At 47.6% G+C, this 123,137-nt stretch overlaps 6 protein-coding genes across 17 annotated transcripts; 4 read left to right on the forward strand and 2 right to left on the reverse strand.

The window, feature by feature from the left end:
• Positions 1-31,912: 31,912 nt before the first annotated feature.
• Positions 31,913-81,307, forward strand: RANBP3 (RAN binding protein 3). The gene is made up of 18 exons (XM_086477724.1): positions 31,913-31,952; positions 42,169-42,224; positions 51,457-51,660; positions 57,011-57,047; positions 57,135-57,221; positions 59,864-59,935; positions 61,152-61,217; positions 62,729-62,821; positions 63,927-64,030; positions 67,139-67,258; positions 67,926-68,029; positions 70,359-70,437; positions 71,310-71,412; positions 71,797-71,921; positions 73,852-73,972; positions 74,605-74,747; positions 76,637-76,817; positions 77,741-81,307. Exons 1-18 carry the CDS (start codon positions 31,931-31,933, stop codon positions 77,782-77,784), a joined length of 1,761 nt encoding a protein of 586 aa, XP_086333850.1. The 5' UTR covers positions 31,913-31,930; the 3' UTR covers positions 77,785-81,307.
• A 2,943-nt stretch (positions 81,308-84,250) lies between these two features.
• On the forward strand, positions 84,251-87,633 carry NDUFA11 (NADH:ubiquinone oxidoreductase subunit A11). The gene is made up of 4 exons (XM_086477434.1): positions 84,251-84,332; positions 84,447-84,539; positions 86,422-86,544; positions 87,425-87,633. The coding sequence occupies exons 1-4, from the start codon at positions 84,251-84,253 to the stop codon at positions 87,535-87,537; spliced, it is 411 nt and encodes a 136-aa protein (XP_086333560.1). The 3' UTR covers positions 87,538-87,633.
• A 2,489-nt stretch (positions 87,634-90,122) lies between these two features.
• On the forward strand, positions 90,123-93,488 carry KLHL33 (kelch like family member 33). Its single transcript, XM_086477725.1, has 4 exons — positions 90,123-90,645; positions 90,893-91,826; positions 92,207-92,377; positions 92,912-93,488. The coding sequence occupies exons 1-4, from the start codon at positions 90,123-90,125 to the stop codon at positions 93,486-93,488; spliced, it is 2,205 nt and encodes a 734-aa protein (XP_086333851.1).
• Positions 93,489-98,537: 5,049 nt separating this feature from the next.
• GP1BA (glycoprotein Ib platelet subunit alpha) lies at positions 98,538-103,628 on the reverse strand. Of its 6 annotated transcripts, XM_086477622.1 has the most exons (4): positions 103,150-103,628; positions 102,627-102,939; positions 102,155-102,400; positions 98,538-101,063 (listed from the first exon to the last, which is right to left on the reverse strand). In XM_086477622.1, the coding sequence occupies exon 4, from the start codon at positions 101,058-101,060 to the stop codon at positions 98,919-98,921; it is 2,142 nt and encodes a 713-aa protein (XP_086333748.1). In that variant the 5' UTR covers positions 101,061-101,063; positions 102,155-102,400; positions 102,627-102,939; positions 103,150-103,628; the 3' UTR covers positions 98,538-98,918. The 6 variants fall into 6 exon arrangements, with proteins under 6 accessions (XP_086333748.1, XP_086333749.1, XP_086333745.1 ...); XM_086477623.1 differs by having other exon boundaries at positions 102,155-102,385; positions 102,627-103,628; XM_086477619.1 differs by having other exon boundaries at positions 102,627-103,628.
• A 1,813-nt stretch (positions 103,629-105,441) lies between these two features.
• Positions 105,442-114,114, reverse strand: LOC104348343 (butyrophilin subfamily 1 member A1). Of its 6 annotated transcripts, XM_086477626.1 has the most exons (11): positions 113,964-114,114; positions 113,190-113,294; positions 111,806-112,153; positions 110,959-111,240; positions 109,772-109,876; positions 109,144-109,164; positions 108,470-108,490; positions 107,801-107,821; positions 107,299-107,319; positions 106,827-106,859; positions 105,442-106,361 (listed from the first exon to the last, which is right to left on the reverse strand). In XM_086477626.1, exons 2-11 carry the CDS (start codon positions 113,272-113,274, stop codon positions 105,844-105,846), a joined length of 1,455 nt encoding a protein of 484 aa, XP_086333752.1. In that variant the 5' UTR covers positions 113,275-113,294; positions 113,964-114,114; the 3' UTR covers positions 105,442-105,843. The 6 variants fall into 6 exon arrangements, with proteins under 6 accessions (XP_086333752.1, XP_009951910.1, XP_086333754.1 ...); XM_009953608.2 differs by lacking the exon at positions 113,964-114,114 and having other exon boundaries at positions 113,190-113,717; XM_086477628.1 differs by lacking the exons at positions 108,470-108,490; positions 113,964-114,114 and having other exon boundaries at positions 113,190-113,717.
• A 2,348-nt stretch (positions 114,115-116,462) lies between these two features.
• LOC147413758 (E3 ubiquitin-protein ligase TRIM7-like) lies at positions 116,463-121,433 on the forward strand. 2 transcript variants are annotated; one of them, XR_015184018.1, is made up of 4 exons: positions 116,463-116,887; positions 117,000-117,110; positions 117,759-120,678; positions 120,928-121,433. XR_015184018.1 is itself a non-coding variant. In XM_086477378.1 (3 exons), the coding sequence occupies exons 2-3, from the start codon at positions 117,038-117,040 to the stop codon at positions 118,277-118,279; spliced, it is 594 nt and encodes a 197-aa protein (XP_086333504.1). In that variant the 5' UTR covers positions 116,463-116,887; positions 117,000-117,037; the 3' UTR covers positions 118,280-121,433. The 2 variants fall into 2 exon arrangements, 1 of the variants encoding a protein (XP_086333504.1); XM_086477378.1 differs by having other exon boundaries at positions 117,759-121,433.
• The last annotated feature ends 1,704 nt before the right edge of the window (positions 121,434-123,137 follow it).

Raw genomic sequence — 123,137 nt, forward strand, 5'->3', positions numbered from 1 at the left:
TATCCCCTGAAACACCAGGAACCGAGCAGCTCCGAACTCAGAAACTGAGAATAAAATACTGCACACAGCAGAGAAATTTCTTGCAGTATCATCTTGAACGTACTTTGACTACAGACTCTTTAAAGGCATGTAGCCTCCCACATCCTTATCCATGCCCATCTCCCAGACAAAAGGCCAGTTTGTTAAAGTGGAAAACTAGGGATAGCAGTAGCAGTGAAAAGCAATCTTCAGATGCATCTAATTGAAGAAGAAACCACATCAGTAAGGCTATAACCTCAGTGTCAGATCAACTAGATTTTTAAAAAAACTTTCAGCAAGGATCCTGTATGAAAGGTTTTTTAAGCAATAGCTATATCGTGGGATGAAAGGGACGATCCCCTTACGATCACTTGTGATGACAGACAAAACCAAAACAGGTAGAATTTCATGGCTATTTTTGTCAACAGAGAGATTTCAGTCATGAGGTCCAATAAGAAACTGTGCAGAGTGCTGAGCTATTCATCTGCTCACAAGTGACCTGGAAGATGAACTGATCTGTGAATAAGTGAAAAGCAGATAACACAGGAAGAATAACTCATTGTGCACTCTAGTGACTCAAAAAGATATTGGAAGTGTCACATGCTGATGGAAACACACTGAAACGCACAGGCTGACAGAAAAACAGTGCTGGAAATTATTGTGGAAGAAATTAGGGGACAGAAAAAAACCCGATCTTATGATGACCTACAAATCTAGAGCATACTCCATCTCTGAGAGGACAAGTGGCATCCCCTGGCCTGCCCTGCTTGACCTGCTCGGGCACCATGTGGCTACATCATCTCTGACCAGATCCTGCCCTGCCAGTTATCTGCTTGTGCTCGGCTACTGATCTCTTTGGGAGCTACAAGCCCACACTGCTCCCTGACAAGCCTTTCTTGGAGGCTGCATATTTGGATTTGGCACCCAAGGGTGCAGTGTTGACATTTCAGACTTTATCTTGTGATAAAGTGAAAGTGCCCAGGCATGAATTACGCTTGTGGAGAATAATAGTTTTCATGTTGCAACATTAAATGCTCAAAACTGTTTTTTTTTTTTAATACTCAGAAATCCACATGCACATCTTAAATATTGCTATGTCACAAGAACAGAAAAAAATGAAATTGTTGGGGCAAATTTTAAGTTGTTTGCTGAAGGAATGTTGCATTTAACTCGGATTCTAAGAAAGCAGCCATGAAAGCCTTCAATTTCTTCTTACTTTGTTTTTCCCAAAGGCTGAGCTTCAGAAAACAAACAACCAACCTTTGACTTTTATTAAGACGCCATCACTGAAATATCCCTGCACTCAGTTGTACTAACAGTGGCATCAAGAAGCAGGCTGTAAGTGTTTTTTGGGTTTTTTCATGTGGCAAAATATTTCGCACTTCTGTGTTGAGGTAGTTTGCATCCATGGGAGCCCATGAGCAAGTTCCTCCTGAGCAGTGCATGCATCAGACTTCTGTTGGCACGGGTTAAGGGGAGTCTTTCCGCAGGAATGCATGGGTCATGACTCTGGTCTGTGCACTGGACAGGCACGTAGACTCTCTGCCTGTTTCATGGTGTCTGGGGTAGCCCTGCAGAGCCCTATGGGAATGGTGTCTGGAACTACGGAGTGTTTGGTGTGGTGTAGCGCCCAATGCTTTGTGTCCGTAGGGCTCCATCTGGGCACAGGATTTTGGGGTGAGCTGGAGGAGATGGGCTGTATCTGCATATGCAGAGCTACATAGCTAAGAGGGAGCCCAGTTCCACGTGGAAAACAGCTCCCAGGAGGTCAGGGCAGCGGTGCTGGCCAGAGAAGGTCACTTCTGCATAGCCAGTGATGCCTTGAGTTTCTGCCAGGAGAACAGACAGAGTTTGTGCTGCCCACAGAGAACCCAATTGTAACAAACAGTGGAAACTCACTGTCCAAGCAGAGCTTCGCCTGTCTTGGCACTCCTTCACAACAGAACAGAAATGACATTTAAGCCTATGGGAAATAAATCTACTCCATGCCTGCACACAGCTCTGCCCTCGCTCCAGTCACATGCAACAGCCTCTGGGGTCACAGGGCTGCGAGCTTTTTGAGCATAAGGGAAAATTCCAGGTCTTCTTTGGTCTGGTTTTGTCCAGGCAGCAGTCAGGGTGAGGCTCTGCTGGGTGAAGAGGAAATGCGTTTGACTACTTTACATTGACTACTTTACTTTGCAACAGTGCAGCCTTTTCATAGAGCCTCCATCCAGTACATCACCCCTGGGACCCCAGAGCTTTCTGGAGGTCCCAGGTGGGACCAGCACCAGGGTCCAGAAACTCTGCTGTGTTTGTGCCATCAGGTCAAGGGAGCTGATCCTTCCTCTCTGCTCAGCACTAGTGAGGCCATACCTGGAGTGCTGTGTCCAGTTTTGGGCTCCTTAGTACAAGAGAGACATAGACACACTGGAGATAGTCCAAGGAAGGGCCACAAAGGTAATGAAGGGTCTGCAGTATCTCTCATGAGGAAATGCTGAGAGAGCTGGGACTGTTCAGCTTGGAGGAGAGAAGGCTCAGGGGGATGTTATCAATGAACACCTGAAGGGAGCGTGTAAAGAAGACAGAGCCAGACACTTGTCAGTGTTGCCCAGTGACCAGAGAAGAGGTGGTGGACATGAATTGAAGTACCAGGAAATTCTTCTTAAGCATAAGGAAAGGCTTTTTAACTGTAAGCGGACTGAACACTGGAGCAGGTTGCCCAGAGAAGTTGTGGGGCCTTCGTCCTTGGAGATATTCAAAAGCTGACTGGACACAGTCCTGAGCAACCAGCTGTGGTTGACCCTGGTTTTAGCAGGGGGGGTTGGACTAGATGACCTCCAGACGTCCCTGCCAACCTCAGCCATGCTTTGGTCCCTCCACCTTTTGCTGATGTGCTGTGAGACACGGCTTTACAGGACTTTGCAGACAGCACTGACACACACCACCCCTGGCAGTGTCCTGGAGCTGATTTACATATATAATTAGTACAGGGCCATGGTCTCGTTACCCACGCCTCTCTCACTTTCTAATGCCTGCACACCACTCTTGCACCACACTGAAAGATAAACAAGCTAATGCCACTTCATGGAAATGGCCAAGTGCTGTTTGTGGCGATTGAACAGATCATGAGGATGCCAGGGGTGTCTCAGCAGAGGGGGAGCTACTGGTCAAGTTGATCCACTGTGCGATACTGCTGTGGGACGAGGAAGGTCCTGGCCACTGGCAGGATATGGCATTACAGGGCACCCTTGCCATGGTGCGTGGGGTTGGAGACAGTGAATGAAAAATTCAAGTGAAGACACTGTCTGTCTTCTTGCCCTGCACTTTGTTCTCATGAGGCAGAGCATCAGGAGTCGGCCCATGCCCTGCACCCTCTGCCTATGCACAGCGCACTGGCATTGCTTTCTGGTTGTTACATGTCCAATTATCACATAACCAACACCAAGGCAGGTAAAAAACCTGTGTGGCCAACACTACAGAGGAGAGCTCCAGTCTCCAGAGGGTTCAGGCTTTTGTCTGCGACAAACTCAGTTGCCACTACTCAGAACAAATGGATGGGAGACAATGATTGACATGCTGGTGCTTTACATCATTGTCCCACTATTGCTAATGTCTGCATAGTAAAACACACAAGGGGTTAATCTAATTAGTCAGTGTTACTCCTGAGGCTGACAGAAGTCAGCCAAATTAGAAATGCCCACCACAAAGTCTCTCCCAGGTTTACCAGCCTCCAGGGACTGGGGGAAGAGTGGCAATAGAATCCCAAAGCAGCGGTGTTCAGTACAGCATGTACTGTCACAGCATTGCCATGGGCATAGAGTGTGGCACTCGGGCAAGCCTTGCTGCTAAAGGGATGACACTGGAAAAGCATGTCAGAGTTAGGTGTCCCCCCCTCAGCAATAGCTGCCCTAGGCTCCCTCTTCCCTCTGCTAACACAACTCTATCTTTTTTTCCCCCGTTGCTGAAAGCCAGGCAGACATGGTGAAACAACCAGCACTTTGGAGCCGACTGTTTCTCTTGTCTCCAAGGAAACTCTGCTATTATGTTCACCATCAAAACCAGCAGGGTTTTGCAGGAGGGAAGTCTCCACAGGTAACAGCAGGGAAGCACCCTAAGGGGGAGAAGAGGGAGGAATCTCTGCAGGAGGAGAGAGGTTGGGAAGAGCTTTGCACAAGCTAGGCAGATACAGAGGGGTAGGGCAAGGGGTCACTGAGAAAGCTGTACTAGTCTTCCCAAGGTGGACAGCTTCTGCTGCTGGGTCACCTAGTGAGAGGGCAGAGGTTAAACAGCTCATCCTTGCTTGGAGGGAGGGAAGCCTCAGCGCTGAAGCTACAGCTTCTCCACCACCAGCTGAGTAAAATAGGTGCTTTGCAGGGACCAGCTTTGCAAGGATGGCAAAAGAGGACTGGATGTCTCCATTCCTGCCTCCCTTTCCCTCATCAGTAGCTCAGTGCCTGTGGTCAGGAGCATTGAATCCAGCCACCATGCTATGAGCTGTGTTTTTTCAGTCCTGAGGACCAGGATAGAGAGGGCTCACAGAGCTGCTGGCTGGAGGAATCCTCACCTCTCATGCTGTTGGGTCCTTTGCAGCCTGGCCCATTGCTTGCCCTAGGGAAGGGCAGTAAAAGCTGAAAGCAAGATAGCCAACGTGCCTATGCTGAAAATTTCCGTTCACAAGCCCAGCTGGTGTGAACTTAGCCGTCTCTGTGTTGCTATAGCAGCCCTTGGCAGGGCTTTTTGCTCAGTGAAGTGCTAGGGCATCTCCATTTCCCACTCGCTACCTGACAGCCAGCTCCCTCCCAGCCAACTGCCACCACGACAATGGACCCAGGAGGAGGACAGATCTGCCCAGGGTCCAGCCACTGACCCACCTCTGGAAGAGAGTACCAGCTAAGGGGAGAGGAATCTGCAACAGGCAGGAATTTCAGCCCAGCTAAGGTCTACAGTGTCAAAGTGATCCCCAGCTGATCATCTGGTTTGGGGCCTAAGTCCAATACTGGGAGGAGAAGTGCCGCTCTGCCCAGTGCTCCCTGCCCATGCTGAAGTCCTGTGATAAGGTTGTCTCTCTCTAGCTGCCCACCGGGTATTTCACCGCAGCCCAGAACATACAATCCCGCTTTTAAAGCGCTCCCCTCTGGGCAGTCCCCTATCCTGAAGCAGGGTGAGCTCTGTCCCTGCTGCTCTCTCATACATATGCCCAAGAAAGTCACCTGCCATCCTCCTGTCCTGCTTCCAGCCCCTGGACCTGGCACCCTCTTATTCATGCATCCAGATGTGCTGACAAAACCACTCACCTGGAACAAGTGCTGGTCGTCAAGCAGGAAGGGCAGCAGGTCTGTTTTGTCTTGGGGGATTATTCTGGGTTGTTTTGTTCTTTAATTCTGTAAGCTCAAAGGCAGGATGCAGGATTTTCTTCTTAGAAAGGTACAGCGTTAGCAGAGAGCTCTGAGCAGTACCTCCTGACAGAGGAAAGGAAGACTATAATATGCTCAGGATACATGGCAGTAGAGGGTGGGGGAGTGGCATGTAGGAGGAGACTGAAAAAATCTTCGATGATTGCAGGAGACCAGAGGACAGAAAGCACCTGTCACCGTGATATTGCGTATAGCCCATACTGGATTTAACACTGCCAGTGGTTTTGCATTTTCTTCTGCCTCCCAACACAAGATGCAAAGATAGTCATCAGTAACAGAGAGCAGGACAAGCTGTTAAATGAGAACCAGATCTCATCCCTATCCCACTCCTGCCCCTCAGTATCTTCCTTCCATGAGAGCATCTGCGTGCAGAAATCCGTCCAGCAGCAACAGCTGGATAGCCCGAACGGGCAGATCCTTCACCAGGCCAGTCTGTGTAAGCAGGACCTCAGAGGTCCAGACACACCCCTGTGGATTGTCCAGATCAGCCCGAGGGGATGGACAAGCGTCTGTGCCTCAGACAAATCGCTGTGATTTCCCGTTGGTGTATTAGGCAAGACACAAGGAGGAATCAATTACCTGAGTGTACAAAGGCAATATGTTACCAACAGTCTGTCAGGGAGACAGTCTGCTTTCAAGGAAGCAGGGAAAACTTCCACTGCATTTACTCACTGATCTCTTAAATATTGATTCCTGATGCAGTTTCTTTGACAGAAATCCTGCATTTCAAAATTTCTGTTAACGCACTATGCCGAAAACACAAGTCAGGTTGCAGGTGTGAGCACCACGCAGCCCATGCTGGCCTCTGAATGGGGCAGAGTGAAAAAGTATATTCAAAAAGCAAGCCCCAGCACCAAGGTTACACCACCACCTCTGTTTCTATTCCTGCCAGATACATGACTCACAGGGGACGTATCAGTTGTTTCCTGACAGTAGCTTTCTCCTTCATTCCGGTGGCACCAGTGCAGGGGCTTTGCTGCATGCTCTAGCTTCAGCATACCAGCAGCGGTGCATGGTGTCTGCAGCTAGAACTTGCCACAGAGCTTGAACTTAGCCAGCGAGGGGTAGGTCAAAGCCAAAGTGTGACACAGAGTCCTGGAACTGAAATCCCCCTGACCCCTATGTCCCCATCAGCCTGTGGGAAAGGCGAGATAGACCTCTTCAGCCCAGGTGACAGAGAGCAGCTCCCAATACCAACCGGCTTTTTGCAGACATGAATCATAGAATCATTTAGGTTGGAAAAGACCTTTAAGGTGATCGAGTCCAACTGTAAATCAGGACAGTGATTAGATGGGACTTCACTGGACAGACCATTGGATCTCAACAATCTCTGTCATTCTTCCTCCTTTTAACTTGCTCCATCTGCCAAATCAGCATGGACACAGGCCACTGCTGCGTCAGGAAACAAGGACGCGCTGTCTGCACCCAAAAAATTGCTTGGACTCCATATGACTTGGTTGCTCACATGCAGACGGAGGAAATGGCACTAATCTTCCTGTTGAAGGCTGCACAAGTTCAATGAGGTCTCAGGTCGTGCAACTGTCAGCTGAGGACTGGAAACCCAAGCCCTGTACCCTGCACAGTTTTAGTCATCTTTCCAGCAAAACACATACTGGAACGGGCTACATGAGAAGATAATTTTATTTTAAAATGAGTATCTCTGGCTATGGGGAATAGACTCCAGTTCTCTGCCTGTACCAGGCACCCAAACCCCTCCTGCAGAAATGTGTCTGACAGCCAGCCCAGCCACAGAGGGAAAAGGAGGTGGATCGTGGCAATGTAGCCTGGTACATGGCTGATCTCCTTTGCCTCTTCTGCTAGGTCCACAACACCGGCTGCCACTGGGGCAGTCTCAGAGAAAGGACATCTGTTATTCCTTGTGCCCCTGATTCTCTCTGTGGCTTAGCCAGCAGCTTTTCTTACAGAAGGGCCTCTGACTTCGCTGTTAGCTGTCTGCTGGAGGCTCGGGTGACCTGCAGCAGAGTGCTCTTTGCCTGGACAAGTGCATTTCTGACACTACCCAGAGAGGGGCAGAGCTGCCACACAGTTGGCCATCCCGCAACCGCTGCACATTTCTCCCTGAATCTACCTCAGGGAGGAATGGTTGGCTAACAGTGAATAATTGTCCTTTTCCACTTCTTATGCCTGAAGTCCAGCTTGGCTTCTAGAATCTGCACTAATTCCTGCCCAGTTTTTTAATCCCCCAGATAATACCCCCAGGCCTTTTTCAGCCATAAACTCAGAGAGATGAACACCTTAAACCTTCTCCTTCAGCAACTTTTTTCATGTTTCGTTTTGACTTGCACCTGTGGTAATTTCCAGACACCTTTGAGTTATTAAATAGGACACAGAGCAGCAGTCTGAAGGTATTGAGGAGGAGAAGAGCTCTGCTTCTTCGGGATGGAGATGCCTGATGCCCAGGCAGAGTCTTTCCAGGTGGAGCAATCCTTGGGGAGTAAACCCCAGGATGAGCTACCTCCCCAAGTCTCTCCTCTTTCTATGAGTGCCAGGCACACCTGATCATCCACATCACACAGAGGCCATGCGATACTGTCAGTTATCAACAACAGGTGAAAAGGAAACTCACAATGTCACCCTTGTGAGAGGCAATGAGAAATGACATGACAACTGCACCTCGTGTCACTTAGTCACCTTATAAAGGGTCTTCTGATGCCATCCTTGCACAGCCGTTTGAAGATAAAGGAAGGGATTATTGGGAAACAGCCTGGAACAGCTTTCCCAAATCAGCTCCCCTGTGATTTTCTCTACAAAGCACCTTTCAAAATGGTTTATGCTAATCTCACAAGTAGACTGAAAATGTTACATAGGGACAGGGCACTTTGTTTTGCACCCACTCTCTCTTTAAACGTGCCCTCCAACTGTATCTCTGCCCAACTCGGAAAGACCTCAGTCCTAAACAAGTGAAGTTCTGGTCAAAGGACGCTTGAGAGGGATTTTTACAGACGGTTTGTGTGTCTAAAAGAGAGGTTTGCAGGTCCAGTAGAACAACTACTTCTTTATCATCTCTTTGTTTCTTAAGAAAGATACTGGTTATCTATTGGATCTTTAAAAAGCAAAACATCTGAAGATGGGCTAAGTGTTGATTCATAATGTAAAGATAAGGAAAAATCCCACACATGAATCTCTGTTAACATGCAGTTACGGCAAATTCAGTTTGCCATACACAGCCTGGATGAGGCGTTGAGGCTGCGGGGCTGCATCAGAAAAGCCCAGCAGATGGCTGTGCCCGCAGTCCCGTGGTTTCATTGTTTTCCAACGTGCACTTATTGCATTAGCCTTTTGAAAGGGCTCGATTGTCTGAACTGCTAAAAACCATTAAGGACCATGCTGTAATGAATCGCAGGGGTAAGCGTGCACAGCCCTGTCATCTGAACATGCAGGTGACTGGGAGGATGTACCTGAACTGCCCTTACCTAAATGTGTCATAGGAACACGGATGTTTTCTGCTGGAGTGTCGAAAGCCACCGGGAACATCCCAGTTGCTAATTGTCATGGGGAAAGATGTGATTTTCTTGTCTGTTAAGCAATCCTTCAACCCTTCCTTCTCTGGATTTTGAAATTCTGTAGTCTTGTTCTCCTTGTTACAGTAACCTTAATTTTGGGGTTGGGATTAATTTTGTACCCCACACTGCTCACTTGGCCCAGGGAGCAGAGTCCGATTATGCAGCTGTGACCTTCATCCCAAGTTAGCAGAGTTTCTGCAAATGAATCTCCTTCGTATTTCATGGAGCTGCTCAAATAATGGAATTTCCTTCCTATGGGAAATGCCAATATTTCAACATTTATTTTTGCCCTATTTTGGAACAAAAAGTCTAAATTTTGATTCTTGCAACAGACGAAGTTCATGAAAATTCCGAATGTAAAGAAATGTTTTGGTTTGGGTCAGATTGATGTAAATCTGCTCCTACCTGAGCTGTAATATTTCTTCATGTGAGTGCCTCTCATGATAATTTTTTAACCTCATTGGACAGACTGCAACTCACAATACTCTGCAGTGTCCCCCTGCAGCCAAGCTGTTATGGTGCATCAACCTTGATGCAGCCTGGAGTAAGAGCAAAGGCCAAGGAGAAAAGGGCCAGGACAGCTAAAAGAGAGAGAGCAGTGATACAGTTCTCACTGACAGCACCTGCCAGGATACTTTGGTTAGAATTTCTGATGGGACAACGAAACAAAGAAAGTGATAGTTTAAAAATGTTATATCTGATGACAAAAATTATTAATCCGCATTTTTGAGTGGGTAGTTTCAGCTGATCAGGGAGACAAACTTTTGTGAGCTCCTAAAGTTTCTATCATTCAAAAGTGCCCTCATTTTATGTGGCCCCTGTATATCACTATACTGGCCCAGACAGCGTGAACTGCAGATGCCTAGGGTGGTTGCTCTGATGATGCCTGAAGTCTTAGAAACACTATTTTGTCAAACTGTTTAACAAAATTTACTGACACTTCCACTGGAGAATGAATCCCCTGTTCCCTCCCTGAAAGGTTCCCTGCTGGAAACTCACCCGGATTCCCCCAGCACAACAATAGGCACGAGGAGTCATTCAGCGGTTTTTCCCTGCCCTAATACACCTCTGACTCTTCCCTCCAGCCCCATGCTTTTCGACTGGCACTACAAACTGCCTAGCAGTTGTTCTGCCCAGTGTATTTGAAAGAGGCTTGATTTAGGTTTCATGCCAGATCTTTTTTTTTGCTTACCTCTTTGTATTTGTACATTTAACTCTACCCTGTTTTATATTTTATTCATGAATTGGGAATGCAGCTTTCTTCCACGGTTTGTGCAGCACAGATTCAGTTCTAATGCCAATGTGGCACTGTTTTTTCATATCTTTTCTTCCGCGAGCAGACTGCATCTATCCTTCCTTCCCACCACTGCTCTGCCTCCTGCAGTCTGTGCTTTGCTGTGCTTTCTACAGCACAGCTCCCCATTTCTCATGCTCAGGGGTCTTGTGGCTCTCTCCTTGTTCACTGTTGCGGTTTCTGCGTGCAGCGGAGTTTCAACACGGATGCCAACAGCCATCAGCTGCCTGGTTGCATATTAGCACAGTTTGTGTTTTTTGTTAACATGGCCAGAAAATCACTTTCTGCTTCTGCAGAGATCAGTCATGAAAGCAAAGTACCAGAGCTGTCTCTTCTGTGCTCTACTGGCGTTTTAGCTATTAGCCAACTATTTACACATACTATGAGATGCTTCTTTTTGCACCGGGCAGTTCTCCCTCAGTCACTTAGAAGTTTTGACAGCTGAGCTCCAGATGTGCCCAATTGCTCTGGCTGCTCTAGGGACTGTGCACTTCAGCCTCACAGGTAAATTCACAGCAGGTAGAAGCATTTCTCAGAGCCCATCTTCAGACACCGTTTGAAGCACGATGAAACGCATACTGCCAGAATGAGGGATGGCATCACTCCCAGGGATTGCCCTTATAAGATATTATTTCATATTTAAACTCTCACATGCAAATTCATTCAATGAGATTTCCTGCTGCAGAGAAGGCTGGTGTTCAGTGCAGCACAGGATGGATGTGTCTTGTCACAGCTGCCCTGGGAAGAGGGAGAAGCCAGGGTAGATACAATGGCTGGGCCTTTCCCTGTCCCTTTCTCCACACCCTTATTCTGAAAACTGCTCTCTGCCCAGCAAGAGGCAATTTGGACTGGCAGGTTAGCTGAATGCCCATAATAGAGTGAAATGAATGTGGTCTGTTCTTATCCCTTCATCTCCTGCCTTGTATGAACTCTCTCCATTCCTTCCAAATGATGCTTTTCAAATAGTGAGGCTCAAATCTGAGGTGGTTCCTTCCATAGTCCAGGGTCACTTCTCAGGATAGAATAATAGAATCATTTAGGTTGGAGAAGATCTGTAAGATCATCAAGTCAAACCATTAACCTAGCGCTGCCAAGTCCACCGTGTCACCAAGCACCTCATCTACACGTCTTTTAAACACGGCCAGGGATGGTGACTCCATCACTTCCCTGGGCAGCCTGTTCCAATGCTTGACAATCCTTCTGGTGAAGAAATTTTTCCTCATATGAATTTTAAACCTCCCCTGGTGCAACTTCAGGCCATTCCTTCTTGTCCTATTACTTGCTACTTGGGAGAACAGACTGACCCCTACCTCACTACAACCTCCTTTCAGGTGGTTGTAGAAAGCAATAAGGTCTCCCCTCAGTCTCCTCTTCTCCAGACTAACTCCAGTTTTCCAGAATCCCAGTTCCCTCAGATGCTCCTCATAAGAATTGTCCTACAGACCCTTCACCAGCTTCCTTGCCGTTCTCTGGACAGCCTCCAGCACCTCAGTGTCTTTCTTGCAGTGAGGGGCCCAAAACCGCACACAGCATTCGAGGTGTCACCTCACCAGTGCCCAGTACAATCACCTCCCTGCTCTTGCTGGCCACACCATTGCTGACACAGGCCAGGATGCCATTGGCCTTCTTGCCCACCTGGGCACACTGCCGGCTCATGTTCAGCCGGCTGCCGACCAGCACCCCCAGGGCCTTTTCTGCCGGGCAGCTCTCCAGCCACTTCTCCCCAGCCTGTAGTGCTGCATGGGGTTGGTGTGACCCAAGGGCAGGACCTGGCACTTGGGCTTGTTGAACCTCATACAATTGGCCCCAGCCCATCAATCCAGCCTGGCCAGATCCCTCTGCAGAGCTGTCCTGCCCTCCAGCAGATCAACACTCCCGTCCAACTTAGTGTCATTTGCAAGCTCCCTGAGGGAGCACTCGATACCCTCGTCCAGATCATGGATAAAGATACTGAGCAGGACTGGCCCCAGTACTGAGCCCTGGGGGAACTCCACTTGTGACCCGCCACCAACTGGACTGAATTCCATTCACCACCACTCTTTGGGCCTGGTCAGGTTTTTACCCAGTGAAGAGCATGCCCACCCAAGCTGGGAGCAGCCAGTTTCTCCAGGAGATTGCTGTGGAAAATGGTATCAAAGGCTTTACTACAGTCCAGGTAGACAACACTCACAGCCTTTCCCTCATCCACTAAGCGGGTCATCTTGTCATAGAAGGAGATCAGGTTAGTCAAGCAGGACCTGCCTTTCATAAACCCTTGCTGCTCCTGTAAGCACCACGTGATGTCACTCAAGATGATCTGCTCCATAGCCTTCCCCAGCACCGAGGTCTGTAGTTCCCCAGATCCTCCTTCCAGCCCTTCTTGTAGATGGGCACCACATTTGCTAACTTCCAGTAAACTGGGACATCCCCGGTTAGCCAGGACTGCTGGTAAATGATGGAAAATGGCTTGGTGAGCACTTCTGCCAGCTCCCTTGGTACCCTTGGGTGGAGCCCATCCAGCCCCATAGACTTGTGTGTGTCCAAAAGTCGTGCAGCAGGTTACTAACCATTTCCCCCTGGGTTACGGGGGCTTTATTCTGCTCCCTGTCCCTGTCTTCCAGCTCAGGGGGCTGGGTACCCTGAGAACAACTGGTCTTACTCTTACAGACTGAGGCAAAGAAGGCATTAAGTACCTCAGTCTTTTCCTCATCCTTGGTCACTCTGTTTCCCCCTGCATCCAATAAAGGATGAAGATTCTCCTTAGCCCTCTTTGGGTTGCTAATGTATTTATAGAAACCTTTCATATTGCCCTTTACAGCAGTAGCCAGTTTAAGTTCTAGTTGGGCTTTGGCCCTTCTAATTGTCTCCCTCCATTAACTCACGGCATCCTTGTACTCCTCCTGAGTTGCCTGCCCCTTCCTCCAAAGGTCATAAACTCTCCTTTTTTTCTGGAGTTCCAGCCAAAGCTCTCTGTTAAGCCAGGCCGGTCTTCTTCCCTGCTGACTTCGTCTTTCGGCACATGGGGACAGCCTGCTCCTCTGCCTTGAGGATTTCCTTCTTGGAGAATGTCCAGCCTTCCTTCAGGACTGCCTCCCAAGGGACTCTGTCAACCAGGCCCCTCAACAGGCCAAAGTCTACCCTCCGGAAGTCCAAAGGAGAGGTTTTGCAGATCCCCCTTCTTACTTCTATGAGAATCAAAAGCTCTATCATTTTCGGATCACTACGCTCAAGATAGCCTCCAACCACCATGTCACTCACAAGTCCTTCTCTGTTCACAAACAACAGCCCCAGCGGGACGCCTTCTCTGGTTGGCTCAGGAGGGTCTCTTCCACACACTCTAGGAACCTCCTGGACTGTTTCCGCTCTGCTGTGTTGTATTTCCAGCAGACATCTGGGAAATTGAAGTCCCCCACGAGAACAAGGGCCAGTGATTGTGAGCCTTCTCCCAGCTGCTTACAGACCATTTTGTCTGCCTCTTCATTGTGCTTGGGTGGTCTGTAACAGACTCGCCCCATGGTATCTGCCTTGTTGGCTTCCCCCTGATTCTTACCCATGAACACTCAGCCCTATTGTCACCATCATTAAGCTCTAAGCAATCAAAACCTTCCCCTAATAGCGGGCTACGCCACCGCCTCTCCTTCCGTGCCTGTCCCTTCTGATGAGTTTATAGCCATCCCTTGCAGCACTCCAGTTGTGCCACCCATCCTGCCATGTTTCCGTGATGGCGACTATGTCATAATTTTCCTGCTGCACGATGGCCTCCAGCTCCTCCTGTTTGTGGCCCATGACGCATGCGTTGGTGTAGGTGTGCTGCAGTTGGGCTATTGATCCCTCCACCTTCCTGTGGGAAGAAGCTCTAATTCAAATGTGACCATTCCCAGGTGTTTCCATGGTTTCTAACACATCAGTAGTCCTTGCATCTTTGCTGCCACAGGGATCTCCGTCTCCACTGAGACAGCAGACTGAAGGACCTCACTAACACACCATCCACCTCACTAATACACCATCCCTCATGCTGCTGCCAGGCTTGTCTCTAGTGAGGCTGGGATATTCACCTTTGGAGAGTTTTTCTCGCTTTGCTCTGGTCCCTCCCCAGCAGCTCTTTCCTGCCGCTCTTCCCCAGCTCCCCAGCCTCCCTGCTGCCATAGCTGTGTGCTGATGGGGCAAGCAGGAATGGTTGGGAAGAAGGGAATCCCGTCCAACTTCAGAATAAGAGTTGGGGTCTCAGAAAACATAGGTTACTAGGTTGGAAGCAATCACTCTGGAACAGTCTCTGGCTTGAGTGATCTTAGCAGGTCCCTGGGAAGCCATAGAGGGGGAAATATAATCTTCAATGCAGGGTGATTGCATCCCATAACACAGCCATGGTAGCAGTAAGGTCAAAACTGAAAGAGCAACAGTGCTGAAAAGAAGTTGCAGAGCTGCATGTAGCGTATACCATATTGTTTGACTGCAATTTTTATGTAGCCAGGCAATAGAAAAATAGTAAATCATATTTCTTAGCAGCAGCAGCAGTCCTCTAAACACTAATGGAGACAATTATTACTTGTTCTGAGTGTGGTTTGTTTCTGCAGATGAGACACTGCGATACAGCACCTTCATGTACACTCTGCTCCATATTAATAACTTGAAATGTCTGAACTGGCAATTAATTACTTCAGGGGAATGGCTTGCATGGCTTTCCAACAGCAGCACGTGACTTTCTGTTGGCCATCCCATATTAGTGAGTTGTGCAAACTGGGGAAAATCAAAAAGCCTTACTGTTGTTTCAAGCAGCTTGGGTTGATACTACTGTGGGCTAAGTCTGCCTTCTGTGAGCTGGGAAAACAGGATGGAAATGCTTTACTTCTGCTGCTCTGATGATATATTTGTCCAAATTTAACTTGGCCCGTTTTCTTTGGCATTCTCCGCATGGTGTTACCATTGGCACTGTGCTCTCCTCCAACAGCTCCAAACACTGTATGTGCGTATATGTATTACAAGGACAAAAGGGACCAATTGTGATCATCTAGTCTGACCTCCTTTTTCAGGACAGGAATAGCCCTGTGTTAATTAATTTTCTTTTAAGTAGAATATACTATTTAGAAAAATTTCTAAACCTGCATTACTCTCTTCTGGTGGTGATGAATTCACCACTATTCGAGGCAAATTATATAAGCCTGGGTCTACCTGACCCTGGAAATTATGCATGACAATTAGGAAGAAGCAGCCAGCCGCTGCTGTAGAGGAGCTGAACTGAACTTACTAATATTAATGGTAATACTGGCATTGGCACACCAAGAGGCTGTAGTTTAATCAATGTGAATATGCAAACTCATGCATACAGCACCTGCAGACACAGTCTTAGAGGCTAAAATGCAAATGAGATCTGTTGTATGCAAAGCTTAGTCAAGGTGGATGGTCCTGCAGCAGTCACTGGGACAGCAGCACCTCCAAGTTTCTTCTAGATGCCTCCTCAAATCATTGCATCCCTCAGTGTAGATTCATGTGGTTCCTGCTCCTCCTCCCAAGTGAGAGCTTAAACTACAGTGTTGTGTTGCCTTCTGCGGTCTGATTTTGCAATTTGCTTTCCATTGGGAGTCTACCCGGTTATCCAGTGGCTTTCTGGAAGGAGAAGAATTCAAAACTACAGGACTTCAGAGAAAGCAGAGCTCTAGAGGAAATCTACACCCTTGGCTTTCCTTCACTGGATTGCAGAATGCCCTAAAACCAGCTGCTTTCAGCAACTCCTGATGGACTTTTTTCTTTCTTTCTAGGAAAAGCACACTCTACCTCTCTCTTTTGAGAGCCTTTATTTCACTCTTTTTATGACACCCTTCTGTCATGTTTCTTAGGCTCCTAATTTTGACAAAACATCTGGTCGCTTTGCCGTAAGATTCTCAGGTGGAGAACTCAGAGGTTCCCGGACCCAGCAGGAACCTTCTTACCTTCCCCACTGTGGAGCATCTCCTGCAAGCTGTATCAGAAAGATACAGAATCTCCTTTTAAGGATGCAGGTGATACAAAATGCATCTCCTTGCCTATCTGCCTTTGTAGTCAGAGAATGTTATATTATATCGAAGTCGTATTTAGCTATCTGCCTCTCCTTGGATCTTGTCCAGTCAGCAAGATGTCTGCCAGATCACCCTTTTATAGGTGTAAATACATTAATGCAGTCTTAAGTCAGTAAACCAGCTTTCATATTAACAGTTGAATAGGTTGAGTTTCGTAAGCTTTTCCCCTCATGTTACATCTTTGATCACCTTGAGGTACTTCAGGTGAAAGTATGGCCTTCCCCTCAAGCAGTTCTCCAGAGCTGGCATCTCAGGGATAGCTTTTCCCCATTCAGTGCTACAGAAGGGTGTGCTGGGCATCCTTCACACTCTGAGACTGCACGGATTTGGTGTCTGGGTCTCCCTGGCACACGCAGGCAGTGTGCACACACAGGACTGGGCTGTGATTCGGAAGGCCTCTGTACACATTGAGGGTGCTCTAAGCTGGCTGTCCCTTGCCAGCATGCAGCATGACACCGTACAGGACCCCTTCTGCCTCTAAGTCAACATCCTGGCTGAGTTCCCAGACAGGGAGGTTTCTCCCCATCCCCTGTCATGGACCATAAAGCAGACGCACGAAGCAGTGCCCCCACATGCCTGCGGGTGTCAGGTGAGCTCAGGCAGGCACGCAGGGCCCAAGTCCTTGCACTGAGAAGCTTGGAGTTGTGCTGGCTGCATGCTGTCAACAGAGGCAACGCAAACTGTCTCAGCTCATTACAGAAACTGAGTCAAAGGGAAGGCACGTTCCCAGCTTATCAGGCCACCTCCTCTGTGAGCTCTCTGATCTACTTTTCCAGTGATTGCTCCTGACCTAGGAGAAGCCCCTGAGAAATCTCACAGTTCATAGCCTGCAGCTAAACAGGCATCCGCAAGCAGCCACACTGGGGAGCCGGGAGTGTGGCACACACAGTCTAACTAACCAGCTGGAAAATTCCACTCCTCGTCGCAGCAGACCATGCTGAAGCGCTTGGGAAGCAAACCTTGCTAGCAGTGTGTTTTTCTGCTTGATGGGCTGCTGCTCTGCTTTGCTCCTCTGAATTGTGTCACATTTGCCGGGATGCCTACACTATCTGCTCAGCCCTCTTTTAGCACCGCGATAAGAAGTACCTCTGGAACAGAGTCCTGCCTACTTTGCTTTGCTTTATAATTATTTTTTTAGCACAGCTGACAGTCAATACAGAGTGGTAGAAAGGGTGAGGCTTGGGAATGGGGACTGACCCCTCAGCAGAACTGACCCCTCCTCCAGCTCTGGCCAAGCTGGGCACAAGAAACCAATTCCTCTAATGCTTTCACTCCTTGCACCTCTGCGAAGTGATCAGCTCCAGACAAATTCTTCTCACCCTAGATTAACTCAAAACCTGCTAATTTGCATAAAATTGGTCAAAAAACTTACAATGGTCTCTTCTTACTTAAAGACTGTCAAACCAAGCATGATGAAGTAATGCTGATAAAAGCTAGCCTTTCAACACTGAAGGAATCCCGACTGGCTGAGGGTCTGAAAGCTTTCAGGGGCTCCCAGCCCCCATCTCTCCCTCTGCCTTATTTGCATTCATTTTTCCCTCATCTTGGTGCCCACCCACAAACATGCTCTTACCTTCTCAATTTGCAGCTGTGCTCGCTCTGGGTTTGTTTAGTCCCCTGTTAGGAGGTGAGAAAAGCCTGTGAGTGTGCAGAAGGCCTTACGTGACAATGTCACTCAGGTCACCAGTGCGCACCCAGTGCTGACCAATGGGAATAAATCCCATGGGAATTACACAGTTGTAAATCCTGGAAACTATGCTTTGCTCTTTGAATGCACTATTGTTGGTTTCCTTGCAATACTATGCAATGAAATCATGCAGAAATCTTTGTATTTAAGCAGCAAATAAAGAAATAAACATTATTCAGACTTTTCCCCCTACACTCTTAAAGCATGGAGCGTCTCACTTGCTAGTGGCCACAAGGCACCCGCTGCTTCTGGTCATGGGAGGCACATGGAAGCAGCTCCACAATTATACATGTGACCAAACATCTACCTGGCAGCAATAACGTGCTCTTGGTGCTAACAAGAGGAGCGAGGTGTAGATAAGAACTGCTCTCTGAAAGATTTTACTTAGTAACGAGGTTATTAAATAAGGCTTCAATTCCATGATATGCTTCCTCATAGATAGGTTTTTAGATGCACATATAAGTTCCATCCACGTGTTTAAAACACTACCTGAAAGAAGAGTTGATGGGGGAGGTCTGTTAGCACTTTCCAGGTTAGCTAATTTAAAGTACGGTATCAGAAGAGAGCCTGACATTTAAAGAAGTGATACTTGCTCAGTCTAAACAACAATTCCAGGCATCTAGCACAAAAATTAATTCTTGACTTCTGGTTAAAATGTGTATCTTGCATAGCTGTGGTAGAAAATGTAAAAGACTAGACTGAGTGAAGTGACACAGTCAGTATCCCGCCTTTATTTACATGAAGCCCAAAAGCAAAGCCGCTTCTTGAAGGTCAGAAGTGTGTGAGCTTCTGTGCACAAAACCTGGATTTGCATAAACTTTGTAAGAACAAATTATATTGGAGATATCCCATACCCTCATCACCCATTCCTGTGATAACAGGAAATGGCACAAAATCTCTGAAAACCAGAAATAAGAAAGAGTATTTCCTGGTCTTTGCAAGTCCCTTAACACCTTTGATACTTCCCCAGATCAGGAGTCCTGCCCACATTTGGGATGTCCCATACAAATAGCAAAGCATTCATGCAAAACTGAGCAGCAATCTGAGTATTACCTTTACAGGGTTCTCACCATACCTCCACGCTGTAGACCTGAAGTAAAGCCTGTGGAGGGCTCGGGAGGCAGAGGGGAGCTCAGGCTGGCTCAGGTTGAACGACAGCATCTGCAAACTCCCAACTGCAGAGTAAGGCCAGGCACCACGCTTTCAAGGATGGAAAGAAATCCTTTGGAGAGGAGCAGTTAGCCACAAGCATCACATCCACAGCTTGCTCCTTGTTTTCTTCTTGTGCCCGGGACTTCTGCTGGCCCCCGTGTGTGAGGCCCCGCTGCCACCCCTCCAGCGCCCGGCCACTGCCCGAGGCCAGGCTGGGAGCCAGGGCCAGGAGAAGCCGCGGCGGTGCGTGGGTATCTCCCGGCTGAGCACTGTGCGCAGATAGTGGCACGGCCAAAGTGGGCAGCTGGCAGGGCTCAGACCCGTTCCCTCGCTGCTGGGAGGTGCTGGGCGATGCCAGCTGATGGCAGCAGGAGCTGCTGGAGGGGAGAAGCAGAAAGGAGCTCGGAGGCCTGAAGTCAGGTCTTGCAATGCTGAGAGCTGAGGGAGGCAGAGCTTGTCCTGGGGATAAAATGGACCCCAACTGACAACAATGCTGCCTGCTATTAATAACGAACCATTTGCAGTCAAAACGCAGGAGGACCTTCCCAGAGCAATCACGCACTGGGGTCCTTGGGAAGGCGAAACGAGCTCCCTGGCGAGCCCTGAACACCGCAGCTGTGACTTGCCGCATGGAGATGGAGACGATCAGGTTGCTCTTGCATGGTGCTGCACGGTGTCCTGCAGCCACACTGCCTTACTGGGAATGCACTCCAGGACGGCTTAGACGATGCTACATTGTGCGGTGCTTATACATCCCACAGACCCACGTATGAGGATGCTGCTTATTTTTCTTTCAAGAGATTGACCACTTCCCTTAGCTCAGGCTGCCTTAGCACCACAAGGGCCTCACTGAAGGCAACGGTGGGATCCTTCTAGATAGGTCTTGCTGTGCAGCATGTCATCAGTGGGGACAGACAGCACGTCTGGCCTCCAGCCGAGTGTCCTGTACAACAGTGGAAACATGGGCTCTACAGCCAGCAGCCGCAGCACAAACTCCCCTGCACAGTATCACAGGGTGCTGCATGCACAAATGCTTATCAGCAAATGTTCCTTTTCTCCTTGAGGAAGAATAATCATTTCCATACCTACAGTGAATGGTCACCTTAGAAAAATGCAAGATGCCAGCACTCTTTCAATAGAGAAATCACCTTTATTGTAACATGCCTTTGAGAAACAGCTTTATAGGTACATGGTTTTTCTTTTTTTTTTTTTTTTTTCCCTGCCAAAATAATAAATAACTTACTGTTTTGTCCACAGGCAGTTATGAATCTAGCTCTTACAAAGCGGTTTGGAAACGCACACTCGCTCTGCAATGAATGCATTCACAAAGAGCTACAGAAGATCTGGATTCAGGTCCCTGCTCCATCTCAGCAGGATTGAAACCCATGTTTTAGGGGTGTAATCTACCTAACAGGCTATTCCAAGTGGCAAATGCTCCCAAGTTGGGTCCAATCCAGTTTGTGTAGGTAGGACGTGGTAAAGAAGACCCTGAAGAGGAAATTGCCGTAGGGCTGGCAGGACACAGCACCGGTTCAGCCACACCGAACAAGCACAGATGCCGAAATGCAAGCACAGGTTTGTACACTGCGGACTTCCTGCTGTGGAAGCCACTGAGACCATCCCAGTTTGACTGAACAATTGAAAATTCTTCTGTCTTTCCTTATGGGTGATGTTTTTCAGCTCTTGCTTTCTCTTGACTCTCCAGTTGATCCACATCTTTTCTGAAGTCTGTAGTATCCAAACTGGGATGCAGAATGCAAAGAAATCCTCTTAGATGTGGGGATTAGGACTGAAAGTTTGCTTTAGGTTGCTTACTGGCAGCATTTCAGATCTCCTTAGGATACTTTTTTTTGCAGTAATGCCTCTTACAGACCACAGTGATGATCCTGTAATCAACCACCAAGACTCAGGAATGTGCAAATTCTTGAAATTTACTGCAGGGCTCTCAGCAGCACAAGTAAAGAAAGACAGGATTTTTTGGAGTCCTTTATAAAATAACTTGTCTGACTTTTAATATACTTTGTATCGCAGAAGCACCAAGAAAAAGAAGGATGTGAAGGGCAGGTGGAATGAATTTGTTGTAACTCTAGAGAGGCAGTGGGAGATCATCAATCTTAATTGCTTCTCAGCTAATTTGCAGGAACCAGTTTCCACAGACCTGACCTCCACTGGGTGAAAGCTGGTGAGGCAATCTGCTATAGTTACTCTGCACTTTTCATAGCCTGCCTTTGTTACAGCCACATCATTTGCAGCCCTCCTACCTCCATCAGGATCACACTATTATCAAGGAAGGGATGGCTCAGTTACTCAGAAGCTTTGTACTTCTAATTATTTTAGGCCAATGAGGTACAAGGCAGTCAGCAATGCTGCTTTGCAGAGAAGAACAGTAACTGGGCAAGGTCCACCGTTGCCTCGCATCTTACAGATCCGATTTTCCGCTTGAGACGTTTCCTTTCTGGCTCTAGAGTTAAGCAAGTATCAGTAGCATGGACCAGCTCTACATCAGCTTTTATAAACACATTTGATGTGGCTCTGAGCTGCTTGCACCCTGAAGGACCCATTTGTGCCTCACCAGCCTCAGCACCAGAACGGCAACAGTGATCTGAACACCCTTTGTAAAAGGTGCTCACTTCTGCTGGTATAAATCAAGAAAAATTTGACTCCTGGAGACTGATACTGGGTTTGTACAGAGTATTGCCGTGAAACTCAATGTAAGGTTGTTTTGCAAACTGAGGAAGGAGGCTGATAGAACATCTGGGCTGTGTTTACACTAAGTTTTAAAAGTTCTGAAATTTTTGTGTTAAAAAAGATCAGTAAAAATGTGTTCTCTTTGGGTTTGTTTACATCAAAATCCATGTTTTCCTCTTTCAGGAAACTCTTCCTGTTGTACAGAGACACTTGCTTCCTCTGCATAAACCTCGCAATTGAAAACTTGTGTCATCCAGCCTGGCATTTCATCAGTATGGGTCTACATGCTAGCTTAGCTTGGAAAAAGGGGGACTGATCCTCCTTTAATGCAAGATGACTCCCAGCAGACGCGATGCAGAAGAAAACGGACTCAGATAAACAGTGAGATAGTTCATCTCCAGCATGTGAAGTGACCCTCATCTGCATGTGTGGCTTTGGGAGGAAGAAGTGCTGCAGCTATGGGCGCTGATATTTAAAGCGTCTCACTTTAATAGTGTGGGTAACTGTGATATTTACTGGACTGCTGAGATAAGGGCATCTCTGCTCCAGAACCAGTCTCTGTAGTTACTAACACTCTCCTGCCTCTGGGTCCCAGACAGGAGTGCAAAAATCTGTGCTTGCACTCAGGTGCAAGCAGCTGCTGGGCTCTGACCCTGCCATCCTCTAGAGCAGCCTATTCCATCTTCTAAAACCTTTCAGAAAGCTTTGGTAGAGCTGAGTGGCTCTTTGGTGCTCAGGGGTCTCTCTGCGATGACCCCTATGCTTACGGTAGGTTGCAGAGGGTCATGGACCCTGAATGGTGCTGTTTTCTGGCAGAGGTGGGATATCCAGTGTCACTGGTTTCTTAAGTTTCCTCTGCCCAGTCCAGGAGCACAGGGTGTGTTTTGTCCATGAACACTTGCTGATATCCACCCTGGTCAATGCGAGGTGCCTGCATTATCCCAGGTGGTATGTTGCTGCTATGCCCCTGATTGATCCCAGAACAAAGTTTTAGGGGTAGGGTGAGGGTGATAGTCCCAACTTGTCAGTGGAGTAGGAGTTTGTTGCTCATCTTGTGTCGCTGCAGGAATCCACCATTGTTGACCATATCTTTTTCTTGTACAGCTCTGGTACGCTGATGTTTCCCCATAGCTTCTCCATTGTGATGTCTCTTGGGCAGTGCCTCTTATAATCCTCCTGGAGGGAAGATGTACTGGTGCAAGCGGTGGCAGGAGCAGTGTCAAGGGAGACTTTGGACAAGTTTTCCAGCCCCCCTGCACCTGCCCTCTCCTGTGGCCACACAGAACATTGATTTGAGAAATGAGGGCAGGCGTGCTGCCATCCCGGTACCTTGGCATCTTCCCTCACACCCTGACCTCAGCATCTTCAGTGCCCTGACCCTTCACGCTATTTGGTGTGTGAGCACTGCCCAGCTTATCCACTCTGGCTGAGCAGAAAGTTTCTGTGTCTCTGCCTAATGCCTCCCAGGGGCTAAACTGCACTGGGGTGTAACCGGGGAGGAGTGTGTTTGGGTTAATGCTGGGAAGGTAGAAGCACATGAGAAGCCTGTGCTGACTTGCAGCTGCCCAGGACAGGCCCTGAGAGGGGTCAAGGTTGCTGTAGTTGGTGGCTGACAAAGGTATGGTGCCATGCTCAGCATGGCCAGGGGTCCAAATACTTATCCTGACTGAGCTGGAGTCAGAGCTGAACACGCAGGGCCCCTCTGGAGAGGTCCTTATCCAGATGCCTTTGCCTGTGCACCTCATGCTCTGCTTACTTCAGATTTTCCTCTGACAACTCAAGTCTAGGAAGGTGTCATTTAGAATAAAAATTGGAATTCACATAATCAGTGATTTCCCAAGAAAGCATTCTAACTGCCTAATCACAAAATTGCCACGGCAAAAGTCATGGTGGCTGATAACCCCAACTAGTAACAGACACTGATTATGAGACACATCGGCATCACACCCCAAAGCTTTTATTTCCTCCTTAATCTACACTACACTTTTGAATGCCCACAGCCTATATTTCTAATTTTCCCAATTGTTTTTGATGATATTTTTCCAGTGCTAGACTTTGAAGCCAAGACAAGCCTCAACTGCTTTCGTTACAGGCAAAAATGTTCCAGTCTGCTAAAGAATCTTAAAAAACATCATGGAGGTAAAGAAGACAGAAGACCAAGGGTGTTGACTGTTTGCAGGTATATCTGCAAACTTGTCTGCTAAATCATTTGCCTGGAAGAGCCGCCCTCCTGCTATACAGCCTTTGCAGACCTGAACCCATGCACCATACGCCTCCAGATTTATGGCCTGTGGTCTAGTGCAGCACCTCTAAACTTAGACAGAAAGTTTATTTACAGCACCGGGTACTAGAGCAGGTAGCCATTTAGAGATGCTAAACAGAGAAGGAAGAACACAGTGAATTGTATGATTCTGTGAAAGCCAAGGAAGTGAAATTTTTCAGCTAGAAATTGTGAAAAATCAAGTGCTTGCTTCCCCATCTAGTGGTTATGTTCAGGAGGAAGAATGCTCCAGTAAATATCAGCTGCTGGTCTTTGGAGCTTGGGGCTGTGTGCAGGCCCCTTCAGGAGTGAACTCGAGGATCAGACACCACAAATGTGGTCTTACATCTTTTCGCACGTTTGATCCTATTAAGATGAACAGGCAGTTGCAGTTATAACTGTCTGTGTCCTCTTCCCCTTCTACCTGCACAACTCAGTCCAGACAGTCTTTTAAGAATGAAAGAGATCAAATATATCACAGAATCGTAGAAAGGTATAGGTAGGACTGTATTTTGTACTTTAATTTGCTGCTTCAAGCAAGGCTGCCTTCAAAGTTAGATCAGGTTTCTCAGTCAAATTTGAAACTCTCCAAGGATTGACATTTACCACTTCACTGGTCCATATGCCAGTACTGCTCTACCACCTTGGGAAAGCTCTTCAACAAAACAAAGTTCTAGAAAAAAAATGCTCTCCAGTCCTGTCAGAGAATGGGTGTAAAACTCCCTTTTTTGCTTGCACGCTGTGCTGGCAGCAGAGGAAGATGCTGTTTGCACTTCAGCTCAGATTGTGCCGAGCACAGTCTCAAAATGCCAGGGTGTCCCAGCAATGCAGGGAGGTGAGTGAGATTTCCAATCCTTTTAGTTCAGCCCTTGAATAGGCCTAATTACTGAAAGCCTTGCTTAAACTTTCAGGTTCTATCATCATGCAGAACCCAGAGCGATGAAGACCACCAGCAGCATTGACACGAGCCCCGGACCGGTGTGCCTGGAGAGTCAAAGCTCGGGAGCAGTGATCATGTTGCAAGTGGATTAGAGATGTGAACTACAGACAAGGAACCCTCCTATGGCATTTCTTTGTGTTTGTGAAAGGGCTCAGTTGCCCTCGTACTCTGCACTTTGCTGGAAGTGAGCCACAACTTGGAGAAACCCAGCTTGCTTCCTCTGAGAGAAAACATCAGCTTTTCCCAGGAAGGCAGCTTCAGTGATCCCCCGCATGGCATTTTTAGGACTATGCCCCCAGGTCCTGTGTTTTGGCACAACCGTTCAGCCCCTCATGGCAAGAAACACCTGGTCCTTCGCTCTCAGGGCCTAGGAAGCTCCTTCTTGTTATCCTAGACCACCACCTAGTGGGTGCTGCTGATGACACCACAGCCACAGGAGAGGGCTACGCTATGGCCTGTGGAGACCAGGTTGCTCTTCTGAGCTGACCCGTAAGCGATGTCTGGATGAGCAGGGCTGTGTGCCAGCAGGAAATCCTTTAAATTCCTGAGTTTCACTCAGCTGGGCTGTTTGCTACATGCAAAGCAATTACAATAAAAACATTCCCCTTCATGTCAGTGGCGCATCGCCCCATGCTGTTACAGGGTCTGCAGTTGAACTTGTATACAGTTCCTGGAAAGACTGACTGAGCCCCCAATATTCCCTTATTTTTATAAGGCAGGTTCAGTTCTGCACAGGTGCATTAAGCATGTGAGTGGCTTCACTCGTGAATCAACACACTAATAGAACTATGGATCCTCTCACCGCAGCAAGTATTTTACCTTGTAGATTTTCCCTCTGAAATCATTGTGAATACTTGCAGATGAGGATATTAGAAGGAAATTGATTTAATAACAGCCTGATAGCCTTCTGAAACTATGCCAAATGCCACAGTAAGAACAAGGTGTAGGCTGTGTATGTGGTTGGTTCCTCACATGGGCTTCCTCAAAACTGTCAGGAGATGACCTCTTTGTTACAGCTGGAGAAACCCTGATGGCTTTCCTTCCTCGGGGAAAAAACTGTGGCTCAGTCCTCCCTAAGGGGGAAACAAATGTTTCATAAGAAATCACCTGCAGGGTTAGAACCTCTGAGAACATTAACATTGGTGGTAACCAACATCACTGTTACGTTGTTAGAAATCCTCACATCAGCTTATGCACAACTATTAGTTTCCAATGATGAGCTGCTGCCTTCACAGTTGCAAGTGCCTTGAAATCAGGCCAACAGATGTATTTTCTTTATTGCTGTATTTTCCAGCAAGCACATATTTGTAAAGCTGTGGCTTGGCAGCCGTTCAATAATCCAACACCATTAACACAGCAGTTTCTGGCTGAGGGTCACGATAGCACAGGAGGTCTCAGCTGTCACAAGAGGGATCAGGATTCTAACAAAATATTCTGAAGTGGGTCTAGAAGACCCACAGAAATGGTCTGGCAGCTCGGAAAGCCTGCGACACTGGCCAGCTGAGTTTGACATAAACCCATGCTTCTGTTGAAGAAGGAAGCCCTATCCTTCCTAAGGCTGCTTGTCCCTGCCAGTTCTTTCATGCCATAAGGAATGAGCCTTCTGAGAAATAACCCCACCAGTGCAGAGGCAAGTTTAAAAAATAGGTTTTCAACTGGATCAATTCCAGCAGAACCTGACTTACACAGAGTCCTGGATATGCTTCCTAATTAGTAATGGTCACTGTATCACTGAAAATCATGGAGGTGTTGGTAGAAGCAACTTCTGGAGGCCTCTGGTACAACTTTCTGCTTGAGCCAGGTCTACCACCAACAGCAGACAAGGTAGTATATCTACAGACCTACCTGGTGTGAGCATCTAGTGACTACCTTCGTGTTCAGGGCACTGGTAGAGCGATAGAGTTGGAAGTGAGATGACGATTACCTGTGGTGCTGTCTTCACTCTAGAGCCTCTCTTTCTTTCCTTGCTGATGGATGCTTGCAGCTATGGATCAAAATGCCAAGTGATGTTATTATTATCATGCTATGGAACACAACACTGTGTAAATCCTTCAGGGTCTCGGCTCATCCAAATTACAAAGTCTCAGAAGTAGAAAGCCTTCAAGCAGGGTGGGTTGGGTTTTTTTGGTTTTTTTTTTTTTTTTTTTTTGAGAGCTCAGCCATGGAAAAATATTTAATTTGTCAAAGTCACAGTGACTTTTAGGCCATGTCCCTCTAGAAATGCTGACCTAACAATAGTACTAATCAGAAAGTATGGCATTTATAGTATCTTAATGGCATGCACCCAAAATAGATTCTAGTTATATCAGCAAGTTGACAAGCTCACAGGGTACAGATAACTCTTGTAATTAATTTCTAAAAGTCACAGGAACTGTAAAGTTGGTGTGGGTGGAGTTTACTTTTTATTGAAATAATAAAGTGCCAGAGTCACACTTATCCTGGTATTATTATAGACTTACCTGAAGATAAATTAAATCAGAATCTGGCCTCCAAACTCTGTTACGGTAAAACTGTTAATTTTCCTCTCACGTTAATGATGCTGGTGAAGTATGGGCTCTAATTAGAACGTGAGTAGAGAACACACTGTGACCTGCTGGCTCTTAAGGTCTAGTGAGTGTAACTTTCTGAGGTACGTTCTTGCTAAATCACTTCCCTTAACTAGGTCATACCACCACTATGCTAGTACCATGCATTCATTAGAGAAACACAAGTACAGTAATTCCTATAATTAAAGTTGCCCAACATTTCCATGATAAAAGTATGTTCACAGTTTCTTATAGGTTTAACAGGCTTTAATGCTCTGAAGTGAAATTTTACGTAATGGGTATCTGTATCAGAGTAAGAGCTTAAATTAAAAACATAATTATTGGTTTTTAGATACTCAAATAATGGGTAATTACTCTCACACCTTTCCAATATTAGTGGTTGGCTCAGTTTGTAGGACATGCCTGCTTTAGGACAGGAACTTAATTCCATAAAAACTGGAGATAAGTCAGCCACATTGTATATCCCTGAAAATTCTGGTTGCTGTGTGATTAGAGAGATGCTGATGTTTTTGGCTAAATCCTCTGCAAATTGTCTGCATCAAATGTGATCCAGTTCTCCAGGGAAGAGGCACAGACAAGGTCTAGACCCATACCTAGACTCAGGCTGCCCTCTGCACATCACACAGCTGCCAGCACTAGTGCCTAGCCCTGTAAGTTGCCAGTGGACATGCAAGAAATGAAAAAATCTTACAAAGCTGCTCAAAGTCTAAGGCTGTGATCAGAGGAGATGTTAAAATCAGCTTTAAGTCAGCTGGGATCAAATTAAAAAATGCTGCAGCCTAATGACCAGAGTTTCAGTAGTATTGCCTGGGGCTAATCCCGATTCAGCAGCGTTGGTGTTCTCCATCAGCTCACTATGACAACAGGTATTCAAAGACCTGACCAGCTACTTTCTCCTTCCATTCTGCCCTGCCTGCTCTCAGATGCCATGACCTGCACTGTTAGGTAGGTGATCTGAGACCTCAGACCTCCTATTCTCTTAGGTGCTTGCTGGTTATTTTCTCGGCTGTTGTTAGTTGTCAAAAAATTGCACTTAGTCTCTGAAAAGTTGTATTTAGTCTCTGAGTGGAGCTGCAGCTTCACCCATCATGATGACAATCCTGTTTCTGTGTATAAGAGTACTGCTCAAAGTTTTACACAAAGAGGACATTAACGCTGCTCAGCTTTTCACAGCTGCCTTCTGAATAGGGTGTTTGACAGACAGCATCTTCGTCTTCAGGGAGCAGATGCAATGGTGCTCACCGAAGAGTTAACTGCCCAAGCTCCCTTTTTAGCCTCTTTACAGAGATCATGCATCTGGCTTTACCTTCAAATACATTGTATTCGAACTCTGCACTAAACACAGAATAATTAATTAATATTAATTATTATTAATTTCCTTGAATGGTATTCTCTGTCGTGTACCTTTTATTTTAAGTCTTGGATCCTCTCCAGAATTTAGATGCTTAATCCCCATGGAAGTCAATGTGTTCAGCAGCCTTGAAGATCTGGACTTGTTCTAGAAAAACAATAATTTTCCAAATCTCTTTCTCATTCTTAGCTCCGGAAAGGAGAGGTTTGCGCTCAGGCCTAACCCAAAAGTTTCTGAAGCCTTGATATATATCCTCCAGCTGTCTGTGGATACCATGGCCAGAGCCCTGACCTCAGAGACCCTGGGGATGACTTGCTCAGGACCACGTAGCACGTTGAATAGTGGCAAGTTTATTTAAGCCAGGGAAGGATGGCAGAACCCATCTCAGGTGAAAAGCAACACTCTTAACGATATTTTTCTTCTGCCTTGGTAGCCTGCTTACTGAGACGTTAGAGAGGCTTCTGTTGCCTAAAGTGCCCCCTTGAATGTGGATGTGGCCTTCCTTGATCTCCATGACCTTTTAAAGGTGATGGACTGTGTCTGCTCAGTGACATCAGCCAGCTTTCAGGCCCCTCCAACATTGCCCACTGAGTCCCAAGGACTTGTGCAGGCTGAGCGTTCTCAAGATATTCCTGACTTGATCCTGTCTCTGCCTGAACCGTGTCTCCAAGCACAGAGGTCTGGGAGACCTCCTTGGTGGAGAGTGACACAAAGAGGAAGCATTTGATATCCCTTGCCAGTTTCAACTCTGGTTGAGCTTTGGCTTTCCTAACACCATCCCTGCATGCTGAAGAAGTATTTCTATATTCCTCTTCAGTTGTCTGACCTTGCTTCCGTTGCCTGTATACACAATCCTTTGGTCCATTCACAAGTTCTGTTTAGCCAAGTTTGTCTCCCGACACATCTACTGGATGAGGGCGATCTTTTTAGCAGGGCCTGTTACGATAGGACAAGGAGCAATGGTTTTAAACTGAAAGAGGGCAGATTTAGACTAGATATAAGGAAGAAATTTGTTACACTGAGGGTGGTGAAACACTGATACAGGCTGCGCAGAGAGGTGGTTGATGCCCCATCCCTGGGAACATTCAAGGTCAGGTTGGACGGGGCTCTGAGCAACCTGATCCAGCTGAAGAGGTCCCTGCTCGCTGCAGGGGAGTTGGGCTAGGTGGGCTTTAACGGTCCCTTCCAACCCAAACTGTTCTATGATTCTACTTATTTCCTTGATTGCTGGGGCAGACTGTTCTTGTGCTTGGAAGAAGAGGTCGTTAACAAGCTGCCAGCTCTCTTGAGCTCCTTTGTCTTTCAGAGCTGCCTCCCACAGAACCTCACCTCACCTTTTCCTGAATAACCCAAAGTCAATTCCCTGGAAGGGTCTGCAGCCTGCCGTTTGCCTTTCTCACTCCCTTCAGGATCTCAAATGCCACAATTTCACGGTTGCTACAGCCAATACTGCCATTGATTATCACATCCTCAAACAGCCCTTCCTTGGTTGTCAGTACCAGACCCAGGAGGGTGTCGAGCTGAACTAGATGACTCATCCAGCAAGTGTGGTAAGAATTTGTCCCCAATAACCTTTAGAAACCACCTGGGTTTCTTGTGCCCACTGTGTTTCTCATTCAACAAATAATGCAGCTCACACTAGTAATCACACAACTCCAAGCAGTGTTGTTTGATCTACAGGAAAGTTCCACCAAATGCTGACAATGCACATTGTTTTAAAGACAGGTATCCTGTATTTTTTCTAAATCAGTGCCATTCATTTATTCTTACTAACTTGTGCCTGTCCTGCTGTTGTATTCCTGATTCTCCTAGCAGCTAAACCAGACGGTTTAGATGGACGGTACTTGCAGAAGTGATCACAAGCCTGGCCCTCAGATTCTGTTCCACACTAGTGTGATAGCTTGTGAGAGATGTATTCAAATGGTCAAGTGCAATGCACGCTGTTCTACACTGTGCTGCCACCTTGAAGCAATCGTTAGGGTGAGACTAAAGTCGTCTATCTCTCTGTGTGCACCTCTGAGCTTGCTGCTCTTGACTCCCTTACTGAGACCTAGTCAGTGCAGTCAGGGGAGTTTAGGCGCACTGACCAAACAAGCCAACAAAATGTGGGCCCCCATCAAGAGAGCAATGAGAGCAGTGCACAGTCTCTGTGCTGTGTGCGCTATACAGTATAACTTTGTGGCCATAGAAAGCCTTGGTGCACCTACATTTTGAGCAGCGTGCGCAGTTCTGGAGATGGTGGAGCTGGAAGTCACAGAAAATGGCAAATATTGACCTTTGGCATGGAGCAGCAGCCTTCCAGTTTGAGTTACTCTGCCTGGAGAAAAGGCTGCGAAAGCTCTGGTTGAGGCTTATGCAGTCACAGAGCAGTTACCTGAATGGAGAATTGCTGTCCAGTAAAACCCGCAGGACGGTAACTGGGAGGCTCTAATAAAAGCAGTAAATGGGGATCCAGGATTTGTTTAACTCGTGAACTTATGGGTCCTGCAGCCATACGAGGCTACAGCGGCAGACCAGACAGCAGGGCTAAGCAGGGAACCGAAAGATCCGTGGGCAGCCGGTGTCAAAGGCCCCAGTCGGACGACGGCAGGAGCACGGGGAGGGATCGGGCTCGTGGCGGTCCCCACAACCACGGGGGCACCGCAGCCAGGCTCGAGCCCGAGCCCGAGCCCGGCCTCGCCGACATATGGGGCTCGGCCGGGCCGCCCCGCCAGGCCGCAGGCGGCACTGCAGGGACGCCCGAGCCGCCTCCCGCCTCCCGCCTCCCGCCCCGCCGCAGCCCGGCGCGCGACCGACCGCGGACACGGCACACCCCGCACCCCGCTCCCCGCGCATGCGCAGCGCAGCGCCGCGCTCCGCCCGGCACCGCCCGCCCCAGGGCAGCCGAACGCGCCCCGCCCGCTGCCCAAGCGAGCCAGCCGCGCATGAGCGATTCCGCCACGGAGCGGCAGTAGATCCGCGCATGCGCTGCCCCGTGGGGCCCGCTGAAAGTGGAAGCCGTCCGGCTGCGCGATGCATTGTGGGCGCGATTGAGGAAGTAAAATGGCGGACCTAGCGAACGAAGGTAGGCGGGCGCTGGTGGTGCGCAGCGGTGCCGGCCGCGGGCCCTGCGCTGTCGCTCGCCCGCCCGAGCCTGGCCCCGCGATCCGCTCTCGGAGGCGCGCCCGGGCGCGGGCCCGCCCTCGGAGGCGCTGCCGCCCCGCGGTCTCTCCGTGTCCCGGCCCCTCTGGGGCGAGCGGCCGGACAAAGGGAGCGCCCGGCCGGGCCGCCGCTTTCCCCGCCGCCTTGGCTCTGCCCTGTGGGGCCAGCTGTGGGCGGGCGTCCGCGCTGCCGCGGGGGTCGGGAGCGGCGCGGGGCGGCGGGCTGGGGCTGCGCTGGCAGGTGCCTCCGCGCGGGGCGGCGGGCGGTGGCACCGGGCTCGCGGCGCGACGGCGGCGGCCGGCGGGTGCTTGCGGCCGCGCTCGCTGCGTGCGGGAAGCGTGCCCTGGCGGCCCGTGCAGCGGGGAGTGAGCCCCGCCGCTGCCGGAGTGAGGCGGTGAGCGCTGCACTTCTCTCCCGGGGGCGTTCCGAGCCGCTTTGTGTCCCTCCTTGTCCGGCTGCTTTTTGGGGTCATTGCCCACAACTTTAGGGCTGTTGTAAATCTTTCCTGAACTTCCACTCGTGTTAATCCTTCCTGTAGCTAAGGGAATGATAGAGACGATCATGTAAAGCTATAGGTGAGTTATAACGATATATATATTATTTTGAAGCTGGAAACCTCTGAAGTAAAGAAGTAGTGGTTTTACTTTTTTTTTTCTGAAGAGATGTTAGGAAAACATGGGCTGCACCTACTGTAGGATTTGGATATTCTACTCCAAGGTGTGTTAGATTGTTGTTTAAGTGACAGTGGGCTTCAACAGTTTGCCTTTGAGAATGACTGACTTCCCTCAAAGTCTCTGCAGAATGAAGTTTGCCCTGGCTGTCTCTGCTGTTTCTCATCATCTCATCATTCTTCTCAGCTAATGAAAGAGGGGGGGAACCGCCCTGAAGGAGGTGAATGAAAGTGCGTGAGGCCCCTTTTTTCAAGATTGTTTCTTATAATTGGGCTCTCTGCTAGTGGCAATTGCGGTTCTGATATTAATGTTAAACAAGAAGCAAATGTCAGTTGTAGGTGTAGCTTTTGAAGATGAAGGCTACAAGCAGCTAGCCACATAACTACACTTAGTTATTTGACAAATCCTGTGGTGCAGCACATCTTGGGCTGTTGGCTCCCAAACTCGAGATGAGCTGTCAGTGTCCAGAGAGGCATGGTGAGTGGTCTTGAGAATGGTAGTAGATAGTCAAATATGTAATGACTATTTGTCGGAAACTTAATGACAGTATTTGCATACTGTCATTATGATCTTATAATAAATTTTGATGGTGTATTGTGTTCTTTTAGAACCAGAAGTTTGGGAGTGGCTATCTTAAGTTGTGCAAGCCTCTCGCTTTCCCTCCCCTTTGTAGTGGGAAACAGTAAGCTCAACAGCGAATGAAAGTCACCAACATTTATTACACCCTTTGGTGCTGACTTGCCACCTGTTTCTGCCCCTGCCTCTGTATTTTTGCAGAATCATGTAGACTGTCTAGGGGCAGGGAGGGTGGAAGTGTGGTGCTACCCTTGCTTTTGCTTTTTCAGGTGATCTTCCTTTTTCTCTTCTTTTTTTTTTTTTTTTTTTTTCCTCTTAGGATCCTTTCCTGACTCCAGTGACTCCCCTCACCTGCTAATGTCTTTAGTTTGTACTCGCATCTCCTTCCAGAGTTGTCATCTTCATCCTTTGCTGTTCTGTTTCTCCTTTCAATAAGGATGTGGTATAATCTTTCATAAGATTAAGCAAGGTCAGCTTTCTGCTCGTTCTGATACAATTGGCTTCGTTGTCCGGTGTTAGTTTTCTTCCTCCTGTTCTGTTTTTGAAGTGTCTGTTCTTGGTATACCAGTGCAAATACATGTACTTTCTGGAATTGGCATCCTTCTGCTGAAGGTTGGTGGATTCCATAGTCTTTCTCCTTGCCTTGTTTGCTGTCTCTTGACGTGGCGATGGTGGTCTCAGGTGACTTTGGTACATTTAAGAACGAGGAGAAAACAACCTGTCTTATTTTTCCTGTACTGTAAGTGAACGTTTTAGTTCCTTGTGCCCAGGTATTTTCATTCAAATATATGAAGTGACTGTTTTGGTACCGATAATTTTTTTGATCTTTTGCTTCATATCAATCTTCTCTTGTTTGAAGTATTTGATAGCTAAATGTTCATGTTCACAAACCGAGCGTGGTTAAAACAAATCTCTTAATATTCATTAATCTTGATTGATCTGTACAACAGTGCTGTCTCCATCACACTTCATGGTGAGGTGTGAAGTGAATTACTCTTTGACACATAGTAGACACAAGAACCTAGATGGAGGGTTCAGTCATTCTTGCAGGTTGTTTTTGCTTGGCGTGTTTGAACAACAGCTTTTCTGGTCTGTTCGTGCATGTGAAACTTGCTCAGACTCTTACCCCTTTGATTACCGCAACAAACCTTCTGGCCTTGAAAAGTGCTGTTTTGTTCTCCCTGTGTCCTTTCACCTTACTAAGGCAAAGCTCTTTTAACCTGTCCCTTTTACCACAGCACCCCTTTGTTTCAATTCATTCATTGTTTTTCCCTCTCCCAACAGTATATCAGTTATCTTTAGCTTCTAGATTCTGGTGTCTCTCAAGTCTATTGTCAGTCTTAAATCACCACTGAGATGTCATTGCTACCTCCAGGTAACCATTCTGCCAACATCCTCTAAGCCTTCAAACTATTTTAATGGATGATCTTTGCGATGTGTTTTTTCAAAGCTACAAGTATTCCCTCTAATAGTCTTGTAACAACTTTATTTTCTTTATGTAATTGTTCCTTGAATTTTTTCCATTCACTTGTCTTTCCTTTTTCTCTAGTGAGTTGGTGAAACTGTACACTTACCTCTTCGTAGTGGTTCGATGGCAAGCTGTATCTCGGCAGAAGGTTGTTGGATTAGGGGGGTCCCCTACTGCAAAGGGGGCTGGAGGATGAGGTGGTGCAAGTGCCACTTCCCAAAGAAGTTTGTACTGTGAAGTTTCCTAGGAACAGGTCATGGTCTTGACGTTGCCCCTCATTGTGAGAGGAGATGAGCTGGTAAGCGTGGAGCTAATGACGAGGGGGAGAGAGTAACTTCGCCTGTGTGAAGTTTGACCGCCTTTGTCACAAAGAGTTAGTGACATTGAGATAAAGGTTTTGGGGACTGGCATTGTGAGAAATTTGATTATTGAAAACCAGGATTTTGGGATGGTAGGCACAATTGTTGCTGTTACTATTGTGTAAAGTAGTTACTGAATGGTATTAGAAACTTTCTCTGAAGTCTTTGGTATGGTGTTCTTTGATACTCTGGTTGGATCCTGCCTTAAAGCTGACCCTTCACACATGTAGCAGTGAAGTATTGTGGAGAACCAGACACCTTCCCATCAGGCATATATTCATGTAAACTTGAATGTTTTTCTCATTAACTTGCTGTTAATACACAACTAGTAATTTGTTTGTATGTAACTTGCTGCTGAAGTGCTCTCTAGATGATAGGATCTCCTTGTGCTGAGGGTGGATTGCTTTACCACCTCTCAGTCACTGAAAAGCTACATGTTTTTCTCAGATCTAAAACTTGATGGCTTTCTTCGCATTTCCTTTCCAGGAGGTGCCTTCACCACCGGTGTTGGCAAACTCTCTCTTTAGACCCCAAACAGAATGTATTTTGCTTTGTGAAATTGCTAAGTGTGTGGTTCATGACGGTAATGAGTTTTTTGTGTGTAACTGCCTTAAACATACAGAAGGTGAGAGTATTGAAGCAGTTCCTTTCAGAGTAAAAGTATTGTCTCTTTCCTGGGCTTTTGGATGCTGACACTGATTCTCTGCTGTTCCTGTTTGGGTTTTTTTGCCCTGTCTGTAATTCTGCTTGCCTTACGGTAGCTTTTGGAGAGGGGAAGGTCTGTTGTTACTTTGAGGGGAAAAGCTGGCATGTGCCACTGTCCCTGACGTTTATAGACAAGATCTTTTTTCCCATTGTGATTAACTTCAGATAAACTAGTGGACGCAAAGTTAGCCTGAGTGATTTGTGGGGTGTTGTTTTTTCTGAGATTTCCTAATAATTCACACCCAAATGCCATAAAGTACTGTTTCATTTACAAGTTAGAACTGTCTAAATACTACAATAATTGTTAACACTTTTTGGAGTTCTTCATAAATATTTTATCTACATTGCAAAATAGCTGGGCTGCCTCATGATTCTCTTCCTGTCATGTGAAAATAAGCGAACTTTTTCTGTTTCTGACTTACGTTTGCTTTGAGAAGTACCTGAGCTGAAATAGTAAAATTACCTAATGCAGAGGGCGCCTTGTTTCTATTAATGCCACAAGGGCTAGGGAAGCGAAAAAACACATGCTCTGCAAACACGAAAAGTTTGTGCTTAAATACGGTGTGGGAATTTTTATTTAAATATGTAAAAGGCATTCTGGCTTTCCATGCCAGCTATAGAAGTACTGTCTGGAAGTAGCCTGCTTCCTCGTCTCATACAGGGTTTGAAGGTGAACGAGAACATCAGATATTTTACTTCATAAAAAGCAACTTACTAGAGTTTTGAAAGTGAGGCAGAAGTGTCTTTTTTTTCTGGTGTCAGTTATAGTCACTGTGACATCACTTGTGAAGTCTGGCTATAAGTGATCCAATAGTGTTTCTCCTGTTTTCTGACATGAGGCATGATTGCACTTTGCTTGTGGGGTCTTTTCCATATCTCTTAATAGTTTTTTTAACATGATTATTCTGCCCCTTATAACTTAAATAGTATTAAGATGAAAAAAAAACACTTTTGCAGCCTGAGCTGTTCAAATAAGCATAATTAAACTTAACTTAGAACTTAAATTTTTCTTGACCCTCAGATAAGCCTTTCACAGGCAGTGGATTACCACTCTGCTTATTTTTGGTGACTTAACAACCTAATTGCTGTTCTCCTTTTTAATGCTCTTTCATTGTTCCCAGGTATGATCTACTTTTTCTCTCAGGTGATGTATTATGATGAGTTAAAGTCAGAGCAGTTGTTCTCAACTTGTACGCTTTTAGTGTTGAAGATTGCTTCTTCAGATCCCAGCTAGGATTTGCTTGCCTGGAAGCTTCTCAGTGGGTTTTTTTTTTTCCTGCCTCTCACTTAGGTTTCCATATAGTCAGGCACTGTTACACTTTTAAATGTAATTTGGAGTGAATTTAAAAAGAAGGTGTTTGAAACAGTGTAGTTCTTAGCTTTAAAAATAAATTCACCATGTCTTAACCTGGCTACAGCAGGTCCGGTAAGGGCTTGAGAGGTGTTTTCATGACATGGGGCCTGGGTTCCTTCTAAAATCTAGAGACTAGTTTGAGTCACCAAGATGGCTGATCTAGGTCGCATGACCTATGAGGAGAGGCTGAAGGAACTGGGCTTGTTCAGCCTAGAGAAGAGGAGGCTTCAGAGAGGCACATTTGGAGCTTTCCAGAGTCTGAGGAGGTTGTTAAACAGGCAGAGCCGGGCTCATCGCGATGCTGTCTGTTGGAAGGGCAAAAGATGAGAGGTGGAACGAGTTGTCCAGCCTGCATACAAGGAAAGGGCTGGGGGCTTTTTTTTTTTTTTTTTTCACCATAAGGACAGTCAGGCAGTAGAAGAGGTTACCCTGTGAGGCCGCTCAGCCTCCATCCTTGGGAGTTAGGACCAGACTGGATAACCTGATTAACCTGGTCTGACTTCATAGCTGACTTAATTGGAGCAGGAGGTTGGACTAGAGGCCTCCTGTTGTCCCTTCCAATCTGAATTATCCTGTACCCTTATGGTAGAGACACAAAGGCCTTGGTGGTGAAGGAGAAGAGTGCTTTCTTGGCCTTTGTCACTCCTTTGCCATAGGATTTGCTCTGTGAGCCAAGTAACTATACAGAGGAGCTCACCTCTGCCCTATACCAGTTTTTTTTTCCCCATTTTGTGCAGGTTTACCTTGTATTTTCTTTTCACTTATGGGGCCTTCAAATGTGGGTTCAAAAGGGACATGGTTTTTGCATCTATACACTCAAAATACCCGTTGGATTTTTCAGTAATGGGTCATTTTGTGGTGCAGTGAAGGTTTAAAACTTTGTACTGTGAAAATAACTGTTGTGGCCACTAGAGGTGCCACCAACTGCTGTGGCTGCATTGGTGTGAACAGGTGGAGAGGTAAAACAAGGCCACGTTTCGTCTGGTTGCAGGAAACATGGTTGACACAGCGCAGTTTGGTACAGCTACAAATGGTCCTGTATTGGAGTCAAAAATCTCACATTAAATAGTGTGTATGACTTGAAGATGATACCTCTGCCTGAGCCATTGAGATTGGCTTTTCTGGTTTTGTGTTTTTGTTTCCAAGGCTTGCGAAGCAAGCTGAGTAGGTTTAATAGTGCATACATTTGTCTGGCAGCATATAGGGCATGTATGGATGGCTAATGACTCAACAGTGAAATATGTTAGAGGAATTTAGCCTGTGAAAGCCAGCTCTTGAGGTTTTTGTAATTATTTGTGCAGGTTGAAGTGTCTGGAACTTATGAATAAACTGCGGGAAGGTGTTCTGTGGATTCAGTCATTTTTCAGACTGATTTGGCAGCCTACCACCATTCAGAAGAAACTAAGTGGTTTGTACGAGTTCCAGATCTTCAGATTGGGGACTTGTTGTCTCTATGACAGTAATTAGTGAAGGTCTGCTTTCCTTCTTACGTGCTTGGGCTTTCTCAGAACCTTTACTGAGATGGATTTGGTTAGAAAGTTGACATAGTTTCTGCATCTCCAGCTCCTTGTTTTGCCTTGTTTGTCTGCTCATCTAGAGAAAAACCAAGTCTGTTCCATGATTTTTAACAACCGTGTGCTCTGTCTGTTCATCCCTTAGGTTAAGGAGAAGATCTCAGGTCCTTTTATATGTATTGTACCCGAAGGTTGAAGGTTGGGTTTTTTTTTTTTCCTTCCTTTATCCTGCTTTATTTTCCCTTTAACTTAATGACAGTTCTGTGGACCCGGCAGACCCATCTTACTGTAGGTCATCCTTCAGACACCTTGCTGGAAGGGAAGTGTGCTCGCTGAGTGAGAAGATGACTGTCCACCTCTGATGCTGGCTAGTACAAACAGCAGTGTAATTCTCACTTGGAGTATCACTTAATAAGCTGCCATGTTCACCATGTGGGGAAAAAACCCGACAACTACTAATATGTGCATTTCTGTTCTACAAAAATAAAAACTGTTGTGGTGGCTCTTCACTTTATAGGAAAACATGGTTTGTGTGCTTTCATAGCAAAATATTAAATACTAGAGAGCTCTTTAGTACATAAATGCATTCAAAAACATAACTATGAGTCGGAACTGAAAGTCAAAGCCAGACATTTGAATGGGAAATTTGGCACTGGAGTCTTTTACCAAGTGGGGTAATGGATGATCAAGGGCAATAATACTTTACTTTTAATGTTTTCAGTAATTGATGCCTTTGATGAAAATGTTTCCCCAAAAACCTAAGGCTCAGAAAAATATGGGTGGTCAAATTAGACAATCTAGTGATCCCTTCTTGCCTTGGGCTGGAATTGGGGAAACATTTCCAGCATTGTGGTCTTGTTGCAGACTTCAGAAAGGACATGGTGAACAAGTGCTCCCCTGTAAAGAACGTGCCTGACTAAGCATGGGTATAGTTGGTAGCCGTGAGTGACTGCTGTCTCCTCCTCGTTCCTGCTGGATGCCATCATGTCAGTTGGTTTTGCAGCCAACAAGAGTAACAGTGAGATTCTTGGATCCTGAGTACTGGAGGACTGTGTTCCTTCAGTAGATAGAAGTTCTACGTTGCACAAGTGTTACCTTTTTCACCTTCATAGTTTGTTTTACTAGCTGCTTTTCCCAGTCTCATTTGCTGTAGCTGGACACTTTCTTGAATACTTGATTTTTTATTTTTTTTTCCCACTCCATTTTCTTCTCTGGTTCTTCCATCCAATATATTTTTTTTTTTCTGTGAGCTTTCTGCTGTTCCTGGTATCCCTGTTCCTTTTTTCTAAGTACTCAGTCTTCCATCACCGGACTCAATCTGCTATTTTGTTCTGTTCCTTTGCATCAACTTCTTTGGCTCCCCATTCTAGTCTTTTGCCAGCCAGCCTGTGTTTTCTCTGCACTTGGTATTGTTGTTGGATCTGCTTTTTGTTATTGTTTGCTTTCACCTCTCAGTACTTCAGTCCTTTACTGAGTGCTATATATACAAGTAGTTCTCTTCTATTTGGTCCTCTTTGGTGACTGTGGAATTTGGTACAGGAATCTCTTGTATGTTGTGCATTACACAATCAAGTCCCGCTTTCAGGCAGATCCCCAGAAGGGAAGAACACCAATACAGCATTTTATTGACTGGTTTGGCAGTCTCGGATAAAAGTAGCTTGGTAGAACACATGTTACTTGTTGCTGTAATTATAGCATTAATGAATACTGAAGTGTACCGAACATGGTATAAAGTGAGCATCCATTTGAAGTAAAGGGTTTAAAAGCTTGGCCCTTACACAAGTGGAGCCTCCCACAGGCAGGTTATACTGAGGCCAGGGGAATCTAAAGGGATCCCTGTCTTGTTTCAAGAAACTCTGGTTTTTGGGACCGGTACAGCAGTTAAGTCTTTGTTGATGACCTTTGTTAATTAGATTATTTTTCATTTTTGAAATAGATTGTCTGCATTGCTTTCGTAAGCATTTTTAAGATTCAGCAGTATTTGACACATAGAAGAACACCGAAAATAAAGGAAAAAAAAGACCAGGCAACATGCTATAGTAAGGAGCTTTATTTCACAATTAATTTTACCTTTGTAGAACAAGTTATGCCAGTCTTGCAAAATCAGTCTTGCAGTGTTTGTGCTGGGTTATCCCACTGAGTTAGGCTGACAGAAGAAGGGAAAGAGGCTTTTCTACCCTCACAAATAAGTGCACAGAACTCTTGGAATAATTTGCCTGACAAACACATAAGAGTTATGAAAAGTTTCACTTTTGCAGCTAAACTGATCTAATAGCTACAGTGGACAATCTCATCCCCTTTTCCTTATTTGCTGACTGAAGTGCTTTACTCATGCTGCAACTGATTTATGGAGGATTTTGTGATATCATCTTTGTGTTTTTTAGGTACAATGTAATTCTTCTTGATGGCTTTATATTTCTCTTTTGTAGCCTTTCAAGTTTTTGAAAGCTTAAAAAATTTAATTTTTCTTAAATATTTGGTGTTGTTTGTAAGATTGAGTGATTGCGAAGGTGGAACTTTTGCAAAGAAATTAGCCAAAATACAGTTCTTCTGAATCCCATTGTTTCACAGTGGCCTTGCTCGGATGACAGACTTAAATGTTGTGCTCGTCTTTAGCCCTACAAACATATAGGAGGTTTGCTGACTGCATAGTGTACATGCAGTTTCTCTTCAAATATCTCTTCCACAAGGTGTGTAAGTCTGTTAAGCTCCCAGGAAAGCTCACTTCTGCTTTATCTCCCTGCTCTCTCCCTTTTTTTTTTTTTGTCGTTAAGGACATTGAGGTAGTTTTGAGGTCATTAAAGTAAATGGAAAGCATACACTCATCCTAGGAATTCGTTCTGTTCTTGAAGACTAAATGTTGAGGTGCGTATTTAGAAAACAGCATCCTTCTAATATTTGAATTGGAACTTCAAGCAGAAAGCAGGTGGGCTTTTCAATTTCAAAGAAAAGACTAATAATATGGATGGAATGTTTGGTTTAAACAGTAGACCTGCAAATGTTGAATATTTAGGACCTTTCTAAAGGTTTCAGTGATAATGAAATACAAGTATAATCAAGGGTCAGACTTAGGTGACCTTTGAGAAAGGAGGGGGTGTGCGGGTGTGTACAGCAAAACTTCCTTTGCTTTAATGCATTATTATGGGCAAATTTGCCTGCAAAACTTGTGTTCAAAAAGTAAACTGCTGCAGCAAAGGGCCTTTTCCTCCTGATGTACCCAAGTATGATAAAAGTACTGGTTTGAAATAGATCTGGTGGGAAAAGACAAATAGCTTGCAGCTATCAGTTGTATCGTTGTTCTTAAAACACTCCTTTTACCTTTTGAAGAAGGAGGTCCTTGTATGTGACCAGGAACGGGTGGAAGCAATTTGTGTAACTGAGATTCAACTGGTTTAGGGATTCGTTGTTGGTAAAAGCATCATAGAACGTAACATTTTCATATTAGTCAATGAATGTGGCTGGAAAAAAACCCTATGATTTCTCTTTTTACAGAAAAACCTGCCATTGCTCCACCTGTCTTTGTATTTCAGAAGGATAAAGCACAGAAGGTAAGGAGATGTTGATATGGTTTTCATTTGTTTCGTTCTGTAGCCCTGCCTCATTCCATGGTGAGCAGCCCTTTGTCTATATTGTTTTGAAGCTGAAGGTGGATGATAGAGCATTAGCATTATTCATGGGCATAGAAGGTAAAGTGCTGAAGGGGTACTGGAGGGCTAAAAGTGGGAAGATGTATGATGGTGGCATGAAATGGGTAGCTCTTCAGACAGAAGATAGACAAAATCTGGGAGAAAAGGTATCTTCAAAGCTGTGTCTTGAAAGCAGCAGGTGGCAAAGGAGTACTGAAAGTTGCAGTTGCATGAGAAAACTTTAACATTTCTTTTTCTGTTAGTAGAGTTAAGACAAAGCAAAGGAAACCATAGTCTAGATTATTGCTTTTCACTTCAGTGTAGTTAAATGTGTCTTGTATCTTTGGTTAATAAACTGTGAAGTGTCTAATTACCTTGGAAAAAGGTAATCCTGTTCCCTCACCTGTCCCTTGTCCCTGCCATGTGTTCCAGTCCCCTGCTTTTGGGTCTGCGGTAGCGGTTACACAGTGTGAAGTTGGAGCTGGGCCGCAACCTGCTGGAAAGTGTTCCAGGGGTGAGCTCGTGCCGAATCAAGAGACTGTTACTACTCATCCTGTGGCTGCAGAAGGAGTGGAGCTTGGGAGAGAAATGAGTGTTGAAGGAAGGAGCAGGATCTTCCCTTTAGCAGAAATTGCTATTAAATTGAAGTAGATCTAATGGAAAACCATGGCCACATGGACCAAGGGCAGTGTAGTTCACATTCCTTTTCAGTTTGAAAGTGACACACAAAATGTTCTGAATGAGTGCTAGGGTATAGTTTTCCGTGTTTGTTCCAAACAGTAAGCCTTCCTGTTTCTTATATTGTAAAAATATTTTTAGTAAAAGAAATTGATAAGAATCTCAATATATTGTGGTATTTAATTCTGCCTAATAGTAAAAGCTGTTGATACTTGGGAAAAAAAAAAATCGTCAACGTTACCTTTGTTTCAGCTGCAGCTGCTGGGAACCAAGAGAAGTGTACTCATGTATACAAGATTTTTTGTTTAATTGCTGGATGGTTATATTATCTGTGCAATCAGGAAATTTTCTCAAATGTTTGAGTAGAAATACTGAACCATTTTGCATTTGGTAGCTTTTCTTTGGTATAGGACAAGGACCGGACTTGAGCTTTTTCACTGGTTTAGTAGGTATATTCCTCTGCAGGACCTTGAATTTTTTTCTGAGATTGGAAAGGATTTAAATTTGCCATTCTTCTAATATTAGCTAATCAAATTAAATGTATCTTAGAGTAAATACTTTGAACACGTCCTTCCAAATACGTTTTTTTTGTGGTGACCCTTTACATGTACTTTGGAATGAAGGGCCTGCTGGTGGTTGCACTGTCAGTTTGGATCACGTTGTTTCCTTCTAGGAAGCAGCTCACAATCACCCACTGCTGCTGAGACTCTTCCTGAGGTCTTTGAGTTGTGCCGTGGTGAGTTTCCCCCCCAGGTGTCCTTTAACCTGGCTGTGCTTCCCCAGTGAGTCTGGAAGCAATGATCATAGCAATGTGCAACCCAGCAGAGCAACGTGCTCCTGTGTCCTTTCTTTGGCCTGGTCATTCGGTGCTAAGTTGGCAAGTCTTGTGCTCTCGAGGTCCTTCACGTTGTGCCTTCTGCTTCTGCACAGAGCACGTGCCTCCAGTGGCCCTCACATGGTGCGTGTCTTCAGTGCTGGGCTGTGGGACAGATCTGTGGCACTCTGGTATGTCTCAAGAAAATATTTGTGAAAAATCTTAACTAAAGGCTTAATGTCTTTTTGGGCTGGCAGAGAGGATCCAGTGTTCCAGGGAGAGAGGTCTGTGGTTTAGTCTTCCCAGCTGGCTCTGAGGATGCTGAGGGCTATGGTGACGCTGGGTGGGTGGCTGTGCGCAGGACGGCCTCTGCCGAGGCACAGCCAGCGGGCGGCTGCTGGCTGGGCTGGAGGGACCAGGGGTGTTGAGGTCTGTGGGCGAGCCAGGGGTTAGAAATGAGTTAGAAAGTGATCTCAGTATGAAGTGGTGTTGGTGCTCGAGGGGGTCAGCATGGGTGTGGAGTCGGTGTAGCTTGCCTGGGGAACAAGGCTTGTTCCTTCAAGGAGGTCTTGAAGAGTCTGCCGGTGGCATCTGTCACTTGGTTGCTGATTTCCAAGGTGTAATATGTCTACTAACGAACATAAATGCTTATATTAACCTGTGTAATGTGTGAGGGTGTACAGTTTTCTTACAAAGAGGAAGGGGGGGTGGTTAATAATAATTTTAGTGCCTCATATTGTGTGTATTTGAGACTGGAGAAAAAGTGAGAGGAGCATCAGTGCTGTGCTTCTCGCCATTTCATTAAATAAAGGGTGAAAGCCTGCTTGTTGCTTGTGCCAGTAGCTGTTTTTTCTAGGCTTGGTACAGTAATAATAGAGTCAGAATATGGTGCTGTCAGCCAAAAGGAACAGCCACTTAATGTATGCTGTGTGTATCAGAACCCAGCAGTCAGGCCAGCTGAGTGTCCCTTTAATCAGCTTAATAAAGAGAAGGTGACTCAGGTTACACACTGGTTGAGCCCTTTCACTGTATTTTTTGGAAAGACTAACGGCTGAGCGTTACAGTTAATGGTTAATGCCATCACTGCTTCCATACAAGGTGCCTGGTTAAGTGCATTGCCTGCCACAAAAGATTATCCTAATTAAAGTTAGCAAGGAGATTCTATGAACAGAGGGGTTTTTCCTGGAGCAACATTTTGAAGAAAATGCAAAAGTAACTTCAAAATAGTTGACAAACACTTCTAAAATATGTAATTTCTCTATGTAAAATACAATTTTAGTTTAGCAAAATATCTGTCTAGTCAAGTTGGCTTTCTTCTGGAGCTGTAAGCAAAGTGTTCATGGAGGCTTTTCAGCTCCAATAGCAAGCTGAGAGTGAGGAGAAGGTATTGCACTGTGTATCCCATTAGCTGTCTGTGATGATTGTTTAGGTGTTTGCCTAGTGCTCTTCCGCATCAAACGGGCCATCCTGAGCAGAATTATTTTGTTGCAGTGTCTACAGGCCCTTCCACTATTAGGACTGGGTTGATACTGTTCAGTGGTCTTAACTGACTTTTCTGGCACTAACATTGGCTACTATTAAGTTAAAGAACATTATTTTTCTGGAAATCTCTAGTGAAGTTTATGCTTGTAAGGTGTTCTCAGATATCTATTTCTCCATTAGAAGCTGGAAAATACATAGCAAGTTGAAGGACAAAATGCATGCTAGTCTGGAAACTCATTTTTTAACTGGCTGTTCCAGCTAAGTTAGTTTAGTTTAGTAAAACATCAGAACCTGCAGTTTGTCGTGTTTAGTTAGAGCGGACAAAAAGTGCATGGTGTTCAGGATGCCTCTTGGTTTTACTTTCAGTAAAGAGGTTCTGGTTGTTTTCTTTTGCTCTTAAAAAGACAGGATTAATTTTATCTTCCATTTTTCACTATAGATATCAATTAACGGTGGATGTAAAAGTGGCTGTTTCCACACTTGTTGAATGAGGCTCAGTTTTCATTATTTTCTATCTCCTTAATTCTTTGAGAGCTATTTTTATGGTGTGTGAAATAGAGATAGTTCTTGCAAATACATGAATGATAGCATCCAAATATCTTCCTTGTTTATACGCTGCTATTAACTTTTCTGACAAGCAGAGCTTCTAGTGCTGACACTAGTTGGAAAATTGCATCAGCTTAGGAAGGCTCATAGCTGTTAAGGTCTGAAAGGAGCATAAAGTTCTAACCTCACAACGTTAAGCATAGAATATTACTGTTCCTCCATTACCTATCTTGATAGCTTATACATGAACTGTACTGTGCTTTGCATAGTACTTTTTGAATTAAAAATTTCAATTGATGCATTTTTTCTGATTAATTTTTGTCACTTGTTAGACTTGTCTTTCTGCTCTGAAAATAACTTCTGCCATAAACCCATTTCATGACCGTTTCTGGCAACAGGTTACTTGAAGTCATTTTATGAAGTCGCTTTTAATGTGCATTTCTGAAGTCTTTCTTGCATTTACACATTTTTAAGTAGGTATAATAGCTCAAACAAATTTAACCAGTAGCGTTGTCCAAAAAAGCTTCTGAAGTACTGTCCTTTTTTCTGCAAGTGTGAGCTGTGGTCGTCTTCCAGGCATTATTGATTCTTGCAATACTAGGGTCATGGTGGCCCCCTAGTCACGAGTACTACAAAAGGTAGATACTCAACTCAGATTTAAAAAAATAGTTTTGCACTTTAAACGAAGCCATTGTCTGTTATATAGCTTGCACCTTGTCCTTTTCCCTCCACCAGCCTGCGCTGGGGGTAGTGGTACAATGTAGAAAACCACACTTTTTCTGGCTTATGTAACGAGTTTTGGTCACTGTACAGCTTCGTATAGGTGAACTGGTAGTGGTGAGCTTTAAAAGTGGCTCTGAAGGAGAGAAGTTACGTGGTATTTGGGCCATGTCCCATACCTAAGTGGTGTGTGATGCGAAGTGTTTAAGGGGGCGCTGGCATCTGGGTGGTGAAGGGGTAGTTCTGGAGCGAACGAGGATTTATGTCCTTATGTTAGATCTGTCATGGTCTGAATTATTGAAAAAATAGATGTGGAGTTGTAAAAGTGATTTAAGTTATTAGAAAGATGCCATTCCCCTGTAGTCTGGAGGACAAGATCGTGAGTTTAGAAAAGAGAAAGTTGTATTAGACAATACATAAAGTAGGGGTTGGTTGAAGTCCTGGTTTGATGTAGTGTGATTTGGAAATGCCTGGGTTTTGGTGGCTTGAGGAGGTGGACGATTAGAAAATGTTGTTCGTGCTGTGGGCGTGGTGTGCAGGTTTAGGATGGGGGCAGAGGCAACAGTATTTCCTTTTCTGGGCTCTCTTAGCATCGTTACCTCAGCTGCCAAGAGTTTTGTTAGGGAGACCTAGTTGAACTGTGGTGTAAGTCAATGGTGTACTTGAGTTCAAAATCCATGCCTGAGAGTTTGTAATTGTGACTGTATTGCTGCAGTGCTGCACTTGCAAGAACAATTATGAGTGGTTTTGGAGAGGGCAGTTGTGCAAGGCAAAGTGTAGAGGAATATAGAGAGGCTGAGTGTCAAAGACTACTGAGAATACGAGCAAAAGTTGTTCTCAGTTCTAAGCGGGTAAAGATTGTGAAAAAGTGTACTGAGAGTCGTCTTTTGGGGCCATTGGATATGATTGCTAGTTCGGGGAAAATGAGAAAAGGAGGTGTAAATAGGACAACTTGGAATTGGGAGGAAAACCTGACCCGAGAGTGTGTCAGTGTGCAGCCTTTATGAAGAAGGAATATTATTTCCTTGTTTATATTTGGTGGTTTAGCATCATGTTAATCTTAGCTTTTTTGTATTTCTTCATGTGTCTCTTTATTTCCTGCGATGTAGAGTTTGCCAAATCTCCAAGTAGACTCTTATGTATTTAGTCTAGGTGTGCTATTTTTGTTTGGATAAAATAGATGTTGTTTGATCTGGCTGAGTAAGGTGAGCTTTTGTAGGTGGCTTCCTAATGTTATTAACCTCTCCATTGATCTTTGCCTTAGTATTTAAGAGATGGGGACAGATTTCTGCCAAGTTCTCCCTAGAGCTGAACTTATAAGGAATGTTTCCTCTAGGGAAGAGGAGGCTCAAGGAGAGGCACGAATCATCACAGACATAAAATGTTACAGCAAAAAGGAAGAGAACGAGCTGTTCACCAGCTCCAAAGAACTTCCAACAAGAGCTTAGATGAGAACTGATGAAGTTCAGAGATAAGAAAACACTTCCAATAGTAAGCATGACTGAAGACTGAAATGAGTTTTAAGAGCTTGCAGTTTCCTTTGGATGTGCTTTTTTGAGAATAGCTGTACAAACTAATGTCTGGGGCAGTTCTGGTTTGACAAATCCTTGAAGCCTTTATTGGTTTTGTCTTCCACGTACTATTCATGAAATTCTGAAACTTGCAGTAGGTTTTAATCCATTTAATATGTTGATTTATTTTTTTGATATAATTTTGTGTTGACCTGGCCAAGAAATTCTCATCTTGGCATCAGATTTTTCTACATAAAAGTGGTGATTGTCAATAATTGGTATTTTTTATTTCTTTTCTGAGTCTTGAAGCACATGTTCCAGTTTTGCTTAGGACAGAAATCAGGTTTATGCTGGAAGGTTACCTTGCTTATTTCACTCTTTAAAATACTTGCCATGTATTACAAGAATTACTGAAATCGGATGCATATTTGCTTAGCCTACTTTGAAATGTTTAAACTATATTACTTGCAAACTAATTTACTGTCATTTCCACTTTTAACTATATAGCACAAAGGTGTGTTGACTGTTCTTGCCTCTTGCATTATTAGCTGTTTTATCTGTAGCTTGAAGTCAGCATAAATTGCTGGTAAGGCTCCCTTTTTTCCTTTTGAATTTCTCCAGTTGCTTGCTGAACCCAAGCACGTGAGCAACTACCATTTGCATGATCCTCTGATAGGGGGTTCAGCAAAATGGGCTTTTTGTCTCCTTTATTTTTGTGGGTTTTTTTTAAACCTATTTTAGCCTAGTTTAGTTTGATGCCTTCCAGTTGTTGCTCTGTGGGAGTTGCTACGTTGCCATCCTATATGCCACTCACAATTTCATAGTTATATTCCTACTCCTTTTCCCTCAATTCTATGTATTATGGCTGAAGAATAATAAGGTACTTAGCTATTTTTTGTGTGGAAACTTCTGTTCTCTCTTCCTATGTGTTATTTTGCTTCTTAAGGGCACTGAATCTTCTTAGTCATCTTCAGCCCCCGAGTCTGTCTGCAGTTTCCTAATTGTTCACTGTTGCCTCCAGATTGCTGGTGAAGGTTGGCTCACCCTGAGATTCAGTCTCGCTGTTGACTGGGTCGGGTCTCCCTCATCCCCGTTTCCTAGTACTGCTCTGGTTTCAGGATGTTCCCTACTGTGTTTTTTAGGGTCCTGTCCCCATCCCTGTCCCCCCAGTTCTTCAGAGGCTTTGTGAATAGCAGCAGGGCTGTACAGCATCACCTGTACAGCAGTTGGACTAGGTCTGTGGTCTGCTCAGTCCCACTGCAGTTGTCTCTTGTGTAGTGGTCTGGCTCTTCAGACCCCTGGAGAAGGGCGAAGTCTTTCAGCTAGGAAGCCAAGCAAAGCTGGTTATGCTGCTGGCTCTCTTCTGGTCACCAAGCCAAAAGCTTGCAGATTCTGGTAACTATCGACAAGGCGATAGAGGTTTTAAATGTTAAAACTGTTCTGCGTGTTCCTTGAAAGCTGGAAACCTGCCTGGAGCAGCGAGACCCAAACTACCTCCCGTGCAGAGGGCGAGCTGCCCCCCGCACTCTCTGCTCAGTGCAGATAAATGGCCTCTGGCCCCGTGTATGGCCAGAGAAGGCTGGGTAGCATGGAAGAGGTGTGGGGGAGAGGTTTGTGTTGTGAGGTGCGTGGGGAGGATTTGGGGTAGTGGAGTGAGTGGACCAGAGGACATGTGCAACCGAAGCCATGAGAAAAATCAGATCTTTGGTGCTGCTGCTTGCATAATTGCTTTTGTGGTTAGTGTGATGCAGGTAACTTGTGACTTAATTCTTGTGCTTTTTTATGGCTGTCTCCCCTTGAAGGGGAAGAAAACAGTTTGAGTGATGTTTGGAATGCTGTTAACTTTGAAAGTGGGGCTTAGCATAAAAAAGGGACTAGGAGTAATGGGTGTAAAACGTTGGGAGGACTGAGGTGTTTACCCTTCTATGTGTGAATAACATATGTATGTTGTAAGTGCTGTGGCCAGTTCCACATATCCTTTTCCAGGCTATTTGTTTTAGCCAAAGAGCTAAGAATAGCAGAGTACTAAGTTTGGTTTAATTTTGGTGACAAAATGTTTCTTTAACTCTTCTCTCTCCTTCTCTGGGATTTTCAGTTAGTCTTTGGGTCTGTTAATAACAGCTTCGTATTAAAGCCAGAAAATGTTGAATAACTCCAGCGTCTCCAGCTTTACCTGACATAATGTTATCCCCATTAAATATATTTTGACTATTTAAAGCCTTAATGATAGTAATTTCTTGCAAGATTTAAATCTTGCATAACTGAACTGAACCCACTGATAAGTTGCATGTATTGTTGTCTTTTACCAATTACTTCTGTTTTAGGACAGGCCAGGTCATAGCTGCAGAACTTTGGGCCCTTAAGATTTAAAAGCTGCTGTTCTGAGGTTGCTGTTTACTCTTTTGCATGGACCTGGGCAATAATGAGCATTTTTAGTCTCTCTTCATTCTACTGAATGCTTTCTGAGAGCAAGCCAAGGTTATGTGCTTCTGGGTGACATCTTCGCCTAACTGTTTGATTCTCCAGATGCTTCACCATAAGACACAAGGAGGCTTGGTCCACAGATCGCAGCTGGGAGAATGTCCTTGGCCTGCAGAGTATACTGGACTACAACTTAGTCCTTTATCACAACATAGCTGTTCAGGCTCGAAACCTTTAGCTTTTTCATTCTTCAGATGTGCGCAGAGTATAGTAATACTTAATTTTTGTTCTGCAAGTGGGGACCTGCAGTGTTAAATGTTCTGAGGAAATGTAAAGAGTCTGTGGCAGAAGTTCTGCGAATATCAAATCCCGTTAGTGTGCCCTAGCTATCCTGTCACTGCTCTGCTTGAAATAGGTATGACTTTTTAATTTTCAAAAGAAAACATTGGCGTTGCTTTTTCAGACAGTTCACTGTCATGTGAATATGAAAGGGTTGTGTCTTGTGTGAATTGTTATAATGATAAATCTCTAGGCAGAATTTTATAATCAGCCCCACCTCCCTCAAACGTGGTCTGAAGAAACAGTGAAGGAGAGTTATTTACAGTAATTTAATTCTAATGTCCGAGTCTGGAGGTAAAAGCAATTGTCTGTCCTTTAAGCCTTGGGAGGAGGAGTTAAACCCCAACAACCGCAGGACTGGCAAAATGCTCTTCTGATGGGGACACCGCCATTTTCAGCTAACTTTCAAAAAAGGGCACTTGCTCTAGCTGATTTTTGTGGGGAGGGAAAGCTAATTCAGTCAGCAGGTTCTGTTACCTGGTTTGTGCGTATTTTACCTGGTGTCTCAGTAGTAAGCCATTCCTTCTGCCATGCGCTGAAAACAGAGGCATTTAAAAAGGGATTAGCAGATCCTCTCACTAGGACGACTGCTCTCTCATGTTGCACCCTTGCATTGAAGGGACATTGTCTTTTCTGCTCCCAGTCCCCTGCAGAGCAAAAAGGTTTGTCGGATTCAGGCGAGGACCCCCAGGGAGAGCTTGAGCCCCCCCACCATGGTCTGGGTCACAAAGAATCAGCTGGTGAGCGCGACTCTGAGCATCCTGCTCCCGCTGTTGCCTCAGTCAGTGCTACCCTGAGTCCCGCTTCTGAAGCCCAGCTTGCTCCTATTCAACAAGAACTGGCAGGGGTAAGTGTGAATGTACCAAGTACTTCTGCTGATGAGATTAAAGAAAAAAAAAAGTCCCTTTCACTAGGAGAAATCTGTTGCTGTTAACTTTAGGTAGTGCAGCTCACGGTCAGTCTGCTGCTTTGATCTTAGGTGTTAGTCCCCTCTAAGCTGTTGTTCCAATTAGAACTGTAGAAATGAACTTTGCTTGGGACTCCCTAGGGGGTGTGCTTACAGAAGACACACCAAGTATTAATTTTAAAATTTAGGGGTAAACTGTGTGTCTTGCCAAGGATAAGAGCACTTCTAAATGAGTGAGAAAGTGGGCATATATGAGGTGTTTGCTGCAAGCAGTTAGAGGCGGATTGTTTATTCCCTCTGAGCTGTAATGCTGCAGCTTGACAAAGTGAGCAGCCAATGATGTGTTTCCACTGGTTATAAACAGGAGCTTGTCATGCCAACCTGTAATGCCAAGCAGATTAAAAGCAGCAAGGAAGATGCTGAAGCAGAATTTAGATTCTGGGGGGGGAGGGGGCGAGAATCAGTACCTTGAGGTAGGAAAAGCTGTCAGTGCTGTTAATTTAAGATTTTTGTACTGGTAGTGCAGCAAAATATTTTTGGAAAGATTCCATGACCAAATGACTGCTACCATACAGTCTTTCAGAGCAATTTTAAGTGTTCCATATCTTTCTAGCTGGTGGACCATGTTTTCTTGGTGCAGGTGAGCGTCATCACTCATTGTGCCCACGCACTAGGTGTGGTGTATAGTCTTGGATAGATCTTTGCCTCTTAAGGCCGCTCCACACAATACATACACCCTTTTCTTGCACTAGTATTTTTTTCCAAGAACGGGCCATTTCAGGTAAACTCAGTGCCAAATGGATTGTCATGACAAGGTACAAACAGCTGTAGGTTAAGTGCCTTTTGGTGTCCAGACTGTTGCTTGATGACCTGCTGCAGAAATTCTTCTATTGCAATTTTTTTGAAGGTTAAAGTTTTCGAGGGTTAATATTTTAAAATATAACTGGTAAATGTAGCCACAGACTTTTGTGGCAGTTTTTGTGGTTTGAAATTGCCCGTGTTACTAGAACAGGCCAAGAGAACTGTATTAACCAGGCTTTCAGGAAAACTGCAGCAAGTGGTCATTCTCTTAGCCTTGTTCTGAAAGAGTAAAAAATCTTACCCCAGTTAGCCCAGGCCTGAAAGAAATTTAAGAACCAAAAATGCTGGTGGGGAATGTACGCAGGAATTCTTGGCTGTACACAACAGGTATCTGCATCCCTGAACTTTACTCCATTCACTTAAATTTATGGAATAGTACTGTGCTCGGTATAGGCATGTAACTGGCCTTCATATGCACTGGCAAGTGTTCTTCAAATTATCCCAGTTTCTTAGAGTAGAACTGTCTTCTACCTTGAACTATACAGAAGGTTGACACATCTTCAGGGTGCTGGTACTGGTTTGCTGGAGCAGTTTCATGTGATCTTCCCAGGACCTTGGGAGGATAGAATATTAAGACTGTTCTGAAGAAGAGACCCTGCATGTTTCTTGTTTACTTGGTGGTGTCTGTACATGCACAGGCAGGTATTTTTGCCAAGACATGAACGCAGCATGGCCAGAGATATGGCCTCTTGCAGAGCTGCTTGTGGGGTCTTGACTTTCAGCCACCTACCCCAAGGCAGCCTCCACCAGCACTCTGGTTTGAGAGGTTCTGGGACAGCTTTTAGGCCGCAGCCGTGGCAGTTCAATAATGCTTATATAGGTGCAGAGTGTCTGGATTGCAGATCTGCTGTACCATGCTCTGCAGTCTTCTTATATATGACTTTTACATCTCAAATGTATTTTTCAAAGATAAACACTGTGAGTGTACTCTTACAGGTTTCACTTAATTGTTGACTTCGTGTTCCCTGAATTCTCCCTTGCCATCCCTGTTTTTCCTCGTTATTGTGAATAAACAAAACCTGACAAAGTTGTTGAAGTTTTAGTTGTTTGTAACAGCTGTTACAGCAGTAAGTTGTAATGGGTGTAATGCAGCAGTGTTTGTGCTTCAGTATGGGATGGTTAATTACGTTCATTTGTGCTTTTACAAAGCAGTTGGTACCTTAGAAAAGGTAAATTGGTTAATGAGAATGTGTCAGAATTGGAGAAGCCTCTATTTGGAAATAATTGTAACTTTTCTGTAGCTGGACTTCTAAAACTAGGGAGAGGAGGAGGGAGTAAGTGAAAGGTGGCTTCTGCTCTTAAATGAGGAGTGAATTGTAGGTGGGATTTTGATGTTACTGGTGTAAGTGTCTCTTCAGCTTCTAATTTCAAAGAACTGAATGGAGAGAAGTTGAGTCACCTTCTGCTGTGTAGTGTCTCTGTGTAAAATATGTATTGCTGTAAAGTACAGATGGAGTAGCCTGGAAAGAGGCCTGAAATGGGAAGGCTAGACTGCTGGTTATTGTCACTAATGGTCATCTGATGTTTTTTCCAGTCTGTCAGGTAAACTGGTTGTCATGCATGTGTTCCCCATATTTTTGTCTAGTCTTCCCAGCTTCTCCCAAATAAGCAACAGTAAGCAACTTCTGGCTGCAGTGGTAACTTAATTCATAGTATGGCCTCCTAAGAAAATGAAGCTTATGGTAATACAGTATCTCTGTGTACCCCCACCCCCCGTGCCATCTACCTTTTAACCCTGTCAGGCTTGTCCAAAGATGCTGAGAGGTGTGGAGATCTCTGCTCTGGATTCTTCTGCAGTCTGTGGGTAGAGGCAGACAGGAGAGGAGAGGAAACATCTTGCTGCCTCGAGCATTTGACTTCTTTCTGCAGGTTTTTCCACGTTGTTTGTCGTCTAGGTGGGACCTGTGGGAAATCAGGCTTCATTGGATCATGTGCATATAGCTTTATGCTCTTGAAAGCCTTTTTTCTAACAATGAGGGACTTTCTCAAGATCTGTAAGAGCGAACTGTGATTGGTGAAAGCATGTATCACCCCTATGTTTGTCTAGTCTCCCTCATCTAGACTCTTTGAGGCTCTTTGGTCTGTCTGTGCTTGGGGCTCAACCTAAGGGATTATGATTTTTCTTCTCTGGCCTTTAAATTCTTGAGTCTATGCAAGATTTAAATCTGTTGTTGCGTTTTTCTGGTAGGAGTTACTTGCAAGGTCTATCCCAACTTCCCCAAGCAACAATTGACAGCATGAGCACTGTATGAGTGGGTCAGGGCGGGAGGTAGCATGGCAAATGATCTAGATGCCTATGTAGGAGGAAATACATTTGAGAGAAAGGAAGTCCTTTTTTTAATTCTATGCAGAGCCTACTTTGACTAGGGGTCGGTAATGTCAGTAACAGCTGTAACACCTCTCATGTGGACTCTTGCATAGCTTTAATCTCCTAAAACTCTTGGACTAGGAAGCATGGAAATAATTCAGAGAGACCAGATACTTAGCTCTGCTTTGTACTCAGTAGGTTACAGAACTGGTTTTGCATAGTGATGCTCCTGACCTACTAAATGTAGTGATGGTATATTTAGTTGTGCTTCTATCAGTTAATAAAATGACAATGATGTGATAATTTGAAGCTTATGTTATACAGGTTTGGCTTTCTTTTTGTCTATAGTCAACCACTGAGAACACAGTACATACCGGTAACAGCTTAAGTTTTTGAAGTTCAGGGGGAAATCAGTTGATGATTTTTAAGGATTTCCACACATAAAGATCTGCAGTTCTGTTGATGCAACTTTTTTACCAAATGGTGTCTGTTTGCTTTCAAGGTTTTTGCTAAAAATTGAAACAAACTGCTGGTATATGTGACAACACTTTTTGTGCAAAACCAGAATTTTTTTCTGACTTCAGATGCTGATTGCTGAAGCAGATAGATGACATCATGGTTTTTGACTTTAGCCTTATCTTTTGGGAAACTACTGTATGTTGACAAGGGAGATGCCTAATAAGATCATCTTCCAGTAGTGTGGAATACTTAACCAGTTACGTAGGAAGAGCAGGGATCATCAAATGCAGTGTTAATGTGATTGGGCTGATAGATATGGGTGGGTATGGAGGAGTGTCTGTTCCAGAACTGTCAATAGCTTTTCATTCCCTGTGCTAAAGGTTTGAAAAGTGCTTGCCTAGGATGCCAGTGAGGTAGCTATACTTTTCTATTAAAGTAAAACAAAACAGAAAACCCCTTAAACTTAATGGCCTAGGCAAAATGCAGTTCTGCAAAATGCAGGTGGGTTTTTGTTAGCATTGGGTGAAATACTGATAGTACAGTACTATCTAGATTCTAGATATATGCAGTGCTAAATAGGAAGTTTTGTACTTTCTGGTACTCTTCTCTCCAAAGCGTGTCTTTCAGATGATAATCCTGGGCAGCCTTAGCCAGTGCTCCCTGTGTGTCTGCCTGTTTGGGGGGCCACAGCATGGCTGGCTGCCGTGGGGAAGGACGAGAGCTGGGGTGCGGTGCGCTCTGACCATCAGCTGCTGTTCCTCCCCACATCAGCCAAGCTCTGAAGTAAGACTGTGAAGGGGAGGTGTCCGGCTGTGCGTCCTGGGCAGGAGTGGCATGGAAGGGTGGCGTTGGACTAGGGAGGAGGTCTAGCATGTCACCAGGCTTTGTAATGATGTAGGTGCTAACGCTGCCCTACTTGCCTTCTGTAGGGAAAGGTGGATTCAGGGTGGGATTGTTTTGCAGGAACAAAGGAAACTGTCAGCTGAGGATCTGACAGAGCAAGTAGGAGAGAGACTTAGAAATCATCAGGAAAGATGTGAAACCTTTGTTCAAAGACTTTTTGAATATGGTAACCTGTGATGCTGCTGGTTTTGTTCCTGGTACTCTGGAAGATGCTAGGAGACTCTCCCTTGCGAATTCCTGTCAAAGTATCAAATCAGCACAGTTTAGAGCGTGCTTTGAAAGACATTCCTCCAGCACAGTCCTTCTGTTGAAGGAACTGGTGGCAGTTACAGTAATTAGGAAAAGTGCTTTGGAATGAACTCCCAAGTAATGGGTATGTTCATGATGGGCTTGGAACTTCTATGATATTTTTAAAATCAAAACAAATTTGAAAATTGTTACTTTCAGATTTTTGCTATGTAGAAAATGTAACTGTAGTAATTGTTGCATTGTCTCTAAGGATGATAGTGCTTGGATATGAATTTTCAGGGGTCTTATTTGTAAATGAAATATTTTGTGTTAAATCTTGTTTAATAATATGTGGGTGAAACTCAATATGCCTAATGTAAGTTATAAAAATAATGCTTTGCCTTGAGTGTATATCACTGACAGTAAAGAAAAAAAAATCTCCAAACTGATGATTAAAACGTGTGGGTGTATCCAAAGAGATTGAAATGTTCAGTATGTGATTTTTGGTTTATCACTGTCATCTGATTTCAGAGATCAGCAGATGGATCAAGTCCAGAAGATGGAGATGGTAAGAGATTTGATTGTAAGATTAAAAGACAGGAGTACAGGGGTCTCCAGGGTTTTGTGCATTTTCTCTAATTGCTTTTTTCTACAGAATCTGATCGAGAGGATGGGAGCTACTGTCCACCTGTAAAGCGTGAGAGAACTTCATCCTTAACTCAGTTCCCTCCTTCTCAGTCAGGTAAATGTTGCTACAGCATTATATAGGAGAGGCAGGTTTCCTTACCCTTTGTCCAGTCATGTCAGCAGTCTTACTCCTGTCTGCTGGGCCTTGGCTTAAGGGCACAGCCGCCGTGTACTCTGGTGTTTTTTTTTTCATGATCTGTGTTAGCAAATTCAGTGAAGCCCAAAGGATCTATTTTTAAAAGTATTTTCTATCTGTAAGCTTACATATATGTGTAGTTCCAGCTTTTATTCTTTTGCCGTTAAATTTAAGAATTTACCAGAAATCTCTTTGATTTGTTGTGATCAGATTGCTTAACAAATTTATATAAATGCTACCTTTTTCCTAGTTACTTTGCTGCCAGGCGAATCTTCCAGTCTCGGGTCATGCTTAAGTTGGTTTAGTCCTTTCCTTTTCTCCCATTCCTTTTGAAGTGGAGAGGATTCAGTGCATTTTGGCAGCATTCTCTCCTGGCAAGTGTGGGAGAGAGTGACCACAGGCTTGTGTATGCTGGCAAGGCAGCAAAATCACTGGGAAGGCCAGGGGATTCACGTCGGTGGGAACGCTCGTTTGATACTTGTTCACCCACAGGAATGGTCTCTAAAATGGATGCCTTCTCGCTGCACGGACGGTTTTTTAGCTTGGATCGAGCATTATTTTAGTTAAGATATCTCAGTGCTTGGGGCCGGTTTGGAGACTTCGCTACTTTGTTTCCGTCATCTTAGTTGAAATAAAGGAAATGAGGAAAAACGGTGAAGGAGCACAGGAAAAAATATTCCTCTAACATGCAGCACACTTGGGAAGCAGGACTAAAAGATGAAAACCTAGTTATTTTGCTTTGGATTTTAAACAAATAAGTGACTATGGAATTTAAAATGTAGTTGCTGATATTTATGGGCCCAGTATTCTCATTGCATGCTGCCGGTGCTAGTCAGGGGTAGAATCCCTCCTCCTTAAGATCTAGATTTTCTGGTGTGCAGCTTACTTTCAAGGTGCACTCCTGTTAACTGGGTGAGGTTCAGGACTGATGTTGCTGCTGTCTGCTTGCTGATTGCTCTTGGTAGCAGAACACTGTCAGCACAAAAATAACGAGTAGGGTTTCCTGTCTGTAGATTTTCCGTTAGGATAACGGAATGTGTACAGCCTGTTGGGAGCTTCCTTATTTGTTTATTGGACAGTGTATTCCGAGGTTCCCTATAATTACTAAGTCTGCTAGTCTGTAATGCCTCTGTCTTCTGAGACTGGAATCTCTACAATCTCAGCTTTTGCATAATGCTAACTTTTGTTAAGAAGTGGAAGAAAACAGTTTGTTTATTTCTTCTATGGTTAAATACTGGATGTTTCAGGACTCCAGCATGCTTTCTCAAGCATCTGCTTAGGTAATGAATTTTGACTGCATATGGTCGTTTATTCTCTGTTCGACTCACTTGTTCTCCTCTGGTGTGTGGCGTTGTCAAACAGTGACAACTTTGATTGGAACCACAACTTCCATAAAAGCTTCCTCAAATATTGGTGACAGTATTCAATGGTCTTGGCTTACAGAAAAGCTTTCACTTTTCAAACCTCTTAAATTTTTTGTGGGGTTATGTTTCTCTCAAGGGTAGCGAAATTTTGCTTATATGAAACCTGCATCACGTTTAAGCTTAAGGCAGATATAATAATAAAATATTATTAGATGGAGTTAAAGGAGAGAAGCAAATACAAAAAAAATGTAAAACTTAAATACAAAAGGCAAATGCTGTGTCTTTGAGTGTAATGGTGTTCCGAGATCAGTTTCCTTTCTCTTTTCAACATACTTGAGCTTCTTCCACAGCCTCATAAAAACTAAGAGCTGCTAAATATTGTCATACTTGACCTCATGCAAGATGACTTGTGGGAGACAAAAAGCCCCAATCTACTACCATTGCCTTGTGACTCTTGATGTGTCTTCCTCCCGCTCTGATCGTTGCGTTTCATAAACTGCATGTCTGGGATTCTGCAGCACTAGAAGTGCTTCAGCTGCTGAACAGGGTCTCGACCAGACTCCTCATTGCTCACTTCTCTAGGTCCCAGCAAGGTGTGGGAAAGAAATGCTGTCCTTTGCCTGTTCCTTTCAAACACTTTTGCTTGTTTGTTGACTGTTATGCTGCTTAAGTGTGACATCTGCAAATGCTCTGACTCTCCTCTGTCTCTGGAGATTTGTTGCTGCAGGGCAGATCAGATAGCAGTCGCCTAGCTCTCAGTGCACACCATGCTGTCACGAGCCTTTTGAGGAGCCCGGGTGTTAGCTTCCCCTGTTGAGCAGGCATTGCACTCCTTTCTGCCCTCTCTGCAGAGACCTTTTGAAATGTTACAAGTATTTTGTAATGATATTATACATTCTAACATCCCTTTTGATTCCTGGTTCAGATGCAGTTCAGACTGGGAATCCATTTATGTTCCCTCCAGAAAAATGAAATTTGCTCTTTCTCTGTTTCAGGAGAAACAAAGGGGATTTTAAGGACAGTGACCTGTTTACTTCTGTGGCTGTAATACTGTTTAGAAGAAAGAAAAACCTAATATAAAAACCCACATGACTAGAAAAATTGTTTTCAGTTTGCAGCCTTGATGTGTTGGGGAACAGAGTTTATACTTAACAACATACACAACTTCTCTTTATTTTTCTTTTTCCTTGACTGCAGTAACAAAGAACAATGTCTTTATGCCATCAAGCTTCTGTGAACCCTCTACAGGCAATTCTGACTCGGAACCAGGTGAGCTTCCTCATTTTTCTGCTTTTTCTCAGTGAACTGCTGTCCCTCTGTCACGATCCAAAGTACTCTGATACTTCAGAAGTAAGACCCAGTCTGGGAGATGGAAGTGGTGGTGATTCTGATCTTAGAGCTGTTCTCTTGCTCACTTCATTGCTTGCTCTCATGCCTGCTAGAGGTAATTAGAAGAACAAATATCAAAATTCTTAAATGCTTTGAGAGTGGTCATGGAAGACTGCAGTATGACTATGCTCACCTATTAACCTCAAAATAAAACTTAAGGGAAATTTTCATTTGTCTACTTTGGATGCTGTTTTTTCGATATTGAAAATCAAATCAACTATAATCTGTGGTCGTGATGATGTTCAACCATGACCTGTGAACCCTGTGTAGGCAGTTCCACTTGTTTTGTATCAGTCACTGGTGTTCTGCAGCTTGGCTGTGTTGGTATCCGTGTATAGCCCACTGTTATCTTGTGCTTAGATGGCATGAGAATAATGAAGTACAGCCAGATGGTAAGGGGTTGAGTTGTCTTATTCTGAGCACAGCCATTATGGACCTAAAAGGAAACATTTTATAATTATACCTGGTAAGTTCTTAACTCATTTTGTAATAGCTTTGGATTGATGAGTATTATTTTTTTGAGATTTTGGTATTTTATCTAAAAGCCTTAACTGCAGCGAGTGCAAGCAAAGGCATTTCATACTATGGAAGCATAAGGTAAAAGCTAATGGAATTACAAGACATCAATATTAAGCAATTAAGTTTAACTTAATTTATGATAATTAGCAATTGGGTGCAGCTATCGTGTTCAGTCATACTTTTGATTGTCCTTTCTTTGGTTTGATTCTCACTTAAAACCCTTACTAAATAAATATTAAATAAATAAAACCCATTGAACCTCTATTAAGAACTTCACAGAAGTAACTCCCACTTCTCTTGTGAAAATGGCCTGTTCTGTGTTTCTCCTGAAAAACAATTTTGAATTTTTTCTTGCAGCAGCTTGTTTCCATTTTTATGTAAGTTTGCTGTGATGATTACTGGAAATTCAGACTTCTTGTGGAAGAAGGGAATTTGTGCTTTGGAAATCCCTTTATGACTTTGTGTATTTATAAAACTTGTATGATATTACAATGGGGAAAGCGAGAGGAGTTTTATGAGTGAATGAGTGTGTGTGGTGTTACAGCTACATCCTTGTAATTCTGTATCTTGCTCCCAGAGGAGAAGAGCAGTGGATTCCGGCTGAAGCCGCCAATACTTATCCATGGTCAGGCACCTAGTGCAGGTGAGTTCAATGCTTTCTGCAGTAGAAAGAAGCCTGTTCAAGCATTTTATTTATTTAGGAGTTTCTTCAAACCACTATTGTAACTGGAAGGTGGAGAGACCTGTGTTTACGCAGAAAAAAAGTCTTGTCTTCTCCAGGGCGGTTATGCCCATGTCACTGTGTAACGTGCATGGACATCCCAGCTGGGGCTTGGGTCTGCTGTCCGTTTCTGAAATGTATCTCCCACTCCCAGTTGCCTCTGCTCAGCATGCTTTAATTCTGGGTGGTCCTGGGCTCCATGAACGCCCTTCCTTTGGCAGCAAACTGGAACAAAGGGAGCGCTCCAGGCGTGCACTGAACAAGTGCCAGCGCTCGGTCTGGGACCAGGCTAGAGCAGTGTCTGAAATGTTGTTCGCTCCCCCCTGCCCCCTCGCCCTGGCTCTTGACCACAGTGTGGGTGTTGGGGCCTTGCTTCTACCTGTTCTACTGTACATTTTGGCTCTTACTGAGCTTTCTGATGGAGACCTGGCTGGAATGGGAAAGACTTGAATGTTACACTCCTTAGGAGTTTTGGAAAAAAAAAGAAACACCGAAACAAAATGATTTTGGTAATGGAAATTATTATTTATTTTTTTATATAAAATGTGGAAACTTTTTTGTTTGCAGGACAAATAGTAAATTCTAAAAAAGAACAAGTGTTTTTGAGGTGACATGAACATTTGAACTTGAGATAGTTGTTACGTTTCAGTTGTCATGTCCTTTGAATATGGGTGGCCTGAAATGGGACTAGTTGCAGAATATTCAGCTGAGTTGCTCTGAGTAACTTCATTGTGGTATTTTATTGGTTCAAGAGTTCATCTTCGTTTTGTTCAGTGAAGAAAATGGAACCTTCTGGGATTGCCATAACTTTCTAGAGTAGATGTTAAGATTTTTTTAAGGGTTTTTTTAGGTGGCTTAAGGTCAGTTGCTATTTCGAATCAGAGTGGGATTAAAGCGTTGTAGTGCCATGTATCTTATTATAGCAAACCAAAGAGGCCAGATTAGTTCAAAAAGCTGAAAGGTTATTAAGTGAAACAATGTGTAAAACTATTACACTACCGATACATTTGATTGTTTGAGGAACAAAAGAAAATAATTTACCAGTGTCAGGGAATTGCTTCATTGGAAGGAGAAAAGTCTTGGAATGTGTGGTTGAATATGTCAGTGAATAAATAGGATTGCTTGTGTACTGTTCATTTCTGTTACATACTGACTTTTATTTCTAAGTCAGTCATAAACCCTTCCTTCTGCTTTCCTGCATAAGGTGGAGAATATATTTTTAAAGTGTCTTTTAAGGCTAGGAAGTTGCCTTCTCTGTTTGGGACTAATTCTATTTTGAGGCTGAGTGAGGGGTGCGAAAGAAGGGGATGGGAGATTTTTAAATGTCTGGTTTTCCGTTGTATGTTCTGTTGGAAGCTGCTGAGAAGACTAGATGAAGCTGAATTTTTCAATTTTAAAGCTTTATAGCTCTTGAAAAAACTTTGTACTTGCAGGCCTCCCTAGCCAGAAACCGAAGGAACAGCAGCGAAGTGTACTACGTCCAGCAGTATTACAGGCACCACAGCCAAAAGCTTTCTCGCAGATGGGTAAATAATGATTTTGCTTTCTAGAATACCACAGAGGAGAACAAAAATACAAGATCTGTTTAGTGTAGCAGTTTGGTTTTACTCAGCATCTGCCTTTGTTTTTCTGGGTTTCTCCTTTCAGAAAAGAAACATCTTAATGTTAAGTCTGTCTGTGTTAAGTAAGGGATTACACAGTCGAACCTTTGGGTTTTGTGCAGGATGACTGTCTGACGCTGCCAGGCCTCTAACTTCAGTGTAGTCCATGCTCAGTTTTGGGGGTAAAAAGACTTCTGAGGGTGTGGATGGGCAGTCTCAAATGACAGTATTGACCATGGTGTAATAAGTAACTGCTGATCGACTGAACAGTGTGGTAAACTTCAGCTCGCTGCGCAGTGCTGTAAAATGCCTGAATTGCTGGGGGATGCCTCTAGGCTTGGGGACCATTTTAGAGTTGTGACTTTGAGATGCAGTTTTGATTCTTTAGTTTGGACACTTACGTTGTGCTTGTTGTATTGTTATGGGACTTGATACAGCCAATAGAAATAGGCGTGACTGAAAAATGGAAGTGAAAACAAAAACACTGTTCAAAGTGTCTGTGTCTCCCAAAGCCCTATGTTTGCCCAGCCCCCCGCCTTTAGTTATTTGGAAGTTCAGCTGAACTGAAACAGAAGTACCTTCAGTTAATGCCAAATCTGGCATAGAACCAAATATTTCTAGCTGGATTTCTTGGCATGCCTGTTGGCACAAATTGGACTCTACAGAGTAGAGCTGGGTACAAATTTTCAGTGGGTTCAGTATGTAAGTAGCTAGACCAGTCCAAAGAGAAGCCTTGCTGGCTGTGGACAGGATTAGATGGGAGCAGGGTGGTTGCTTGAAGTTGTCCCTGCAGCATTTGTATAGATTGACTTCTTGCTGACTTGATTTTTCTCCATTCCAAATTTTGGTTCTGCTGAGAATTGCTGAATCGTGTCTTCATGCCTCTTGCAAAATACTGTGGGAACTCTGTAGTTTACATTGCGGTGTTTCATGGACTTAAATGAGAAAACAGCGTGCAATTTGCTATAGAAAACTTTAAGGACAATCTACATATCTGGAGAGTTTGTCATTTTCTCATTCCTTTTTGCAGTTCTCAGCAGTGGCACCAATGGTGTAAATATCCCGCCAGATTCTGCAGCCACATCAGAATCACTAAGTAATGCAACAATGAAAAGCTCTGACTCTGAGGACAAGGTGAGTTGCAGAAGGATTGGAAGGGCACTCAAGGTGACAGACTTTAAAACAGTATTCTCTCAACAGAGTCTGTTTATTTAGTAATTTGAGTGCAGTTTCATCAGTGATAGACCCCTTGTCTATTCTCATAGTATGGATAGATTTTGGGGGTAGTAGTAGATTTTATACTGTCCTAATAGCATTTGTCTTAATAAGAACTGTAACAGATTTACTGAATCCACAGTTCAGGATGGTTTTTTATCCCTATTTTTCCCTCACAAGATATAAAAAAAATTGCTCGGTTCACAGAATCACAGAATGGTTTGGGTTGGAAAGGACCTTAAAGATCACCCAGTTCCAACCCCCTGCCATGGGCAGGGACACCTTCCACCAGACCAGGTTGCTCCCAGCCCCATCCAGCCTGGCCTTGAGCACTGCCAGGGAGGGGGCAGCCACAGCCTCTCTGGGCAACCTTTTCCAGTGTCTCACCACCCTCATGGTAAAGAATTTCTTCCTAATATCTAATCCAAATCCGCCCTCTCTGTGTGAAACTGTTACCCCTTGTCTTATCACTGCACTCCCTGATCGACTCCCTCCCCACCTTTCCTATAGGTCCCCCTGAAGCACTGGGAGGCCACTAGAAGGTCTCTCGGAGCCTTCTCTTCTCCAGGCTGAACACCCCCAACTCTCTCAGCCTGTCCTCACAGGGGAGGTGCTCCAGCCCCTGAGCATCTTTGTGGCCTCCTCTGGACCCAGCTACAGTTCAGCTTGGGGATTTTGAGTGTATGTGGGTTTTGGGTGGCTTTTTAGGGTGGGTTGGCTTTTTTTCGTAGCTTCATTAGACAGAGAGTTGCTTTTTGATGCCACATTAAGCACAGAGGTGCTGAGGGAGCTGGCTGGTGTTAGTGTGAGACCACTGCCTATCATCAGTATGTTGCAGTACTGTGGGAGGTCCCCATTACTGGGGAAGAGAACATGGCATACGTTTTTAAGAAGTTCCAGGAAAGCAGAAACTGCTCAGCCCCTTCCTCTCCCTTACTGGTGAAGGAGTCCTAGGATATGGAGCACCTTAAAGTGATTGAGAACAGCCAATGTGGATAAAACATGGTGACCAACCTGATTATTTTATTTTTTTCCCCCTCTGAGATGGTTGGCTGTACAGAGAGCAATACTTATTGGTTTTGACTTTAGGAAGGTCTTTGATGTGGATGGTCTCCAGTATTGTTGTCGTAGCCAAACTGGAGAGGGGTGTACTGGTTGGATAGAATTTAAAATGGGTGTAAAATTGGCTGAACAAGTGAGCTTCAAGGGTAGCAGTTAGTAGTTGAAAGTCTGAGGGGTGGTCAGTTTCTAGAGGTGTTGCTTCAGGGCTGGTAAGGAGGTCAGTACTGTTGAGCGTTTACGTGAACAGCCTGGCGAGGTGGAGTGAATCTTGCTAAGTTTGTGGATGCCGGTAAACTGAGGGAAGGGGAAAATGCTCAGTAATGTCAGGAGGCAGGGCTGTTCAGAGGGATCTCAGCACGCTGGAAAAATGAGCCAAGAGAATCCAGCTGATGGCTGGATCTCAACAAATGCAGAGGTAACCCATGTGTCATAGGGACAGGAGAGTGACTGGCTAGAAAGCGGCTTTGCGGACAAGCGCTTGGAGATCCTGGTGTTGCATGAAGGATGTAGAGACAAATTCTCAAGTACAGAATTTATTAGCGGGGCCTATAGCTGATATTATTATTTCTAAGGGTGACAGTTATTTTATTTTGGAGGAGAAGAAAGGAAAAGGGGAAACGACCCATGAGCCAGCCAGGCAGACAAGTGATGAGTTCCCCAGACAGGTGTCTTCATCTTGGGCATCCTCTTCAGTGGAGCAGGTGGTACCCCATAACACTCTTCCTATAGTAACTATGTAGCTTTCATCAGGATATGTTCAAACTTCCTACTGTTGGGGTGTTTTATTTCCTGCTTATGATGGTGTTACTGCTGAGTGGAGCGTGCTTTGTGCAGGGGCAGCTGCTGGTGAGCTGTTAGGCTTTGTGGGTGCATGTTGTGGGGTCTTCTGATGGAAATCAAAAGCTCCAGGGGGGGAAGCTAGGAGAGAAGAGGGAGGGGCTGGTTCCCATGCTGGTTGCAATTGCTTCCCAACACCACAAGGGTTTGCAGGTGCAAGGCCCTGAGTATAATGGGATGAGAACTGGAGTATAATAGGAGAAAACACTGCCTCGGGTGCGGTGGAAAACCCTGCCGTGGCAGCTGTGGTGAAGGGTTACAGAGCTGCTAAGGGAGCTGTGGAGGTGCAGAATAGAAGAAAGTCCTTAGTAGGCCAGAAGGTTTGGGAACCTTGAGGTCCTGTGCATTGGTGATGACCAGCAAGTTGAACCCAAATGAGCAGTGTGTCCTTTTATTAAGATCATGCGCTGAGCTGCTTTACTAAGACTGCAGCCATTAGCTTCAGGAAAGTGGTTATTCCCCTTTACTTGCCACTGGTGGGCGGCATCAGGAGTATCAGGTATAGTTTGGGGCTTGCCAGTATGGCAAAGACACTTACAAACCACCAAGGTGACTAGTGGCTGGAACACACGATGTCTGGTGAGAGAGTGAAAAAGCTGAGTGTGTTCTGTTTGGACTAGGGGAGGGGAATTGAATTGATCTCCTCAACTATCTTGTAGTGGGTTGTAGCAAGACAGAATGAGACTTGGAAGTGCCTACCAGACAAAGGAGAGGCTGCAGGTGTGGGGAAGGGCGGTTCCAGTTGGGTATTAGGACAGAGCTATCATATTTAGCCAAATGTTGAACGAGGCTACCGAACCGTAAAACTGCCATCCTTGGATGTTTTGAGACTCGACTGTACAAGGCCTCAGGTAGCCTAGCATAACTTTGAAGTTGATGCTGCTTTGAGCACAGTTAGGACCAAGTGATTGTTAGAGATCCCCTTGAACCTTAACTGTTCTGTGATTTGTTAAGAACAATGCTCTAAAAAACAACAACACTTTTAAATGCAAAATTTGCCTTGTAGCTCTGGAGATTTTACTGGCTTGTCATTGTAAATGACTCTGACTCACCGTGTCATAATGTGTGGTTTTATTGTTTAAAGAAACTCTATTACCTAGGTTAAAGTTTTCAATTTCTTTTCTTTAGGCAGGAGACTGTCAGAAAAGAGAGTCCAACAGTACTTCAGATGATGACAGCTGTGAGAAGGCGGAACTAAATGCACAGCAAGCGTTTGTATTTGGGCAGAACTTAAGAGATAGAGTTAAGGTAATCATCTCTTTATCTTGCCGAAGAGTTGATGTATGTAATAAGTGAGAACAAGAAGCAGTGGAACAGATGATTTGTTGCTATGAGCATTACACACTGTTTATGAAGTGCTTTGAAGCCACTATACAACAGGGTTAAAGGTTTAAAAGGGTTAAAACCTCCATGTACGTACGCAAAACTAGAAGCTGCAAACACGGTTCAGTTGGCTGTTCAGTAAAACTGGTCCTCCAGGCGTTTACTAAACTAATACTGTTTAGTAGCATAAGAAGTTTTTCCAAAAAGAACGGCATCTACTGCAGTCACAGGTAAATCTAAAGCTCAGTGCAATGTAGTGTTTTTATCTTACCTTTTGGGTCAGAATTAAGTTGAAATGTGTTCTTAAGGTGCTCCCGTGCAACCAAGACCTCACAGAAAAGGTGAGGAAGAAAAATAGGACAGTCTGGGTTCAAACCTATGCATGGAGTAATTGAGTTGGATTATTAATGTCTTCCATTGAAAACAAGTGTGTGCAGGTTTCCTGGCACGGCCAAAGAAAGTGTAATGCTGGGACATAGACTCGTTTTGTTGTAGAAAGTGTTTGTGGATAAAACTTTGTCTTGGGAAGGAATGAGCTGAGTATTTTGTGGTCAGTAGTTCAAACTGTCGATACACACTTGTCTTTTTATAGCTAGGAGATGAAAGTGATGAAACTGCCGACGTGCAGAATGCTGGCCTTCCTACGTCAGATGTACCTTCCGCAACAAATTATTTTCTACAGTACATCAGTTCGAGGTGAGACTGCAGGAAAACCTCTAGGACAGTTTTCCATATTCTGTCTTCAAAAATATTTGTGATTGTGCTCTTTATTGGATCCCACTGGGTCAGTGGGAACCCAGGCTTCTGAAGAATGAGGTGGGCAAACTTCAGATCTGGTGAAGTCCTCAGTCATCTGGTCAAGGGAGATGCATTTGACACCGTTTACTTGATCACGTCCTCACCAAAGCCTCTTCAGAAAAATAACAAGCATAAGATGAGAGAAGTTTTCTCATAAATGATTACAAAGAAAGTGATGGAATAAATTTGAGCTACCAGTAGAATCCTGTAGAGATCTGTGCTGTGTTTATGCTGTTCAGATAATTTCATGTATGATATGGATAAAGGGAAGAATATTTTTTTAAAGTTACTTGTTCATGATGATAAGCTTTTCAGAGCAATATAGAGGGGCTGTATGAATAAGCAGGAAACTTAACTGTGGGAGGTCTTTGAGAGAATTTCTGATTTAGGCAATAGCATCAGAAGAAATTCGATGTAGATGTATGTGAGGCATCCAGGAGAAAACTGCTAATCCTGTATATACAGTGATGAACTCTGAACTGACAGCTTTCACTTAAGGCTAAGGTGTTGATATGGCTCTGTGAAAATGTTAGCTCAGTCCTGGTCAGAAGAATCAAGTAGTGTTACAGAAAGAGTAGAAAATAGAAGAGAATTTCTTACTACAGAGCTGTGAATTCAGGTAATAACTGGAAAAGCGTGGGGGGAAATCCCACTGAGAGCACTAGAGTAGAGCGACATCTCTGCTCCTGGAAGACCACGAGCTGCAGATTGTTTGAGGCCATGAAATAACTGTAGGAAAAGGACCAGCATGTGCTTGCCTTGTCCTTATATTCTGCATTTTTAAGACCCTGTTGTTCCCCACGAAGTAGGCTCTAGGCGGTTTTGCAGTCTTAATCTCTTTTGACATTGAGCTTTTCAGATGATGCACTGGAGATGTAGAGAACACCACAGAGTGACTGTGTGGATGCCAGGTCAATGCCTTTCCAGAGACACTGTCAGATTTTTTTTAAATCAGATTTGGCAGACAATAAGTTCTTATATGTGGGCTTCAAATCCTGGAGTATTTGTTTATATTTTTCATCTCTTGTGACATCTACTGCCATAGTTTGAGTCTTCACTTTGGGAGGATTTGTTGGGTAGGTCAGTTGCCAGAAGCCTAGTTTTGGGTTTGCCTTTAAAAGTAATAAGTATCTCTAAGTGAGGTTGGTTCTGGTTTTTAGCTGAGATGGCAAGACATTATGGCAGTTGACTTGTAAAAGGAAAGTTCCTGCCTTTATCACACACTGCCAGTCCTTTGAAAACTGTAAATGTACTAGGTCACATGGCAGGTATGAGTAGATCATACTGAGCTCCCAGTTGGCATTTGGAGCTCAGAACTGCAGTATTTAATTTCCTTAGCAGGCAAAACTTTCTTCCCCTGAGGGTTTCCTGTTCTTTGAATCTCCTTATTCAGAAGTAGCAGCTCTACATATGCAATTTAAGGGTCTGTTTGGCTCCGCTTGAATCACGTAGTGACAGGTGTCCTCACTTTCCAAACATGGTGAACTGTACATAGGCTTGATTTCGAGTGGTGCATATTCTGCATGTTCCCTTAGCAAGCGTGTTGGTGTCTTAGAGGTATGCCTGAAGGGGAGGCAGGTGAACGGTAACTTGTGAAGTTTTTGAGTCTGTAAAATATTGTCATTCCTAAATAGGATTTAAAATCTGTTAATGAAAACACCCCATGGGAGGAGCAATGCTTATTGTATAAGGAAGATGTGAGGGCTGAGATTTGATTGTGAAACTTCTTGGGGAGGCTGTAGCACTGCAGCTAGTCTAATAAAAGCCATTACTTATCCCTGCTACTTCTGCTTCAGTTATGATGTTGCAAGAGGCTTTGTTTCAGTTCTTTCCTTTTCTGATAAAATTGACCTTTAAGTGTGTAGTAGTTCAAGTTTATGTAGAATACTGTTTAAAAAGTTGTGTTGTTAAACAGTAAACCCTCACTTAGCATTCAGCATTGCTTTATATGTAATTAAATATCTGAAGGGAAGATACATAGCGACAAAGTCATTTGCTATCATTGAGAGAATTCTCATCCTGTAAAACCAGTACATGCTTTCATGTTACTAAGCTGAATTAATTTTTACTTATGTTTGTGTCAACCAGCACTTAATTTTTAAAGCCAGTGACAATCACTCACTTTTTGAGGAATTTTATCAGTAGCAGATAAACAGATATTTTCCTGACTTATAAAACCTATTTTGTTTTGGTTTGTTTTTTTGTTTTTTGTTTTTTTTTTTTTCAGTGTGGAGAACTCCACAAACAGTGCAGATGCATCTAGCAACAAGTTTGTTTTTGGACAGAACATGAGTGAGCGAGTCCTAGTGAGTATCCACTGCGTGTGAAATGTTGTAATTTTGTGAGTAGTTAGCATTATGGATTCTCACTCAGGAATTTTGAGAACCTTTAAGTATACTTGTCCCTGAAGCACGGTTTTCTTTCAGTGGTTTCCCTTGTAGGTAACTCATTTTGCAGCACGAGGGTTTTGTTATGAGGTAGTGTCTGCAACAGCAGTCCTTCTGGGGCTTCCCTGCCCAGCTCTACGAGCATAAGGAGACTGAGTGCCTTCTCAGCAGTGTGTGTGGTTCTCAAGTCTTCATGGCACAGCTTGCTGCTTTCAATGGCTTCTTCAGTACAAGTTTTGGAGGGGGTGTGTTTGCTGTCCTCCAAACTGAGAAAAGTTCTGTTACGTGACTCCCCCGGTGGTGGGGTTTCAAGTCCAGCAGTAAGGCAGCTGCTCAGTACTGAGATAGGATTCAGGAAATTCTGTCAGTTGTGTACCAACCTGAGGTGGAACATCTAGTGCCCTCCCTGTGTCCTGCTGTTGTTTTTATTGCTCTGCTGGTACAAAAGGGAAACATTTAATGCTGGCATTCGTACCTGCCTGAAAGTATGCCTTAAGTTGAACTGTAGCTGAAATAGGTTTGCTTTGTTGAACATAACTTCAAAGTAAGGGTTGGAATTTCAGTTCAGTTCAGGGAAAATAATTTGAACTGGGTTTTGGGTCATGCTCCATTCCATTCCTTGGCTGGGGTGGCAGGATAGCTTTACTGTGAAAGCATATCATCCGTGGGATTATTCTGTTGCCGTATGGCTTAGGAATACTAGGGCTTCCCTCAATAACTGATCACTAGTCTTGTTCTGCAAAACTAGTGAATGCTTTCTCTCTTCCGTTTACCTCCTCTTTTCACAATAGAGTCCACCAAAATCAAATGAAGGTAGTACAGAGAGTAATAAGGAGAATGCTGCTACAGAGTCTGGGTCTGAATCATCTTCTCAGGAAGCCACACCAGAGAAAGGTGAAAAACAAAGTAATATTTTAGGAATGGTAGTTAATCCTTGTTTAAATGATGGCATTTTTCAATATCCCGTTGCTTTATAAAAATACAACATTTTTATTATGCCTTTACTGTCTCCTGTAACCAAAGATACAGGCTAGGGGTGGGAGGTGATGTGCCATCAAATCTCTTGTCCTTTTGTCTTTAATATGTACAGTGTACAGGCTGCTCTGTCCCTTAGCCTTAAGACAAGGTTTAACTTCTGCTTTGAAGTCCAGTCCTATTTCTAGTATTCCTCTGCCGCCTTTACTTCATTTCTCTGCATTCTGGTATACTTGTGTGAGACCTTTCTAAATCTTGAGAATTGTATGCTAATCATCCTCAAACTTTCAAAATGTTGTTCAGCTAATAATATTTCAGAATCACTGGCAGAATCTGCAGCAGCCTACACTAAAGCAACAGCAAGGAAGTGTTTATTAGCGAAGGTGGAAGTGATTACTGGGGAGGAAGCAGAAAGTAACGTGTTACAGGTAAGAAACGGATGAAGTAGAGGAGCTTGAGTTTATGGGGATTCATACGGATGTCCAGTGAATGCACACCACCTGATGCCCCACAACTCTGCCATCCTCTGTATCCCTAATGTGCTTTCTTGTGTTAAAATGCAAACTTTGGATATTTATTATCAGTTCCGTACTTTGCTGTTTCTTAATTTTGTCTTTCTGAATAAATTTCAGTGTTTGGGCCATCCAGATGAATCCATCACGTAAAAGCTTCTATACTCCTACAAAACAATTATTTGAAGAAAATGTAAATGAACTAAATATTTTTAAGTTCTTCAATTATTGTACTAATGAAGATTTTTTTTAAAAAAAAACTGAACTCAGAATGGACTATTAATGCCAGCAGTCTGGGTTCTTGTGTAGCAGAAACCATAAACCAGTACTCAGAAATTTGTCTTGAGGTACTTAATTGGATTAATGATGTTTTAGAAGGACATTCAGTCATGACTTTGACTCCTGATTTATTTAACATTGTAGTCATTCATTAACTTAAACATACTTACTAACTTCAGTATGTACTTAAGAAAAACGTGCAGAGTTTTTGTGTAAAAACTAAGTGGTGTATATATTTTTTCCTCCTCTCTTTATCCTCCAATTACATTTTTTTTCTTAATATCTTTTAAGGTTTTTTTGGCACTTGAACTGCATTATTTCTTAAAGGATAGCCTTTTCTTACAGACGTGCCGGTCCATTCTGACACCCAACAGATGCACTGTGTCAGTAACCAATGTGTATCAGTTGTATGATCCTACACAATAAGAATCTATAATATTTGTCATCTTGGACTTCTTTTCACCAGACATGAATGGTCTTTAAATAGTTGTTCTGGTACTTCTCTGTTTCTGTGTAATTCAGAAACTCCTGGATGCTTCATGTGGTTGAACAAGACACTAGAGAGATGAGTCCTGTTTCACTTAAGAAAACCACAACTTTTAGCAGTTCTATATTTAATAGAAGTCTGATTTGCATGAATGTATTGTCACGGAACAAACCTCTCGCCGAACTTCTGTTCTTTTTTCCTGTGAAATTTAATGCACTGGAATCCTGAATGGGACTTGTATGGACAGAACTACGTTCATGTTGCAGAAATGAAGTATACAGAGCTCGGTCTGCTGTGAGGGAGACTGGGACAGAAATGGGGGACAGGGGGGGAAACAGGAAATGTGTTCTCCAGCTAGTGCATGCATGTATGTGGGGAACTTAAGGGGTGACAGTTTGAAGTATGAAACCTCGGTGGCGACAATGAAGATGTATTAGAGAGGGGAATATAAAGTAGAGGTGTCTGGCAGGGCAAGAAAAAGCGAGCTTTTATTGGAAGCAGAGGAGTCCTACCATTGGAAAGTACAAAAGGTGTGCTTTTTCAAACTGGTGAACTAGGAAGGCAGGAGAAGTATCTCCTGTTTAGTCATGACTTTGTGTGGGTCAGGCTTTATGAATTGACTGACATGTTTGTTCATCCTTTCTTCCTTAATACAGGAAGAATTTTGCTTTGCTTTCATTGTGCTGGGTCTTCCCAGCAACAAATACCACCTAAGACTTCTTTTAAAAGAATTGCCTGACTTAAGACTATAGATGACTCTTGCCTGGTCTCTTATCGCAGTATGTTTCCTCTGTGGAAGTTTGTACCTTATCTGAAAATTGTTCCTGTTGCTTGGTCTTGAACACAAGTACTCTTTGAGAATATATAGCTTCTGTTAATAAAACTTTTTGAAACCAGACAGTGTATTTTGAGGAATTTATTGCAAAAGAGAGGATGACTACTTTGGTACCCACAGCTATAAACAGTTTAAAATTCCAATATAAGATCTTGAAATCTTTTTAACCAGCTGTAGGTGACTGAATATGAAATATATTATTACTTCAATCGACCGGTATGCGATAGAGCTATTTTCTGTTACAGATTCAGTGCAAGCTGTTTGTATTTGATAAAAATTCTCAGTCTTGGGTGGAAAGAGGTCGAGGACTTCTGAGACTCAATGATATGGCCTCGACAGATGATGGAACGTTACAGTCTCGGCTGGGTAAGAGGAACCAGGGGAAGGGAGGTGCTGGTTGAGTCAATGCTGTTTTCACAGGATGCTTCCATGACACACAGCAGCATCCACTTCAGGTTATGTCTTAGCTACAGCAACTCAGAAGCAGTTTGGACCTTTTCATCTGCTTCAGTTTATGACCATTTCCTCCAAAGAGACTATCTTTTCATATCCTCCTATTGTAGCAGATGTTCCAGTTACCTTTTCCCCCATAAAATCAATCTGTATTTAGCAAGTAGAAATTTATCATAACATTCTTCAGACCTGGGCCCTTTGCTCTTCAGGACAGGGTGCTTGTGGTGGAGGAAGACTCTTTGAATAGCACGTGATTGTTCAGACTGGCAGGAATGCGCATTAGCCTGAGATTATCAGCTCAGATCCAACCACTGAACTTTGATGTATTAACGTAAGACTTTGCACTAAGTATCTTTAGACATGACTGATAATCTCTAACAGCCTACATTCTTCTGATTAACCGTTGTGACAAGATTTCTTGTTTTAAGGGCTTTCCCTCAGTATTCGTTGTAAAGAAACATTCACTCAATAAAAAGCCATCTTGGCTATTTTGAGCTTCCTGTTGTGTCTTTTTCCACTTAACTGATCTTGTATGTTGGCTTTAGTGATGAGGACTCAGGGGAGTCTCAGGTTAATCTTAAATACCAAGCTCTGGGCTCAGATGCAGATTGATAAAGCCAGTGAGAAGAGTATCCGGATCACCGCCATGGATACAGAGGACCAGGGAGTTAAAGTTTTTCTTATATCAGTGAGTACTGGTTTTTGTGTGCATCTTAACCTTCCTGCTAAAATTGGTGCTTGCTTAAATTGTAGTCGAGGTAACATTCCCATTCTTCTTTGCACCATCCCCTTGCCGAAGACAAGGGGTTTGGCAGACTTTGCTTTTCTGAAAAGCCTTACTAGTTGTGAGGAACTGCCACGTAAAAGGCCGCCCTGGGAAGCCAGATTGTCCAAAGCATTGACCATGGAGTCATGGGATCTGTTCTGCACCTACTGAGACTATAACTGCAGTACAAAGCGATTGCAAACGATTTTTTGCTGTCAGGTGAAATAGACATTTCATAGATGTCTGTGTAATGGCTTAACCAAAATTAGATCTACCAGAACTTTTAGCGTGGGAAAGCTGCTGTTGTCTGTCTGCAGTGTGGGTGGATGTATAGGTGCTCGCTGGAAGTGAAACACTAACTATCTGTTGAGAACACTGTGTTAGTATACTGTTAAGGATAACACATTTTAACGTTGGTTTTCTTTTAATACAGAGTATTCTAAGTAGTAGCAGGACAGTGAAAGGAATTTCTGTGCTTGCTAAATGGGGAAAGAGCAATCCCAATTAGAATTACTAAAACACTTCGGAGATAACGATACAGTCAGCAAAAAAGAAAGGTCATTCCCTAATGTCTGCTAAGAGCAGGTACAGATTTTGAGCAGTCTGAACACATTCTTTTGAGTTACACTGATTCCACACAAGGAGCTGCTAGAGAATTAACTGTTGTTACAGGTTGGAAATGAAGAGAACAGCCACAAAAGGTCAGCTTCCCCTGGGTTGTTAGGTTTGCGGGACTGGGAGCGAGAGTCCCAGAGTAGAAGTTAATGATACCGAATATCCATCAATAAAGAAAAGGCAGTGAAATTAATGGATAACTTTTTCTCAGCATTTTTCTAGATTTGAAAAGTTTGAGTTAATCTGTTGTCAGGTTATTCACTATTGATTTTTAGTATTGGTAAGAGATGTCTTGTATAGAATAGCTCATTCACTGCAGCTCATTGCAGGGGAATTTTGCAGACACAGAGGTGACAGACTTAAGTGACAGATGAGGAGGATGGAAGAATCTGAGAAGCGGGATCATAACCATACAGTTAACTTGTGGTAATGGTAGTTAATATGAGGGCTTAATCGACATAGTGAATACAGAGTTTTGTAGTATTTGAAGTTCCCTTTTAAATAATGTCCATTAAATTCTTAGTTCAATAGATTGATTCTTTAGATTCAAAAAATGATTCTTTTGAAGGCATGAAGTGTTCACTAAACTTTGAGAGTAAAAAGATTTCTTGGACAGGTTGTCACAAATGCTTCCCATTGAAACAGCTGACAGTATAAAAGAGAATGTAAAAAAAAAAAAAACAAACTAAATTGGAATAATCACCTGCCTGACTGCATGTCCATTCAGTTTTCTCGTATCTTATGCTGAAATTTTATGTCTGTGCATCATGAAACAATTGAGTGACTTGGTTACAACTCATATGTGAGGTTGAGTGATTAATGAACTTGGAAAAATCTGTGCAAGGAAATTTTTTAATTAAAGAGCTTTTTGGCATAAGCTTTTGGGAGGTGTCAGGAAAGCTGTGTGACTCCTCAGTGGAGAAGACTATATAAAATCAGCTAGTACTGGTTGTGTTCGCCTGAGAAAGCTGGCGCTGAGCAGGGAGGAATATACTCTCACCATCAGTTCAGTACCTCTAGCATCTTGCTGTGTACCACAACCCATTCTGACCTAGTTTGAAAACCCCTCTATGAGAAGACTGAAAAGTAGATTGTGGAATTTGGCGTGACTGGCGTGTATTATGTAAGCAGTGTTTTATTCTGTTATAATTCCTTGCACGTCTTTCTTTTTTTTTCTGAACAATATAAAAATGTAGGCAAGCTCTAAAGATACAGGGCAGTTGTACGCTGCATTGCACCATCGGATCTTGGCCTTGCGGAGTAGAGTGGAACAAGAGCAGGAAGTCAAGAATGTGGCACCTGAGCCAGAGGTAACGCAATCAAATGAGGAAGACAGTGATGATGATGTCATTGCACCTTCAGGATCAGTTGGAAGTGGTAAGCAAGAAAGATGACTGTTTCCTGTTTTCCATACATTTTTCCCTGTCGTTCTTCAAGTCAGACTGTCTGCTCTGTAACTGTATGTTAAAGATGTACTTCTGGGCTGTTACTTCTCACAGGAGCTTGTGGAGTAAGACTCATTGTACAAATTGCCTTTTTGGAGGCAACTGTTTCTTGCTGCTTCTCCAAACTGGTAAAAAGGTCCCAGTGCTGCTTCCACCTGAGTTACGTGTCATGGTTTAGTAGAGGTGTTTTCTTTACAAGATTTTTTTAAGGGTTGATTGTGAGTTTAATTTTTGCCTTCAGCATGGCCAAGGCTTGCATGTAAAACTAGGCTAGTAGTCTTGGGCTATTTTCAGCAGGCGGGATCAGGACTGCCCTTGAGCAGAGCGCTATCTGGAAAGCAGAAGGTTTAAAGAGGCATGGAAAGAGTGTAATTAATTTCATTGTACATGAAGAGACTGTAACTTAAGAAAAGCACTCACCTTCAGTTTGAGGAAGGGTTCCTTCTGTTCTCCTGACTTGGGAGTCATCTGTGCTTTGCTTTCCTACGGCTTAGAACATCCAGCCTTTGACAGAGACCAGTCCTCCATCCTGGTTCCCTGCAGGGGAAAAAAGCAGGAATGAATATGAACAAAAGCAGCGGGGGGGGATTGAAGAGGCTGGAAGCTGAGCATTTAGGCTCTGGGATGCTACTGGGATTCCCAAACCAGATTAGTCAAGAACACAAAATTCTACAGTGGACAGAACTTAATCTGGAGCAGGAGGGTGTAAGGCAGAGGGAGGGGGAACTCTGTGGTTCTCATCTGTCATTGAAATCCTGAACCTGAGACATCTGTAGGCATCTCGGGTAGAGTCTCTTACTGTAAGGCAGGGAACAAGAGATACTTCTTATGACAAAGAACTGCTTTGTTTTTCAGGTCCTAATGATGAAGGTGATGGGCAGAATGTTGGCAGCACATAGCAGATGTGAGCCGATCTGCTTGCAAGGCTGCTATGAACACCATCTTGCAGGCATCTCTGGATACCCCAGGCCAGCTATTATTTCAGGCAGTGTTTGAAGGCTCCAGGACTTAAGAACTGTGCATCCCTGTTCTGTTTGTTTGGTTTTTTGGTCTGGATCAGTAGATTCCACACAAAAAAAGCAGACTTGGAAACTACCTGAATGTGGTTTGGGACGTGAAAGCTCATCATATTGATGAGCCAAAAAAAAAACCAAACATTTCCCCTCTTCCTTGTAATTGAAATGGCACATTACAGCTTGTCACAGCTTTTCATTGGGACCTTTTGACTGTTTCTTCAGTAGTTCATGTCTTGCAGGCCTCCAAGATAGAACTTTCCGACACGGTTCCAACTCGAATTCTGCTTTCGTAACCCCTGCTCCCCTTACCACCTGCAGGGAAACCGTGTCCTCACCAGTTCCTATGCTCACTGACTGCCCTTTTGGGTTTATTCTCTTTTTGGACTGTAGATGGGGCAGATTATGTTTTTACCTTTTAATCCCAACGTAGGTTGTGGACACTGTTGTTCCCTGTCTAGTGGGTTTGTAAACAGAGAGAAACAAAACATTGTGGTTCACCAGAAAAGCTTTTTTTAATGCGATAATAAGAGACTTTAAAGTCCACAGGATGTTTTGCTAACTCCTTTTCTTTCTTCCCATTTCATTATTATTTGGGGATTTATATTGTGGTGATACTTTTTTTATTTTAGTTTTTCAATAAGATGCTCTTGTGTGTTGAAAAAGTGAAACTATTGTTTTGTACTGTTCTTTTCTGTTACTATTTAAGGGAGAGCTAAGCCACTATATATAATAGATGTCGCATACAATTTTTCTTAGAAGATTATATGTTTCTGTGGCTACAGTAAAATGTAGGAGGCATACAGGTTACACCTTCAGAAAAGTTGATGAGGAAACAGCTGTTAGCCCTTGGAAGAGTAAAATAGGGTTATGTAATGAGCTCCGTCAGCCGTGAAAATCAATCTGTATGATAAAGCAGCTCTCGTTTAATGGCTTGATTCAGCAAGCCATTTAAGCACTTGCCTGACTTAACTACATGTGAATAATCTTACTGAAGTCAATGCAACTATTCATGCTTAAAGCTCAGTACATTTTTAAATACCTTGCTGAATTAACGGCCTTAAATAGAAAACTAACTTCTAACCCTTCCTGTCCCTGTTCTGTTTCTTGAAGTCTTGCAGCATGAAGAAAAGGTAATATTGCCAGCTTTGACTAGTTTGGGCTGAAGGATATTGTATTCTGTTCCACCAAAATAAAAGCAAGAATGTGTTTTCCTGTGTGTAACTGAAGTGCTCCTGCTGTAACCATAACTCACTTTTTGCTTTGGATGTTTTCTAACCGTCTGGGCCTTTTGTGTGAAAGCTGAGTTTTATTTTGTTATTAAAACATACCGTATATCCTTGTCCAGCAAAGTTGGAATTTAGTAGTCACTAAGAACAGTGACCGGGTCACTTGCCCTATAAATTCCCCAAACTACTCTATTTCCTGTGTAAATAGTTTACTGATAGATAACTTCTCACTTGCTTGCTCTTTCTCCTGTAGGTTAAGGAGATCTAAACTGCACCATTCAAAACAAAATTAAGGGGGAAGAAGCATTTAACGTAGTGTGAATTGAAAATGAAAGCCCAGGTTGTAGCACAAAAGTAACTTTGAAATTACTCAAATAGCAAAACAGTCCTTATTGCCTCTGTTTTAATGAAATGCATGTTTCTTCACTGGGAGTCAAGAACATTTTTCACCTGTTACCTCTTGTTAACCCTTGTTGGAGATTTAAGCTGTGGGGGCAGGGGGGTGCTTCGCTGTTCCTGCTGCCCTGTTGAAGGAGCATCTTGGATTACTTCTCCAAGGCCTGAAAAGGGCTAATGATTAGCTGTGCCACTGCATTTGTGACTTCTCTGGATTGTCTGCTCATGCCTTTTTGCGTTGTTTTATTTTCTCCTTAGAGTTATGGGGGTTTTTAACCATACATAAACCTATTGATGCAGCCCTTCTCATGCAGCTCGCTCACAGAAGCACAGCATGTTTCTTAATACCCCCCCACACAATTGTTTCTGCATCACAAGGTCTGGGGAACTTCTGTGATTTCCAATAAATGATCTGTGTTTTGGATCTTGGATCTTTTTACACCGAGATACTCAGATTTAACCTACTCTTTTCAAACAAACTTGTAGCATAAAGAAAATGAATAAGATGTCTTGGTCAGCAGAGCCTGCTTGTGGAGAAACAGGAGATATTTCCTGGTCCCAAACTCCATGGGGTTTATGCAGAGCCTCCCTGTGAGGTGCTTTACCTAAAATTAAATTGATGGTGCATGAAGAGTCAGAAAAATGGAATAAGCATGCTTGCTTTGGGGTTTAGCGGTGGTATGCAGTCAGCTACAGCATTCTAAAAAAATGTGACAACTATTTACTGATACAAACTTTATTTCAGCTGTGAAGAGGGAAATATTACTGTGAGCCACTGGCAGAATTGTCCATAGGTTGAGTTCAGGTCCTGCCCAGCAAGATGTAGTTAGATCCAAGGCAAGACTCCTATTTCACTCTCTGCTTTAAGCCTTAGTAAGCTGGTGTCAGGTAAAACCGGCTCATGCCCAGGCGTTGGGAAAGATTTTTGTAAGACTGTTGTATCCAAGTGCGCGTGGGAACTGCATTAAAACTTTTACCAGAAAACAAGGAAACAAACCGCCCCAAGCCCTGTGTTGTATTTCCTGTGCTCGGCAGTGGCTGTAGAAGGGGTGTTGGTGGTGACCAGGTTTGCTTTCTGACAGCAGGCTTCCCCGTGCACCACCCTACTGCTGTTAACATGGGTGTGATTAGCAGGTACTGCCTCTCTTGTTCTGGCTGCTGATGGGGGCACAAATTTTTCAGGGGGAAGAAAAACAGATACTGAATATCTTTAAAGTTGAGTACATCTGATGGGGAAAATGTTGCTAGAATGGTGGTGTTGCTGAACCAAGAAGTAAAATTAAAAATAAGATTACACCCACAGGAAATACAAACATTAAGGTAAGAATGTGTGTAGTTGCAACATCTTCCTGCAGTCCAGTTCCCAGTACATGATGTGCTACTTCAGAGAAAACCAGGCAGGGAAGGATCTAAATAAACAGCAGTCCTCCTGAACAGAGGCTGGGCAGATGTCCCAACTGTTGGAAGCCTGCAGGAATAAAAAACCTCCAACTTTGTAGTGACTCTTCCCCCCGTTCCCAGTCACGGAGGTACCAATCAATGCCATTGCTTGGGTATTGCTGCCATTAAATTACCGTTCCTAATGCGTCCCATGCTGCAGTTTGACTGGCCTCTTGTTCTCCCAGCGAGTGTAGAAAATGGTTTATTTCCTTTCTAGAAACATGTTACATATTTGAAAATTTACGATGTTTCCCCATAATCTTCTCTAGTTTTAGGAATTCCAGTTATGATGATTGCCATAATTTGTCATGCAAGATTTCATTAAACTGACTTTTCACTGTGCACATTTCTCCCCTTGTTCTTTGGTCTTTCTGTGCCCTGACTTGCTTAAACTGAACTCTGGAGTCCATTATGTGGGTAGCAGATAAATGCAGGCAGAATATTATAAAGGTATTTTAATTTTCCAGGTTAATCACCACACACACCCCCCCATCCCCACCCCACCCCGTGAAGATTAGCATAGAGCAACAGAGGTGCTAAGAGAGACTTGCTAAACTAGACTCTTAAAGTCAGTCTTAATTCCTGTCTGCTAGGTTCTGGTACAGGTATCTTGCAAATAAATGCTCAAAGATAACTTCTGTAAATAAAAGCCTCATTTAAAGACATATTGAGAGTTCCCTTTTGCCTACCTCCTTTCAAGTGCTTAAATTTGTCGTCCAGAACACTGGTAATTTTGTTGCTGGGGGTAGGCACCGAAGGGCTTTTCTGAGGATATCTGTGACTTGGATGTGGGCTGTATTTTAAATGAGTCTTTCCTCATCAAATTGTGGTAGCTCACCTTCAGCTGCTAATGAAACAGTGACGTAGTAGTGAGGTGTTTGATATCCTCCTCCTGGTTAAGAGACCAGGAGGTACCAGTCAAACCCCCAGCTGGAGGACATCTGCTGGTAATGCTTGTCTGGGCCCAGCCTCGGTCTACAGTAGCTGTGTGCAGAGGAAAGGCTTTTTGTGTTGACCACTGAAAAGTCCCTTTTGTAGACAAGATAAAATCCCTGTTCTGGAGAGTTCAGTGTGAGTTTGGATGCTGAGGAGGTTTATTGAATAAGGCCACAGAAAAAGCTCCCATGAGAGGGGAGGCTGGGGAAATGTTTTGAATGTGACTTGGTGGTGGATGGTTCTATCATGATTTCTAAAAAAAAAAAACAACCCAAAACCCCAAACATTTCAGAGGTAGAAGAAAACCAAGTTATTTGCAGCCTGTGGTATGATGGCAAGTCCCTCCCCCCATTTAACAGTTAGGGAAACTAATACTAATTAGTCCTCTGTTTTGGCTGACTGGTTTGTAGCCATAGCCTACAATTAATCATAAAATATTTGCAAGTCAAGTTAGGTGTTCTAGGAGTAGTGTTACTTACCTAGAGTGATTTCTATGTAAAGATAACTGTTATATCTTACTCTAACAGTTCTCTAATGAGCACTAATGGCCTAGGACTTTGAGGCTACTGAAAAAAATCAACCCTAGGAGCAGAGTGCCAGTCCCTCAGGCTAACTGTGCCCTAGAGGGAAGTCAAGTTAAAGAGCCGCACAAAACCGGGTGATGTCTTGCAGCTACAACTTTGTACCTGCTGCAAACAAGAAGTCAGGGAGCATCTCAGTCCCACCTTCCAGGTCTGTGGAAGGAGCGGTATGAATCCACAGCGTGTAACGCACACCCAGAAGAGCTTCCAACAGCTGCCTAAAGCCCAGAATGCTATTCAGTGCTTCATGGGAGGGTCTTGCCCTGTGCAAGACTTGGTGCCTTCTATATGTTTTGCAGTCCTGCTCTCCCTGGCGGTCACAAAGCCCTGCGTTAGATGTCCTTAGAAAGGACTTAGCAGGAGAAATACAGCTGCCCTATGAACTGCTTCCTTTAACAACCTGTACTTGATTGTGGCCTTTGTAGGAGCAGATGCCATCTTGGGGCAGGGGAAGCAGCAGAGACTCCTGCTGCTACCGCTGGAGACAAGGGGTGGACTGTGGTAACGTGCCCCTTCCCAGCTCGTCCTAAAGCTGACGCTTGGGCCAGCTCTGGACTGAAGGCGATCGGTCTGCCCTGCCCCACGCCCGTGTCACCGGAGCACCTCTGCTCTGCCAAAGCCCAGCGCCAAGTCGTGGCCCCCTGCAGCCCTCCGGGCCCTGCGTCCTGCTCGGTCCCTCCTGCCGGGGCAGGGGAAGCTTCGCCCTCGCTGCGGGCACCCGGCAGTGCTGTGCAGGGAGCAGCGCAGTGACGAGTGCTGGTCCCAGCTATTGGGATAACAGGGGGGAGCAGCTAGCATGGACTCCAGCTCCTCTGAGCTCCTGTCCCAGCAAAAGCGTGCTGTGAGGGACTTCAGCATAATTGGGAAATACAAATGAAGTATTTAATAAGTTTTTCACACAAAGGGGAAAACCAAGCAGACAGAGGAGGGAAAGCTTAAGCTAAGGGTCAACCCTGTCATGGACTTCATCCATTCAGCTGTTGGGACTGACTGGTGGGAGAACAGAAATAGAAGAGCTTGGCTTGAAGGGATGCCACTGAGAAAGCATGGTAGTGAGATGTTGAACGGTTTTGGTAGCAAACTGGGAACAGCTGGAGAAACAGATACCTACAGTACAGTGTGCCCTACGTGTGTCAAAACACCTTTATTATTTCAGAAGGAAAAAATGGAGATACAAGTGTAACAGTACAGAGACAGCCAGAGAATCAGAGGAGTTCTGGAAAATTCATAAAATAGTTATATATTATTATAATTGTAGCCCTACACCACCAAAAAACCCCAACAAAACCAACAGCAAAACCCAAAACCACCCCAAAACAGCCAGCGTTGGAAAAGTAAAGGCTCAGAGCCGTCAGCAGCGCGTGTTGCTGAGGTTTAGAGACAGAGCTGCCGCGTCCGAAAGCACCTTCAGAGCCAGGCGGGAGCCGGCAACGCGACCTGCAGTCGCTCCCTGCGAGTTCCCAAGGGCGCCCTCAGGCACCCGCCCGCCGGAGCCGGGACACCCGCCCCGCCACCGCGACCCGCGCCAGAGGCAGCGGGAAACGCCGGAACGCCCTCCCCGGCCCGCGACCGCGACCGCGCCGCGCTGACAGCGGCGCCTGCGGCAGCGGCGCCCGGAAAAGCGCCGCCCCGGCCCCGCCAGCCCCGGCCCCGCCAGCCCCCTCCGGCCGCGGGGCTCGGGGGGCGGTGCTGACATGGCGGCCGGGCCGGCGGGGCGGGGCGGGGCCGGCTCTCGCGAGAGCGCGGCGGCGGCAGTGCCCTTGCGGCGCCATGGCGGGGTACTGGGACGGGCCTGAGGGCGAGGAGTGCCCGCGCCGCACCTGGCTCACCACCCGCGTCGGCGCCGCCGCGGGTGAGGATCGGGGGCTCCGCGGCTGAGGGGGCCGGGGCGGCGGCCGGGCTTGGGCTTGGCGGCGGGAGCCCCGGCCGCCGGGGCCGTGCTGACGGGCGCCGTCCTGTGTTGCAGGCTTGGTCGGGGCGGCCTATCGCATTATCCTGCTGCGGCCCGGCTCGGCCCTGGCCGCCTTGCAGATGGCAGCCACGGACAGCGTCACCATGGGTAAGGGCTCGCCCCCCCCCCCGCCACCGCCAGCTGCGCCCCGGCCGGTCGGTCGGTGTCCTTCATCCCGGGCCGGTCGGTGTCGTCCCGGGCCGGTCGGTGTCGTCCCGGGCCGGTCGGTGTCATCCCGGGCCGGTCGGTCCCTCGGGCAGCCTCTGGTGCGGCCGCCGGGGTCAGCTGCCACCTTCTCCTTTGACTCTGCTCAGTGTCAGTCGGTTTTCCTCTTCTGCCTCCGTGATCTTTATGTGCAGACATGTTCTTTCTTTGAAGTTTAGGTAACACATTTTTTTTTGCAGTTTAGAGTAAAAGGTACATAATTTCGGTATTTGCTAGTTTATGGACAAAAGCATAGTGAAAGCAAACTTTTCTGTTTCGCTTGTGTCTTGAGGCGTTGGGCTCAGTCAGGCGTTGCCCCCGGTCTGGTGGGAGGTGTCCCTGCCCATGGCAGGGGGTGCAACGGGATGGTCTTTAAGGTCCCTTCCAACCCAAACCGTTCTGCAGTTCTATCACTAATAAATCACACTTGCTGCAGAGCAAACGCGATGTGTTTGATGGCAAAAGGGAAATCAGTGTGGGGTTTTTCCCATCGTGCTGAACAGCCAAGAAGAAACCACGTAGTTGTCTTGAACTGTCTTTGCTTTGCAAGAGAAAGTGGGCGCCGAAGAGACAAGCAGGGAACTGAGGGGCCTGTTCTGGAGGCAGGTGCAGATCTGCAGGGCTGAAGCTCCCTGGGCCCCTCGGCAAGGGCCGTTTTCTTCTCAACAAGCTCATCTTGGTTTTCAGCCTGAGGTAATGGCTTGTGTCACCTGTGTCTCTCTCTGTGCACTAGTGGTTCACAAGCCATCCCGGTCTGCCTTTTTGAGTTGTTCAAATCTAAAACAGGACCTGGAATCTCCTGGGATGAGTTGAGCCATAAAATATCATTATAATGGATAATGTAACCAATTATGATTTCAGTAAATCCCGTAATGCTAAACCAGCATATTAATCCTCTTGCCAATTCTCGCACCTGAGGAAGGGCTTACCCTGCCCACTGTTAAGGGGCCAGAACCTGTGGTCTGAAGTCCTGTGTTTTGCCCACAGACTCCTTGGTCCAAAGCAGAGAAAGCAGGGGAGCTGAAATACAGTCCTTGGTCTGTGGGGCTCCTTTCAGTTGATTCTAGGATCAGCGTAATTGCAGTTTCTGCTGAAAAGGTTTGTAGCATGAGATTTTGGTTTACTGGTTTACGATAGGGATCGAAAATTTTTGTCATGGACATTTTTGTTGTTCCCAAGAAAGATGAGTTAAAATCTGCAGGTGGTGCCCAGCCAGTTTCACATTTAATTGTCAAGAACCTGTTTTACAAACAAAAAAAGCTTTTTTGTCTATCTGCTTGACACAGCTATTTTCCAGCATTGCAGTTACGTGGATGTAGGGTCTGATGGGATGAGGGACGTAATTCCATGGACAAGACAGTGCGACTTTGCAGTTTCTCAGTTCAGTTCAAAATTCCTAATTCAATTTCAAAATCACTTTACAAAAAGAATAATCTACAATCAAACAGTTTTTCTCCTGTCCAAAAACCATGGCAAGCCCCAGGCAGGCAGAGGAGTAAAGTGCCAGGACAAACCAACCTTCGGGAGGGCAGAGCCCTGGGAGCTTCTCTGCCTGATCGGCTGCTGCTGGGCCGGAGGAGGCACCAGGAGGAACTGGGTGGGACTTGTGTGATGCTGAGTCGCGCTGTCGTGGCTTGGGTACTGGAAGCAGATCCTGCTTCATTTTCCTCTTCTCTCCCAGAGGAACCGGTGTATGGCCCTGGGTGTCTCAAAAATGGGCTTTGGGTGTAATTCTGTTCCTTGAGGGGTTTGGTTTTGTTTTGGGTTTTTTGCCTCTTGTTTACAGCTACACTAGGAGCTGTGTTCGGCTCAACCACCTGCCTCAGTGCCCACATCCGAGAGAAACCGGAGGATCCCTTGAACTATTTCATAGGAGGCTGTGCAACAGGAGCTGTCCTGGGGGCAAGAGGTAAATGTGGATAATGCCTGTGATGAAATGAGCCCTCTCTGGTTTTAGAAACCTTTCTGGTTGGGAAGAACGTAAAATAATCTCGACATCAGACATGTTTGGTAAAGATTCGTCTCGGCATCTGGATTCCTTTTCACGCCAGTGTCATCGACGCGCCACCGTACAGGTCAGCTAAATCAATACTGCTGCAGAAGGACACTGGAGGTGACCTCAAGCTGATTTACAGACTGAAAACAGAGCTGACCCAGTACTGCCAATTATAACTGCCACTTATAACTTGAAACTGAAGGGTATGAAAAATGTAATTATGGAAATCCCCATTTTCTTGGCAACAAACGTGATTTATTTTACGTGAAAAATACAGTCTGAGGTCTGCCTTGGGAGTTCCTCATGCACTCTGAGGGACACGCTGCATCTCGCTGCTGTTGTTCCTATGGCACCTCGTCAGGCTAGATTGGCTCCTGCAGGTATTTGTACAGCTCTGTTTGCTGTAGACATTCAGATCCAGCGTACAGGATGTGAGGGATTTACTTGTTTTGTAACTGGTAAAATGGGATTTACCTTTCCTTTTCCTAGTTGCTGAGCTGAGGAGAGTTTGAAGCAGCGATTGTTATTTTTGTCACTGAAATAAGCAATTTGAGATTGCCCGTGTAAGGAGGTGGGGTGGTGGGTTATAGAAACGGATGCTTCAGATGGCAAGCTAAAAGCATGAGAAAACTGAATTTTTTAAAAAAATTAACTTTTCCAGTTTCTCTTGGCAAACAGCATTACTGATACTCAAGGGATTGTGAGCAGCTCACGCAAGAATTGCAGAGTGTCGAGATCTGCTGTGCAGTACTTGTGCCCTAACAGATTTTTACCGTTTGATGTGTTTTTCCAGCTCACAGTTACATGACCGGCACCACCGCGTGTTTGGGGTTTGGAACTGCCGCTGCTCTAATGAAGATAGGCAACCTGGAGGGCTGGAGGCTGACGGGACCTCCCAAGCTGTAAATGTCGCCTTTTCTCCCTGCGAGCTGTCTTTCGAATGCTGTGTGTAATGAGGCGTTGGGTAATAAAGATACCATCAAATGGGTGGTTGTGGCACAATTTTGATGTCGTCCGGCTGTTTGTAGTGTGGGGGCTGAGATGGAAAAGCGGTGGAGCCGTTGGAGAGGAAGCGGCAGCTGCTGCTTCTGCTGAGATTTTGCTTCTGTGTCTCTAGTGCACACGCAAGCCTGAGGGCTGCAGTGACCATTCTCAGCCCAGTCATTTAGGAGCTGTTCTGGCTGATTTGGGTGGGTCCTGCAGGATTTTTTGGCAAGGGTTGGGATTGCACCGCACCAAGCCCGTCATTAAGGGTTTGGAGTCAAAACTTCTGAAGAAGTGTTTGGCTCTAGGTTGAGGAGGAGGAAGCTGGGGTGGGGGAAGGAGGTGTAGGTTGCCCACAACAGGGTGTTTGGGAGCCTGGGGGCTTTCTCCAATAAGCATTTAAGGAAGTCTAGAGCCCCGCAGCTCCAGAGTTAGAATTGGAGAATAGTGGAGGTTGGAAGAGACCCCTGGAGGTCCTCCTGCTCGGAGTTGGAGCAGGTTGCTCAGGGCTGTGTCCAGTTGAATTTTCTATGTACAAACTGAAGCCTGTCCAGCAAAGGCACCAGGAAGTGTAGGGGGTTGAGGCACAGGGTGCACAAGGAGAGGTGAGGAGATCTGCGTCATTCAGCCAGGAGAAAAGAAGGTCGAGGGCTGAACTAATAACCATTTGTTCACAGCTTAATGGTTACAGGAAAGGCAGGCTCAGGTGCACAGTAAAGGATGAGAAATAACAAGCACAAGTAGCAGAAAGGGAAAGTGTAACTAGGCAGAAGGCCAAAAAACACCTCACAGGGTAGAAAGGTGCTGAAAAATGGGCTTGGAGAGGCTGTGAAATCATCTTTGGGGACACAATTCAACCAGACATGTGGGAATACAAGGGGACAGGGACAGGACAGGATGGGGATGTGAGTAGAGACTGGGAATATGGGCACTGGGGGAAGCATGGATGCGGGGTAGGGGAACACAGGGAGGTGTGAGGGGAGAGGACAGGAGATAGGGGAGCAGGAATCAAGGAGATGGGGGAACCAAGGACAGCAGAGGAGAGGACAGAGTGACACATGGCAGGCTGTGCTGTTCCCTGGTACCCTGTGCTGCTCTCTGTGGGCAGGTGGGGGTCTTGGGGGGGAGCAGGATGGTCCTGGGGTGCTTCGGGCTGGGCCAAGGCGCTGCTGTCCCCATGTGCTCCCTGGCACCGGGGCTGGGGGACCCCTGGCTCTTCAGGGTGGGGGTCAATGGGGTTAGGCTCCAGATCAGGGAGCACAATGAGTGGTGGTGGAGGTGTCACCCCCCACGGGGCTGGGGGAGAAGGGGACTTGGTTGTCTCCCACTCAAGGACTTTTGAAGGGGCCCTGCTTCACCCTGGGCTCTGGAGGTGAGCATGCTTCAGGGGGGGTCTGATGGGCCAGAGATGCCCAATAGGACCTGCCCAGGGTAACCCAGGGTTTACAGCCCTGCCCGCACCTTCCCGCTGCCCGAGAGGGGGAAAAAACCCCGTCAGCTTCCACCTGTCTTGTTGCCTGTCCTCAGGGAACCCCCGTGTCCCTGCCACCCGTCCCGGGACGCCAGGCCCTTGGACCTCCCTCTGCCTCGGCCTCTCCCAGCTCCTGGTCGTGGCCACGTGTCCTGTCTGGGCTATAATTACCCGGGCGCATTCCTGGGGGGTCACAGGAGCTTCCCGGAGCGGCAGCAGGCGGTAAGGGGGACGAGTGCGTGGTGCGGCACGCCACGCGGCAATGCAGGACACTGCATGCTGCAAGAACCACGCTGGGCTGCAAAGCACGCGGCCGGCGCGAGGACACGCGACACGGTGCAAACACGGCAAGCAAAACGTGAGGCACCACCCGTGACGGGGCAGAGGGGTGACAGTGCGCAGCGCACCGCGGTGTGAGGCAGCATGCCGCGTGAGGGTCTGCACACCCCAACAGCGGTGCGAGGGGGAGCACGGCGTGCAACGTCGTGCGCAACTCACAACGCATCGCACCGCGCAACAGGCAGCGCGCAGCGGAGGCTGCCACGCACCGGAGGGGTGCGATGGGCGGCTTTGCCGGGGAGCTGTGCTGGGGACCGTCAGCTTTGCCGCTGTTGAAGCACCAGTAGTTTCAACTGTGGGGCAGTGGTTGGGGAAGGGCTTGGTGGGTTCTGCTATAGGACGGAGGGTTTGATCAGGGACAGCAGACTGAGCTACGGGGCTGTGGGTCAGAAGTTTCATCCTGAGGGTTCAGCAATGAGGCAGATGAGGGTCATCAGCCTCATCTACGGGGCAGTGACGTGGCCTGTTGGTGTCACCTATGGGGCGACAGTTTTGCCAAGGGGCATCAAACTCAGTTACAGGGCAGTAGCAGAGCCTGGTGGCCTCAGCTATGGGGTAGAGGCTTTGGCGGTGGATCCAGTGGCTTCCACTATGGGGCAGGGCCAGGGCAGGACCCCATGTCCCCAGCCATGGGCCAGAGGCTCTGGCTATGGGGATAGCACCCTGACCCCCCACTCTGTGTGTTCCCACAGGCAAGATGTGGGTTGCAGAGGGGCCAGCCCCAGCCCAGTGGAGCCTGCGGGATGGGGCCCACGCTGGACAATTCCTGGCCATGGCCGACCAGCTCCGAACCGCAGGACAGCTGGTGGACGTGGCCGTAGGCCCGGAGGGTGATGTGGCCCACGCCGTGGTCCTGGCCTCCATCAGCTCCTTCTTCCTCCGCTTCCTGGAGGGCAAGACCAGAGCGCTGCGCCAGGACCCCCCACCTCATGTCCCCCTGCCACCTGGGGCCACGCTGTGGGGCTGGCGGGCTGTTCTCACCTTCGCCTATGGGGGAACCGTGCCCCACGGCCGGGAGAAGGAGGTGGAGGAGGCTGCCCGGGCCCTGGGGGCCCCCCGGGTGGTGGCCGCCTGTGCCCTGCGGCTGGAGAGTGACCGCCAGGAGGGAGGTCCCGAGCCCCTGGAGGAGCAGTGGGAGACACTAAGAGCCATAGAGCAACTCCATGCCAGCGGCCTGGGCTGCGACCTCCAGCTCCAGGCAGGGGACAAGGTCATTCCAGGTGAGCCAGGGGTGGGGGTCCCCTGGGAGGGGCTGAGGGGGGGCAGGGCGTGCTGCGATAGCTGCCTCCCCTGGCAGGGATGCTGGGGGCTGAGGCTCTGGGCAGGGGAGGAAGTGCCCGCAGGGCTGGTCCCCTTGGGAGAGCCGGGGGTTTGGGGAGGAGGCACCAGGACACCGGAGTTCCCAGGGTGCTGCACGGTGCAAAGGCTCCTGTGCTGCCCCCCATCATTGTTTCTCCTTCCCCATAGTGCAGCGCCTGGCCCTGAGCTGCTCCTGTGACTTCTTCCGGGCCCTCTTCACTTGCCCCATGCGGGAGGCCACCCATGACCCTGCCACCCCACTGCCCACAGGGCTGTCACCGGATGAGCTGCGCCTCCTCCTCTCCTTCGCCTACACAGGGGCTGTGACAGGGCCGTGGCCCATGGTCCTGGAGGCAGCCGAGACGTCCCTGCGCTACCAGGCCTGGGGGCTCCTCACCCTCTGCCTGGACGTTTTCACCCATGACCTGACCCCAGAAACTGGCCTGGATGTGCTGGCCTTTGCTGTGGCTTATGGGCTGGCAGAGGTGAGCCGTGTAGCAGAGGACTACATCTTGGCTACCTTCCCCAGTGTGGTGGCCACACCAGCCTTCCTGGATCTTCCTGCACATCTTCTCATCCGCCTTCTCCGCTCTGACAGTCTCAATGTCCTCCATGAACTGGAGGCTTTGGAAGCAGCATCCCGGTGGCTTACGGCCAATGGACATGGCCAAGAGGATCTAGCCAAGGAAGTCCTGTCATCTGTTCGCTTTGCTCTCATGTCTGGCCGGGAGCTGAGGAAGGTCCCCTCGGTGACTGCAGGGGTAGCTGACCCAAAGGTCCTCCGCGAGCTTGTGGTAGCAAGTTTGGCCCCCATGGCCCAGCTGCCATGCCGGGTGCGTTCCTTGCAAGAGGTGCTGGTGGTTTGTGGTGGAGACAAACTGACGGCCAACCTGGCGGCCCGGAAGCCCAGCAGACACCTCTGGTTTGCCCACCGCTACCTCAGTGCTGTGGGACTGGTGAAGCAGGTGGAGTGGCGGGCACTGGGACACTTTCCTGATGGCCCACGCTTCCGCCATGCTGTAGCTGTGGTGGGCAACATCCTCTACGTCCTCGGTGGAAAGCGCTACTACGGGGTCCATGACACCCTGGCCAGTGTCTACAGGTGAGAGCTGCAGAGGATCAGAGAAGGTGTTGGTGGAGCTAGAGCTGCCCCATGGACCCAAGGCATTGTGGCACTGGAGTTAATCAAGGGGTCCCAAGGCATTCTGGGATTGGTTTGGTGTAGGACTGGGAGGTGCCCTCCCACTCTGGGATCTTACAGGCTTTTTGTGGGTAGGGCATGGAGGCTCCTCTCTGGAGATGCCTCAGGGCATTATGGGTCTGGTATTGCCCAGACGGAGGGGATATTCTAGTGCAAGGCGACCATGTGTCCCCAGGGCATTGGCTGGCTGTAGGCGGGTTGTTTCCCTCAGCGGTGCCAAAATCACCTCATAGCATTGTAGGTAACAGGTAGTCTCTTGCCTCTTTACCTCTCAAACCCAGGTATCAGCCTATGGATGATTCCTGGGAGCGTCTGGCCAGCATGACCTGTGGGCGGAGCTACTTTGCCGCTGTGGCACTTGGGGATTTCATCTATGCCCTGGGAGGCAGCTCAGGAGAGCTCTACTGCACAGACACTGTGGAGTGCTATGACCTGGCCAACGACACCTGGAGGTGAGACCGTTCCATGTAGACACCTGCTTCCTTCTGCCCTAGGAGCCCCTTGCTTTGGCCAGCGGTGCCCATTGAGTGGTCTTTGGGTCACTGAGCCTCCAATGGAGAATGGGCTTACAGTGGCCTTTGGGAGAGGTCTACTGGGTTTTGAGCAACCATGTCCCTTGGGGGTCACTGGGTGTTGGCCCATGTTGCCTGCTGGGTGGTGAATGAGTTTTTGGCCAATAGTATTCACTGAAGGTCTGTAGGCCATCTGCCAATGAGACAGCTCTGTTCATTGGATGCTTGGTTGGGTGTTGACCAATATTGTCCATTGAGGGAGTCCACTGTGGGTTGACCAATGGTGTCTTTTGGGGTCTACAAAGTGTTGAACAGTGGTGCCCCTTGGGCATCCATTGTGTGTGCCCACTGGGGCAGCGCTGCCTGCTGAGTGGCCGATGGAGCCATGGCTCACTGGGGCACTCCTGGGCAGGCAGTCACCATGGGGCAGCCCGGCTTAACCTGCCCTTCACCCCCTCCTCTCTCCCTGCCCAGGAGGTGCCAGCCCTTGCCGATGGCTCTGTGTGGGCACGCTGCGTGTGCCCTGGAAGGTGCCCTCTACGTGTCAGGGGGGTGTGATGAGGCGTACCAGTGCCAGGCGTCCCTGCTGCGCTACATCCCGGGTGCGCCTGCCACACTCCTGGCCCCCATGAATGGCCAGCGAGCTGGCCACATCATGGAGGAGGCAGGTGGGCAGCTTTATGTGGCTGGGGGGCTGTGCCAGCGGGATGGGCAGACTGGCTACAAGGACCAGCTGGCCTTTGAGGTCTACAGCCCCAAGTTGGACTTGTGGGTCCTCCTCAGCCCCCTGCCCCATGCCCATGTAGTTGGGGGCGCAGCTGTGCTGGGGGGGGAACTGCTCGTACTGGGAGGGTACAGTCATGAGACCTACCAGGACACTCACCTGATCCACGCCTACCAGCCGGGGAGCCGGCGCTGGATCACCCGAGGCACCTTGCCCCATGCCTATACTGACCTCCAAGCCTGTGTCCTCACTGTACCCCCTGCCTTGCGTGGCCCCAGCTGCCTTGAGGACCCCTCGAGACTATCTGAAACCCCCAATAATACTTAGGGGGGGGCTTAAAAGATCTGCACCCGATACTGGGATCCCCAGTTAGCATCCATGGGCATCAGATCCCTCCTCCAGAATGGTTTCCTCCTGTGGTTTCTGGCAACACCCCCACCCCTGGGGGTATGTGCCCTAGACTATGGGGACCCCATGGGACACAAAGACTCCCCATACTGCAACCCTGTGCCTCCAGGAATACTCACTCTCCTGCCCTGAGCTCTTCACTGGGAGCTGGGGATCCTCCAGTTTCCCCTCACACTTGGGTTGAATAAAAGTGGCTCCTGAACTGCCCATCTGGGTCTTGTTGTTTCTGCTGGGGAACCCAGACATGCAGGTGCTTCTTACAAGGAACAGGAGAGCAGGAGACCAGCAGCTTGAGTGTCCTGGATGGGGGGGGGGGAGGGGGGGGGGGGCGGTCCAGGAGGTGGGTGGAGGGCACTGGGGCTCTGGGTACCTGCATTCATTTGGCATAGCGGAGGGTGTACATGTGTCCTGGGACTGAAAGGCATCTTGGGGTGTATGGGGGGTCTCGAGGGAACAGGAGTGTCTTGGGGGTGCCAGGGTTTGGAGGGTAGATGGCAGGGTAGGTAGGGGGCATTGGGGTGTCCTGGGGGCTTTGGAATTCCTAGGTGGTTCTGGGAGCTTTTGGCTTCCTGGGGTGACCTGGAGTGCTTGTTGTGTGGAGAGAATGTGGGGAGAATCCTAGGGAGGACTTGCAAGGAGAGGCAGAGGTAATGGGTATTCTGGGAGATACTGGGGCACCAGCAATACCTTTGGGGAGAGAATTGGGGGTCCTAGGATGTGTAGGGGAGGGCTGCAGGTTCTCCTGGCTCCCTAAAATAGGATTTTAGATGTGGTCTAATGAATGCTGAGCAGTGGGGGATAATCACTCCCCTTGGTCTGCTGGCTATGCCCCTGTTAACCCAGCCCAGGCTTCTGTTGCTCTCTCTTTGCTGCCAGGGTGTGCTGCTGGATCATGTTCACCTTTCTGTCAATCAAGACACACAGGCCTTTTTCCCAGCTCTGCTCCCCAGCCAGTCTGTCCCCCACCAGCACTGCTGTGGTCTTCCCTCCAGGGTACAGGACTTCACATTTGTCCTGGTCGACTTTCATCAGGTTTCTGTCAACCCATTTCCCCAGGGTGAATGGTGCTCCCTGAACGGTGGTCCTGTGGGAAGCATTTTAACTGGTCCCTCCCAACCTGGTGTCATCTGCCAACATGATAAAAGCAGGCTCAGTCACCTCCTCCATGTCATTGATAAAGACATTAAACAGAAGACTTTCCAGCACAGCCCAGTGTGGTACTCCATGTGTTACTGGCATCCAAGCAGCGTATGATCCATTAACCACCAGCCACTGGTCCTGACCTTCACACCGCTTTTTACCTGTCCAATGCTCCAGCCATTCAGAGCTTGATCGCCAACTTGGATGCCGTGACACTGTGGGAGAACTGTCAAAAGGAAGTCAAAGCTCCCGGAGAGGTGAAAGCTGATGCATGCTGCCCCGCCACGCAGCCTAACCACAAGAATGTGAGAAATAGCACCTTACAAACCAAGAAAAGGCATCGTTAATCACCAACATGCTATACAAGACCAGAAGGGGCTGGAAAATGTCCAAAGATGTAGTAAAAGTATTGGACAAAGGAAAAAAAAAAAATCAACGTAAAGAACTGGTTCAAACTGAAGTAACAGTGCTCTCTGGGTTCTACTGAAGGCCATCCATGTGCCCCTGGGATGCTATGAGGGTATCTGAGGTCTCTTGGGCTGTTGCAGTCATCTCCAGAGTTGTTAGAGGGATTCTGGGCCAAATCTAGGTTCTATGGTGCTGTTCCTGTCAGAATCATAGAATCACAGAATTGTTCAGGTTGGAAAAGACCTTTAAGATCATTGTGCCTAACTCTTAACCCAGCACTGCTAAGTCCACCCCTAAACCATGTCTCTAAGCACTTCATCTACACGTCTTTTAAATATCTCCAGGGATGGTGACTCCACCGCTTCCCTGGGCAGCCTGTTCCAATGCTTGACAACCCTTCCAGTGAAGAAACTTCTCCTCATGTCCAATCTAAATCTCCCCTGGGGCAACTTGAGGCTATTTCTTCTTGTCCCATCGCTTGATACTTGGGAGAAGAAACTGACCCCCACCTCACTACAGCCTCCTTTCAGGTAGTTGTAGAAAGCAAGGTCTCCCCTCAGCCTCTTCTTCTCCAGACTAACTCAAGTTTTCCAGTATCCCAGTTCCTTCAGACACCCCTCATAAGACTTGTCCTACAGACCCCTCACCAGCTTCCTTGCCGTTCTCTGGACACTCACCAGCACCTCAGTGTCTTTCTTGCAGTGAGGGGCCCAAAACCGCACACAGCATTCGAGGTGCGGCCTCACCAGTGCCCAGTACAGAGGGACAATCACCTCCCTGCTCCTGCTGGCCACACCATTGCTGACACAGGCCAGGATGCTGTTGGCTGCCTTGCCCACCTGGGCACACTGCCGGCTCATGTTCAGCCGGCTGCCGACCAGCACCCCCAGGGCCTTTTCTGCCGGGCAGCTCTCCAGCCACTTCTCCCCAGCCTGTAGTGCTGCGTGGGGTTGGTGTGACCCAAGGGCAGGACTCTGTCACCGAGCGGAGGAGCTCCTCTCCTTTTGCATGCCTCTCACAGGGAAGCTCACTGCTGCCGTCAGAGCAGGGCAGATCCTGCAGCCTGGCACTGGGGTGGCAGCGTGTTCCCACCAGAGCTCTGCCTGGGCATCAGTCATGGTGGGGGCAGAGCTTGGAGAGGCCATGGCTGGGTGGAGGCCATTGCTCCTGGTCGAGATGGCAGGGCTTCAGTGCCTTCCTGTGCACCCTTCTGCCGCACCAAGGCCTGTTTGTCCACCCTGGTCGCTGGCACTCCCCAAGGGCTTCTTTTATATGCGTGGGGGCTTGGCCACCATGGCTCATGGCCCTGCCCAGGTCCCATCCATCTCTCAGCTCCCCACGATGTTCCCTCTGTTCAGGAAACCCCCCTGTGCACCGGACCAGAGTGCTCTGCTGCGGAGCGTGCTGGATCCACAGCTGACTCCACTGGAGCCACTCGCCTTGGCGATGGAGTGTTGTTCCGGGAAAGAGGGAGAAAGTATGGTGTGGGCAGGGCATCCAAGCACAGGCAAACACTTGCTTGTAAACACAGTGCTTGCATGTCCACAGATGTGCTGGCATACACGAGCTTGACCAACAGACACACTTACACAGAAGGCTGCTCACCCCAGCTGGCCAAGCACAGGCACACGCACCCTTCTGCGGGCCAAGTAATCTGGCAGAAGACTTGCTGGGGTAGGGGACAGGGGAGTCCCCCCAGCCACTGCCTGCCCCGCTGGCAGTAAACTGGCCCTCGGGGTGGCTCGGAGCCCTTCAGGGCTTGCCAGCTCTGATTTGGGCCTTTTGCACCTCTTGGGTAACATTTCCTGGTGCCCCCTCCCCCTCCCACACAGGCAGGGAGCCGTTCTGGAGAAACAGCTTTTAATGGGAAAACCCAAGACACTCGGTCCCATCAAATCGACTGTGACTTTCTCAAATACACACCATCACCTCTGTCTTGCTCGTGCTGTGCCTTGCCTCACAAACCCAACACAGCAGCCGAGGGCCTGGGACACCCCGGAGGGAAGCAGGGCTCCTGGCGGGTCTCGGCCAAGGCAGGCAGAGTCCCCGGGGCTCTGCAGAGGGCAGCAGAGCCCGGCCCCACCCCGGGAAATGCCTGGGCACAGCCCTGGGGGGGTCTGGCCTGAGCAGGGCCCCTGTAGGCCCCTGCTGGGCCTGGCAGCCGCCCCGGGGCTCTCAGGAGGGCAACAGCGGCTCGCCCGGGCCCCAGCGCTGCCCGCCAAGGCCCTGGAGTGCTCGTGAGAGCAGCAGGACCCTGCCTGGGCCCTGTCCAAGCCCAGCCAAAGCCCAGGGGATTTCTCTCTGGAGAGAAGCCGGGCCCTGCCCAGGCCCCAGCCAAAGCCCCCCGCTCTCTCTCGGGAGGGCATCGAGGCCCCGCTTGCATCAAATCCGTGTCACTCCGATGTAGCCGCAAGAACCTTTTGGGAGGGGCAGTGGAAAAGCCTCCCAGAAGCCCAGGGCGATGCTTTGCGTGGCTCTGCCCTTGCCCCCTGCTGCAGGCGCTGCACTGGGAAGGCCACCAGAGCAGGGAGGCACGGGCTTGCCCTTGGTGAGGCCATGTCGGGCGGCTCGAGCCCATCCTGGCCCTGGGAGTTGGCAACATGGTGGTCGAGAAGAGCGTGTCAATCGTCAGGACAGGTCTGTCCCAGCGCCATTTCAGCCCAGTGCTGAAGCTCCCAGCTTTGCAACTGGGGGTGCACTGCCGAGCAGCCCTGGGCAGGCTGATTTTTTATGCTGTGTTTGTTTCCCCCCTGGTGCTCTTGGGGCTGCCCAAGGTGCAGCCAGAGAAGGGAGGAGGGTCCCCGCCTGCCTCCAGCTCCCTCAGCGGTTCAACGGTTTTTAACCGCCTGTCCCGGCTGCCCCGCAAAGGGCTGCTTCTGCTGGGGAAGGGGACAGGGGAGTCCCCCCTGCCGCTGCCTGCCCCGCCAGCGGTGACTCAGCCTTGGGCATGGCTCGGTGCCCTTCGGGGCTCGCTGGCTCTGATTTGGGGCTCAGCAGGGCTTTTGAAGCATTTGTGTGCCGCTTCCCATTGCCCCCTGCGCTCCCTCCCCCTTCCACACAGGCAGGGAGCCATTCTGGAGAAACAGCTTTTCAGAGGAAGAAACAAGACAAGCAGCCCCACCAAAGCCACTCTAACCTCCTCCCTGAAAACCTCCATCCCGTCGCCACTGTGGCTCTAATCCTGCCCCCCTCCCCGTCCGGTTGAGTTGAACGTATTACGTGACAGTGGGAGGTGCAGTGGATGCTTTCCCAACAGGACTCAATCCCACAGCAAAGGATCACACATTTGGAGCAACAGCCAGGAAGCCAGCTGGGACTTTTCCTCTCTATCTTCACTATTTCAAGCACTGAAGACAATTTTGTCATTCATTGTACCCTGCCAGGACTATGGGAGGTCCAATGAAGTGAAACTGCCACCCATTTGAAATTCAGGCAAAGAGAATATTTATTCTGGGATTAACAACCTGGCACTGAGTTGAAAGCATAGCGCATCTTTACATGCATTAGTCAAACAGAAGCAGCTGGGACACAGTACAAAGTAAGCTCTGCTTTCCCATACTTACCCCGAAACCAGGCAGTAGCAGCCCCAAACTGTCACAGACCAGTTTAGGACATCATCTGCCCCTGCCAAGTACCAAAGTAATTATTTCAGATCCAGAAACCTCAGGGTGTTTGAGGGTAATACTAGAGGGAGGAGCTGGATGGCTCCCCCCTAGGCAAGCAGATCTTTCCCTTGTAAAATAAGGCCACATGAAGCAGAGACATGATCCTCCGTCTCTTTCTCTGAACATACAGAAGCATTTACAAGGTGTTGCCAGCATATTTCACTTTGACGTCACCAATGGCCTTGGCACCCCTGTCCAGGCTGTAAGCAGAAGGGGTCCTCAGGGAGGTGAGGTTTGTGACCATCTGCTTCCTAGAGAAAGACTTGAATGAAGTGTTCGGAGGACTGTGGTGGACCCACAGCTCCTTTGTGGTGCAGAAGGAGGAATCTGCAGGAGGACGGCGCTGTATCCCCAGGTCTTTAATCGTGCAGTAAATGACCTCAGGGCACAACTCTACTTCCTTGATGGTACAGAACACGGGGCGCTGGAGGGGGCTTTGGAAGCTGCTGAGATGCATCGCAGGGCTTCCTGTCGTCTCCCTCCACCTCAGCAGTGGATGCTGCACCTCTGGGCTCTGCACAGGCTTGTGCCAGGAGGGCTGTCCCACCAGACACATCCATGCCAGCCAGCCTGCCAGAGCCAGCAGAGTCAGGACCAGTAGAGCCAAGGAGGCCAGGTAGAGCACCCAGTGCAACAGGCAGCAGTGCCTCAGCACCCACTGCCCCCACTGTGGACCCTCGGCACCTGCCCGTGAGCGCAGCATGGGTACGGCCATCCCTAGGGTGGAGCACGGGCAGAGGGGGAAAGGTGCAGGTGGAGGGGAAGCTGCAGGCTGGGTGAAGCGTGTGGTGTTCAGGGGAGCTGGTGGTGTGGGGGCATGAGTGGAAAGCACGGTAGTTGAGACCACCAGCGTGGTCGACATCAGAGGAGATGAAGATCTGACAATGGAAGAGGCCTCTGGCATGGCAGTAGAAGGTGCTGCTGTGGAGGTGGTGGAAAATGGGCCAATGGACATCGTGGGGGTGGTAGTGCTGGCAGCGACAGTGGTTTGGTGGCTGCTGCTGGTGCTGGGAGGTCTGGTGCTCATAGTGGTTGGCAGTGAGACGGCAGAGATGTCACTGGTGGCTCTGTGTGGGGTGCTGGTAGGAGCAGCAGGGAGAATGGCAGCAGTGCTGGGGTTCTGTGGGGGTGTGATGGTAGGACTGGCTGGTGCAGGAGTGGTGGCGCTGTGAGCTCTGGTGCTTGCCGGCATCACAAGCGCCAGCAAGGTGGAGCTACAAGGGGTGATGAGGGGAGAGATTGTGGCAGCAAGGGGAGGCCAGGTAGTAGCACTGGGCATGGTAGTGTGCTGTTTGGGAACGGATGGATGTGGGGGGATGGTGGTGGTCATGGGAGCTTGCTTCGTCGTTTCTTCCCCATCATCATATTCATCCTCTTCCTCCTCATCTCCATCCCCCACACTTTTGCAGTTGGCCTTGAAGCGGATGATGGGTTTCATCCGATGCTCATCAGGGCTGTGGCACAGCACCTTCTCAGGGGCGACCTCCACCTTGGTCTCTTCTAGGCTTCGCTCTGCCTGATAGACACTATCCTCATTCTGCCGGATCCAGGACCGCAGGTACCACAGGTTGCAGTCACAGTGCCAGGGGTTCTCGGTGAGGAAGACATACAGGAAGAGGTGCCCCTGGGGGAAGAAGTCGGTGGGCAGGCTCTGCAGGCGGTTCCCCGAGAGCCAGAGAGTCTCCAGCTTTTGCAGATCCTGCAGCAGCTCTTTGGGGAGCTCCTCCAGGAGGTTGTCTGAGAGGTCCAAGTCCTTGAGCGCCCTCAGCCCTGCAAAGACCTCTTGGGGCAGTGTCCGCAGCTGGTTCCCTCGCAGGTTCAGGTCCTCCAGCTGTGGCACAGCATGGAAAGCCCCCAGGGCCAGTGTTGCCAGGCTGTTGTGGGCCACGGCCAGGCGGGTGAGGTTGGGCAGGCCCTGCAGGGTGGGCAGGGCCCTCAGTGCATTGCGGGAGAGGATCAGCTCCTTTAAGGACAGCAGCTTGGGCCCAGTGTTCAGAGCCACCAGCCCATTGTCAGACAGGTCGAGGTCCTGCAGCTGCGTGAGGTGCAGGAAGGTGGCGGTGGAGACGGATGCCAGCTGGTTGGCGTTGAGCAGCAGGATGCCTGTGTCCACAGGCAGGTCTGAGGGCACCGTGCTGAGAGCCTGCCCCGTGCAGTTCACCTCCAGGAGGTCCTTGACCTTGTTCATCTCCGACGGGCAGGGCTGGCCTGGGTCGGTACTGCTGGCTGGGGGCAGCAGGGCCAGGAGGATGAGCAGGAGAAGGGCAGGGACCCACATGGCCTGGAGGGGTGAGCCAAGAGGCGTGGGCACAGGCAGGCATGCAACTACATGTCACTTTCTTCCCGCACAAGCACCATTTGCAACAGAGCCGGCATCCCCTGTCAGACCCTGTGGGAGCTCTCTGAGCCCCGCAGCTCCTCCCCAGGAGGACTGAAGGGAGAGGAGTCCCACACCCATTGCCAGCACCCACCCCGTCATCTTGTCCTTGGAGGGCAGCAGGCTTAGCAAGGAGACACCATTTCTGCCCTTTTTCTCACATCCTCCTCCGTGGGAGGGAGAACCCGATTCATGTACCTCCTCACAGCAGTGCCTCCTCCCCCGGGGTGGCATTGCTGCCCTCACCACTGCAAAAGCAGTGGCTCTGTGGTGTTCACGTCCCTGCATACCCACACTTAGCCCAGCCCAGACAAGCCATGTGCTGGAAGAGGCTCCCTGAATATGCTCTTACCCCACGCCAGCTCAGCCCTCTGCTAGATTTGAGTTCACAAGGTAGGAGCCTGAATCATGTCAAAAGCACTTCCCAGGCACAGATGTGGCTGGCCCGCGTGCCTGGCTCCTAGTGGACGCTGCTTCCCCGGGACTCACCTGGGGACCCTCCGGCGTTTGCTCTGCTGCTGCTTCGCCTCCCTCCTGCCCGCGGGCTGGGTGCTGCTCTGGTGGCAGCACCAGCGCTGGGGCTGCCCGGGCCCTCTATCAGCGCACACAGCTGTGGGCAGGGAGCTGTGGCTTCCTAAGTGGCCAAAACCATCTCCTGCCCTTCAGCACAGCCCTCACTTTAACTGTGCTGCCACACCACCTTCTCCTTGGAAAAGTCTCAACCAGAGACCGGCTCCATCATTTCTTGCTTCCGCGCAGTAAGTAGGGAGGGTTGCACCCAGGAGGAGCCCTTGCATGTCCCCCTGCCCCCCCACCCCCCCGAGCTGCACCTTTTTACATCCTGGGAAAAAGTTCCCTTGCACCATCATCTGCTGCTTCCTCTGCTTCAAGGCAGCTCTTTCTCAGCATGCTCGGGCCTTCAACCCTTGAGACACCTCGACCTGGAGACCTCAGCCTAGTTAGCATACCGGCAAGAAACAGTTTCTGCACATTACCTCAGCTAGTTGTTTGTGGTGTAGAGGAAGGATCCTTTCTTTCTGGCTTGCTTTAACATCTGTGGCAGAAGCCGCAGCACAGACCAGGCAAGGAGATTAGAGGCAGAGGAAGGAGCTCGGTTTTGCAATTCTTCCTGCCCTCTGTTCCTGCAGCCAAGCTGTCTCCACTTCCCTGGCCCATAGGTCACTGCAGAGCATCTTGAGTTGCAGGGCTGGAGGGTCACCCGAAAGCTGCAAGGGGAGATGCTACAGAGGAGGCAAGAAACAGTTTTCTACTGGTTTTCCATTCAGCGGACTGTGGTGGGCCAACGTCGGCCAGCAGCTATACACCCACCAGCCACTTGCCCACTGCCTCCATAGCAGAATGGGAGAGGGAAAATTGGAAAAGCAGAAGTAAGAAAAAAGCCTTCGTGGGTCAAGATAAAGACAGTTTCATGAGGGAAAGAAAAGTGATGCAGAAGCGTCTACTTACCACCTCCCACCAGCAGATCGATGCCCAGCCAGTCCTCAAGCAATGGTGCCTTGGAAAAACTTCCCCCCTGCCGGTTTTATTGCTGAGCATGAGGCTACATGGTATGGAATATCCCTCTGGTCTGCTGGGGTCAGCTGTCCCTCCTGTGTCTTCTCCCAGCCTCTCTCTCACCCCCAGCCCACTTGCTGCAGAGGCATTTTAGTTCAGCTTGTACTAAGGCCCCTGGAGGCAGCAGCAGAGGCAGAACTTGGGGGGCAGCACTGGGTGTCCGTTTTTTGGCTCTGCATCAGCGATTCCCAACAGAAAGCAAGGGCTAGGAAGGGAGAGAGCAAACATAACCCTGGCCTTCTCATAGGTTCCCAGGGATTAAGCCTGCGCTTGGTTTCCCCTCCTCCACAGCACTACTCTTACCCTCACCCTGGACCTACAGCATCCCCCATGACACCACCAGTCGGTCTCCCATGCCACACACCCATGTTCCCAATTCACAGCCCTTATCATTGCTTCTGCCTCTCTGTCTCACCTTTCCAGGTAGATGAATGCAGTAGGACACCTTGGACCTTCAAAAGGTCCTGCACCCCACCTGCTTCGCTCCTTGAAGGAGAAGGAGCAGAAGACCCAAGCAGTCCACTGTGACAAGCCTTGCTCAAGGGGAAAGGACACTCTGTACCAGAGGAAAGGGGTGCACAGGTTAGGGGTCATCTGCAGGCACACTCTTCCCGTGGCTGGTTATGAGCAGTGAGGAGGAGTCCAGGAGAGATGCTGGGGTCCTGACATCCAGATGGGGAGAGCAAAGAAGCAGGGATGGCATCTCCTTGCTGAACCTGCTTCCCTCAGTTGAAGGCAAGAGGGAGATGACGGTTAATGTCAGCCATCCTGCTAGCGATAATGCTTTAGCCCCACATTTGCAGTCCACTTTTTCATCTCTGTCCCGGGTTCACCTTTTAATCCAGCCCATCAGCTTCCTCCCCTGCTCCAGAGCCTGTTCCCCACACGCCAAGGGTTGATTGAACCCATGAGGTTGTTGCCCCAACCTTGATTTCATTTGCAGATTGTTTTGATTGGGTGTTTAGAAGAACAAGGTGATCCAGGCTGTTTCCCAGTTCCCTTAGCACCTCACCAACACCGTATGTGACTCCGGGAAATAGGAAGGAGATCATGAGATGATGGTGCCTGAGGGTCATGGAAACATGCAACTGCATTGCCCCTGGCTTGAGGAGCACCGTGCTCCTTCTCCAGTGCAGAAAGCAGAGTCTGTATCTTCACCTTGCCACCAGCCTTCTTTAGGGACATGAACATCTCACTGCTGTTGGGAGCCCTGGCAGCAGGGGCCACCCTCATGCTGCCTGTCCCTATAGACTTGTGACACCGTTCACAGGGTGCTTTGGAACACTCTGCCACTGTGTCCTCCAACAAGCCCCTCAGCTACTGCAGGCCTCACAGCTGATTTGGCATCTGCTGCATCGCATGGGCTTGTGCACAGCAAGGAACAAAGCTGAGACGTGACCACCAACCTCTGGGAGCATTGCTCCTGGGGGCTGGGCAGGCCTGGAGAGAAAGGTGAAAGCCCTAATAGCATCCCTGAGCTGTTCCCTTCAGGCTCCTCCATGGTGGGTGGACGGAGCTGCCCTGGGCTGAGCACGAACAGACCTACCCCAGCACACATGCAAGTGCCTCCTCTTTCATTTCCGAGAAGCCCATGAATTCAGCAGTAAGGGTGAAGCCTTCCCTTGGGAAGGTCCATGCTTGCTGGACATCAGTTGAATGGAGGATCAGGTTCAAAAGCACATCTCAGAGTGTTATCATTGGTCTTAATGAAATGTCAAATGTGATTGAAGCAACTGGGAAGCTGCTCAGAGTCCGTTGTATAGTCCTGGTCCAACTTCGGTGAAACGTAACTAGACATGATTTAAGACTAGATTTAGGAAGTAGCTACTAGACAATGTGGCTCCATTAGAAAGGGTGATGGATCGTGGTTTGGTAAGCAACCATGAAGAACCGCTTGGGACTGACAAGACTAGAGAAGTAGGCAAAAGGTAATTCTGGCAAGGGGAGATCACAACCACCAACCCATTGACCACCTGCCCAAATGATACCACCTACTTAGAAAGGACAATAGAAGAAGATGACAGAGACTGCACACTAATTTGCATTAGAAGCGAGGAAGAAGAACCAATCACCAAAGGGAATAATGATGAATATGGATTAGTTAAGTGTGTAATTATGAAAAACTCTTTGAGGTCAGGTGTGCTTTCTTGGGACAGACACCCATTAATGTACATCAATGAAATAAAATACCTTGACCCTGTGGGTGTATTGGTGTTTTGCACACCAGGTACTGGACCCCACTTGTGGGATAACAAGAAGCAGCACATATCTCTATCCTCCCCTGGAATGTGGCAGTTTCCACTAAGCAAAATAATCCAGAGTTGCCGGAAAACATGCCTCAATGTGAGATGCCCTTCATCATACAAAGTTGTGGTTTCTCTAGCTTCTTTTCAGCTCACATGGGACATTCTGAGCCTGTTGCAGGCTCCTCAGCACCATAAGCAAAAGTAGCTTTTCCTCCACCAGAATGGGCGACCAAAGGTGGGATCCATCTTGCGGTGTTGCAGGTCACAGGCGAGCTCATCACCTGGGCTTGTGCTGCAGGCACAGGGACGAGCACAGCCATGGACCGATCCCACTGACGTGCCTTCACTGTCTCCTGCGGGATGCGGTGAAGTATTTTCTCAAAAGTTCCTGCAACTCCCCACAGGCTAAAGGCAGTGGAGACAATGCCTCAGACACAGACACTTGGCGCTGACACACTTACTGACAGATCCTGCTGAAGTAACTTTATTCTGTATCTTTAAAAAGTGATCCCTGTGGCGGGAGTGTCTTTTCAGTGGAAGTGGTGTTCAAGAGGTAGAGCAAGGATGAAAGACAACAGTCATGACTTGTGACTGGGGAAACTCTGACCAAACACAAAGGGTTAATTCTACTCCTTGAGAGAGGTGCAGCACTGGAACAGAGGTCCAGAAAGGTAACGAGATCTCCAAGGGTGGAGATCCTACACAATTCAGTTGAACAACGTCCAAAGACACCCTTGAGCTTAGCCCTGCTGTGAGCAGGTGGTTGCAACAGAAACCTCAAGTTCCTTCCAACCTAAATCCTTATGTGAGTCTGAACTCCTGAGGTCCCCTAAAATAAACGTTCTCTTACTCCCTCCCCTTCATCAGGGCCACATTTTGAGCCACGTCCCAGGACCCAGCCAGACCCAAGGGTGGACTTTTATCCCCTCAAATGATGCCCGTGGAAACGTGAAGATGGGAATCTCCTCATCAACACTGAAAAATGCTACCCGTCCCTCTTCGTAATCCAGAGAGACCCGGATCCGCTTGGGAGTCTGGATTTCAGGAAGGAGAGTGCGATCAGGGGATGTGAGAGCTTGGAATTGCCCTGCCCACTGCCCCACTGCCCAGATGCCTTCCTCCGGTTTAAACTCAATATCGCCCTTCCTTTTCACATCTTCTCTAGAGACCCCCACAGTCCATCCTCCTCGATCCACCACCTCCACCTCCCAGTAGTATCTCCCTGAGGTGAAACCTTCACAGCCCAACACGCAGCGCCATGGGTTAAATCTCTCAGGGATGTCGAGCATGTCCTGCCGCGTGTCTTCTCGTTTCACGGTTTTGCAGTCATCAGACAGGACCAGGTCACAGTGGGCTGTGTCTGGATCCAGAACCACCTTTACTGCAAGAGAGATGGAGTCAACACATCAGGGCAGAGCTCACCCCAGGACAGATCTCTGCTGCGTAAGAAAGAAGAAAAAGGGCGCATGCAATAGCTGGCAGAGTGGGGCACAGGAAGCTGCACAAGGTAACAGTTATTAGTGCACAGAACAGAAAACGAAGCAGAGAATTGGATCGAGCGGAGAGGGAAGGGGATCATCAGCAGATCTTGAGGCCGAAGAAGTCCGCATGTCTCTAAACAGTGGCCAGCACTGCTCACTGAGGACCAGGACTCTCCAGATTTGCCTGAAACTGAGGCATGCCCTGAACGAACATGGGGTCTGAGTGTTACACTGCCTCCTGTAAAGTGAGGGTTGGCAGAAGCATCCCTGGTCCTACCAGCATCACTGCAGGAGGGGAACTACCAGGAAGGGAGATTGAAGCAGGGAAGATGATTCAGCACTCTGAAAGACCAAACTTTAATTACCTTCTTCTATAGGTGCTGCATATCTTCTCCATGCTTAAAAAAAAAAAAAACAACACACCAATGAGAGGCAATCTGCACACACTTGTGCTGGATTAGCTCAGGATAATGACAGGCCAGTGTAGCTGCACGTTTTCTGAATTGTTGCTGTATTTGTGAAAGTCATCTCACAGCACACAGCTTCAAAACTTCAATGAAAGGGCTCCATCCACTTTCTACAAACATAATCACCCTGCCTGTCCTGATTCAGATGTATATTGATAGTCTGTTTGTACTTTCTTTGAAAACTGTATGAATTTTCTTCTTAGACTAGGATTACAGAGAACAGCTTAAAAAACACGTAGAGAGTAAAGAAAATAACGTTTCTGAGATGAGTTCAGCATTTGCTACCTCCCCCTTCCCCAAAAGGAAAGCCAAACCCAGATGAGAAAATGGCCCAACTGAAAAGTCTCCCATGTGGGAAGGAGAATGATACCAAGTTCTTGAGCTTGCTTCCCTGAAAAAGAAGATAAATCAGCATAAATGGGTGATACACAGCGGTGATATAACCCCTCTTGTAACTGCCTGCACGTGCAGGAGGGCAGGTTTCTGCCAACGCTTGGCAATGCAGCGCCCTCTTCCAGCCCCAGCCTGGAGCTCTGCCCTGCAGGCGATGGTGCAGGCTGTCCTGCTCAAATCTGGGGCAGAAAAAGGTCTCTGGGAGTCCCTCACCTACAAGGGGACCTGTCACAGGGCGCTCTCACCCTGCCCGTGCCGCCGCTGCAGTCATCCATCCCTAACCCCAGACCCCACCTTCAATAATTTTTGATTTTTTTTTTTAAATTGTCAAATTCACTCTCTCCTTCCCCCCCCCCCCCCCCCCTCCTCCAACCGCTTTTTGGTTCACTTCACACTTTAAAAGTGAAAATGAAAAAAAAGACCACCACCCTACACAGACTCTGTAAAAAATCCCTTGTGAGCAAGAGAAGACGACTCACCAATTTCTGCATCACGGTCCCCTGAAAAGCCAACAGAAACACACATGAGTTACTATTCAACACAGTCCCCTCCCTGGGACCCCAGCTAAAGGACCATGAGGGTGAAGAGAGGCTGGGATGAAGGGGGCAGATGAACTGATTTACACTGATTGCAAGGATTGCTCATGCTTCTTGAGTGAGACGACCTGTATTTATTTTCCCCATCATTTATTTCCCCCGCATTAGCACCAGTTTAGCAAGAGCTCATTTTTAATAGCCAAAGGACTATTTCTGGGCAATTCTACGAGCTACAAGCAAGCAAGCAAACAAAAACATATGTCCTCTTCAAGTGTTTTGGGTTGGTTTTTTTTTTTTAATTTCTTGGTAATCAAACAATCTACATTTTTATAAGAAAATTCTCAACAGCTTGTGTTTCTGTAATCTTCCCCTAAAACCCAATAACTTTTCAGTACTATTTCACAACTTAAATTAAAATGAGATTGTTAAAAAGCATTGACAGCCACTAAGTGAAGAAATCCTAATGACTTTTCAGAGTGATTTTTCACATTATTAGGGGGTCAGACGAGGGGGGAATAAAGTATCTGCCTAAAAAGAATATTTGAACAGAATAGGAGGACAACAAAAAAAGCCTGAAAGGTTTTCACCAGGAAGATGGGGAGCGAGACTTACGCAGTGCTGCCTCTTGCATCGCTGAAAAGCAAGACCAGAACAGAGCATCACCACCAAAGCCGATGCCTTTTCCCCCCGATACGCCTGCTGGTGCGGGGAGGAGGCTGAAATTGCTCACAAAGGAAAAGCTTTGGCCCAGGAGGTTCTCAAGACCTTTCTTCTCAAGGCCTCTGAAGATCTCACCCACCCTCCCTGAACCCACCTTGGGCAGAGGCCAGCGCTGCGCTGCTGGAGAACTGAGCAAGGGCTCCAGCTCCAGGGCAGTGGTGAAGGGGCAGGTTTGCATCGACAAGGGAGGAGCATGGGGTTAAATCTCACCCACTGCTACCAAACCATCCAGCCCCTATGGTTTTTTAGTTCTGAGACAAAGCTGAGGCTCCCACAAAACAAAAGGTGCTACCCCAAAGCTTCCTCCAGCTTTGGAAAGAACCTCGAGAGCCTTTTGAAAAGCAAAGTTCACTGTTGGTACAACATCTGTTCACGCTTTCTTTGGTTCTGCAATGGTTTTCCTTAAAATTACAACATAATTTCATCATTTCATCAATTAATTTCACAATTTTCTATAGCTGCTAGCCAAACCATTTCCCTCCCCCACGTCCCCTAGAACTGTGCCCCATGAATTCTCCCATTTGAGGGAATTCTCCAATTTCTGCAAAATGGAAAGTAAAGCTTACCTATTTTTTTCTCATGCTTCCCTATGAAGAAAAGAAAAAAAATGTCAATAATTCAAAAAAATCATCCCTTCCAAAGAGCACTGATTAAACCACAGCAGGATTTACAGCCACTTGCAAGGCAGAAAGGCCGCGGGGTCTGGAAGTGCTGCAGCACCTGCACGACCCACCGGCTCCATCTCCTTTTGGTGAGAAAGGCAGCATTTCAGTTCCCTTTATTCACCTGTATTATTAACCCCCAGAGGGGTCTTTCAGAAGGAAAGCAAGCCCTGCCAGGCCCCCAAAAGTGCCAGGATTTTTTTGCAGGGCCGGGCAAATAATCACTCCATTTCTGCGGGCAGAATCCAGCCTTGGCTGGGGCAGAGGAATGGCCGGCTGGGATCTACGCTGCTTTAAAGCCCATCTCCTTCTTTGCTAGCTTTCTTGTTGGAGAAACAACCTTTCTTTTCTCGCCAGAAATTAAATCCCTGGGTCTTTAAGTTCCCAGGCACTGCATGTGTGTCCAAGACACTGAGACAAGACTCTGGGACCATCCAGGCACTTCTCAAAGCCACTCGTCCATCAAAAACAGAGGCAGCTGAACAGGACAGCCGCCCAGCCCCCCGCCCCAAACACCGCGCCAGGACCACACCTTTAATTTTAAATAGGTAAACAGCGCTAACAAGGAGAGCAACCACAGCAACCAGCACGACACTCAGGGCGGTCATCCAAGGCTGGGCGTTTTGGAAAAAGGGATCTGAAAAATAAAATTCCCAAAGGGGTTTGGTTACTCTGCAGGCAGGAACGGGAAGTCACCTACTGCTATTTCATACAAGCTCATCCCAAGCAGGTCTGGATCCCATCGAGGGTCAACACCAGCTCCTGACTGTCCTCCACAAATGGACAAAAATAACGTGAAAAGAAGAATCCATTTTGGCAATTTAGCCATTGTCTGAGGCTGATGATGTTTTGTCTTCATACCTTGTTGAGGGTTTTTACAGAGAAAATGGATTTCTAACCTAATTGTTTCTAGTTTAATCATGCTGTCTTCTCCTTTGGAAAAAAATACTGTATTCCATTAGGCAACGTAGGATCAGAAAGAGGATAACATATGCATCAACAGCAACAGTCCAGTGCAGAGCAGTATTACCAGGAGAAAGGTACGGGCCCCCCAGGGAAATAAAGTCTCCCAAAACTGTTCATTCCCAAAGTAAAAAGGAAACAGGATGCGGCTGAAAAGCACGTGATACTGCGGTGCAGTTTGGTGTATGGACAGTCTGGTTCACTGTCGCATCTCCATTCTGATATATTCCCCACCCCAAATCAACCTTGCAGTAAAAAGGTAATTAAAGTTTGGTCTTTTAGAGTGCTGAATCATCTTCACCTTTTCTGTGTGATAAGGAAAAAATAAAAATATATTCAATATATGCAGATGCTAAAACAAGACACAAGGCTTTATTTCTCATACCAAACCAGTAGCACTGGATTTCACAGCAGGTGAGACTAAGGGCACTGCTTGTTTTCTCCATTTTTGTTTGGTTCCAGGGTTATGAATATTTGTATTTAACTCAGGTGCCTACAGAAACTCTGCTACAATGAGGGTTGTCTTCCCCGCCCCACCCAAACCCCCCAAACCCCCACTTCAAGACAGAACTGGTGAATTTTGGCAGCCCACCTACAGAAATGTTGCAGCTGTCAGCTCACGCAGAGTGCAAAATCTGCTCGATGCACTGACCACACAGCCAGCAAAACGCCCTTGAGATTGTTCTGCCAGCGGCACTGCCCGAGCACAGCTCCATCGGGAACGTTAACAGGGCAATACCCCCGTCCTCTGCTCACCTGATATGTAAAAAGCCGATCTCTTTTCCTGGCTGTGCAGGGCATGTCGGACCGAGCAGGAGAGTTTCTGGGTCACGCCCCTGGTGACGATGATGCTGCTTTCCACCGCAAAGAGTCTGCTGTTGTCCTGAGTAACAGTTTCTGAGAGAGACGGGAGATGCCGCCCGTGGGGATCTTGCCACAGCACCCGGGGCTGCGGGTACCAGCCAGTCGAGCGACAGGCCACCCGGATCCCTCCGTCCTGGTAGTGCTCCAGCATGATGAGCGGGGCAGAGCCGCTAGCTGCAGGAAAAGAGAGATTCCTAGGTAATTCTGCGGAATGCCAGACATTGGGGAAACGACATGGCCTGGCTGTTCCTCTCCCTGGCAAGAAGGGACAAGCTTCAACATAGACAGATCCCACGGGGGTATTTAAGACAAGTGTCACCTGGAGTCAGGACATTTCTTGCAGTCAGGACATTTCTTGCAGTCTTTTTCACATAAATTAAAGATCTGCTCTAGAGGCCACTATTGCAGCAAAAGAATCTGCAGGCCTGGATACTGAAATATAAAAGCACAAACTAAGACATTCTTACTTTACTACCCAATGGCAAATTTTTTTCTTACACCCGCTTATATGCAGAATACAGTATCAAGAACGCTTCTGAAGTAGGCAGCATATCTCATGAGCTCCTTACAGCCACTCGGTAGGCAATTTTACCCTTCTGAGACATCCTTGGTATTTTCAACCATGAGACTTAATAAAACCCTATTTCCAAAGCAACCACCTGAAATTGCTTCTGCGAAGAAGGACAGGGAAGAGGAGCACTGGTGATGAGCAAGTAAGTTAGAGACATGGACTACAGACCTGTCACCTTCAGCTCCACCACAGCGTCGTCGTAACTCGAGCCGTGGTGAACAAAGCAGGTGTAATTCCCTCTGTCAGACAGCTGGACACGGAAAATTTTCAAGTCCACCTTGCCGCTGGCAAGGCCGTCCTTCAGCAGCTTGGTGCGCCCTTGGTATTGAAGCATTTGCTCCCCGTACTGGTCCTGGCCCCCCTTGTAGCGATGCACAAAGGGTGAGAACTGCTCCCGAAACCAGGTCACCTCCGTGTCCTGCATGATCTGCTCCAGGGAGAAGCTGCAGGGCAACACCACGTCCTCGCCCATGGCCACAGTGATGGGGCCAGGGGATCCTGTCACGTTGAGTGGAGCTGGGAGAAACCCCCAGAGGAAGAAGAAATAACCCTGAGTTTACTGCAGTCACTGAGCCTGGAAAACCAGCAGGTGCTGCTCCACGCAGCGCATGTGCTGCCATGCCTTGCCATCTCACTGAGGGAGACGAGGCGCTGAGGGGAGGGCTGGGAGAGGGACCCTGCCATGCAGCATGGTGAGTAGGCTGGGGCCACCGTTCATTCCTCTGCTTCCCTGTCCTGTGCTACCGTGAAAGTTCTTCAAATCCCTAAAAGATGGTTTGTTCTCAAGGGGACAAGTGCTGCCCATGCTGTTGAGGGTGGGGAGAAAGCAGGATAGGGAATGAAGGACGTGGCTGGCAGGTTTCTGGGTAGTTAGCTCAGGAAAGCACACAACTTGGGTACAAATAAAACTGAAATATCCTCAGCTATTTGCACTTATTACAAGAGAAAATAAGAAGTCTCAGGTGCTCTGGGAATCTTTGGAATTTTTTTTAGAAGAGGCTTCTTAATAAGCTGAGAGAAAGTGGTTTCTGGGTAAAAGAAAACAAAAGCACATCAACTTTTTTGGGGGAAGGTAACCTTTGAGTCAGCTGGTCTGCTGCATCCTTTTGCCTGGGCTGCCTTGAAGAAGCTGCTTCAGGTCAACAATTTAACAGAAAAAGAGCCCAGAATATTTTTCAAAATACTTTTTTGGTTGTTTTTTCCTTTTACTGAATTGGTTCTGCAAAGGGTCCAGTGCACCCTGGACACACCCAGTAAAGCGTTGACATGCTGGGAATGTGCTGGGAACAGGGAAAGCAGGGAGGGAAACGGCAGCAAACTACAATCAGCTCATCGGCATCATTAGTCTCCACCTGAGTTCAGCGAGGTTGGGCAAATGCCTGTGCTGACATGGAGGAATAAACCAGGGTCCAGAGGGATGCTGGTGCTCTCAGAAGTGGACAAGGTTTACGGCAAAGGGCCTGACCCTGCTCTGTGCTCTGCTGTTCATGGGGAGTTACTCAGGCTGGAAGCAATGGTGCAGGGATCAGCAAGAACCAGGGGGGATCCCTACCTGACAGCAGCTTGTGAACTTGGAAAACTAAACCATAAATGATAAAAGCCGGCAGAGAGCAGCAGAGGTGGAAACCAGAGAGCATCCTCTTCACTGGAGCACAACCTGGAGACAGGGAAGGGCAAAAGGGAAGAGAAACAAGGGAATAAAAAAAAAAAAATTTTAAAAAAAGGCTAATTCACTTTTAAAGGGGTTTATTGCTGATTGCAGCACCTTTTTATAGTGTCTAGGGAAGAGCCTCAGATGTCATAGGTTGAAATTGATTTTCCATCATCAGCCTGACTTCACTTGGTGTTTTACATACAAAGTACCTGACTGGTATAAAAAGCCGTAGAGACTGCCTGTGGGGAAACAACAGACAAGGTGCAACATCCCCTCTAATTCCATGAAAAAGCAGTGGTTGTTTTAACACGGAGCCCTTGCTTTTCTTAACCAGCCATAAGAAAGAGATAGAAAGGAGATGAGATGAGAAGGAAAACCCAGAGTGAATGCGGGTTGGGCTGCGGCTGCGCTCCTCCTCCGGGTCCAATTCAGGCCTCGGCTGGTAGCGCAGCCCCTGCCGAGGGCGGGGGGGGGGGGGTGTGGGGGTGTGGGTGTCTCAGACCAGGGCAAGCAAAATAACCCAGCGCCTGACCCAACACCCAGCCCCGACGGGATCCGGCCCTGCTCTGAGCGCCCCCAGACCCCCTCATCGCTCGCCGAGTTAATCCCAGCTTTGTCATGGCAGGACGCCATGCAGGACGTCAACCTGCAGCGCCGAGCGGTGACACGTACCTGGCGGCCCGAGGTCCTGCGCGAGCTCCGGGCTGGGGCGGGAGCGGCTCGGCTGTCACCCGGCGCGACCAGAGGGGCCACCCTGGGCTGACAGAAGTGTTTCCCCGGCCGAAAACCGAACAAAACCATCCCCTGCGGCCCAGTCTCCCCCACACACCAACTCCCTGCCGCTCTGCCTCCGCTCAGAAATGAAAGCTCCTGAGTGATTTTGGGGCTCTTCGCTCCGGAAATCCTCTGCTGGCAACGCCCACGGGCAAGGCCCTGCGCCGCAGGCGCCGCCATCGCCACGCACCGGGGCCGCCGCCCGCCGCCCCCCGGCCCAGGCCCCGGGAAGAGCCCGGAGGCAGCGGGAAGGAGGGAGGCGGTGGAGGTGGGATTCACACCCCGAGGCGGTGCCGGGGTGGGAGCAAAGCTCACCCCTAGCGTCAAAATGGCTCGAAAGCAGTTCCCGCCTTCGCCGGGAGGTGAGGCCGTCAGGGGTGGCTCTGCCCTGGGGTGTGTGGCGAAGGCGGCCCCGCCGGGAGCGCAGCCCCCCCCCCCCCAGAGGTGAGAGCATCTGCTGGGGGGAAGGGGCCTGACCTTTCGGAAAGGGACGGTGAGGGAAAAAGGGAGGTGGTAAGCGAAGCGTACAGAGACACAGACCTGGCCCGCAAGTGATAGCAAAGGTGAATAAACCGACGTCGTTGCTCGTGGTGGTCACTGGGCTGTCACAAACCTGTGGGCAGCACTTGAGGGAGGGCCAGCCCGGCTTTTGTGACTGTACGGGTGAAAAGCTGAGGGGTCCCAGTGGAGGTACGTGAGCAGCTGAAGGCGTGTGCTGCAGAAGAGAATCGGGGAGGACAAGGCAGGGGACAGGCAGAAAGGTGTCAGAGGTGAACAGAGCCCGTCCGTGAGGTTGGCTGGCTGATGAGTCAGAGTCCCCAAGTCCAGGCAGGGGTGTCAGGCAGGTGGAGGGTCCACGCTGGTATTGGGGGCCCATGAGTGTGGGGTGCCTGCGGGATGAGTGCGTGAGCATTGTGTGTTTGCAGCAAGCATCAGGCTGGACCAGCTGGCGAGTTGGAGACCCATGGGAGGTGTCAGAGCCCAGGGTCCGGGCAGAGGTACTGGGCAGGTAGAGGAGCCACTTGAGGGATCTGCAGATGTGCATGTGAACCCAGAGAGTGTCGCATGTGTGCCTCCACTAGGGACCTGCCTCGACCAGCCCTGCAGCAGGAGGGGACATGGCTGCCTGTACTGATGGGATGTGGGTCCTGCAGGTGGGTGGTGCTGAAGGCAGCCCCTTGCCTGCAGCAGGTTGTGTGACTGGCTGTGTCAGTGTGTGCGTGTGTCTGGGATACACGTTTAACTTCATCACTGGGTGACCCTTCAGACGGGAGGTCTGAGAACAGCAGCCCCCACCCATGCCATGCCCGTGCCACCACATGACAGCAGTCTCTGACTGCATACTCCCTGCCGAGTCAGTCTGTCCCCAGTCCTGCCTTCCCAGGCCCCTGTCCCAGTGCCAGGCAGGTCTAGGACAATTCGCCACGGCCAGCTCTCTGTGGGCCAGCTCTGTGCAGGTTGACAGATTCTGCTGGTCCTCCCCAGCCCATGGCCAGCTCTGCAAAGCCCTTGAACATCGGTGGGGGCTCTGTGCAGCACCACACGGAGCCCCAAGTGCCTGGCAGTGAGACATCCCTCATGGGAGGCAAAAGGGGGGTGGCCCTTGAGCTCATTCCTCCCGTATACATTACCTTAGGGGAGGAGGAGGGGGCAAGCAGGCAGGGGTCTGAGCGGCAGGGGAGGCAGCAGGGGAAGCAGCAGGGGGAGCAGCTCTGGGTGCTGGGGGGAAGCTGGCCTTCTGAGAACTGCCTGGTGGGAGAGCCTGCCATTTCATGGCCTCAGCATGATTTATTTTTTCTCTTTTTTTTTTTTTTTTTTTTGTGGTGGTGGTGGTGTTTTTTAAATTGAGGGACTTATGGGCATGGTGTCCCACCACCCCAGCATCCTCCTCAGCCCCAGGCAACCAGGAATGTGGGTATCCAGCAGTCCCCACTGCCGGGTTGCTTCTTCCCTGCCTGCACAACATGTACGGCAGTACTAGCACCGGGGTGGCCACAGAGGCTCGGCAGGTGGCTGAAGGCATCAGGGCGGCCTTGTGGTCCTCAAAGTAAAGAATCACAACAAGATAACACAGGAATGAGCAAATGCCAACAAAGATGAATCGCCTTCTGACCAGGGGTTGGGAGAGGGGGCTGCAAAGCCCAGCCTGCTGTGCCCCATTTACCAGTTGAGCAATCGAGGCAATACATGCCCTGCAACTTCTCCACCCTGAAACCCATTGACAGCATGACAAATCTGGGCAAGCAGCACCTGTAAGGATCCAGACCTCTTCCCTCATCACAGGATGCAGCCTGGACACCCAGAGCATGGCCACTGGTCTGTGGCTGGTGTCCCCAGGTGACATCCCGCCAGGCTGGAGGTGCACGTGGTGACCCAGGAGGGCTCTGGGCATCCTGCTGCAGGAAGATAACAGCCTCTTCCAGTGGTGCAGCAGGCTCTTATCATCCACGTGCAGCTGGCCAAAGGGAGGGGAGACGTGGCAAATCCTGTGGTGCAAACAGGACAGGGGCACTGTAGGAACATTGAGAGAGAACTCCCAAATTCAAATGTTAGATGAGGTCAAACGCCTGGGAAGCAGCGGACAAGAGGAGGGGAAGTCGAAGCTCCGGTGGTGTGGTCCTGCACAGAGAGGCAAAAGTGCTGGGCTCTCAGCTGTGCTCTCCAGGCCACCTAGCCCCTCTGGACTTTGATCTGCTCCCTCAAACAAGTTGGAAATGCTGTGTAAGCCCAGCCATGAGCTAATGAGAAGATCAGGGCAGAGGAGAACAAACTGAAGACCTTCAGACTGATCTAGAAACTCCTTTCCTGGAGTCATCCTGCAGGTGAGTGTTGGCTGTCTAAAAAGTGCCTGAATGCTGTGACTTTTTCCATCTTTCCTTCTGCTGCTTTATCATATTTAGTCAGACTGAGTCTTGCCATTTCCACTTTCAACAGGGAATCCTGCCTCCCCTTCCTGTTGATCTTCTGCAGACATGATGGTATCCAGGATGGAGAGAGAAGAGAGTGAAACCCTGGCCAGTGAGGTGGAGGAGATGAGTGGAAGAAGTGAGTGTTCAGAAGGGGAGGGGGAACTGTCTGTTGAGGAGAAAAATGTACCCTGCTTCTGCTGTGGAAGAGCTATTTAGGGTCAAAGCACCTGGGGTTTGTCCCAGCTTGGGCTTGTCAATGGGGTTGAGACTTGGTGGCTGCAACACCCCTAGCTGAATTCTTCTTGCTCGTCTGTAGACCCAACACCAAAGACTCTTGAGCTGCCATCCTTGGCTCCCTCCATTGCCCACAGAAAGAAACAGGAATTTGGGGCCACGAGTTATTGGTCTTGGGGTAATGTCTATCGTGGTCTGCACTGGTTTGTGCCCAGACATGCCTGTTTCGCTCTTGCAGCACTAGAGACACCCAAGCTCGGGTCCAGGTGTCTGCAAAGCAGATTTGCACCCATCCACTCGGGTGCATCCTCCTCCAGGAAACTGAAGTCTCCCTGGCCAGGGATCGCAAGAAAACTCTGGATCAGGAGCCGGGGCAGGATCGGGGCAGCACTGAGGCTGGGGCAGTTCAGCACAAGGGGGTTTCCCTCCCCACGCTGGACATCTCTGGGCAGGGGAAAGGAAATTGCCCCATCCCTTGCTGGGGTGGATGCAGCCCCAACACACCCCTGGGGCTTCCTGTCCTGAGCAGCTTCTCCTCCTCTGTCCCCAGCTGACGTGACCCTGGACCCAGACACCGCGAACCCCTTCCTCATCCTGGCTGGTGACCAGCGAGGTGTGGGACGGGGGGACAAGTGGATCTCGCTGCCCAACAACCCCGAGCGGTTTGACACAGAGCCGTGCGTTTTGGGCATCCAGGGCTTCGCTGCAGGGAGGCACTGCTGGGAGGTGGAGGTGGCCGAGGCAGGGGACTGGTGGGCTGTGGGGGTGGCCCAGGAGTCTGTCAGGAGGAAGGGGGTCCTTGGTTTTACTCCCCAGGAGGGGATCTGGGCTGTGGGGCAGTGGTTTGGACAATACCATGCTTTCACTGACCCTGACTGGACCCCCCTGCAGCTTGCCTGCCTCCCCAGGGCCATCCAGGTCTGCCTGGACTTTACAGATGGGAGCGTGGCATTCACTGATGCTGGAAACAAAGCCCCAGTCTTTGCTTTCTGCCTGGCTTCAAGTCCCGGGGAGAGGCTGCGCCCGTGGCTCTGGGTGGGGATGGACTCATGGCTCAAGCTGTGCCCTTGACATGGAGGGAGCGTGGGTGGCAGGGGGGAAACTGGAAAGGCAAAGACCATCACCTTGGGTCTTCGTGCTGGGAACTGGGAGGGTCCCGCATCCTGCTGACTCCTCCTCACATGGTTCCTCTGGGCACCAAGTGGGAGGACTAGCAGGTCTTGGATATGGATGCCACCAAAGAGCCTCCTTCATCCCCTCCACCTCACAGCTGGGACAGCAGAGACCATGTCGAGCACAGAGATTCAGTGCATGGAGGAGCTTGGTGCCACGTGGCCCCAGGGCAGAGAAGCGGCATTGAGTACTGGGGCACTGCAGAGCTGCTCTGTACAAGGCCATGAAATCACCCGCCTAGTGATGAGGGAAAAGCTGTGGATTTTGTCTCCCTGGACTTCAGTAAGGCATTTGACACAGGCTTCTACAGCGTCCTATTGGACAAGCTGGTGGCTCGTGGCTTAGGTGAACTCCTTGTTGGGTTAGAGACTGGCTGGGTGGCCGAGCCCAGAGAGTCATGGTGAATGGAGTTAAATCCAGTTGGCGACTGGTCACAAGTGGTGGTCCCCAGGGCTCAGTTTTGGGGCCAGTCTTGTTTAATATTTTTATCAATGACCTGGGTGAGGGGATCGAGTGCACCCTCAGCAAGTTTGCAGATGACACTAAATTAAGTGAGAGTGTTGATCTGCTCGACACCGAGTTGGGCGGGAGTGTTGATCTGCTGGAGGGCAGGAGGGCTCTGCAGAGGGATCTGGCCAGGCTGGATCGATGGGCTGGGGCCAATTGTATGAGGTTCAACAAGCCCAAGTGCCGGGTCCTGCCCTTGGGTCACACCAACCCCACACAGCGCTGCAGGCTGGGGATGAGTGGCTGGAGAGCTGCCCGGCAGAAAAGGACCTGGGGATGCTGGTTGGCAGCCGGCTGAACATGAGCCGGCAGTGTGCCCAGGTGGGCAAGAAGGCCAACAGCATCCTGGCCTGTGGCCAGCAGGAGCTGGGGAGTGAGCATGCACCTGTAGTGGGCACTGGTGAGACCCCACCTTGAGTGCTGTGTGCAGTTTTGGGTGCCACAGTGTAGGAAAGACATCGAGGTGCTGGAGCGTGTCCAGAGAAGGGCAATGAAGCTGGTGAGGGGTCTGGAAAACAGGTCTTATGAGGAGCGGCTGAGGGAACTGGGGTGGTTTAGCCTAGTGAAGAGGAGCCTGAGGGGAGACATTATTGCTCTCTACAACTACCTATAAGGAAGCTGTAGTGAGGCTGGTGTTGGTCTCTTCTCCCAAGTAACTAATGACAGGACAAGAGGTAGTGGCCTCAAGTTGTGCCAGGGGAGATGTAGATTGGATATTAGGAAAAAATTCTTTACTGAAAGAGTGGTCAGACATTGGAACAGGCTGCTCAGGGCGGTGGTGGAGTCACCATCGCTGGAGGTGTTCAAAAGACGTACACATGTGGTGCTCAGGGACCTGGTTTAGTGGTGGGCTTGGTGGTGTTAGGATAATGGTTGGACTTGATGATCTTAAGTGTCTTTTCCAACCAAAATGATTCTATGAAAAATACAGCAGGTTCAAACTCTACAAGGTGCTGGAGTAGTGCTTAATGTGCTTCATGATTAAGTCAAAAAAACCCCAAACCCAAACATAGCTGGATGCTGGAGCTTGTGATAACACTTATCTTCTCCATGCACCCAAAGTCTCTGCTCGCCTTATTTCCAGTCCCCACTGACATGTGCATTAAGCACACTTCTGACAGCAGGGCACTAGTAAAAGCTGTAGGGACAGCCAAGGAAGTCACATAGAAATGGAGAAGTGTCTGAAGTCCACAGATCTGCTGTTATCTGATCTCCCTCCATCAAGGTCTCCTTTTCCTCACCTAGAACAGACTAGACTAGACTGGTTCAGTAGGAAGGGCCCTACAATGATCGCCTAGTCTGACTGCCTGACCATTTCAGAGCTGAACGAAAGCTAAAGCTCATCATTAAGGACATTGTCCGAATGCCTCAAACACGTGACAGGCTCGGGGCTAGGAAGGCCGTTCCATTGTTTTAATACTCTCTTGTTAAAGAAATGCTTCCTAACGTCCAGTCTGAACCTCCCCTGGCACAGCTTGGGCCATTCCCAGGGGTCCTGTCCCTGGATCCCAGGGAGAAGGGACTTTCTGTGTCTGCTCCTCAGGAAGCTGCAGAGAGCAGTGAGGTCCCCCCTCAGCCTCCTTTTCTCCAAATGAGACAAACCCAGAGTGCTCAGCCACTCCTCAGAGGACATGCCTTCCTGCTGTAGATCTGCTCAGGAGAACTGGGATTTTGGGGAAAAGACATTCAAAGGACATGCTACACGTGGAAAAAGTCTGGGGGCTCCCCACTCGCATGAACCTTGCTCTGACCTCTCCTGCTAACTCCTGCTCTTAGAAGAAAAGCTGAAGGTAGGTGAAGGGGAACATTGCCTGGCTCCAGCCTAGATTTCTCCTTCTCCAGCCACATTGCTGGTTGGACCCTCTTACTGTCAACTTAGTTCTCATCTTTGTGGTGGCAGATGGGCACAGGCAACAGCACTGGCCTCCCTGGTCTACTCCAGTAGCTGGAAGGAGTTGCAACACTAGGTCAGGCAGAGATATCCTGCCCTGGCACTAGGGGATGGGCTCACCAACCTCACTGGCACTGTGTGGGGACAGGTGACATCCTGTTGCATGTGGGCTCTGCACATCCGTGGGACCAGCAATCCAGCAAAGCGACCCGTGGGACCATCCAAGGATCCAATCGCAAACGCAGGAGCAACTCATGATCTGGCAGACCACGGAAGAGGGGCAATGGTAGGAATGGACGAGATCTCCAGATGGCTGCTCACATCTTCGTGCCAGCATGTCCTCAGCTCCTGGTGCCAAAGCTGACGTTGTGCCCGCGCAGACGGAGGGAGAGCCTACCCCTGCGGGGGCCGTGGCTCTGCATTTCCAAAACACCCTGGGAGGAAGGCGAGATCCCACAGCTGAAGCACAAAGGCAGCTGGGTACGTGCCTGGGAAGAGCTGGGGTCAAACCCTGCAGCAGCACCACAGCCAAACCCAGCCGCTCATCGTGGGCCACAGAGCAAGGACAAGGGGTGGCTGGGACCTGAGCAAGCTTTCTGGATGCTTTTTCACAACACCCCCTTTCCAGAGGTTGTATTAAACATCCCAGGCAGAGTTTGTGTTTGTAGCATTGTTCCTCTTCACCATTTTTTGAATCCTTCCCCTTCTGCTCCAGCCCCCAACCTCCCTTTCACAGCTCAGCTTTTTCAACAGAAGTAGATCGAGCCAACATGTTTGAAGCCCTTCTTATCTGTCAGCAAGGTCTTGTGGGACGGGATTTAGTTTCACATTTGTTTGACCAGTATTTGAACTTTGGTTATTTATTGGTTATTTATGTAACTTTGATTATTCATATTTTTCGATTCTGCCATGCAATGCCGAAATCCTGGCAGTTCTACAAACCAGCAAGCATCAAAACAGCAATTCCTACAGCCTTTTCCTAAACATCAGCAGATTCCTAGTATTAGTTCTTTGGCTGAGGAAGATGTAAAACTCCAAATTCTCTTTCCAAGAGCCTCATCACAGCCAGAGAAAAAAATTAACTAGTCAAACATTGAAGAATTATTGTGTACACTAATTTGTTAAAAAGCACTGATTATAATTCCACACACACAATTATTTGGAAATCTAAGTCTTACTAGAACCTCCCAAAGAGATGGTTTTTTTACTTGTGTTTTCTCAAGCTAGCACAAGAATCAGGCCAATCACAGGCACACCAATACGTGGAGGCTGCCCAGGCTTCAGGGCTACAGAGCATCACCCATGGCCAGCTGGGCTGCTGAGCAAGGTCTCATCCTCCTTGCCCATCTGCCTATTTCCTCAAGTAAAACTATGCTATCACCAGGCACTGCTGCGCCCCTCAATCCCCCCTCATGGCTTCTGTAATAAAAGTATGTCCCCAGAAATTGCCACTCTTCATCCAGAGACCTGCTCTAAGCCTCTTCCACTGTGGTAGAACCAAGACTGGGGAAACCCATGGATCTCTGCTCCCAGCGAGGCGATTCCTGCGCTCCACGGGCAGGTAGACAGGAGCCTCACAGCTGTTGAGGCTCACGGCAGGTTTGGAGATGGAGGTGGCAGAAGACTTGTAAGCGGATGGGAGTCCCAAAGGACTAGCCAGATGGGGATGCAGGAGGGCAGGGTGGCCACAGCAGAGCCACCTTGGAGGGACAGACCTCCCCAGGTCTCAGGACACCATTTGAGCTGGGACCCCTCACCCACCCTGAGCCAGGGGTGGATTTGCTTCTCTGCAAACGTGGCTCGCAAGAGAGTGAGAATCACAGCCTCGCTGTCCATATTGACAAACATTACCCACCCCCCAGCATGGTCCAGACAGACCCACACCCTCTGGGGGACCATGCTGGGAAGGACAGGTGTGGGACGTGGGGAATGTGAGAGCCTGGAACTTCTCCTTATACCACCCCCACCACCCAGATGCCCCGCCACCAGGGTCACGTCCATCCGTCCCTTCCTCTTCACAGACTCCAGGGCCACCCGCACAGCCCAGCACAACCCATAGCCCACCTCCACCTCCCAGCATGGTTGCCCTGAGTCGAATCCCTCGCAGCCCAGCACACGGGTCAAATCCCTCTGGCTCTGCTAGTGGCTCCCTGCATCACACTCCTCTGATCTTCTGACAAGATGAGCTGGGGCTGAGCTGTATCTGGATCCAGAGTCATGTTCATGGCAACAAAGAGGATGGGTCAAAGAATGAGGGGTAGAGATCAGTCCTGGGAAGAGTTTTACCATGCTGGGTCCATGTTTGGTCCTGGCCTGGAAGGAAGCCTGGCAATACTTCCAGAAGGTACCCAGCTCAAA

Source organism: Leptosomus discolor, chromosome 24 (genome assembly GCF_034619465.1).
Source record: "Leptosomus discolor isolate bLepDis1 chromosome 24, bLepDis1.hap2, whole genome shotgun sequence".
NCBI classification, from domain to species: domain Eukaryota; kingdom Metazoa; phylum Chordata; class Aves; order Leptosomiformes; family Leptosomidae; genus Leptosomus; species Leptosomus discolor.

Bases quoted from the DNA above. Each gene is read 5' to 3' on its own strand.
- RANBP3 (XM_086477724.1), top strand. From the start codon at position 31,931: ATGGCGGACCTAGCGAACGAAG. The intron at 31,953-42,168 runs GTAGGCGGGCGC...CTCTTTTTACAG, and splicing joins GGCGGACCTAGCGAACGAAG to AAAAACCTGCCATTGCTCCA. The intron at 59,936-61,151 runs GTGAGCTTCCTC...TCTTGCTCCCAG, and splicing joins CAATTCTGACTCGGAACCAG to AGGAGAAGAGCAGTGGATTC.
- LOC104348343 (XM_086477626.1), bottom strand. From the start codon at position 113,274: ATGCTCTCTGGTTTCCACCTCTGCTGCTCTCTGCCGGCTTTTATCATT. The intron at 109,165-109,771 runs GTGTGGTCCTGG...TTTTCTTCATAG, and splicing joins TTACCTATTTAAAATTAAAG to GGAAGCATGAGAAAAAAATA. The intron at 106,860-107,298 runs GTATCATTCTCC...TTTTTTTTTAAG, and splicing joins GAAGCAAGCTCAAGAACTTG to CATGGAGAAGATATGCAGCA.
- GP1BA (XM_086477622.1), bottom strand. From the start codon at position 101,060: ATGTGGGTCCCTGCCCTTCTCCTGCTCATCCTCCTGGCCCTGCTGCCC.
- LOC147413758 (XM_086477378.1), top strand. From the start codon at position 117,038: ATGATGGTATCCAGGATGGAGAGAGAAGAGAGTGAAACCCTGGCCAGT. The intron at 117,111-117,758 runs GTGAGTGTTCAG...CTCTGTCCCCAG, and splicing joins GGAGGAGATGAGTGGAAGAA to CTGACGTGACCCTGGACCCA.
- NDUFA11 (XM_086477434.1), top strand. From the start codon at position 84,251: ATGGCGGGGTACTGGGACGGGCCTGAGGGCGAGGAGTGCCCGCGCCGC. The intron at 84,333-84,446 runs GTGAGGATCGGG...CCTGTGTTGCAG, and splicing joins CCGCGTCGGCGCCGCCGCGG to GCTTGGTCGGGGCGGCCTAT. The intron at 84,540-86,421 runs GTAAGGGCTCGC...TCTTGTTTACAG, and splicing joins CACGGACAGCGTCACCATGG to CTACACTAGGAGCTGTGTTC.
- KLHL33 (XM_086477725.1), top strand. From the start codon at position 90,123: ATGTGGGTTGCAGAGGGGCCAGCCCCAGCCCAGTGGAGCCTGCGGGAT. The intron at 91,827-92,206 runs GTGAGAGCTGCA...TCTCAAACCCAG, and splicing joins ACCCTGGCCAGTGTCTACAG to GTATCAGCCTATGGATGATT. The intron at 92,378-92,911 runs GTGAGACCGTTC...CTCCCTGCCCAG, and splicing joins CTGGCCAACGACACCTGGAG to GAGGTGCCAGCCCTTGCCGA.